General features: G+C 41.2%; 3 protein-coding genes across 3 annotated transcripts; all 3 read left to right on the forward strand.

The window, feature by feature from the left end:
• The first annotated feature begins 16,164 nt into the window (after positions 1-16,164).
• DSG4 (desmoglein 4) lies at positions 16,165-61,925 on the forward strand. Its single transcript, XM_048508332.1, has 17 exons — positions 16,165-16,347; positions 32,071-32,106; positions 35,467-35,595; positions 37,478-37,633; positions 37,796-37,943; positions 40,027-40,190; positions 40,946-41,080; positions 41,707-41,892; positions 45,514-45,773; positions 47,315-47,457; positions 48,083-48,304; positions 49,333-49,530; positions 49,762-50,028; positions 52,552-52,703; positions 54,850-54,913; positions 56,488-56,696; positions 57,968-61,925. The coding sequence occupies exons 1-17, from the start codon at positions 16,300-16,302 to the stop codon at positions 58,955-58,957; spliced, it is 3,507 nt and encodes a 1,168-aa protein (XP_048364289.1). The 5' UTR covers positions 16,165-16,299; the 3' UTR covers positions 58,958-61,925.
• Positions 61,926-82,787: 20,862 nt separating this feature from the next.
• LOC125439304 (desmoglein-2-like) lies at positions 82,788-116,541 on the forward strand. Its single transcript, XM_048508349.1, has 15 exons — positions 82,788-82,925; positions 94,258-94,293; positions 97,005-97,133; positions 99,594-99,755; positions 99,894-100,038; positions 101,619-101,785; positions 102,998-103,132; positions 103,256-103,441; positions 104,307-104,569; positions 106,159-106,301; positions 107,610-107,837; positions 109,640-109,870; positions 110,513-110,640; positions 111,585-111,941; positions 113,002-116,541. The coding sequence occupies exons 1-15, from the start codon at positions 82,881-82,883 to the stop codon at positions 113,932-113,934; spliced, it is 3,288 nt and encodes a 1,095-aa protein (XP_048364306.1). The 5' UTR covers positions 82,788-82,880; the 3' UTR covers positions 113,935-116,541.
• Positions 116,542-135,240: 18,699 nt separating this feature from the next.
• TTR (transthyretin) lies at positions 135,241-141,346 on the forward strand. The gene is made up of 4 exons (XM_048507150.1): positions 135,241-135,395; positions 136,461-136,600; positions 139,637-139,772; positions 140,814-141,346. The coding sequence occupies exons 1-4, from the start codon at positions 135,327-135,329 to the stop codon at positions 140,919-140,921; spliced, it is 453 nt and encodes a 150-aa protein (XP_048363107.1). The 5' UTR covers positions 135,241-135,326; the 3' UTR covers positions 140,922-141,346.
• The last annotated feature ends 2,833 nt before the right edge of the window (positions 141,347-144,179 follow it).

Consider the following 144,179-nt stretch of genomic DNA (forward strand, 5'->3'; position numbering starts at 1 on the left):
AGTATGGTTATTTAATTTTATTTAAATCTAAAGATCTGAAAATATGAGGATGGAGAGGATGCAAAGCAGCATGAGGTAGCAGGGCAGTAAGACTAGGTGGGCTGGCCAGGATGGAGGAAAGAGGTCCAGGGCAAAGCTGTGCCCACTGTCTCACTCTGGCAGAGAAACAAAATTTAAATCATGCTATAAGTGTATTTTCTTGCTGCGGAGAGGGTGGAAAGTAAAAGCAGGGCTAGAGGAAATACATCTGTACAAGAAGTCTTGCTGCAGCGACAATTCACCTCCACCATGCAGCAAACCCCTTGTTCATGATTGGCAATGGAAAGAAGAAGAAGAAGAAGAAGAAGAAGAAGAAGAAGAAGAAGAAGAAGAAGAAGAAGAAGAAGAAGAAGAAGAAGAAGAAGAAGAAGAAGAAGAAGAAGAAGAAGAAGAAGAAGAAGAAGAAGAAGAAGAAGAAGAAGAAGAAGAAGAAGAAGAAGAAGAGGAGGAGGAGGAGGAGGAGGAGGAGGAGGAGGAGGAGGAGGAGGAGGAGGAGGAGGAGTTCAGATTTAAACCTCACTTTTCTCAACCGTAAGGAATCTCAAAGCAACTCCTTCCCTTTCTCTCCCCCCAACAGACACCTTGTGAGGTAAGTGGAGCTGAAAGATTTCTGAGAGAACTATGATGGGCTCAAGATCGCCCAGCAGGCTTCATATATGGAAGTGAAGAAACAAATCCAGTTCACTAGATTAGAGTTCACCACTCATATGGAGGACTAGCAAATCAGTCCTCTCCTGTTGACCACCACAACATGCAGAAGCAGCAAACAAGATGGCAGAAGCAACAAACAAGAAGCTGAAGATGCTAAATATTTTCACCTTCCCTATTGTTTCCTCAAGTGGAATGATGCTGTCCAGAGCTCTGCATACATTATGCTGCACACAAATGCAAATCTGCATGTTCATGAATGAACTTAAAAATATGGAATAGACTCACAAATTGCATTGCAGCTTCGATTCCCCACAAGAAAACAGACATCAAACAGGAATGAGAACAGGAATCTGGGTCTTAAAAGTGCAGATTTTTGACATAATTAGTTCAAGAATCATTCTCGTGTGACATTTTCAGATAAATACACCTGCATGATTCTGAGTTGCATTTAACTACCACACATTAAAAATAAGCTCCAAAAATGTGAATGTGAATTAGCATAAATCAAGCTTAATGACATGAGGGGGGAAAAGCAGCTCCAACTAGGATACTATTCATGTCCTGTCTATAGAGTGTCCATAAAGGGCCATGTTATCTAGTGCCCAGGGCCTACTGCTTTCTGGTAACCACTGTGTGCCTTCTCATCTGGTGCTTGCAGCCTTATGATTTAAATTTAGAGCCTGTGGCAGTGGTTGGTTTTTCATGTAATGCTTGTTAGTTTAACTTCTAGCCTGGAGCAAATATTCTGTGAAATGTAAAAGTTAGATTACAGTTTTAATTTCCTGACCTTTCATTTGTTGCTACTAATTTCTGATCTTATGCATGAGACCTAGAAGAACATCTTTCTAATAACCTCATTCTATGCATGTTTAGTTCCTTAAAAGTAAAACCCTCTATTTGTGTGATTCATTTTTAATTTATTTTAGAAGGGTTTGTTATTTTGACTTCCAGACTGGCCATATCATTTGTATATTACCCTTACAGAATATACTTTAGCCAATTGAATGGCATTTTCTTAAAAGCAAGCATAAGCAAGGGCTAGTCACAGTTCTCTCAGAATTCTCTCAGGTCACACAGAAGCAGGAAATGGCAAACCATCTCTGAATGTCTCTTGCCTCGAAAACTTGATGGTGTCACTAAAAGTCAGTTGTGACCAGACAGCACTTTACACATACACACAAGTAGACCCATTACACATACACACAAGACCCATCACTCCCTTAATTCACCTATCCTCATATGCCAATTCTCATGAAGAATGACAAAGTAACACAAAGGTGGGATTACCCTGTAACTTGTGTGGTTTGTGTGGTTTCCCTGTAACTGCTGCAACTGTAATAAAAAACAATTCCAGTGGGGCTTCCACGTGATCGGTCTTCATGCAGTTTTTTGTGCAGAGTTGCCAAGTGCCATCAGGGATCCCCTGGCAATGATTCTATTTGAGCTTCCCTAATGCCTTCAGGACCCAACTCAAAAGCTATATGAAATCAAATCAGATAATTTGATCAGGGCCTAAGAATTTTGTCTCATAATCCCCACCTGTCAATAGCCCTGGAAGGAGAAGAAGCACACAATCCTTTGGCCCGTACTTGGTCTCCTGAGTTCAATTAAGAGATCTTCAGCATTATAAGGACTTTATATACGCTTGTCAAATAAAAATATTTGATCAGAATTCCTCAGGCCCATTACACATGGAATGTTTACCTCAGGACTCTTCTCTGCACAGTGAAACATTGCCTGCTTTTTTGTTCTTGCAGTCTATCAGTCTATGGCAGTGATAGTGAATTTTTTCGAGGCCGAGTACCCAAATTGCAACCCAAAACCCACTTATTTATCGCAAAGTGCCAACATGGCAATTTAACCTGAATACTGAGGTTTTAGTTCAGAAAAAACGGTTGGCTCCGAGTCCGAGGCGTGCGTTGCTCAGGAGTAAGCTTGGTGGTAGTTGGTGGCTTTGCTTTGAAGCAACCGTGCAACTCTTCCAATGGGTGAATCACAACCCGAGGAGGGTTTACTCAGAAGCAAGTCCCATTGCCAGCAACCGAGCTTACCCCCAGGTAAAGAATAGCGCTTTAGTTCTTCACATGAAAATCAGGGGGATTTAACAGCACTTAACAGGGCTACTACACTGCTTCCCCAAAACTAGGTCTTAGGTTTAATGCTAATGATTGAGCCCAGTGGCCCAATTATGGGGGGGGGGGGCGACTCTGTTTGCGTGTGCCCACAGAGAGGGCTCTGAGTGCCACCTCTGGCACCCGTGCCATAGGTTCGCCACCACTGGTCTATGGCATCTGCCTGAGAGTTGATTGCATATTTTATCTATAGAAGGGTAAATGGGCAGACAACCAAGGCACACCTAAGTTGTAAATCTCAAATAAAAAACCTTAAACTATGTTTTTTCCCCATTTTTATTGCATACCTTTAAAAATTTGAACCATCAAAGTCAGCCAAGGGGAGGTAATGGTTGCTGAAAGTAAGTCATCAAATCATGCAAGAAAGTAGTATGAAGGTGATAGGCAGTAGATTCAGGATGAGCAAAAGTATATTCTTCTTCATACATCAGGATTCAAATGTGGGATTTGCTGCCAGAAGATGTAGTGATGGTCACGGGTAGCTTTAAAAGAGAATTAGGCAGATTCATGAAAGATAGGTTAATCAGTGGCTACTAGTGTTGGTAACTAAAGGAAAGCTCCAAGTTTCTGTGCAGATCCAGCAGAGCTCTTATGTTTAGCATAATCATATAGTTAGACACATTGGAATTAATTCAGATGCATTTGAACAGCTCACTTGAACAATCAGTTTCTGCTTATGAGCAGCAATGTTAACTGAAACAGCAGGTTTCAAGCAGGTCTACATCTGATTAAATGAATGCAAAGTAGGTAAAATACTTCTCTATGGTGTTCTGTGCTCACAGACAATGCAAATGCAAGTTAGAATTTTGTTCTTACAGGATTAAATGTATTACTGGTACCAAACATACGACGTGCTTCTACAAGTGCTGAATTTCCACCCTTTATCCCAGTAATTGCATTCTGATAATAGGACTTGCAACAGGAACCCAGCCCAGTTGAAGCATTCGTCAAGGCAGGGCTTGTCCCTGAAACCTGTGGACCATATCATAAAGAATCTCCACCCATCTGAATGACCAAATGAGAAGGTCTGTCACAACTGTAATCATGTAGCTTATATACTTACAGACAGCTCAACAGAGTGCAACAAGGGCAACCAAAAAAGCTGGAAGTGAAAAAGATGAGACAGCGATTTAATCCAGTCTTTCCTCACAGTTGACCATAATAAGGAACTTCCCTTCTATAGGAAACTTCAGCACCTCTTGACATTTCTCTGCAGTCTGATTTTAGCATATCAGATAATTTCTAATCTTTGCTGACAGAAAGCTTTCTGTTGCATTTTTCAATACAAGACATGGTCTTTGTAGTTTAAATACATATTCAGCAAATTATTAGACAATAAATTTCACCACCATCACCACTACGCCTCAGAACTTTGCTTATATTGGAAGCTGTTCTTCTCAAGAAACTGAGCATGCAGTGGCGTAGCTAGGTGAAATGGAGCCCAGGGCAAACTCCGAGTTTTCTGCCCCCCATGAACCCCTGCACTGCCACCCCATCCGCCCCTGCGCCCCACTTAACTTAGTTGGCAGTGGGGCCTGGCGGGGCCAGGCAGGGGCACGCAAAGCAGCATCAGCCAGCCCTGGTGGGGTGGGGTGAGGCCGGGCAGGGCAGGGCAGGGCAAGGCGCCCAGCAGCGGCCTCTGCCAGGCCTGGCCAAGCCAGCCTGGCCCAGCAACAGCCTCTGTCAAGCCTGGTGGGGCAGGGTGAGGGGGAAGGAGAAGGGGTGTGGGTGGCAATTTTCTACCCCCCACATGACCCGAACGGTGGCTGCCCTGGCCACTGGTTCCTGCCCCATGGTAGCTATGCCTATGTGAGCATGGTACAAAGTATGAATGAATAGCATGATACAAAGCATGAATTAACAAGAAAATATCCCTTCAGTGTCAACATTAGTGAACTTGATCAACTATCATCAGTTGAATGACAGTTGCGATAAATGAATTGTAAGCATCTCTTTTTAGGGATATATACAATTAATGTAGAAAACCATCAGTCTGTTCTGACTTTTCAAGGCATGGCAAGGAGAGTCTGCCACTGTAAGCAAAATACTCAGTACCCCCATTTTTAAAATCATTTCTCTCTAAGAACAATGATTACAGTGATAGACAATTACATCTGGATTATCACTTTTCTACTAGGTTGGATCCAAAACCTACTCTGCAACAGAAGGACAGATCTACAAGTCCAAGAGGTGTGGGAGAAATTCTCACGAGTTACCACTTCCCGGTACAGAGGTTCATGTCAGGCCTATCACTGTTCCTGAGTATTCCCTAAGCTCCCAGTAGCCATTGCTTGAATTAGCTATTCCTTAATTATCAACTATTTCTAGCAACTGGCCTGAACTATTTTAGCCATGGTAAAAAAAAAAGTTAAGTATAACTAATCTAGCAGTTACTAGTATCAAGTATAATAAATACATTTTAGAATTCAGTACAGCCCAAATTCCATACATTTGAATATAGGTACTAAATTTGTATAACCAGTAAACTGCTTGGAGCAGTAGCAGGATATTTTTTTAAAAAAATGGCCACTGGGCCAATAGCATGATTTCAGTTCTTGGAAAAACCCAGAAGTGACATCATGCACTCTTAGAATCAATGAAAAATCTATGGCTTATGAGGTGTGCTATCACTTCTGGGGTTTTTTTTGCAGGAAATGATATCACACATGGGGGGAGCTGTGAATGATAGCTCCCCCCATGTCCCTCACCACCACCACCACCACCACCACCACCGGTCTCTTGCTGGTAGCCTGGCAATCCTGTTCCCTATCTCGGCTGCATATCCTCCTAGGGGACTACACTTCCTGCATGAATATAAAAAATTTAACTTGATCAGGCCTGGAGAAACAGCTCCTTAATCTGAATTGAGGGAGTGCATTAGGTAGTCTACCTTCCATCTTTCAAACCAATATAAGGATTTCTTAGGAGAACATGTCTCTGGCTATTCCGTAGTACAAACAGGAAAGCCAAAAAAAATGCTCTCAAAATACACTATTTGACTACATCTAAGAACAAGTCTTACTGTGAATGTTTTTACTGTGAATGTTGATCTCTCAGCCCTATTTATTAAACCTATCTTCAATAGCTTAACCTTTTGCTTGCATGCAAGTAGCCACATCATTTCCTGGTTTCATTTGATAGATATTCCAAAGTACTGCAGGAGGTTGCTATGGGGATATTGCAACATGCATATGCCACTCCCTAGTTCTAAAACAAGTCAGACAACTTTTCAGTGTGACTCAGACTTCAGATCTCTCACACAGCAATCTCTCTCATTCTTTTAAAACCAGACTAACACTGAAAGCTTTGTATTTCTAACCACCCATGCTATTGAAAAGTTTTGACTTGATTACAAAGAGACATCTAAGACACGTTGGTCATTTCTGCATGGTCCAAATATCCCAGGTAGTGCAAGAGAAATATCTCAGTCTGGCCAAGAAGTTTGCACAGTTCCCAGTCCTCAAGCAGGTTTGCCCCGCAATATTTCACACCAAATTGGCGATTCTTTTTTAAAAAAAATCCCACGCTGAACCTGCTACTGTGCATATACCACAAGAGCAGGACCAGTTTATTTTTCCTGTGCAGCCACCTGATCTTCCTGCCCCACTACCTTGCCCCCCTGCTCTCCGCACCTGACGTCATGTCAGGCTGAGCTGGCAGCCATTGCAGCCCGCCCTTCCCAAAATGTTCCCACAAGCACGTTTTCTGCTCATAGTATCAACCAGGTGCCATTTTGCCTCGTTAATCAGGAGTGGAGTCCCAAAACGTTCCCATTTTCTTTTCCATACCTGTACTGGTTGCTCAGAACTAGGGAGATGTGCACTTTGAACCAAGTGTTAGTGGGCATATCATGGGAGGGGGGGGGGGATCTCGTTTCCAAAAAAAATAGGAGAATGTGAGTGGGAATGTGATGTGATGCTGTGTCCCATTGTCTTTTGCTGCCGCTTGCCATGTTGAGGTCTGCACCAGGCCCTATCCAGAACTGGAAAAAAGAGGCCTTCATTTTCCCCCACGGCTGCCCAAAAACAACAGCCAATCAAAATGCGGGACACCAGGGAAGGTCTCGTATGCGCAGATACACTTGTGGTGTAAATACAAAAGACTTGGGTTCGTGCAAAAAACTGGAGTATTCCTTCCCGGTCTTCACTCATTTCCTTCACAGAAACGGGAAGCCATGCGAAGGGAGAAACCAGGATAAAATAGACCCAGTATGTAAGATGCCGATTGTAACCCGGTATAATTCTGCCATGGGGAAGTGGCCATTGTCCACTAATCTGAACATACTGCTAAGCTAATTCTGATTCTCTTGTGCAGTGAACTAATCGTGGGTGACTGAAAATGTCTACAACTGTAGCAGGCCATGCTGCTCCAAGAGAAAATTATAGCAATACTCTCTCATTCTAGTTCTATTGAGGATTCCTGAACAGCTTCTGGAAGAAGACACTATAACAAATGAACAAAATATCCTGGGGTAAATTCTCTTACCCCAGGATAGCTTGGAAATCCTTTCCTTCCAGTTAATAAGAAGACATTTATCATACATGAGGTGTAATTGTGTAATAAATTGTGTTCTCATCTACATGGACTCTGTAAATGTCAAACCAGGTATCTGTCATTTTTGAACAGAGATAAAAGCAACTGCAACAGGGGTTCAAAATGTATCAGAGTTGTGACATTTGGGTAGGGATCTCCTTGCACTGTTTTTCTATAGCAGATTGTCCTTTCCTCCAGGAACTGCAAATTGCTTTTCAAGAAAATGTACCCAGGTACCATAAAGATATTATTATTTATTCTTATTAATATATACTGCCCTCCCTCTGAGGATAAGAACAGATACATCACAACTTACCATACAAATAATAATAAAAAAACATTTGGAGGTGTTAAATCACAGCTGGTTTACGGCACCCCTTAGGGTTTTTAAGGTAAGAGACATTCAGAGGTGGTTTGCCATCACCTGCCTTCACCTTATAACTCTGGTATTCCTTGGAGGTCTCCCATCCAAATACTTACATACAACACATGTATATTTTTAAAAAAACACATAAGTCTAAAATATGGCACCTAAATCAACAGCAACTCCAAGACTAAAATAGTATATAAATTAAATTATTCTTTGTTGGTATTTCATGGGCTGCATAACAGCTCCAGGAAGATTATGAAGAAAACAACACTTTGACCATGAGGTAAACAAAATTATAGGGTGTATTGCAAAGAAGTCTACAAGCTTTCTGAAAAGGAAATGCCAGTTAAAAAAAAGTTGTGGCCTAAAGAAAAAAAAAAAAAAAAAAAAAAAAAAAAAAGTAAAATAAAAAAAAAACAACAATATAAAAAAAAAAAAAAAAAAAAAAAAAAAAAAAAAAAAAAAAAAAAAAAAAAAAATAAAAAAAAAAAAAAAAAAAAAAAAAAGAAAAAAAAAAAAAAAAAAAAAAAAAAAAAAAAAAAAAAAAAAAAAAAAAAAAAAAAAAAAAAAAAAAAAAAAAAAAAAAAAAAAAAAAAAAAGATGCCAACAAAAGAGGCAGATGAAAAACATGCTTTGTTTTTTCTTGCCTCCACGAAGAAACACATGAGTGAGGATGCAAAGCATACAGGAGGTGAAAGGGAAGAAGAGTCTGTGAATGAAATGAAGGAGGGTGTGGTCAAGGTAGCTTGCAATATGAATTATCCTCACAATAGGTAAAGGAAAAGAGGTCAAGCTGAGAATAGGGAAGGACTAATTTAACTTTCATTGTCTTCATCTGCATAGTCAGAGCCAATTTTGCTGAGCTGAAGACACTGTGCTTCCTTATCTCAAGTCTGAAGAAGACGTCTAGACCTTGGGATAAAAAAAACTAGAAGAAAAGGGAGGGGAAGATCAGAAAAAATACAAAACACGTGGCACAGGCTGTAACAAGGCTAGTGAAGAAATTGTTTTCTTTGACAGCAGCAATCATAAAATTGAAAGATGCATGAATGAACTGAAGATGTAAGCCAAATTCATAAAAAATCCCACTGGAAAACTTAACTGAGAAATAATGAGATAAAAAACAAAGCTTGTAGTGTTGTTTGGTTGTAAATTTCTAAAAAAATACTTCCCAAATAATGAAAATTAAATTCATATTTTATGATCATCTATTCATGATATCTTTAAATGTTCCCCCTTTTGAAACCATTTCAATACAACATATCAAGAGCATTATTAAAAATTCATATATTTTATTTCAACAGCCTCCTTTTCTGCTCTCCATTCTTAAGGAATAATGTAAGTAATATGTTTTCCATTTATCTTGAAATTCTTTAATTGGTCTTTTATTCACGTAGTTGAATATTTTTGCCATTGCTGTATATTCAGCTAATTTGCTTTTGCACTCCTCTTGGCATGAACACTTCTGCTTTCCATTTTGCTGCAAGTGTAACACTGGCCACCGTTATCAGGTATCTAAACAATTATTTCAAGATTTTTGAAAGATTTTTGGCAGAATGCCTAATAACATACTTTTGGCTTCCATATCAAATTTAATTTTAAAAATTTTCTGAATTTTTTCTGAATACCTGGTGGTACCTCTTCCTGCCAAGATGCAGGAAGTGGAGATGCATGGGAGGGCTTTTTCCATGTTTGCCCCAGCCCTGGAATAGTCTCCCCTCAGAGATTCACCATGTGCCTACCCTTTATGGGTCTAAGTACATGGTGAAGACATTCCTTCTCAACCAGGCATTTGGTTAGCCTCCTGTGGAAACCCCTTCTACAGCTGCTGTTCTGAGGGGGTAGGGGTGGGGTGAGAGGAAAGGGGTGGGGTTATTTTAATGTGATTTTGTTGCTGTTTTAATTATGTTTTATTTATGATGCTTTTATTGTGGTTTTTAATTTTTTAACCTTTATAAGCCATTTAGAGATGCTAATACGAGGCAGGGTATAAATATAATAAATAAATAAATGTGGTAATAATGGACATCCTTGACATGTTACTTTTTCAACTTGAAAGATGTTAGTTCAAACTCATTTTGTTAAAATCTTGCATACTGTTTTGTGTAACAGTATGTATCCAATTCATGAATCTTGAGCAACAATTTCAGCTTCCAAGTATTTTCAATAAAAAGGCCAACCTATATTATCAAATGCTTTTTCAGCATTTAAAAACATAAACACTGTTTTCTTATTTTTCTCACAAATTCTGTTGTGTTAATCATGAAGCATACATCCAATTTCTTTTCTTAAATAATATGCCAAGTATCTTCCAGGTTTGTTCCTCTCCCTTAAGGTAACTTTTAAATAAACAAGTCCAATTAGATCTGTGTAGACTTAGTCTGGGCACTTGGTCCTAGGCCTTTGGGCCTAAACCCTCAGCCTCCCCCAGCCCACCACCAAGCACAAGTAGAAACAAGTAAAACAACAGCAATAAAAATGTTATAAGTCAATTAAAAATTAAACTTGGTTAGTCAAGTTCAAGTTAGTTCAGTGCCTTCTCCAGGCAGGTCTCCTCTGCAGGGCCAGTAATATCCTACAAGATAGGTTCTCCAAAGATAAGACAGAGGGAGGACCAGTTCAAGAGCCAAAGGGAAATCTCTATCACTGTACCTCAGTTTGGAACACAATGGGCTGGCTAGGAACCAGCACTGTGTTTTATACTGTTTGAGCCATTCAGGCACCCAAAATCCAAAATTTTGAAATATCCCAGGGAACAAAAACCTTTCCTAATTGACCAAGGAGCAGTGTTGGCAGTTATGCTCACCCTTCATTGACCAATGTCAGCTTTCTCCTCTCTCCTATGCAAACTCTGTGAGGACCTAGCTAGCTAGTTCCCAGCAGAAATGAATGGCTCTCATTGGTTGGGAGTGAATCTCCAGAGAGCTTGCCTATGTGTTACCCTGGAAACGAACACACAGGGTATGCAAAATGCAGCAGACACCAGGGAAGGAGAGAAGAAGGCTTCAGCCAGCTTCAGCAATATTGCTGGGCTTTAACCCGCCCCCTCAGACCCCAACCAAAAGCCCAACAGACACCAAGCAAAGGTATGTAAGGTGAAGGGGAAATTCTCCGTAAAGGGGGATTCTCCAGTTTGGAAAAAAAACATTTTTCAAGCCAGTTTAAAGGGACTCCAAGCAGCTAGTCACTATGGAAGACTCCATTTAAACTTTAAATGGCCAAAACTCCACAAGCTGCATAGTGATTCCACTTATTGGGTGTGCTAAGTATTCAGCGTGAACTTTGTTCCAGTTTTTTTCAGCTTTTTCAGGGTTTTTTGTTGTTTTCAGGCTTTTCCAGGGTTTTTATTTTACTGACTCAGCTGTACCAAATCAACAAGCCTATTGAGAATGTCTATGTACTTTTAAACTACTTGGCCATTTCTTCAGGCTAACCAGTGGTCAGCGAAAATGTGCCTTTTATGTCCTTACTACAGCTAAAAGACGTATTACAACTTCAGAAAGATAAATGCCTACCTTGAATAAATTGACTGAACACCTTAGAACTTTATTATAGAATATTTGAATTCATGGCATATAGGCAACAATTGCTTGTGGACTTATTTTTAGATATTTGGTAACCTTTTATAGAAATGTATGCATGGGTCTGCCACCACTGTTGTCATACCTTTGTCTCTCATTTATATGTACCATTTTTTTTCCTTTTTTAGTTGCTGGATCTTGAGTTTTCCCCCCATGTTGTTCTTCTGTCATTTGTTGTTGTTTAAATGAAAAAGTAAATAAATAAATCAAATTGCAGATATTTAGTATGTTCTCATTTTTTTGTAATCAATTTGCTAACATAGCAACATTATAAGGTTTTCAAGGCAAGAGACATTTAAGGCAAGAGACTGTCATTGCCTGCTTCTCTGTAGCAACCTTACTTCCTTGGTGGTCTCTCATCCAAATACTAATTAGAGCTGACGCTACTTAGCTTTTGAATACAGTCATGAATACACATGAAGCTGCCTTACACTGATTCAGACCATTAGTCCACCAATATCAGTATTGTCCACATACACAGATTGGCTATTTATTTTATTTATTTATTTATTGGTTCCACTTTTATACCGCCCTCCCCCAAAGGGCTCAGGGCGGTTTACATCACAATAAAAGCGGATAACAGGATAAAATACTAAAAATTCATAACAGTTAAAAGCAGTGTTCCTAATTCATACTCAGTTAAAACAGATGGCGTTCAGCCATTAACTCCTCAGCTCCCTTAAGAGGGGAACAGCGGATCTTAGTTGTTAATGGAGCTCTTATCAGGCTTAGCCCGGCCTCCCCAAAGCCAGACTGAATAACTCAGTCTTACAGGCCCTCTCGCGGAACTCATGTAGTGGTCCACTTGGGACATTCCGGTTCAATTGAGGAAGAGCATTCCACCAGGCAGGGGCCAGGGGCCGTTAAAGCCCTGGCTCCTGGTGAAAACCAGCCCGCGCATCATAGAGGGGCAGTAGGATCTCCAGTAAAATTGGCCTCTGCCCGGTATAACGCAGAGACCGGCGTGGGACATATGGGGCCCAGGCGGTCCCTGAGGCAATGCGAGGTCCCAGACCGGCTGTAAAGGCCTTAAAGAGTTAACACCCAATACCTTGAGAGAGCGCATTCCGAGATTCAGCCGGAAGCCAGTGCAGGCCGGTGCAGCCCGCGAGCGTGATGTGATCTCTAGAGGCAACCGCCTGCGTGGAGCAAGCGAGCTTGCCACGCATGCTGGACTCAGTTTCAATTTCGGATCAGCCTCCAGGGGTAGGTCCAGCGATAGAGCCCGAAGTTGCAATAGTAGTCTAATCTGGAGGTGACCGTTGCAATGAATCACGCTGTGGGCCAGGTCTGCCTGGGGAGAGGAAGAGGCCAGCCGCCCGGGCCTGGCGAAAGATGGAAAAAAAGCGCCAGCCGGGTTACATGGGCCCACCTGGGTCTCCATTAGAAAGAGACGAATCCAGGTGGACCCCGGAGCTCTTGAACCCGAGGGGCCGGTGCCAATGAGACCTCTTCCCACTCCCACGGCTGACTGGAAACCCTCCGCACTCGGCTGACCTAGCCAAAGATTTCCGTCTTTGCTGGATTCAGTTTTAACCTGCTCTGCATCAACCAACCAGCAACCGCCTCCAAACAATGCTGTAGAGCTGCAGCGAGAAGCGGGCTCCCCCCTCCATCGACATTAGAATGAGCTGGGTATCATCAGCATACTGATGGCACTCCAGCCCAAGAAAGCTCATTACACCAGCTTTAGAGCAAGGGGTAGCGTATAGATGTTAAATAACAGCCCGGGGACAATACCGGCTTCCCCTGAGGCACACCGCCCGAATGGCGGGCGCACCTCCGGAAGCTTGGTCCCCGCTTCACCACTTGCTGGACTCCGGTCCGGAAAGCGAGGCAATCCATTGAAAGGCCGGTACCCCGCAGGCTTTTGAGCGGCCAGAAGCGGTGGGTCAAAAGATGCGTGGTCGACCTCACATCAAACGCTGCTGTGAGATCCTAACAACACCAGCAGCGCCGATCCGCCTCAGTCAAGCTGTGGTATACACCGGAAGTATCTGTGGCCGGGCGTGAGAACAGTCTCCGTCCATGTGCCCAGCAGCACGGAAGCCGGACTGGAAGGGATCAAGGCCGATCGTCCTCAGAAAACACAAGATTGCTGCTATTTATTTTATTTATTTATTTTATTGGTTCCATTTTATACCCCCCCCCCCAAAGGGTCTAGGCTGTTTACATCACAATAAAAGCGATAACAGGATAAAAATAATACTAAAAATTCATAACAGTTAAAAGCAGTGTTCCTAATTCATACTCAGTTAAAACAGATATGCTTCAGCCATTAACTCCTCAGCCCCTTTAAGAGGGGAACAATGGATCTTAGTTGTTAATGGGCACTTATCAGCAGCCGCCTCCCAAAGCCCGGGCGGAATAACTCAGTCTTACAGGCCCTCATGAACTCATGTGGTGGTCCGACAGTTTGAGGGAGAGCATTCCACCAGGCAGGGCCAGGGGCCGCAGTGCCCTGGCTCCTGGTGGAGGCCAGCCGCATCATAGAGGGGGGTAGGATCTCCAAATTGGCCTTCGCTTCTAACGCAGAGACCGAATGGGGACATATGGGGCCAGACGGTCCCTGAGGCAATGAGGGTCCCAGACCGGCTGTAAGGCTTTAAAGGTTAACACCCAATACCTTGAAGACGCATTCGAATTCAACCGGAAGCAGTGCAGACGGTGCAGCACGGGCGATGTGATCTCTAGAGGTAACCGCCTGCGGGAGCAAACGAAGCCACGTGATGCTGGCCTCAGTTTCACCGATCAGCCTCAAGGGTAGGTCCTCCGCTGAGAGCGAAGTTGCATTAGTCTAATCTGAGGACCGCTGTAATGAATCACTGTGGGCCAGGTCTCGTCAGAGAGTAGCCAGCCGCCGCCTGGCGAAAGATGGAAAATATATGGGCCACCTGGGTTCCATAGAAAGAGACGAATCCAGGTGGACTTCAGTTTAACCGAGGGGCCGGTGCCACCGAGATCTCTTCCCACACCGGGCGGGTTGGAAACCCTCCTCACTCGGCTTACCTAGCTAGCGATTTCCGCCTTTGCTGGATTCAGTTTTAACCTGCTCTGCATCAACCAACCAGCAACCGCCTCCAAACACGCTGTAGAGCTGCAGGGCGGGCGCTTGCCTCCATCGACATTAGAATGAGCTGGGTATCATCAGCATACCGATGGCACTCCAGCCCAAAGCCTGCACTAGCTTTAGAGCAAGGGTCGCGATAGATGTTAAATAACAGCGGGACAATAGCTTCCCCTGAGGCACACCGCACGAAGCTGCACCTCCGGAAGCTTGGTCCCCGCATCATCTCTTGCTGGACTCCGGTCCCGAGAACCAGGCAATCCATTGAAGGACGGTACCCCGCACTCCCGAAACGCCAGGCGGTGGGTCAAAAGATCGGTCGGCCTCACATCAAACGCTGCTGTGAGATCTAACAACACCAGCAGCGCCGATCCGCCTCGGTCAAGCTGTATACGGAGCGTATCTGTGACGGCGACGAGAACAGTCTCCGTCCCATGCCCAGCACGGAAGCCGGACTGGAAGGGATCAAAGGCCGATGCGTCCTCCAGAAAACCCTGAAGCTGCTATAACTCTCCAGGATCTGTGGAGGTCTTTCACAATGCCTACTGCCTGTTCCTTGTAACTGGAGATTCTAGGGATTGAACCTTGAAACATTTAGTATGCAAAGGAGAGCCCCTCCCCTAAAGTTGCATCCTCCTACAAAGATCCTCAGCACCACCAAGGAAGAAGGCAGAGCACATTCTGCTTCATCACGGAGTACAGCCATTCAAGCACTGATTTTCTCAGTCATTGCTCATTCTTCTGTGACTCTTGAATCCAGTAAACAAATACATATCAGTGAATAAATCACCCTCTGTATTCAGCAGTGCTTCCTCTCGAATAAAGGTACATCCTAACAAGGCTACAATGAAGGAATTAGAAATTAATTGAGTCTTCCTTCACTTTTAAACAGGGCGCTCTCCTAAACTGAGTTACACCCTTTTAAACCCATTGAAGTCAGTAGGTTTAGAAGGGAGGAGCTCTGTTTAGGACTGAAGTGATAGCCATCCACAGCCTGGCCTAAAGTGATTTTCACAATGTATCTTCTTTGGTCCACAATGAGACAGCTGTTAGAAAAAACTTGTTTTGTTGCTTCCTGTCCAACTTGCCAAGGATAACTTCTGTGCTAGTTAAATCTGTTTGTTTCTTTCACTTCAGTTTAATATACATTTCAGATGATTTTTCAAAAGGAAATGTACTATGGAAATAATGTACTTAATTGTTGTTTATTTTATTTTATCAGGATGGTTTGGGTGTTTTATAAGAAACATAAACCCTTAAAAATCCACTCCAATCCAGTAACTTACTGTGAGCAAGATGGGAAGCTTCTCCATGAGCCAGGAGAGTTCCATTCACCTTAGCAAAGGACCAGATTTATGCAGTCACTGATGTGTGTGTAGCAGCTCCTCAGCCACTAAAAGTAATGGGCAATCAGTATGCCTAGCAGGTGTGGGTTTGTCAGAAAATATAAAGGAGAGTGGGGCTATAGTTTCACTGAAATATCTTCTTAAGTTAGGAAACAAGAAGACTTCCACCTCTATTGAAAATCATGATATCAAATTACAATGTTAACTTTTGGTCCGGTGCACAATTTCGATTTCATTTGATAGTTTCCCAGTAAATTCTCTCCCTAACTTGTTCTCTTTGATGCCCGACGAAGTGTTTCATTGCAATAACTATCAAGGTGTGTCTGAAGCTTTTCCCTTGGAGCAATAATGATGTTGTCAAGTATTTCAGGTGAGACCTGCCCAGAAGTTTGGGCGGGGAAGCACACTCTGTTATACAGCATCTTCTATGCTCCCTACTGAGGAAGTCAGAGGCAACATCTAAAGCTTGAGTTAAAGAACATCTACGGGGTGTCTTTTCACAGGCACTGCCCGTCAGGGGAGAAGGGTACCACCAGTGTGTTATTAGGCCCCATCTTGGACGTAACAGATCTCAGATGCAATGGATTGGTTTCCTTATAGAACTGGTGCTGTGCTGTTCATTTTAATGGTAAGGACAATTTTAAATTAATGTTTTCAAGCCTATAATTCTTTTTGAGCTGAGGCTATGACAATTCCATTTGATGTTCTCTCGTGCTTACGCCGATGCTGGTTTCTTGGGCAGTTTGAATTGATGTATTGGCAATTCTTAAAAACTGTGTACTGTAAATGAATCTTCTCTCAGATCAATAGGGGGAGGACTCAAAAATGCTACCTTCATTGAATGTGTTCATACTTATTAACTGAGATTTTTGTTTGACGGATATTTTGTTTGACTGATATTTTGTTTCCTGATATTTTATCATAATCAAACTGGTCCACTGATTTACCCTAAAGTGGAAAGGCTGAATGAAATCTTGTGATCATGCTTCAGACAGATTCTCAAAATCATTGTAGAAGAGCAGGTGGGCTGTGGACATGTTGTGTAGTTTATTTTATGTTGCCGTAATTGGGACCTGATGCAGTTCAGCAAAGAACAGACAATGAAGATGAACTTCTCTAGTCTAAATAATCCAGTGGGAATGTGCAAACACTTGAATGGATCTAAAATAGATTGTTAGATCTTTGGCACAGAGCACATGGTGTATGGTATAGTGGTTAGAGTGTTGCACTAGGATCTCGGAGAACTGGATTTGAATTCCTGCTCTGCCATACAAGCGCGTCAGGTGACTTTGGGCCCATCACAACCTACCTCACAAGGTTGTTGTAAGGAAAAGGAAATGGAGTGGAGAATGATGCAACAAGCCCCTAGGAGTCCCACAAGGGGAAAAAGTGGGATATAAATAAATAAAAATAAAAAGCATGCATGGTTATCACCAAGAAAAGCTGTCAGAGGAACAAAGGAATTGTCAGAAACTTGGATTAAGGGATAGGCTATATCATGGCCTATAATACCCCTTCCAACTCCAGGACTGTGCTCACAGGAAGAAGGGAAATGCACATTTTCTTACTGTTATGGAATATTCTGCTACCAATTGAAACAAACAAGGATGTTATTTGTTTATCATGGTCTGTATTTGAACTGGTAATTGTCTCTTCAACATTCCATGGTCACGCAAATTAATTAAAAAATCTGTCTCCGTGGAAGTTTATTCAGAGCCAGCAGCTTTATTTGAGGTAAATGATGGTCTCTGTTTGGGAGGGAGGCAGTACACCTGGCCTGATTCTCCACACCTGCCTGATTCAAAAATCCTCATTGCAAAAAAACTGAATTACATGTTTGGACTGTGCTTGCAACACATGTACTGGCTCGCTTTATGAAAATAATTTGTTTTATACAGCATTTTTTTGCCACCTGCCTTATTATAATCCCAACTTTGCTGAGACTCGTTTATAGATTCCGTACCGTGCAAACCTATGCAGAGTTACTCCAGTTTAAGCCAGTTGATTTCAATGGATCTGAACTGGAATAATTGCATGGGATTCTCTCTCTCTCTCTCTCTCTCTCTCTCTCTCTCTCTCTCTCTGTGTGTGTGTGTGTGTGTGTGTGTGTGTGTGTGTGTGTGTGTGTGTGTGTGTGTGTGTATAATCTCATCATCCTTCCTAACTTTTTCTTCTGTTTGTTAAAATAAAAGGCCAATGGCATCATATAACAACTTCCAAAGAGCTAAATCTGATATTGTTTTTTCTACTGTTTTAATCATTCTGATCCATGGTACATATCAAATGATCCCAAATCAAGATATAAATTTAAAGACCTTTGGAATCCAAATGGATACTTTTTTCCCAGTCTTTTTTTTCTGACTGCATTGCTACATGCAACCTTCAAAAAAGGGAGGAAGGATAACTGAGGAAACTACAGGCCAATCCATCTGCCTTCTGTCCCAGAGATGGAGCAGATTTCAAAGGGATCAATGTTTGAGAACAACTTGGTGATACAGGGAAGTGAACAGGGATTTGTTTCCCACAGGTCCTGCCAGACCAACTTCATTTCCTTCTTTAATTGAGTGATGAGCTTACTGGATTGTGGGAATGCTGTCATCATTGGTTACCTGGATTTCAGTAAAGCTTTTGATAGTTCTCCATGATGTTCTGTTGGATAAACTAGAGGACGGCAGACTGGACACTAGGATATGTAGGTAGATAGGAAACTAGTTGTCAATGGCATTTCATCTGTCTGGAGAGAAGAATCCTGTGGGTTGCCACAGGGGTCACTTTTGGACTGAGTACTTTTCAATATTTTTTATAAATGATCTGGATGAGGGGGTGGAGGGATGATTCATTAAATTTGCAGATGACACCAAATTGGGAGGAGTAGCTACCCCAGAAGAGAGAGATAGAATTAAATGAGATCTGAACACCCTGTAAAAGATGGGGAGTATGAACAAGATGCAATTCAACAGGGATAAGTGTAGAGTTCTATATCTGGGTAACAAAAATGAGACATGTGCATATCGCAGGGGGATACAAATCTGGGTAGCAGTGTGTGTGAACAAGGTCTTGGGGTGGACTGTAAGCTAAATCTGAGCAGTCTGTGTGATGCAGTGGCAAAAAAGGCTAATGCAGTCTTTTGGTACATCACCAGAGGCAGGATATCCAAAACTCAAGGGGCGTTGTCCTACTATACACTACAGTGGTCAGGCTGTACCTGGAGTACTGTATGCCATTTTGAGGCCTCACTTAAAAAAGGATGTGGACAGAATAGAGCAGTTACAGAAGAGATCAATGAGGATGATCAGGGGCCTGCGACCAAGCCCTATGGGGAAAGGCCGAGTGACTTGGGAATATTCCGTCTGGAGGTTGAAGGGGGACATGATTGCTCTCTTTAAGTATTTGAAAGGATGTCTCATGGAATAAGGCAGGGAGCTATTCCTATTGGCAGCAGAGGATAGGACTCAAAATAATTGGTTTAAATTACAAATGGAAATGTACCAGCTGGATATTAGGAAAAAAATGTACAGTAAGAGTAGTACCTAATTTAAAATCCAGCTTAAACAAACAAAAAAATTAATAACTCTGAAAATTGATGCTGAATTTATTTTTCAGAATGAAGTATTTGGCTCATATTCAGCTCATAAAGCATTCAGCCCCATACACTGTGTAAATGAAGTAATTATTCTGACAATGAATCTAGAGGGTCAATTCCAAGAAGTCAATTCCAAGTTGAACTTCTTCATGGGAACAAATAGTCCAGTATAGGAATAACATAGAGGATTTGATGCAGTTCTATTTATGTGCAACTAGATGTGCATTCAATTTAAGATTGTAAAGGAGAATAAACATCCCCAACCGTGCTGAAGCCAGCATTATGTAATGGTTAGAAGCTGTAGTACCAGGTTTGATTCCCTACTCCTCCACATGAGCAGTGGACTCCAATCTGGTGAACTGAGTTTGTTTCCTCACTCTTACACATGAAGCCCGCTGGGTGACTTTGGGCCATTCTTTCAGAATTCTTTCAGCTCTTTCTACCTAACAAGGTGTCTGTTATAAGGAGAGGAATTGTAAGCCACTTTGAGCCTCCTTAATGGTAGGGGGAAAGTGTGGCATGGAAACCTTCATCATCATCAAAAGATGTATCTAGCTTATTGAGTTGGATTCCAATGAATATTACAGTTTAAAAGGAAGATCCATGTCCAGATAGATATCCAGATAGTCTATCGCATATATGTGCAGATGCCTGCTTCCACATGCCTGCACCACCAATACCAAAGTGAGAATATGTAGGCATCAAGTTCAAGCATCACAAAATAAAGAATGAAAAACAATTTTGTGTATCTGTGGAGCAAAGCAAAGGCTCTGATCATAAACACATTTAAAAACAAACATGTCACACTGAGTTGTGGTTGATTTCAGTGGGAATACTAACTATATAATAGTGTTTAGGCTTTGTGACGCCATCTAATAGGATTTTGACAACAGGAGTTACAGAATTCTAAAAGTCAATTTAATAAAAAAGATCCTATCAAGCTCAGTAGGAGTTTTGGCTCAGGGATGAAATGCACAGCCCATAGTGCTGACACAATTATATGCTAAAATGTCACATGGATGACTAATAATGAAATATGCTTGAATGCTCAGCCCTGTTCACAGTAGTACTAGGGCTTTACTTGAAAGAGGACATTCTCAATCCCTAAAATGAACAGCTGTGGGAAAGAGAATAAATCAGGAATTAAGGGCATGTTCTGTCATTTGGATGCAAGTAGGTGGAGCAGGGAGTTTTCCATAATAGCACATACTGTCTGGCACTCTGATAATGGTTAATTAATTCATGTTTGTAAAATAGCTTTGAAGTAGAAATTGCAAACCAGTCCTGTAAACCGAAGGAACTAAAGCTATTCTCAGATGCAGCTGAGAAACTGTAAAATAACTGTTCGGAATTTGAGGATTTTGGTTCAGATTTGCACACTATTCCCTCCTTGACTAAACTAGACTAACCTATAACTATTGAAATACATATTGTTCGGGATCTTTGCCAATGGATCTCATTCTGTCATTTCAATTTTTATGCCTTCCCATTAATTCATAGAGTCACCCTAAGTCAGAGTGATTTGATGGCACTTAACACACACGTTACCTTCTTCCCTTAGAACTCCATATTGACACCCTAGTCTCAAGTTGCCTATATGCTTGAGTGTGTTCATGGAACTCCTGTAAGGACAGTAAACCCAGTCACTTTAACAATGGATTGTCAGCAGCACAAACAAAAGAATGCTTATGTTGGTGAGCTTGCATTCCTTCATATAATGGAATGAGAAATCTTTACAAGCAGGAAAATATAATGTGCACATTAAAGCTCTGAAGTGAATTAACAATCACTGCTCTGTGGTGCATCTACCTTCCTCTCTCAAAGTCCCCATTTTGTATAAACTTACTGCTTACTGCCACTCTTATTGACAGTGGTATGGCAAGCCCACTAAAATGATTTGAGGTAGCAGAATTTATTTCCTGGACTTAAAACACAGACTATTCAAATAACCTGTTATCAAGGTAAGGGTCAACACACAGTACATCTCATTCCCATTCTCTATAGCTTTTTCTGTATCTCATTTTCAGGGATAGAGAAATGTAAAATTTCTGGAAAGTTTGAAGTCATAGGTAGGTGGGGAATAATTTTTCCACTATTTTCAGAAAATATCTGCAATATTTACTTTCTTATCAATTCTAAGCTTCTTCAAAACAAAAATAAAATGCATCATGCACTTAACATATAAAATTGTACTGTTTTCCACATTTATGGAATTTGAAAATATAAATATCTTCATTTACTATAAGAAAAAATGAATATTACCCATTAGTTGAGAAAGACTTGCAAACTGCAGTTATAGAACATGTAGCCTTAATTTTTGCCATCCAAGAGGTAGGAAAAAATAAAACTTGAAGGTAGAAAAGGTAGCATGTTTGGATAGTAAACTTTACAACACTGAAACCCCCAAAATCTTTAACAATCATAATTAAACACATATTATCAAAGGCTTTCACAGCATCAACAGGTTGTTGTGACATTGTCGAAGGCTTTCACAGACAGACTCAACTGGTCGTGTATCTCTCTATGATACACCTCTGAAGATGCCAGCCACAGATGCAGGCAAAATGTTAGGAACAAGATCTGCCAGACCACAGCCACACAGCCCGGAAGACCCAAAATGAAGAAGAAGAGTTTGGATTTATATCCCCCTTTTTTCTTCTGTAGGAAACTCAGGTCAATTCCCATTCCACACCATTAGATGTGCGCTCCCCACGGCAAATACCCCGGGATCCTGCAGCACTCCCCACTACACCAGCAGTGACAATGCAGCGACAACGCAGTCACCCTGATTCTGCCGCTCCTCCCACCCCTCAGCGCGCGTCATTTTGGATCCTGGTCAGAAGTACACCTTTTTGAAACCGCGTGCGGAACACGGAGCAGGGGTCCCCTCCACTTTCACTTTTGAAGTGGGGAAAGGGCCTCAAAGGAGTTTACAATCTCCTTTCCCTTCCCCCTCCCCACAACAGACACCCTGTGAGGTGCATGGGGCTGAGAGAGCTCTAAGGAATTGTGACTAGCCCAAGGTCACCCAGTTGGCCTTGTGACTAGCCCAAGATCACCCAGTGTTGAAGTGCACAGACTAATCTAATTCCCCAGGTAAGCCTCCACAGCTCAACTGGTAGAGTGGGGAATCAAACCCGGTTCTCCAGATTAGAGTGCACCTGCTGTTAACCACTACGCCACTGCTGCTCTCACAGGTTGTTGTGGGTTTTCTGAGCTGTGTGGCCATGGTCTAGTAGTTTTTGCTCCTAATGTTTTGCCTGCACCTATGGCTGGCATCTTCAGAGGCATCCAAAGATGCCAGCCCTAGATGCAGATGAAATGTTAGGAGTAGAAACTACCAGACCATGGCCACACAGCCCTGGAAAACCCACAATAGCCAGTATCATTAAGCCCATTATATTATATTAATTGTTGCCAAAATTATTTTATACTTGAACCACATTTTTTCTTGAAAATGATTATGTATATGTCTGTTAAAATTATTCAATGCTTCCCAACATTTCATAATTTTCCTGCTGGAATTGAGAAACTCCTCTGACTTTTTTTTTATGCTGTTCCTTTGGAATGGGGATATGGAATGGCATAGCACAGCCCAATCTCATCAGATCTTAGAAGCTAAATTGGATTAGTACTCGGATGAGAGACTACCAAGGAAAACCTTGCATGTTTTCTTAACCATGTTTTCTTAACCACTTGCCCTGAAAACTTTATGGAATCTACTGCAACTTGACAGCACTTTACACACACACACATACATACACACACATTCAGAATGAGTGAAATGCTTGTAAGATAAGTTTGTCACTCCAAAAAATAGACTATATTTAACAAGAGATCCCCCCCCCCAAAAAAAAAATATTCTTCAAACTTTTTATTGAAAAAATGGAGGAAATCTTTGGATGTTTTCATACAAGGCATTTGCAGTCCAAAAAAACTTGCTCCCAAAAGCATTTTACTCATTCTAAAAAAGCAAATATTTCATAGGTGTTTGGTTCTTCCAGTGGAAAAACTGAAAGAACTTCAGAAAAAAATGGGAGAAACTTTTTTGCCTGATTTTTCCCCAGTTTTTTTTTCCAGGCCTTCACATTTTCTCAAAGGAGGGCAGAAATGTGTGACCATCTAATAGCAGCCACCAAATGAAAGAAAGCTCTAAAAGTTGTAATGAAGAAGTCAAGCTGAAACTGCAGATTGGCATTCATGTACATTTGAAATATGTGTCACACAGGAGCTTGCCAGTTTCACATCTGCTTCCATAGCCTGTCCATGTGACTCCCCTCAGCCTATAGCAGCTACAGGAGAAATGGCTTTCACTTAAATAGTTCCCACCACCACACCCTGATTTCAGCCTGATTAGATTTTGGCACATCATTGCAAACAGCCTTTGAAAACTGAGGAAAGTATTTAAGCATCAGAACATTAAGGATTTGTAGAGCTGATAACAAAGTCAGCAAGCTTTAACATTACATGTGTTTGAAAAGACAAGTCTCAGCTCTTATCTAAAATGAATCAGTGGACTGTATCAGAATATTGTTTTGAAAGCAAACCCAGTAGTAATGAATCTTGAAACAGAAAGTGTTGTATAAGTTGAAACCATCCACTGAACTTGAGCCAAAATAACAGAGAATAGAAAGTACACCTCAGGAGTTTCTCACGGGATGACAAGACAAAACCCAATGCAGACTTTAAATAAACACACGCTTGCTGAATGTAGTGCGCACCCATCTTTATGGGCAAAGTAGCCCTTCCTTTGTTATTTTGTGTCTAATAAAATTTGCCTGTTTAAATAGATTTCTTCAGTGGTAGTAGATGTTAAAGCTGGCATATACACAATTTTAATGTAAGGCTTTAGCAGACTGATAACTAACATAAATTGCCAGCTATACTATCCCTTGTGAACATCTTTCTAATTGTGTAGGTCTATTTTTGCATACTTGTATATACTTACTTGACCCACAACCCAGTGCTTGGGTGTAGTTTTTCCTGTTGTCTTTAGTAACCCAAGCAATCCTGTCCACAAGAAACAAAAGTTACCTGGGGCCATTAATTTCAGTAGGGCAATGAATAGAGCTGTTTTCTTGCTACTCAGAGGAAAAAAGAGTGAATGTTGGGGCAACAGTACTATTATCAAGAGTTTATGCAAATCTTCAGAAAAACAGTGCCTCCAGATTCAAGACTATTGTTTTAATGGCTTGTTTTTTGATAATCTATTACTTTAATTACAAGCTACCTCAAGCTGCACTCTGGAGATGTGGCATAATGATCTCCTAAATAAATAAATGAGATTATATTGATGCCACATTATGTATTACTTTCCTGCTAAATCCAAACTGCTTCACACTGGAGGTGTGACAGCAAGCCCACTTTTCACACCCCCTAAAAGAATCACTGAACCAAGAAAAGCTGCGTACACATTTGCAACACTTACTTCTTCTTGAACATTTCAAACAGCTTGAATGCTAGGATCCCCTTTCAAGTATTTTATTAAAAAGTTTAAACTGTATTCAGAAAGTTCATTCCTGATAATCTTCTGACTGATGCAAGCTGTCAACGGAGGAAGAGGAAGATGGCTGTTTGACCAGATTCTCACCCATCAGCAGAATCCTGTGTTGTATTGTGGTGTGTTTTGTTTACAAGGATTTTCAGATCCTTACAGAACATTCTTGGGTCAAACAGCAGACAGCCTGGACAAGGAGCAATTCTGCCAGTTCTTTCTGTGTGTTCAATATGTTGTTGGAGGCTTTCACTGCTGGAATTAACTGGTGGTTGTCAGATTTCCAGGCTTTGTGGCCATGGTCTGGTAGTTTTTACTGCTAACATTTTGCCCGCACCTATGGCTGGCATCTTCAGAGGCATGTCACGGTGAGATGTGTTTCACGCCCCTGAAGATGCCAGCCATAGATGTGAGTGAAATGTCAGGAGCAAAAACTACCAGATCATGGCCACACAGCCTTGAAAACCCACGAGCAAATTCTATTTGCTGGTTTTGTACTTACTTTAACTTGTTTTACATGTTTTAATGATATGTGTTGGGGGGGAGGGCTTCTAATGTATTTAAAATGTGATTTTATTATATGTGTTAAATTGTTAGCAGTCTTGGTGGCCCTTTTGAGGGCAGAAAGGCAGAATATCAATTTTATAAATTAATAAATTAATATTTTCAGGATATTTATGTGCTCAAAAATACACAATAAACATATCTCCCATCAACAGAGCTTCAACTGTATGAAGCTTCCAAGTGCATTATTTTTTTTCTACATGACTGCATGCTCAAGGGAAGCTGCCAAGGAAATAGACAAAAAAAATCACAATAAAAGTGTTTGGGAAATAGTGGAGGAAAAATGAAGAGAAAATGTTTCTGGAACCAAATGGAGGAAAAAACATGTGGAACTAAAAGAAAAAATGTTGCATTTGCAGAAAAATATGTTATAAAGAATTTGTGTGGAAAAGGCATGTAAATGAGGACATATTTAGTCACATTCAGTTTGCCTCAATATGCATTTTTCATTGGAAATAACTCCTTTTGCTGCAAATACATGCTACAGTTTTATGGATATTATTGAATTAAGTTAAATTTTGTAACATTTAGTTCTAATTGGTTCATATTTCAGATAGATGATATCTAATAGTACACTACCAACTTTCCATTGACTACAGAATTAAATGCATAATAAGGCTATCATGAAAATGTTAACCTATTCGCCAGCAAGTTTTGTTCATATAAACATAGAAACCAAGTTTAAAATATTAAACAACAAGCTTCTACAAGCACACACTGATACCTCCTTATGGTATCTTTGAGGCTGTTCCCAAAAAGTAGTTTGGGAGAGGCTTGTCAGTCAAGTAGAGACCTGCAATCAGAAAGTGGAGTATCTCAATCTCTCTCTGTCTCCCTCTCTGTCTCTGTGTCTGTGTGTGTGTGTGTGTACGCGCACATGCGTGCTTTTGAATTCTAGGCAAAATTATGACTGAGTTCAATGGGAGCAAGACTAGATCATTTGTCTGAAACAGTATTATTACAGTCTAGTCTCTATTCGTCTACTGGTTCATTGAAAACACACAAACCTAGACATCTTTACTACTGTTTAGCAGCCTCAGAACCTCAGTTTGTTTGTTTTTAAAGCACATTTCTATTCCTTAAGAGTGTGGAGCACTGTTCGGTGAAGTAGCAAAATAAAATGATGCTTTCAGCAAAAATTCACATTACCCTTTTTTTCCCCTCTAGTCTTTGCCAAAGAAGAAAATCTATATTGTGGAATCTGAATAAACTTTTCCTTAAAAAGCATGTTAGACCATTAGTTGTAAATTTGTTTCTCTTAGCATTGTTTTGTTTTTAATTTTACTGGATGCATGCACCTCTGGCTGAAGCTTTTGTAGTTATCAAGGCATGATTTTATTTCTATCCAATATTTACATTCTTGGATTTGCAATTATTTCCCTTGCTACCATTCCTTGGGCTGAAGATTTTTAATTTTGAAGTCAAAATTACAACCAGTTATAAATAGCAAAACATCGTGGGGAGGGGGGGGGTTAATGAGAAAACTTTATTTCTCATCCGATGTTATAGTACAGTAAGTTATGTTACAGCAGAATTGTCAATTGATCTGTATTTTATATTCATGGTTATAAGGATGGACAACAGCCCTGTTCATGTATTACAGTGAATGCGCATTCATACTACATGTTTGAGGGTACATCCATTTGTAAGAAAGAGCCAACATACCTTCTCTTGATTGATGAAACCAGGGACCAGTACCTGAATACATATGGGGTTTAAATCACATCTTCAGCTTTATATGCAATGAATTTAACGTGAGAATTACTCAACACACATATAAAGTAGAATCAAGGGTTCAGTGGACATGCATTCTCTTGACTGAATGATGAATAGAGACAGTTTTTTTAGACTATTCATTTAATCTACTAAATGTGAGGAAGTCACATTTCTAAGAAACGGCATGAGTCTTGTTAATGAAAGTTGCATGAAGTTGTATTTTTAAGCCAGAGGGCAGGGAGGAAAGTCGTCTGAGAAAGAAAATATGCTGCTGTTGGTATGGGCTTATATGATAGCAGTCTGGGACAGGATCTGACCCCATCAACTGTATATCTTTTCTATCTCAGAGTATCCAACCTTATTGATTCTTTGAAGATTTTTGGAATTTTAAGTTGGCACCATCACAAAATGTCTGCTAAGGAAATCCAGTCAGAAACTGGATGCCATGAAACCTAGGGTAAATTATAAAATATTAGGAGGTATCACAAAACATTGGAAAGTTCCAAACTAAGCATCCTCATTTATGGTTACCAACTTGTTTATTATTACCAATGGAGTTGAGTAAACTCAAGAAAACCAGGACGGGCTCTTTGCTGTTGGTTTTCTTCCCCTCTATTGCAGAAGTGATGCCATCTAATTTCAAGGGAAACAGATGTGTTTCCACAATCAGATGTAGAGGGAAACATTTGTGTACATGGCCACACTGAGAGCACATTGTTGTGTGATGCCTGCCCAGGATAACTTCAGTTTAATGCTACTAGGGAACAAGTAGAAACTCCCAGTTTTTTTCTGTTCCATTCAAGCCCATTTGGATTTTATTCTGAAGATGTAAAAGCAAGCACATCAGTGGGTGCCATCACTAATTTATATGAAGACATTCAGACTATTAGTGAGGTAAATATTGTTGCTGGAAAGCCTTGAGATCTATTGAGGGTGGGGACTGGCACACCAATCTCATGTTGGTACAGTGACACATCACTTCTGGTAAAAAAAATTGAAATAAAATTATGGGACATTCTGGGATTCACACTCTATGGTGAACTAAAATCATAGCATTGTTCTAGAGCAGAGGTCTCCAAACTATAGCCCAGTGGTGGCGAACCTATGGCATGGGTGCCAGACGTGGCATGCAGAGCCCTCTCTGTGGGCATGCGCAGAGTCACCCCACACACACACACACACACACACACACACACACACACACACACACACACACACACACACACACACACACATCTAGGCTGGCCTGAGCCACTGGGCTTGATTATTAGTATTAAACCTAAGACCTAGTTTTGGGGAAGCAGTGTAGGTACCCCTGTTAAGCACTGTTAAACCCCACTGATTTTCATGCGAAGAACTAAAGCACAATCCTTTACCTGGGAGTAAGCTCGGTTGCTGGCAATGGGGCTTGCTTCTGAGTAAACCCTCCTAGGGTCATGATTCACCCATTGATTTTTCAGCAAACCTTTATTGGCATAGATTCACCCATTGGAAGAGTTGCATGATTGCTTCAAAGCAAAGCCACTGACCTTACTCCCGAGTAACGGAAGCCTTGGAGCCAACTGTTTTTTCTAAACAAAACCTCAGTGTTTAGGTTAAATTGCCGTGTTGGCACTTTTTTGCTGCTATAAATAAGTGGGTTTTGGGTTGCAATTTGGGCACTCTGTCTTGAAAAGGTTCACCATCAATGGTATAGCCCCTATGAGATGTTGATGGACTACTGTTAAGACTTCTGTTCCTAAGAACATCTCAGTGGCATCATTTCTGGTTTTTATCAGATGTTATATCACAGCTAAGGAACAGCTCACCCGACAAAAGAACGGAAGCCCGGCTAGCACTCCTAGATCACAAAACAAAGTATAAACAAACACTTGCTAAGAAAAAAAATCAATATACGAGAAAAATATGGGAAGATCTGATACAAGCGACTAAGCAGAAAAATCAATCTCTGTTCACAGAGCTCATCCAAAAAAGCGGAAGCAAAAGGACATAGAGCTAACTTGAAATGTATATGTACCACCACAATAAGTGGATTGGGTTCTTCCGGAGGCTATGTAGTGACTATGAAAGGAGGCCACCCATTGCGTAGGGATCTTCTTTAACAAACATTCAGACATGGCCTGCAAAGTTGGTACAAAGGAAATAAAAGACCATATTAACAGGCTTGAAAAGCAGGGGAAAGAAGCCCTAAGCTTAGAGCAGATTACAACAGAAGGGTCCATGAAAGGGAACTTGTTGATTGGTGCCAAGGCTCTTCAATTTCTGTGGCGTATTTATACTCTGTTGACAGAACGGGACCCGGATCCCCAAAGATTAGGAGTCAGCGATTACTGCTCCCCTACACAAAAAAGGTGATAAAAAAGATCCCAAAAACTACAGGCCAATTGGCCTCCTTAGCATTATTAAGTGGGGTTATATTCAAGAGACATCTGCTAGAGAAAATAAATGACTGGCTGGAAAGAGAAGATCCTAATAGATATAAAGCACAAATACAATGGCCTTCCAGAGAGGGGACGCCTTCCACTTACTGAGCGATCACTAATTATATAACATTTGAGTTGAAAAATATGCCGCATAGAGTGGTCCAACATCTCTATTTACCGCATTCATTGATCTGAGAGATCCGCTTTTGATTCCATCTCCAGACACAAGCTTTGGCAGGGAATTAGAGGGTATCTAGCATAGATAAGAGGCTTTACTTTTTTTTGATACGTTGGCTCCTGCATAACCAAACAAAAATAGAAAAAATTCGATGCAATCCCTAAGGGCATCCTCACTGAAGGCCAATCCCAACATACACAGGGGTGTCAGGCAGGGGATGCTTAGTAAGGCTCCCACTTCTATTCAACTTTTCGCCGTGGAATCACAAAACAACTGAAAAATATTGATAGCCATCCGCTAAGTTGGCCTCCACAACTTGTCTGGGCTGATACTCTTGTATGCAGATGATGTTGTTCCTCCCTGTCCAGAACAGCAGTGGGACTTAGAAGAGCTCTCCGGAGACTTCACTGAGAATTACTGTGAAAAGGAAGAACTATTGGTCCTTAAGGGTGTTACCAAAACAAGGAGAATTATGGAAATTTAGGCAGGTAAAAACTAAAAAGAGAACTTGGAACATAAAAGACTAATAAAATTGAACAAGTAAACATCTTTAAATGTTTTGGAATGGTAGTATACAATCTTCGGATCCAACAATGAAAGCATTTAAAATTAATAACAGAAAGGACTGAAAAAAGAACTATGCACGCTGTCGCGAAAAATTCTTTTGTTCAAAAGGGAGCTTTTATGTTCCTGCAAACATTAAAGTTGTACTCAGGTTAAAATCATTCCACAACTTATATATGGAGTATACTCAAATCGAAATGCATAATAAATATAAAGACCTTAGGAGAGAACTCAAAATGAAAGAATTCTTAAGAGCTATTTTGCCAAAGTACCTCCAGAATTATTGCCAATGCCTTTTTTAAGGGCTAGAAGCGGATTAATAAGGATAGAAGACAGAAGTCTTCCTGCAAACAGCCTATCTATGGTTTGAGAGGCACATAATGAAGTAATCAAAAAGGATTATGGCCACTTATTGTCGGTGACTCTTTTCAACCAGATGGATTAGGGAAGTCAATGAGAGGCAACGAGGATGGGTTTATCGCTTCCCCTGATTTAAAATCTCAACCCATATTTACAGCAAAAAAGCACTCTCAAGCAAAGGGTACAAGATATTGCTAGACAAGCAAGATCTGGAAACAAGTTATCCGGATTTTACACCGCTAGAGGACATCTCTAAAGTAGATACATACAGTCACCAGCTCCATAGTAGCATCTAACATTGAAATACATACACTCAAGAAGGAGGCGTTTACCCTGGTGAGGATGTGCATGCGCTCCCGATCTGCGATCCTAGAGGAGATATAAAGAAGAATACCTAAAGAAAGGAGGGATCTGTTCCTGTAATTTTAAGAAAGAAATGGACACTACAAGGCCCACATCCTCCTCCAGCTGCCCTCACTTTAGAGAAATAAGAGCCAAAATACTAGACCCAATATTAAATAACTTCAGGGGCTATCCAGAAAATGTATGTATATAGGAAGCTCCTGGAGAGACAAAATCCAAACTGGTCTAGATTGGTTTTGCCTTAAAATTCTGTACATTTGTTATAAAGAAGCGCCATGACCAGTGAGGTAGGCAACTGATATTGTATTAGAGATACATATATATATATATATATATGGCTCCATAATCATTATTAATTATTAATAAATATTATTACTATTTTTAATCTAGGATTGAGTAAATGGAGAGTGCAAACAGGCCGAAAGAAGACAATGAGTAGGTAAGCCTATATGGAATAATTTTTAACTTAATTGACTCATTTTAATGTGCTAAAGTTATGGAATGAATTCATTTTAGCAGCTAAGTTATAGATTGAATATATTTTAATGCTAAGCTATGGATTGGACTTATTTTTAAGCGTTAAAGTTATGGATTGGATTTATTTTTTAATGCCGATTTATAGATTGGATTTATTTTAAGCTAAGTTATGGACTGAATGTATTTTTAACGCGAAGTTACTGTATGTATGGGACAAGTGAAGAACAAATTAGGCCCCTCAGTGTTGATTTTAGGGTATTTATATATTTTACAATTACACAGGGAATTAAGGTTGAGAGTGTGTATAGAATTTGTTGACCCTCGACTGCAATTTGCTGTATAGAATTTGTCGGTCCCGGACTGTAATTTGCTGGTCTTTGACTGTAATAAAGCTCTGACTGATGTTATATCAGCACATTTTATCTCCTTCCCTAATTCCTCTTGCCAGCATGTAAAAAAAAAAGTTGCCAAGACATCTCCTGCTAGAGTGGGAGACCTGGAGTTTATTTCTAAAGTGCATGTAAAGTGGAGTTTTGGAGGGTTTTTTGTTGTTTTTGCATATGAAGCACCTTATCAATGAACATTTACCAGAAATTGTACTTATTATGTTCTTCTTGTTCCATTCACAGGTTCTCCTGGAGTTCAGTAGTGGCTTTCATGTTGAGGTAATTTAATTGCTGAAATGTAATTCATTCTGCTATTCCTTGGGGTATTTTTCAAAGCTTTCATGTTATAAATGAATTGAAAACGTGCGTACATAGATTGGGGGTGAAGTCCCTCCTTCTATCTATGCCTGCTTGGCTCCATAGCCTCCAATAGGGCTGTGCATCTACAAAAAGTCAAACTGAAAATGCCCCCCCCCCCAAAAGCCAGCATTTTGGGGGTGCTTCAGCCCCACCACCATTTAAAATGGGGGGGGGTTCAAAGCTGAATGCAGGGGTTACTGATCCCTGCACTCATTTCTTCCTTGCTACCTTTGAAGCCCCTGCATGGACTTGGCAGCCAGCAGAGCTTGGCAGCCATGCACAGGTTGTCTCAGCTGATCCCTGTATTCAGCTCTGTGGCTTGGAATTTTTGGGAGTCGGCTTTAAAATACTGGCATTTTTTTTAAAAAAAGCCAAAAAAGTCTGTATGGGGGGGGGTCCAGCTTTTTAAAAAATGTCTATTGTTTTCAGGGTTGATCTTGGGGGGGCAGAGCGGTTCTCACGATCCAGGCACCATGTGTGGAGGTCAAGGGTGCACATTTGGCCACCTCCCACCCACACATTTGACCAGCCCGCTTTTCTTGCTGAATTGCCACTGGCCTGCCTTGGCCAGTCACCTCAGCCAGTCCTGGACAGTCACTGGCCAATGGGAGAGAAGCATCAGAATTCGGGTGAGAAAGGCTTCTGCTGGTCAGTGATTGAAAGAATCCAAGCGTGTGCAGGCAGGCCAGTGACAATCCAGCAAGAAAATCAGGCAGGCTGCAGGATGTGCATTCTACTCTCTCCTCCCTGCAGGCCAGTATGAGGAAGTGGGCTGGGGACTGAGAGAGTCTGAGAGGAAGCTACCCCACCACTTGCCACTGCTGACCTGCCTGCCACTTATCTCCCACTTGCCTGCCCCCCAAAAAAATTTTGGCAGGAGAAGCATCAGGGGAGAGAGAAACAGCAGAGAGGGGGTGAAGAAGTGGGAGCAGGTGGGAGAGTAACATCAAGCAGTGGGGAACACGGGTAAGTGGGAGAGAAGCGGCAAGCACTTGCCACTTCTGTCCTGCTCATCCAGGACCCCCCTCAACACTTACCACTGCTCTCCCACCCACTGCTTCTCCTCCCACTCTCCTGGGTCCCTCACTGCTTGCCACTTCACTCCCACTCACTGCTTCTGTCCCACTTGTCCACCCTCTGCCGCTTGTTGCTGCTCTCCCACCTGCCCACCATTTCTCTCGCACTCACCTAGGTCCACCCCTGCTGCTTACCACTTCTCTCCCACTTACCCATGTCCCCCACTGCTTGATGTTACTCTCCCACCTGCTCCCACTTCTTCACCCCCTCCCTGCTGTTTCTCTCCCCCCTGCTGCTTCTCCTGCCAAAATTTGGGGGGGCACAATTTCAGGGGTGCCCCAGGTGCCATTTCCTGTTAGTATGCTGCTGAGTTTTTTTACAGCCAAACTTGAAAAATACCAAAAATGACACCCCAAACCTTCAGTTTCCTTAGTTCCTCTAAATCCCTGTTCTTCAGTCTTGCTTCAGTATACCATCTCTCATCTTTACACAGCCCAACTAAGCCGTTCATTTCCCTCGCAATAGCAGCCTTGGTTCAGATTCAAAGACCTTTATTAGGCATATGCAACATAAGGACAAAAAAGAGGAAATCCAGTAGATAACAGTAAAAGTTATATGAACAGAAGCCAAGGGAACCTAATTCAAAATGCACTGCAAAAATTTGGCTATGATTTCCATTATTTCAGCCTCGGGACTGTTGAGCAGAGAAATAGGAAGATCTGAGAATCCAACCAAGGTTGCATTGATAGGAAGATCCGAGAATCCAACCAAGGTTAAGGCAGAGAAGTCTGGCCTAAAGCTGTAATACTTAGGGCAGGAAAGCAAGATGTGTTAAAGGGAGTCAGTAAAAGTAAGGCAGAAAGAACAGTGTCGATCATGCCAAGGGATGTTTAAGAACCAGCCTGGAAGTAAAGACAATGGAAAGGAATTGCACCTTGCTCTTGAGAATACCCATCGGAGTTTATGATTAGGAAGCTGGTTCAGATAATGAGCAACACAGAGCTTTCGGGAAATAATCTCAAAGTTCAATGGTGAAAGGAACTCTGTGCCTTGTTCAAAAGATATTGATATTCCTGCTCAAATAATTTGTTTTTTCATTGAAGATAAACCTCATTGGCAGTAAGCATGAGCAAGAAGTCCCAGGCAAGGCCCAATGAGGAGATCTGAGCCTCGATTAGTAGCCATGAGTCAGAGGTCTGGAGTTCCTGTATCACTAGTTGGACCAAGCTGTGGGAGTTGGAAACAGAGGCACACCCAAAGTTTGAAAATGGTGACCCACGCCCAGGTTTCCAGGAGGTGCTGTTCTGTCTCAAGGCAAAGGACTGTGTAGGGGACACAGTGTGGAACTTCAAAGATTTTATATAGGAAGCTGGACTGCAACTGTTCAAGCTTGGATTTCCATGCATGGATCCATATAGGAACCCCATACATTAGATGTTGAACCACTTTCGTGTTGAATACTTTCGCCGGGATGAATCTGCCGCCATTAAGGGTAAAAAAAATCAGAACAGCAGCAGAGGCACATTTGCTACCCTTCAGGGCCTTGTCTCTATGTTTAGCCCAGCCTGGCTTATGTTGGAAGACAACCCCTAAGTATCTGCAGGATCTAACTTGCTCAATAACTGAGCTCTGAATAGACCAGGCCATAGGACTATGAGCGTTTGAAAAAACCATCACCTTGAAATTTAATGGATTTATTGAAAGCCGATTAGATATGCAGTAGTTGTTACATATAAGGAGTAAATTCTTGAGGTCGATCCTTGAGTGGGACAGCAGAACTGCATCATTGGCATTGGGACCAGAACATTATCCAAATGAGGACAATGAAAATTTATGCTATTCAGGGTCAAGGCAAGATCATTCAGGAAGAGATTAAACAGAACAGGGGCTAACACACAACCTTGCTTGACTCCCCGGGAGACAATGATGTTGGGGGTTAAGTGGCCTAAAGGATTGATCCTATTTTGACAGGTAGGGTTTTTATGCAGTGACATTATTGACATGAGGAGCCTGGGGGTCCATTCCAAGTTTCATCAGTTTAGTCCACAAGAGGCCCCTGTCAACGGAATCAAATGCCTCTTTTAAGTCTATGAAGGAGCAGCCTTAGTTCACAGCATTTCATGACTGTCTTTTTCCTCACAGGAGTTAACTGATTGTTAACATCCTGTGATGTCATAAGAGTTCAGCCAATAGCTTTGATGGAGATTTTTTTTTCCAGAATTCAGGACAGTTAGAGTAACTCTGGCATGTTTTTGGCTTCAGGTAAAAGAATGGGATGAAAATGGTGTAGCAAGGTGGAAAACGTTTCGGAGGCAAAAACGAGAATGGGTTAAGTTTGCTGCTGCCATCAGGGAAGGTGAAGACAATTCAAAGAGAAATCCCATTGCTAAGGTAAGTTTCAAGAGAATTAAAACAATGTTGTTCAACCATTAGAAATTGCTAAACAAATAAAAGCGACTTCCAGAACTGCAAGGGTTGGCATTTTGTTTTGTTTAATATTCTATTACACATACATTAAAATTAAGCAAGGTCTCTGATTGTGACAAGCTTTAGAACTGAAATCTTTCTTTGCTTGGGCTGAGTTCTGAAAAAAAACAAGGTGGCAATAGAGAAAAGTGTAATTAAACACATGCAGAGTGCCTTTCCATCTCTGCTAAACAACCACAATCAGCCCCATCTACTCAGAATCAAAAAGCAAGGCTTCCAGGGCAAGCATTGTCCCTCTCTGGGCTCTTTCACACATGCAGAATAATGCACTTTCAATCCACTTTCACAATTGTTTGCAAGTAGATTTTGCTATTCTGCACAGTAAAATCCAGCTTCAAAGTGCATTGAAAATGCATTGAAAGTGCTATGTTATAGCAACTGAGGTTTTTGGCTGGGCCTCCACTGCTTGAAAGAAATCTTGCTTTCTTAGTACTTTTCTGGAAGGATTTTCCAATGCATGTTGTCCTTATGGGTGATATTCCTGCTACAATACAATTGTCTATGGGATATCCTACCATAATAAAATGGACAAATAAATCAGTTGCTTCTGAAATATATAACTGTGTCCTAACAGGATGGTTATATTGCTGTCTCCCATTTTTCTTTTAAAAAGAGTAAAAACCCAAAGTAAAAAGGACCCAGTAAAAAGAGGCTACAGTCCCTAAGACTGAAACATAAAAAGGAAAAGTATTAAATGTGCACACATAGTCACTGATGAAATAACAGGTTAACTATCCTAATTTCAAAAAGATCACATGGATGCGCAACCCTGATGACGGGGGGGGGGGGTGAACATGGGATAGGAACTGAGTCATCCATAGAACCTCAACCAAGAAGAGGCACAGCTCTAGAGCAATTCACATAAATAGCACCAGAAAAAGATGGAACCCAGTCAGGTGGATGGAGTTGCTTACTCTTTCATTCTAGTTATCTAGTAATACGCCATGTGCCTTTTGAAGTCGCACTGACAGAGTCACAGGTACATCAGTCCAAATCACTGCATGCCCATGAGGGGAACAATTATGCCAGATGAATATCTGAGCAGCTTGTGAGCTTGGCTGGTACAAAATAGTTAACAACCCCACAGCAGAGTAACAAGATGTATACCGATCACTGCATGCAAATGTTAATTGTGTTGTTAGTTCAGCAGGTTCTCGGCAGTTGCAGTAGACCTGTGTCGCCACTGTCTTCTGGGACTGGTCCATGCGGCTCTGATGATGCATAAATACTACATCATCTACCCAAGCTTTGCTCTCTGTGCCTCCACCTGCAAAAATGAGGCACATGGCAACTACAGAAAAGGCTTTTTTCAGTGGTGGCACCGCATTTCTTTGCCGTTCCATCCCCCTTGATGCTTACCTGGCCCCTGCCTTACTGCCTTTTAGGCATCAGATCCAAGAGTTTCTCATTACTTAGGCTTTTAACAGGTTCTGTCATTTTAAACTGTTTTTATGGTTCATTTCTAGTCTGGGGGCTGTTCTGCAGTTATCATTTTAAGTTGTTTTGTGTCATTTAGTGCTGTTTTTAATGGCTTGTTCACATTAATGGTTTATGTTGTTGATTTTATTATGTGCTTTTTATGTGTAAGCTTTCTCCTGCAGATCTCTGGTGAGGCAGCAAATATGTTTTCTAAATAAATAAATCAATTCACAGATGATATCTTTCCCATGATATTCATCACATATATGCTGTTAAAATTGGTTGTCAGGAGGCACCAGAGAACCATTTGAACTTGGCTAAAGCAACTGGGTTGACAATGACAAACCATTTTTTCCTGTTGTTGTAGATACGATCAGATTGTGAAGAAAAACAACCAGTTATATACAGAATATCAGGAAAAGGGATTGATAGTGATCCATATGGTGTATTTATCATCAATCAGAAGACTGGTGAAATTAATATAACAAAAATAGTAGATCGAGAGGCAAATCCAGTTTTTATTGTAAGTTCTAAGTTTTGCAAATGGTCTCCTAATTTCTCACTATTTTTTGCACAACTTATAAATTAAAAGAAAATTACTTTACTAATAACTCAATGATTTTCACTATGTGGAATGGCATATACCCATTTTGAATTAGTTTCTCATTTTAAACTCTTAATCCAGATAAACTGTTTCGCTATAAATCCAACCACACAGCAGTCAGTGGAAACTGCACTTCAACTTCGAGTTCGGGTTATGGATATTAATGATAATCCACCCATATTTACTCAGGCGGTCTTCAGTGGGGCAATTAGTGAAAGCAGCATGGATAGTAAGTATGCTATAAACATACTGTAGCTATGTAAACTCGTGAACATAGACATAAACTTCTGTATGTGCAACTATCCATTATGTTGTGTAGTTCCTAATTTTGCTACAACTCTTTAAAATCTAGACAGAATCCAGCTAATATGAAGCATGTTTTCATCACATTTATTTCCATGCATGAATTAAGCATGTGTTTAAGGGCCAAACTAGAGGAGGTACTGCTAGAACTGCCTGATTTTTTTAAAAACTGGAAAATAGTAGTCACAGCGGGCCATCAAATTGGATGAAGTTGAAAATGAGAGACTGGACTGGGAGAATTTTTTCTAACTCGCCCATAAAACTAGAACTCAAGGGCTCAGGTCCACTGAAATGCTTCATTCGGTGAGCAAATAAATCGTGGACTTCACTGCCAGTGAATGTAGTTGGTGGTTAATAGCATAAATTGTTTTTTAAAGAGATTATACAGAGTTATGGAGGATATAATGGATCCTTCAGTGGAGGCTAACTGAGAATGTGCATCATTTTTTTCGAGGGGTGGGGTGGGATTCAGGCTTATTGGACCCAGAATTTTTCAGGAAAAAAACCAAGTCCCTATGCCAATATGGGGTTTTCCCCAGCTTTTTTCAGATATCTGAAAATGTTCAGGTCCATTGAAGTCAACGGACAATTTCTGGGGGGTTCTTGGGGGGCTGTTTTTTTAATGTAGAGGCACAACATTTGCATGGTAGCTACACATGATTCTCCTTGAACTTCCAAGTTTGATAAAGATTGGGTTAGGAGGTCCAATTGTATGGTCCCTCGAGGAGGGAGCCCCTACTTATCTGCCATTGGACACAATGGAGAAAAAATGGGGGCCTATAGAAAACCTCATAGGATCAAATTACTTGTTTTGAAAGCAAGAGGTAAATGGTGAAACATAATAGATTAACTAATTAACTAGATGGTTAATTAGTTAACACAATGGATAATCTATTCTGGCAATTTTTGTGGAATGATACGTTATAGTCTGATCTCGTTAGATCTCAGAAGCCTAGAAGCATCAGTACTTGGATGGGAGACCACCAAGGAAGATTTGGGCATTGGCAAACCATCTCTTCATCTCATTTTCCTTGAAAGCCCCTTGCTGGGGTTATCATAAGTGAGTTGCAGCTTGACCACACTTGCATGCATAAACTGTCTCGAGCAAGGAAATTCAGCCAGACACAGCTCCTGAGGTTTGTGGTGGTACGCCATTGATTGTTTGTGGCAATTTTACTTGCAGAATAGATTTTCTCACCTCCCCTTGTTTTCTGCACTACCTGAAAACTGTTCTAGGAAACTTTGAGAAGCGTGTGGGAAGCACTTTAGTAGGAAATCTGTACTAATTGTCAACTTTGGTGTAAGTGGGCGTGGCAATTGCACAAGGACACCTTTGAATCCGGCCCATAGTTTCTGCTGATATACTGAAGACCAAATTCAAAGGAAACAATATAGATGTAGCCTTCTTTTTAGAAGTATCTGTTTGCAAAATCCATGCTTTTCATAAGGAGCCCATAATTACTTTGCAAGTGAATAATGCTTTAAGAGACTGAGGTGTTTGCTGTAAATTTATATTAGATTTTGAAAATGTTGCTTGTGATCTTAAATCATTCACACTGTATACTACCCATAAACCAGGATGGACTGGTCATTAAGGCCATTGGAAAACATCCTGGTAGATTGACGGCCCTCAGCTGAAGCCACCTAAGCCACAGTTGAGAGGAAGTCCCTCAAGATTGGGGCATTCATCCCATCCTGGATAGGAATAGAGGCATAAAGCTGAGCCCTGCATAGCCTGGCCAAACTGCTGTCTCCTTCACTGCATACAGTCCCAGAGAGCCCCGTGCTGGACAGGGAGGGGTGCATATAGCCAAGCTCTGTGCAGTTTAGCTGGGCCAGCATCTCCTTAACTGGGTACAGTCCATCCCCATTGCAAGAGGGAAAGGATTTATGAGCACTGCACAGCAAAGAGGAAGCCTGCTGACCAAGCCCTTTTCTTCTTGCCTTTAAATCTCAGTAGACTAAAATTCAGTTCTTCATACTTTATCTTGTCTATCTTTTCTTTCCAGATACGTTGGTGATGAAAATAACAGCCACAGATGCAGATGAGCCAAATAATTTGAATTCCAAAATTGCTTACAAGATTGAGAGTCAGACTCCTGGAGGTCCATCAAAATTTATTTTGAACACAATAACTGGGGAACTGCATTGTGCAAATATGCTTGACAGAGAGGTAAAAGAATCCCCCTCACCCCTCAAAGGAAAATACTTCCTTATGAGTTCTGGAGGAACTCTGCCTTGCAAAATACCTGTTTCCTTCTGAATTTTCACCAACTGAGCAGCAACTGTGCATTTGTTGACTGAAGAAATCACCATTCTCTTTTATTTGTTATTTGGACGGATTAAACATAGGAGCAGTTTTTTCAATCAAAACCATCCAGTCTTTTACCTGTCTTTTTCCATTATGGGATATACACCCTTGGAATATACAACCTTCTTCCATTATGGGATATACAACCTTGATCAGCAAACCACAGGGTGGGAGAGTTAAACCTCCTTCCTCTCCCACACACCTCCCCACAGCCCAAATTAGAATAAAGGTCCTGCATTGTTTAATTAACAGTCAAAAAATGCTGGGAGGATCCAGTGATAAATTTCCCAGTGTCTCAACTGTTTTGACCTTCAGAAAGGGACAAAAAAGAGAAGAAATGTAAGCAAAAAAGATGGATAAGGCTACAATCCCATGAAGGTCTTTTTGGAAGTAAATATTGTAATCAGTGTGGTACTCAGTGTGGTACTCAGTGACATTTACCTACTGTTACAGTTGTTTTACCTCAAAGTAGTTACAGTAGAAGGGGATACTCCAAACCTCTCATGCCTTTCTAATGAGTTACATACCAAACTTTATGTTGAGAAAAGTATATTAATAAAGTATACTTTATTACCGATGTGACAATTTTAACAATTTTCCTCCTCTGTTTCATTTAGGAACATAGCAGCTATTCTCTGGTAGTGAAAGCCACAGACAGGAATGGGGGTCCAGATGGAATATCATCTGAATGCATATGTAATGTTGAGGTGGAAGATGTAAATGATAACTTTCCTACCTTCTCACAGAGCTCGGTAAGCATTCCTGAAACTACCAGTATCATCAATATTCTTCTGTCTACATTCATAATAGCTTCCTGAGTTTTTACACTATGGGAAGCCCAGATAGAATTGAAACTACTCCAGATTTCCAGTCAAAGAGTTATCTCCAGAGGTGGGATCCAACCAGTTCTCACAAATTATAACAAGTGTTTTGCTGTTATAACAAATGTTTTACTATTAAGTCTGTTCTGAGTTGCCAAACAGGGATGAGAAGAAGTTGATACCAAGACTGAGAAATGTTGGGGGGATTTAGAAGGGAGAAAATAAAAATGAAGGCAGACCATGAAAGGAGGAGAGCAAAAGGAAGGGGAAGGAAAATGTGGAAAAGACATTAAAGGGGGAAAGATTGCTTTATTTTCTACAAGGCAACCCCAAACAGACCACACTACAGTAGTTTCATCCAAAGGTTAGGCTGGGCCTAAAAGCATCAGCAGGTTTTTAACAATCTATGAGTGAAAGTATAATCCCATCTAAGGCTGGCAGATTTACATCTGCAAGCAGGCTGCCTTCTCAACCAGCACCACAGCCAACTTGTCTCCATTAAACTTCAGTTTGTCTCAGAGTGTCAGCTGTCAACAGCTGTTTTCTTTCTTTTCTAGTATTCACTACAAATTTCAGAAAATACCCTGAGTCATGAGCTGATAAGGATACAGATTATTGATCTGGATCAAATGCATACAGATAACTGGAAAGCAGACTGTTACTTTATCTCTGGAAATGAAAACAACAACTTTGCGATAGAAGTAGATTCAATGACAAATGAAGCTGTCCTGATGGTGATAAAGGTATGAATTTCACTATTGCTATTGAAGATCACAATCTGATATTATGGCATTGTCTCCAAGGCAAGGCTAATTTTTTCAAATATCCCATCAAAAAAAGGGGGCATCATCTTATTTACAAGTTATAGTTATGTCCAGTAAAACATTTGCATGTGTGTGTGGCATTTTTAGGAGGTCATCTTACATTCAGAGCTGTCTTCCTTTCAAATAAATATAGGTATGTTTTAACATTTGAATTAGCAAAATCTATCACCAGCCCGCTACCTTTTCATCTTGTCCAGGATGGGGATGGAGAGGCTGACCGAGTCAATCTCTTAACATAAAACACAAAAGATATAGTTGCCAAAATTCTCAGTTGCTGCATTTTGACAGCAATATTTATTTTCTTTTTTTTAAAAAAAGTCAAACATTTATTTTTCTCTTGATCTTGCCCAATGTAATGTCTCCTTTCACCTTCTGTCTTCCAAAGAGAATGTCTTGGGAAGTAGGGCATTTTTAAAAATTATTGATATTTTGGATCATTTCTTGCTTATGTTTTACATCATTATATTACATCCTCCATATCCTTTTACCCCCTTTTTTCCCTCCCCCAACCCCCCCCCCCAATTTTCTTCCTTCTGTTCTTCAAATGTGCAGCAGCAGGTTCATTCTTTCTGCTCTTCTTTCCAGTTTCCTTCTGTGATTCCAATTTCATTTAACCAGTTTATAAATTCAGTCCAGATCCACAACATGTCCTTTTGTTTTTTCTTGCCATATTTGGTTTCTTGATATTATTTCAAAAATTTCTAATTGTACTTGTCCCCATATATATTCCATCCATTTCTGTATAGTCCAGATACTTTTATCTTTCCAACCCAATGCTATTAATGCATAGGCTGCCCTGATCATAAATTTAAATAACATTCTCTTTCTTTGTTCTATTATTCCATAATCCATTATACCTATAAATAATAGATCTATATTTATCCTTATTTTTACTTTTACATATTTTTCAATATATGATATAACATGTTTCCACAATTGTTTAACCTCTGGACATTCCAACCACATATGAATATAAATTGCATTTCTTTCACCACAATGCCAGCACCTTGGGCTGAGTCCTCTTATTATATATGCCAGTTGTTTCGGTGTTCTATACCATTTTAACATTAGTTTCTTCTCTAATTCTGCATATTTCTCAATTTCTATCTTATGTATATTTTCTATTATTTGTTTAATAGAATCTATATCTTTTACTCCATCTTGTTGCCATTTTCCAGAAGTAGGGCATTTAGACACCTGCAACATTAACTGAATGCAGGAAAGTTAATGGCTAACAAAGCAATTAATGTTGGGGAGGGAAAGTAGCTCAATGATACAGCATCTGCTTGGCACCATCTCCAACTAAAATAAGGTGACCAGCCGTCCCGCTTTTGGTGGGACACTCACGCTTTTCCACAATTGTCCCAATTAGGCAATACGCTCCTGCGGCCGCGTGCGCCTCCTGCGCTGCAGCACTGCCTTCTGGGGCGCTTCCCTGTTTCCTGACTGGGGAGCGCCGCAAAAGGCAGTGTGCTCCTGCGGCCGCGCGTGCGCCCCGCGTTACAGGAGTAAAAATCTGGTCACCTTAAACTAAAAGGATCAAGGAGCAGGTGTTGTGAAAGACTTCAGTCTGTGATCCTGGAGATCACTGCCAGTCTGAACATGACAGTACTGATTTTGAGGGACCAACCAAGGGTCTGATTCAATATAAGGCAGCTTCATGTGTTCAATGTCGTTTTTATTTGAGAAGTCAACTAAGTCATCACAAGCAGCATCCACTACCATGGATTATCAAACTGGGACATATCTGTATGCTGTATAAGGGATTGTGATTGTCTTGAGGAAATATGCCATTTTATTTGGTTCTTCTGCTAATCTCTGCCCCCTGGAGATGGCCCCATCTTGCCTCCCCCTTCTCTCCTGAAATGAAAATACAGTTTCCCAACCTCGTTGTCGGTGCAAAAATGTGTGTGGGGGGGGGGGTGTGTGTGAAGAAAATGGTGATGAGTTAAGGTTTAAGGATACCTGCATATAAGTCTAACTGCAGGGTAGGAAAGGAAGGATATTTGTCCACAGTAGCTAGAGGAAGGCAAGGAGACATTTAAAGGGCAAATAACTTGACAGTAATGTACAGTAACTAAAACAATCCAAGTACATGCTTAAGTGATTTCAGTCATAAAGTGGCAGCAATCAAGGATTGCCTTTGCTTAACAAAGTAGCCTCTCTACGGATAGAAGTTCTATACCTTTAATAAATGTATGCAGCAAAGCTGACGAGGATTAACTATTTTTCTAGCCTTGGAACAGTTTTTACTCAATGTGTCTAGCATGTTTCGTAGATCCCCTCTCGTATGGAAGTAAATAGCATCACATGGTATTTGCTGCTGATAAATTATATTAAAGGATAGCTCGAGGGGCTGGGTTAAAAACTGGCAACCCTAGACAGATGTGACTTCAGGCAGAGCTTCAGGAAGGCTAAACGCAGGCCATTTGTGCACAGAACTCCTCGTTTCAAGCCCACCTTCCATTTGCGGCAGATTTTCATTTACACAACAATTTCAAGACATTATCCAAGTTTGATTTTCATTTACACAACTGGTCCAAACAAAACTGTGCTTCCTGTGAACGAAAGGCTGGATTTTGCTGATATGGGTTAACTCCAACTTTTTTCTCTAATTTGCCAGGAATGCAAACCTGAAAGAATGTGCCATACCTGACTCAGGTTCTTTTTTCCCCTGCCTCCCACCTTTTCCCCTCCCACAAGGCAGAGCATTTTTCCCTTTTGTTCGCCCACATTCTGCCTGCTTTGCTGCCGGCTTCCTCACCATTTCTCAACATCCCCCATTTGGTTGCTGCTATCAGTTTGCCAGGGTTGCGGGTACCTCTTCCTCACTTTCTGCTGCTGTCATGGATAGGGGGCTCCAACCGGAATCATATAGTGGTGGGCTCAATTGGATTGTAGAATGCTGCAATCAGTGTACAAAACTTGCCCTTCTGTTCAGGCCAATTGTTCAGCACTGTGTCTACCAGCAAAGCAAAGTTTACAAGTGCCAGCACTGGTCTTTTATTAGAAACCACCAGCAAATAAATATATCATAGTGACTTTAAACATGGAGGGAGCACTTTTGGTTAGCTTGGCTAATGGCCACTGGGAAATTGAATTTCACCAGGAGGCCTCACAATATTCTAACAACTTCACAAGCTTCTGGCTTCTATTTGATAACTTCTGACTTCTGTCTGATGCTGCATTTAATTTTTCTGGGAGACAAAAAATATGAAAACAAGTGATATTTTAAAATATTTTTTTGTAAATGATATATTTATATTTGATAAATGAATGTTACACCCTTGCATGGATTGATGCAGAGGTGGGATCCAACCAGTTCTCACCACTTCTCTGAAAGTGGTTACTAATTTTTTCTGAGTGCCAAGAAGGGGTTACTAAAACAACCTCCCTGCCCAATAGGGATTGGAGGTGCGTGTGTGCAGCGGCACCACTGTTTGAATCCCACCACCATCGGAATCTGTTATTAACATTTTTGGATCCCACCAGTGGATTGATGCTTATTAAAAATGAATCTATGCTATTTCTTTCATTTAGGAACTTGATTATGAACATTCTTCAAACATACAATTAAGCATTGGTGTACGAAATGTAGCTCCTTTCCACTATTCAGTGGCTAATCAGTATCAAGCTACAGGCACTCCATTTTCAGTAGAAGTAATAAATATTAGAGAAGGGCCAGCATTTGCTCCTTCCACAATAACAATTACTGCACCAGAAGGTGATATGATCACCTACCAAGCTGGAACATTTCAAGCTATAGATCAAGATACAGGAAGACCTGCTACTAATGTTCGGTAAGGCATATTTTATTTACATATATATATGAATATATGTACATATATATATATATGTGTGTGTGTGTGTGTGTGTTCATATATATATATATATATATATATATATATATATATATATATATATAAAACTTAAAGTATTTTAAGTGTACCTTTGTCATCCTCCATGGGAGGTGGATATGTGTATAGGTGTGCATGTGTATTCATTGATAAGAATATTTGCAGTTCAAGGTGCAAATCAATACATGAAAGAAAGTAGAGATCAAAAGGTTGGAACCTCAGTATATGAGCAGAGTACAGTCAATGGCATATCTGGGGGGGCAAAAGGGGGGAAATGAACATGAATTGAACATAAGTAAGCCGTGTGATGTGGTAGCTAAAAAGGCAAATATGATTTTGGGTTATATCAACAGAGAAATAATGTCCAGATCTGCAAAGTGATAGTATGACTTTGTTCTTGTTAGACCTCATTAGGAAAACTGTGTTCAGTTTGGGACATCACAGTTTAAGAAGGATGTTGATAACTTGGAACATATTTAGAGGAGGACAACAAAGATATTGACGGGTCTGGAGACCAAGTCCTATGAGGAAAAGTTAAAGGAGCTGTGTATGTTTAGCCTGGAGAGAAGATGATTAAGAGGTGATAGGATAGCCATCTTCAAGTATTTGAATGGACTGAAGTTGCTTTTTGTGGTCCCATAATGTCGTACCATAACAGAAAATTTGAAATTAAATCAGAAGCGTTTTGGACTAAAGATTGGGAAAAATTTACTGACAGTTGGAGCAATTCCTCAGTGGAACAGATTTCCTCAGGAGGTGGTGGACTGTTCTTCATTGGACGTTTTTGTAAGCAGAGACTAGATGGCCATCTGACAGCAGTGCTGATTCTATGAGTCACTATAAATTAGGCAGGTCATGAGAGGGAGGGCAAGACAGAGTGAGTCAATGCAGGGTAATACTGATCTCTTTGGCATCAGGAAGGAATCTTCTTCCAAGGATCATGGAGGTTTTTTGCCTTCCTCTGGGCATAGAGCAGCAATCACTGCAGGAAGTAGCTGTGAATTTCCTGCATTGTGCAGGCAGTTGGACTAGATGACCTTTTTTATTTTTTATTTATTTATTAGATTTTTATACCGCCCCATCCCCGAGGGGCTCCGGGCGGTGCACAACAACAAACATAATAAAATGGCAAAATCTTTAAAAGCTGCGATAAAACAGTAAAAGCTAAATCTTATAAATACAATACAATAAAATACAATAAAAATACAATAATAAATATAATACAATAAAAATACAATAATAAATATAAATGGCATCCAGCTGCTCCGTATTTGAAATCCTCTCCCCAAGAGGGAGGAATGGCAGGTCCCAGATGTAGAGGGCCATGAGGCAGAGGGCCATGAAAGGGGGGAGGCACCATCAACCTTTGGGGTTACTTCCAGCTTTATGTGTCTATGTTTCTAAACATTGCTGGTTTGTACTAGTAATGCCAGTTTATTAACAGTTTCCAATTGACTCTAATCATTTTTGTTAATCAAAAACAGCTATCAGATGGGACAAGATCCAGCTGCTTGGTTTAATATTGACTCAAGAACTGCGGTAATAACTTTTAAGAAACCAATTGATCGAGAATCAATTTATGTGTATAAAGGGTCATACAGTGCAGAGGTAATAGCTATTAGTACAGGTAAGAAAACAGATTTTCCCATTCCTCCTTGAAATTACTCTGAATTCTGAAACTGATATCCAACATCATCCAGGAGTGCTTTTGCTGAGACCCAAATTCCATTTACCAGTAGTTATGCAAAGTGACCTGCTCCTGATGTTTGTAAATTATTGTAAGCTTCTTAAAGTGAGAGTGAAAATTAAATGAATAAATGTGTGAACATTTCCATTAGAAACAAGCAACAGAAGATTTGACCGGTTCTTGCAAGCCCATTTCCTTGCTTTCCCTTCTTTTTCATCTCTTCACCCAGAAGCCCCTGAGTACTCAGCATCTTCAGCTATAATTTCTGAAATTTTGCTTAGCAGCAATTGAGTTGTCAAAGTTTGCTCAAATTGTCAGCAATAGTAACTTGCCCCTATAATTTATTTTTGGACATGTTTCTATCATGTATTAAATGTTACCAGCTGTAACTCAATGACCTGTATGTTTTTAAAATATGTATGTTTTAAAATATGTATGTTTTTAATCTCCTAACAGTCTTTGATGTTTTGCATGCTTGCAACCTGTCGCTTATTAGCCACCTTGAATCAATGGACATAAGATGGGGTATAAATATTTTAAATACATAATTACACTTCTATTACAGAAAGCCCTTTCACAACAGCCACTGGTACCATTGTTCTTCAGATTGAAGATGTGAATGATAACTGCCCAACTATAACCAGTGAAGTCAGAAAAGTTTGCATGTCCAGCCCAACAGTCACAATCACAGCAACAGATCTAGATGATTATCCAAATGGTCAGCCTTTTAAATACACCATAATCGCACAGCCTCCAGAAAGTTCATGGACTATCAAAGTAGTGAACGGTGAGTAACATTATGCATAGATATCAGCTCCCAAATTTGCATGTGTGGTCAGGTAACAGTCCAAAGGGTCAAGGCAGGTGGCAGGCAAGGCATAGTCAGGTCACAGTCCAATGGTCATGGTACAGGAGAACTGATAAGCAGGCTGGATATCAACGATAAACCAGGCACACAGCAGCAACAGGTAACACACTTGTTGCACCCAGGCAGAAGCAAGCTCAAAGAAAGGCTTATATAGAGAGCCATGTTCAAAGGACTGGAATTCTGCAAGAAATTAATCCTCATCAGACTTCTAATAGCTCATATCCTGCTGCCAAACAAGCACTCCTTCTTTGCTTCTGCAGTAGCAGCCTCTGCTTCTGCCTCCTATGCACAGCTGGCTCATCACTGGGTTCCCTAGGAGGAACTGCAGGCTCCTTAACCTGCACATCATCAGGCAGGGCAGGGCTGGGAGTTGGCTGTGCTGCCAGGTCTTCCTCGGGAGCAGCAACCTCTGGCTGCACTTTGTCCTCAGGTTCTGCCTCCAAGTCCTCTGTTTCCTGGTAAGTACCCAGGGGATGGCTCGTGACAGTACCTGCTTTTGTCAACTGAAGGTTGTTGCTCAAGTACTTCTAATACACAGGCATTTGAATGAGTTTTCATGTCAAGAAAATAGACTTGACAGCAACACAGCTGCAGTGCATTACAGGAAATGAACATGAATTGTAGATTATTTTATTTTGTAACGAGGTGAGCTTTTAAACAGCCTGCCTCAGAGATCGACTCTAAGTCATTTCAGCCCCACTTGCAATTTAAGTTCTTTGTGTCTCTTGAACTTTCATAAATACACACATACTTTAGTTCGCGTCAGCTAGAAAACTAAAGCCAATTATGGCAAAGATCTGATGAAACTGCTTAACTTCCTTTAACCACCTCACCTGATTTCCAATCACTCAATCAACCCATTTTTTCTCAAAGGACCCCCTAGTAAAGATCCCAATGTGGAATTTTTTGTCAAATTTTTTAAAATTTCTTTCCCTGCTTCCTAACAGATACCTCTGCACAACTGTCCACAGTGAAAATGGATTTTGTGATTCATGAAGTGTATGTTAATGTGATGGATAACAGAGGCAGAAGCTGTGAAAGACCACAACTAGTTCCTTTGCAAGCTTGTCGTTGTGATTCATATGGAAGGTGTACTTCTGGTGCTACACAGAGAATAACTGTCATTATTAGTGGTGGTGCTGGTGGTGGTGCCGGTGGTGGAGCAGGTGGTGGTGGTGGAGCGGGTGGTGCTGGTGGTGGAGCAGGTGGTGCTGGTGGAGCGGGTGGTGCTGGAGGTGGTGCAATGGGTGGCGCTGCTGATGGAGCAGGAGGTGGTGGTGGTGGTGGAACAGGGGGCTTTGGCTGGGGACAAGGGGGTACAGCTGGAGGAGCAGGAGGAGCAGGTGGTGGAACGGGAGGCTTTGGCTGGGGACAAGGGGGTACAGCTGGAGGAGCAGAGGGAACCGGTGGAACAGGTGGTGGTAGAGATTATGGTCCTGGTGGTATAGGTTCAGTTGATGGTGGAGATGGTGTTGGCACTGGTATTGGTGGTGGTGACTACGGTCCTGGTGGTACTGGTATTTCTTCTGGTGGTGGAGAAGATTATTATGGTGGCATTTATGGACCAAGGCAGCAGGGAGGAGCAATGACAATTAGTGCTGTTGTCGTCGGTCTGATGTTCCTTGGAGCACTAATATTTGTGTGTAAGTATTTCTTCAAATGAAATTTGCTCTTTCTAGTTTTATAGTTTGTACACTTTTAAATATGACTGCTCTTTTGTGTAGCCTTTTCTTGAAACATTACTCTTCCTTTGAAATTAGTAAATGCTTTAAATAATATGAGAGTTTGCAAATTATTAACACTGCTTATGTGCACATGCTTACTTATAAGCAAGCTTTAGTGACTATTTCAAATGCTGCAATTCATACAGAGATTTGTAATATCACAGCTAATTTGGAATGCAGAATGACCATAGAGCTCTGTTTACTTCATCAAATCCCCCATGCATAGAAATTTCTGGGGGCACAATTGAGTCTCCACAGCTGATACAAGGATACACTTATATTCACTGATACACTATATAAATGGTAGTCTGGGTAGATATTGTGCCAGGGATAGGAGCACTGATGGGATGGTAAATATGCTTTCTTGCCCCAGAGTGATACCCCAGCAGCTGATTTTATGTGCTTTGTTTGCCCGTTGCTTTTTTTGTGCAAAGGAAAAGAATAACATGTTGCTCATAATACATATAAAAGTATTTGGAATAAGATGGCCATGTTACTGCTTCTATGCAATTTAATATTTGCATCAAGGTTGTGTGGCCAGAAATGTTCTAAAACAACCAAGAACAGCACCTTTGGCATGTACAGGTGAAGGGATGGAGACTTATCTTTTCAATGATGGCTTGGAATTCAGATAACCCAATAGACGAATTGTTATATCATTATAACACTAAAAGTGGGAGATCTGCAAATATTTTCCCTTTTACCAGTATTTCCTTTTTCTCTTTCCCAAAAGAGCCCTCCAGGGGAGGGCGGTATAAAAATACAATAATAAATAAATAAATAAATCCATCTTTATCATTGGTGGTCCAGGTCACCCAGACAGCCCAGGCAGCTTTTTACCATCTGCGGCAGGCACGGCAACTGGCCCCGTATCTCTCCCGTTCTGATCTGGCCACTGTGATCCATGCCACGGTCACCTCTAGATTAGACTACTGTAACTCGCTCTACGCGGGCTTACCTTTGGCCATGATCCGGAAACTGAAACTCGTACAGAATGCGGCAGCCAGACTCCTTTCCGGAGCAACAGCAAGGGACCAGATTACTCCGGTCCTATACCAACTGCACTGGCTGCCGATCGAGTACCGGGTCATGTTTAAAGTTTTGGTTTTGACCTTTAAAGCCATTCGCGGCCTTGGCCCTGCATATCTAAGAGACCGTCTCTCCCTATATCGCCCTTCTAGGCCCCTCCGTTCATCGGAGGCGGACCTACTGGTGATCCCTGGCCCCAAGGCGATCCGGCTAGCCTCTACAAGGGCCAGGGCTTTTACGGCTCTGGCCCCTACCTGGTGGAACAGGCTTCCAGGTGAGATCAGGGCCCTGCGGGATTTACAAAGTTTCCGCAGGGCCTGTAAAACGGACCTGTTCCGCCAGGCATTTGGCCAGCCGGGATGATATCAACTGCAACAAAAAGCAAACATCTGGCCTCCCGTGGGTTCATAAAAGGGGGAATAGAATAGCTGAAGCCATCTTTTAGTCTAATATTTTATGTATTTTAATTAATTTATATATACGATGTTTTAACTTTTTATTTTGTTGGAAACCGCCCTGAGCCTTCGGGGAGGGCGGTATACAAATACAATAAATAAATAAAATAAATAAATAAATAAAATCTTCTCCCCTTTTCCTAATTCCTTATTTCCTTCCCACCAGCAACTAAACTACTGCTATCTGCCCTTCTGTCTTCAGATTACCTCCTTCCCTACCCCAAGCAGCCTGTACATGTAGGGCCAATTAGTCTCCCAGAGAGCTACTGTAGCACAGCAGTGATCTAAACCTGGGTTTTAATCTAAAGCTCTAGCCACTACACTCTATTGGCTTCTGTGGAGTGGCTGGTATTGAACAATAGAGAGAGCCCTGCCCCTTCTGCTGCCTTTTAATAACAGAAACCAAGGTTTTAATAGTGTTCCAGTTGTCTAGTAATGGTCAATGAGGGCATTTGTTTCTTAAAGCTAAAAGTGCTGCATCCGTTGTTTTAGATTGCATGTTTTTTGCAAACCTGGATTGTTGTTCAGATTTATAGAAAGAGCTGTCTTGTCAGTTAATGGTTCCAGCTGAGGATATGGGGATTGCCAGGGGAAGGAAACAAAGGATATAGTGTCGGGGGGGGGAGGTGCAGGGGAGAGTGAGTGCCTCCTCACAAGTTGATATGGGTTCACCACCAAACAGCTGGGCTTGGTGAGCACTATCTGGCAACTAGCGGGGCTTACCAGCAGCAAAGAGGAGCTTAGGCTGGCATTGCTTGCCAAGCACACACTGGAAATGACATCATCATATTGACAGCAACTCCTGGACACTCTATTATTTGAGTTAAAACTATATAGTAGAAGTCATTTTTATCATAAAGTTTTTGTCCTAATACTAGAGCACCCAATTTATATTCTGAGATGAACAATCAGTTTAATTTTTTAATTACATTGTTTTTCTTGCTTCTCTTTCCACCAGTGGTTCCCATTCTGATGTCACAGAGTGACTGTTGCGGCTATTGTGGAGGTGGTCCTACTGGTGGAGTTGGAGCTGGTTTTGAGCCTGTTCCTGAATGTAATGAAGGAGCAATTCACTCTTGGGGAATTGAAGGAGCACAGCCTGAAGATCGGGTTGGTTCAGAAATATTTAGCCTATCACATACCAAATGTTGAATGTCTAAAATGAAGACACAGGATCAGAGTAGACAATCTGACTTGTGTTTATTGTGTGACCCAGCCCTTCCTTAACAATAGAGTTGAGGGAAGGCTCCCGGATATACACAATAGTGTTGCCAGCTCCAAACTGGAAAATACCTGGAGATCTTGGGGTGGAGCCTGAGGAGAGATTTGGTGAGAGATTTCAGCATGGTGTAAGGTTCTAATCTGGACTGTAATCAGAAGAACCAAATTTGATTTCCCACTCCCTCCCAAGAACAATGGATTCTTATCTGGTGAACTGGATTTTTCCCTACTTCTCCACATGAAGCCTGCTGGGTGACCATGGGCTAGTCACAGTTCTCTAAGAATTCTCTCAGCCCCACCTACCTCACAAGGTGTCTGTTGTGGGAAGAGGAAGGGAAGGACATTGCAAGCCACCTTTATACTCCTTTATGGTTGGGAAGAGCAGGGTATCAGTCCAAACTCTTCTTCTTTAATGGGACATAATGCTGTGGAGTCCAACTTCCAACGCAGCCATTTTCTCCAGGTGGGCAGATCTCTGTAATCTCAAGATCAATTGTAATAGTGGAAGGTCTCCAGTCACCACCAGGAGATTGGCAATCCTATATGCATGGCAGCAGATAGTACTTCATCATTCCTTTAATTCCATCCTGTGTGTTTTCACTAGCAGAAAAGGGCTGAGGTGAGCAGGCTGTTTGTTTCACTTCAGGTTCTACGCGTCTCCAGGGCAAACATGTGGAACTATCAGTAAGACAAACAGCTGGCCTCCCACAGTCCCCAGTTTCAATTCTGCTTGAAGCGCAGTACAGAAAATGACCCAGTAAGCAGCAGAAAAGTATTATAATATGGAAGAAGTCAAACATTCATGGTGTATCAGAGAAATAGTTCTGAACATGAACAAATGAGTTTTTCTTCCTGAAAAAAATAAATGTATTTAGGCAGTCTTTTTTAAAGGCCTTGGAACAGCATATAGGTCATGCCAGCAATATAGCTCAGAGGTTAATGGGCAAATAACTTCTGGATTGGTTAACCCAAGAAATCCCCCAAAATAAGAGAGGTTAGACGGTTAAACAACAAATTGTTTGTTGGTTTCTCTTTTGTTTAATCCTACTTATAATTGTCTAAGGGATAAAATGCGCAATGATTAATCCTCCACCAATTGGTGAGCAGGATTCACTGAGTGAGTGGGTAGCATTCCTTTCACTCCCTCAGCCGTCTTCCCCCAACTCAGCAGCAGACCTGGCTCTGCCAGACCTCCCAGTACCCTCCTGGTTCCCCCACCCTCCCACAATCCCTAACAGCCAGTCCAGTCAGCAGGGCAGCAGTGCCTTCGCACCAGCTGCTCTGCTGGACCCACAAACACCTTCAATAGCCCATCCCAGCTGTTGGAGCAAAAGAACCTTGGTGCATGGTGTTCTGTTGGCCCAAAAGCCTCCCACCCACTACCCACCAGCCCATTCTGGCCAGCGTTCCCCCATCCTAAGCCTCCACATTCCTCCCCCACCCAAAGTCTCACCTTTCCATCCTCCCCCACCCCCAAGCCATACTTTTCCACTCTCCACTCACCCCAAACCTCACCTTTCCACCACCCCAAGCCATTCCTTTTCACTCTTGCCCCCAAATCATTCCTTTCTACTTTTCCCCACCCCAAACCACACTCCAGTCCACCTCCCCTTCTGTCCTCCCTGATGATCAGGAGGGCTTTTTAAAACTTTTTTTTCAGACAAGCCTCTTTTGAAAAACAAGCCTCTCTCCCAGGACAGCAGCAAGAGAGAAGCTGGGTTGGGAGAGAGTGTGTGGAGGGGAAGGGATGTGGGAATATTAGTTCTATAGTATTGGGACTAAGTGTTATGAGATTTGTGCCTTTAAGAGGAGCAGAATTAAGAGAACCAGGAATCAGAGACCCATTGATAGTAGCTGTGGGAGGAGGACTGGGCTGTCTCCTCGTGTGTAAACAGAAAAATGCAAGGATTTTTAGCCTTACCTTGTAGCTAAAAGGTCTGAGATAAGTGTACCATGAGTAATGGGCCATTAAGAAAAATAAATCTGAATCATGTTAAAAGTGTGCATTTAAATGCATTGTTGTTGTTCTTTTCAGGATGTTTCAAATATGTGTGTGCCAGTAAAAGGTGCAACTAAAGGTGAATTTGCTGACTCATCAGGCAAGTAAAGACACAACTTCTCAAAATAACTTCAATAAATAACCAAAAGGAAAGGGGAGAGATAAATATTTTAATAAATAAATTATTTCTTTTAGATTTAAATCTTGTTAGTCCTGCTAAAGTTAACTGAGAGTTACAGTCCCATCCAAAGGTGAGGAATCCACTTCAGGGAGCAGCGTGGGGCCCCACAGGCAGATTTGCCCTCCCTGGGGCACTTGTCCAGTGACAAGTCCGGTAGAGGGGCAGATCCAGTGGTGGGATTCAAATAATTTAACAACCAGTCCTGGTGGTGGGATTCAAATAATTTAACAACTGGTTGTTTACAAGCACCATTTTAACAACTGGTTCTGCCGAAGTGGTGTGAACCTACTGAATCCCACCACTGGGTGGATTCACTGGCAGGCAGCTGCTGCAGCCCTCCACAATGGTGAGATGATGTGCTGAATGCCCTGCCAGTGTACCTGCGCCTCACCCCCTCTGCCAGCATAGTGGGAGTGGACTGGGGGAGCGACCAATTCTAGCCATATTTTACCTAGCCATTGCCCCCATTATGTCAGTGGCTGGGGCTTTGGACTTTCACCACCTTTTCCAACAGGGGCTTTCTGACATGGGGAGGCTTTTCTATGTTCTTTGTTTCCCCATGCTGCTGGAAAGTCCCTTTGGGAATGCATCTGGGCACTTAGCCCTTTGGATAGAGCTGCCCGTGTGGTGAAGTGGTTGAAATGCTGGGTTTGGGGTAGAGAGACACTTACCAGGGTAGACAGACACTTACTGTTTGCTGCGGGCCACTCTCCCCAAATAGCGTGGGGTCCAGCGGCGCTCCCCACAAGTCCGGGCAGCAACAACGCAGCTGCCCCGACTCTGCCGCTCTCGCATCTCCTCAGCGCGCATCATTTCTGGCGCTGAAAAAACGGCACCTATTGATGACCCCGCGCAGAGTGCGGGGCAGTGAGGAACACGACCCCATGCCAGAAATGACTCGCGCTGAGAGTAGCGCGCTGCAAACGGTAAGTGGGGAAAGGGCCAGAGGTTCAAATCCCCACACAAAGCTTATCAGGTGAGCTTTATCCAACTCACTCTCAGTTTAATCTACAACATAAGCCTATTCTGAAGACAAAATGGAAGAGGGGGAACCATGTACCCCAGATGTTGGAGGAAGACTGGAATAAAAATGTGACAGTTGCTCAATGTTCTGTTCCACATAGCACAAAAAAGACGTCTGTGGGACATCTGTAAAAAAGGTGATTGCCTCTTTTTACTCAACACACCCAAAATAAGATGTCCAGGGGACATTTTTTTTTAAAGGCAACTCTGGGTGCTTTCCAGACAGCAAAGGCATCAGAGAGGGAAAAGAGGCTGTTTTCCACCTGACTGTTTTGCTGTCTAGTCAGTTCTATCCTCCGCTTGCACCCTATTAGCAATGTTTGTGGGCAGCTTGCATTGAAAGTGGCTCATCCAACTGAATTTGGCCTGAATTGGCTTGAATTCATCTCATTGGTTAGTAGATTGTAATGTTTGGGGATTATACAATTCCCTGTTCTTGTGAAATTAAATATTAACTTTTTTATTTCTAGATATTTATACAACAAAGTATGGAGATGGAGGAGTAGTGTGTTCAGAAGAAACTACAGCACTAGGTGCAGCTAAAGGTTATGGAACGACTGTGGATTATGGAACTACAGGCTATGGAACAACAGGAAGGAAAGAAATGTATGGAGGGACAATGAAAGAATACAGAGAGAGTGGAGTGAACATGGCATTCTTAGACAGTTATTTTTCTGAGGTAACCCAGGTTCTCTTTTCAGTTCTTACTGGCTTTATAAATTGCTTATGTCACTACAAGCAAGAATAAGTTGCTCAGGTAATTTTAGGTAAACAGGAAAACATTAAAGATCAAAAAGATAACAAATACTGGGATATACTTGGAGAAAACAGATGGATGTATGATAGAAATAAATCTGGTATAACTTTGTAGAAGTTAAGCAATCATATTTTTGTTTAAAGTAAAATTAATATATAATCAACAGAAAGTAAAGTAAATAGGCACTCAACAATATTTTTACAAATTAATGTCATACTGGAATTTAGTTACTTTGACTAGTTTCTGAGTTTTACTTGAGGAATTTCATGTTTTCCAGCTTGTGCTTTCAGATCTCAACAGTCACTATGATAACCAACTCTGATCCTTTCTGCACAACACAAATAAAATGTCTTGAGGACATTAAAAAAAGACTTTAGGAGAGAAACTCTGCACAGTTTTTTCCCAAAAGTGTCCTCAAGACATTTTATTTCAGCTGAACCTATTTTTTAGTGAAAACACTAAACTAACAACTTTTTCCTGAAGGTGCTTTGAAAATGCCTTCTGCTTACTAGGCAGAGAGCAGAAGATGTTTTATTTTTCCTGGGCCCCCAGCTCTTACTTTTAAGTTTCTGAGCAGCTTGTACCCGCCATTTTCTACTAGCTTAAAGAGCCTCCTAGCCAACCACCATTTGCAGAATGCTCCCACGAGTTTCCTCTGCTTGTAGCTCATCTGCATGTCATTTCAGTGTATAAAGTTCATTAATAAAGTTAGTTTTTTCCTGGCAATCCTGTGCACATGTTATTTTTTCCTTTTTTTCAACGAGCTATCTTTGAAGCTATGACAACATGATATGAGAATGTGTCATTGTAGCTTTGAAGATATCTCTTTGGAAAAAAGAAAAAATAACTCGTGCATTGGATCACTAGGAAAACCTAACTATTAAGTAGGGGGCATTTCTATGATACGGGTACAAAAATCATATGAAAATACTTTCTTTGGGTCGTAATATAAAATGGGATGCATAATCTCTATGCCTGCCTAGCCTTCAGCTCACAACAGAAGGCTATTTGAATGGATCAAACTGCTGCATCCACTTTTGCCATTGATATTCAGCATATTTTGGCCACTTTTCAATCTTATCTTTTGGTAATAATTTTATCGTTTGGTGGTAATTTTGATTCTTCTCACTATATAAATGACAAGTGAAAAAGAATGGTCTAATTCTGTATTCCTCCTCTTTCTTTATTTTTAGAAAGCATTTGCCTATGCAGATGAAGATGAAGGCAGACCTGCAAATGATTGTCTACTGATATATGACCATGAGGGTATAGGCACTCCTGTTGGTTCCATTGGCTGTTGTAGTTTTATTGGAGATGATCTAGATGACACCTACCTGGATACATTGGGACCAAAGTTTAAGACACTTGCAGAAATCTGCTTGGGTGTTGAAATTGAGCCCTTCCCAGATCCCAGTTCACCTTGGCCATCTATTCCCAATCCTGAAATAGATATGAATCTTCCACCACCAGGAACAACCATTGTTGTTAATACATCTTCATCTGTACCTCCACCCGTACCTCCACCAATGTCTTCACCAGTGTCTACTGCTGTTGGTGGTACAACAGTTGTTACTGAAAACACCTATACAACTACTTCCACTGTACAACCTCCTCCAAGACCTATACCTGACCCAATGCTCCATGGTAATGTAGTGGTGACTGAGACGTACACATCTGGGCCAGCTCTGAAACCTCCTCCAATTAGTGTTGATCCATTGTGCGGGTCAAATGTTGTAGTTACAGAAAGAGTGGTTGGTCCTGCCTCAGTTGCTGATTTCCATGGCATGATAGATATCCCTGATATTCCAGATGGATCAAATGTGGTGGTTACAGAAAGGGTTATTGCACCAAATTCACGGATACCCACTTCAATGAGCATTCCTGATCTAGCGGATGGGTCTAATGTAGTTGTGACAGAAAGAGTGATTCGACCTAGCAGTACCATGCAGGGCAATTTAAGCATTCCTCCTGAATTATCAAGTGCTCGTAATGTGGTTGTTACAGAAAGAGTGGTGTCGGGGGCAGGAATGAGTGGTGTGAGTGGCATGGGGGGGATAGGTGGCATCACAGGCCAGATGCTCAGTCCTGATAATCGTTTTAGCCAGACAATTGGATCTGCTTCCCCTGGTACATCTCGGAGAAGAGTAACAAAGTACAGCACAATACAGTATTCTAATCAGTAAGACCACTTACAGTTCTGTATTGTTACAGAGCTCAACATTTTCAATGTTTTTAGATTTGCCACAGAATTACATTTTCATTATTTATGGTTAGCCAATCTCACCAAGGGGAAAATTTATTATTTGACAAGGTTATCCAGTTCCAATGAGAAATATAGAGTATAGGGAAGCATGGGTATATTAAGCATGGCTACATTTTTTTCCAAATATTGTAGAAGCCATTTGCACAGTTTTTTGTACATAACTATTGTTGTAGAGGACTGTTAATTCAACACACCACCTTCATTCAGTCAAAGTGCCCTGTATTCACCTATCATAGTATTTTCTTCTACTTTTCTTCAACATGATAAAGAAATGGAACTGGACTCAAGCTTGAAATACTCACTGAGCTGTTTCACTCTTAAATGTGTTTTCTTTATTTGATGGTGCTTGTTTAGAATCTATTCCTAATAATAACAATTCCCGGTTCAACATGCAATTCAGTGCATTCTTAAAGCTCTCTGGTGGATCAACATGAAGCAGTTAAATATCAAAACGCAGTCAGAAGGAAACATGACTACCTGAGCTCCCTTGTATTATTATAGGTAGCCAGTACAGAAAAATGTTACAGTGATCATGCCTCTAGCGGATTCCAGGTAGTATAAGATGCAAAGAGAATACTGTATGCTATGGCAATTTGGCAATTACACTTTACTGCCCTCACAAAATACCACCTCCATTCTTTAAAACTTGCTTTTAAAAAAAAAATCTTAACACACACTCTTCAAAGCTACCCCCACAGCCTGGTCTATACTTGAAACAATTAGCCTTATTGAGTTATATTTACAGTTCCCCAAATTGTATAACCAAGAGCCCTGTGGCACAGAGTGGTAAGCTACAGTACTGCAGTCGAAGCTCTGCTCTCAACCTGAATTTGAGCCTCATGGAAGTCAGTTTCAGATAGCTGGCTCAAGGTTGATTCAGCTTCTGAGGTTGGTAAAATGAGTACCCAGCTTGCTGAGGAGGTAAAGTGTAGACTACTGGGGAAGGCAATGGCAAATCACCCTGTCTAGTAAACATCATAATGTGATATCACCCCACAGTCAGTAATGACCCAGTAATTGTCTTTACCTAAATTTTGTAAAACATACATACATATCTTATTAACTGTCTTCTTAGTTCACTATGGTTTTTGTTCACTATATTCTACCAGTGCAACTCTAAATTAAATTATTGCTTTGAAGTCCATTAACTCCAATGGACTAGGAAGAATGCAACTCTGCTCAGAATGAGAGTGTAAGGGCCCAGTCCAGATTGGGGGGGCGGGGGATAGTCTTGTGGGAACATTGAAGCGTTATGCCAGTTTGTTTATACCTACATCAGTGGAGGCACCTACATCAGTGGAGAAAGCAAAGATGCTGGCACAGCTCTGTGGCACCCAAACCCAGAAATGTCTGCCACCTGGGAGATACACTGGCATCTGAGAGCATGTTGACACATCAGGAGGGGCAGGTCAGAGGCTTTCCTGGTGGTAGAGCTCACTTTAGTTGGCTTCCATTGGGGTTCAGCCCAGGAACGCCATCCTCCATGGCTGCAGACTTACACCACTGGAAAGTGTAGCGCAAATCTTTTTCTACAATGGAGTTTTTCAGTGGCAGGAAGGTTTTCCAATTTCCGTTCTTTCCACGATACCCTTTTGAGTCCTTTTGAGAAGGCATGGCACTGCCTTCACGACACCATCCCTGGCCACCGTAGCTCCCCGCATCTGGATTGGGCTGCCCAGGACATTTTAGCAGAGTGAAAACAATTGTTGCGGATAATTAACCAATCCAAGAGTGCAGCTAATAAACGATATAAGAATATTAGAAAAGGTATGTAATACTATAGTTTGAAAGTAAATCTGGATACATTAAATATGTCCTACCCAAAAATATTTCCACAATAAATTTAATTATTAAGTATTCGCCTACTAATAGTGCACTATAGGTGTTTACAATGCTGATGCAAAATTTGATTCTTACATACCTTTACCCATAGTCCCATTGAAATCAGGAGAATTTAACTTTTAAATAAACATGATAGGATTACACTGCACAGATCTTTTCCATGTTGTTTAACTGCTTTCATAGATAACTTAAAAATAAAATATTGAAAATATAGAATATATTGGCTAAGATCCAAAGAGCTATTTTAGGCATCTTTAATTATTTGTTTCCTTTTAATAGCCAATTATTTGTTTCTTTTGAACAATATGTCACAAATGACTAAATGAGACATCATTCTGTATTAATACAGGATCAGAAAGATAAAAGGCAGCCTATTGATTCAGTTGTTTGTTACAACTTTATTGGAGATGTTCCTCTATTAGCTTCAATATACTTATATAGTGCTGAGTATGAGGTATGGCTGTTTGAGAAACACATGGTCAAAGCCCCTTGGACATGCAAAAGTGGCTGCATGATTCTTTGGGTTCTGGTCTTCATGTTTTCGTTATGTACCATATGTAAACTAAATGTAACTGCCATGTAGACAGCACATTAGTACTGTAAATACAATAGGTATTTACATGGAATTTTCTTAACTAGGCTATACTAATCTATTCTCTGTGATTTGATTATTACCATTATTTGGGTAGACATATATGAAACAATTTTGAGGGTCTTTAACTACTTAGGGCTGTTTCCCATGTTGCATTTTCCTAGCTATATTTTTAAAATGTGTCTTAATAAGAGTCAGAAACATGGATGGATACTTGTATGTTCTGCTTCTTAGACAACTCAGTTATGAATATAAAGCCAACTAGCTCCTGCATTCTCATCAGTATTCATAGTTTACTTTTATGATGGTACAAAGAGGTTAGGCTACTTCCCTGCACACATTGTACCAATGGAAACAAAATTTCAGAAGTTGCTTATTTATTTAGATTTCTTTGGATCAGTTCAATTTTAGGGGCTTGTGTGTGCTTTCGGGGCTTATCACCACTTCCTTGACACTTTATGTTTTGAGACTTGGGTTTTGCATTGCAGGCTGTCCTAAGAGTGGTGGGATCTGCAGGATCTAGGGGATTCCAGGAAATCCTCTTGTTAGAAAGGACTCACACGGCATTCAACTTCTACAGGATCCCATAAATTTCATAGGAAGATAGAAAGGCTAACTGTGTGGCGTAGATATGTCTTATATGTTCTGTGTATATGCAACTATACCTACTGTTGGAGATTACTGCCAGGGCTGCTGTTCTACTTTTGCCCATTTCATCTGCAAAAGTCAAGCCCATAAAATTAGAAAGAAAATGTACCTAAAATCTTCATTTGGTTATTTATATAGTTTTTGATATTGTTATAAATATTAACCATTAATGTTGAACGGTCATTATTCAAATCCTTTGTTCAAACGAAATAGCATTTCACTGTTCTACTGGGAAAATTTTGATTAGTACAAATAAGAACTGCTGCAAATGTGAGGATTTATGATTTGCAAGCTAAATCCGAATGTAATGTTTCCTTTCCCTGTGCTCACTAATTGCAGTACCTGTTAGTAAAATGACTTCCTACAAGTACTTTTTTAAAAAAATGTTCAATTTACCTTGATATGATTACACAAGACCTTTTATACTAATCAAAACTATTGTATTTACAGTGTGACATGTCTGTAATCTTCCATCACTTACTCTATTATTTATGAAAATCATTTTTAAAATTTCAAATTATGTCTGAGAGTTGGAAGTGTCCCATTGCAGAAATATATTGTTATAATGAAAGGTTTTTTGGTATGGTAGCTGACTGTGTATATATCAATAATAGATTTTCCCAGTACACTTTACAAAGAAATGTACTTACTTGCTTAGCAAATACTTAACAAAACTAGGCTTTAATACTTATTTGCTCCCTTGCTTACTTATTTACTTACCAGTGACAATAACTCTGTTCGACAAGTTGCCTGCCCCAAAGCATTTTTGAGTATGAACTTCCATTGCTGTTTTTCTGATATGATTTTTTAATTGTTCTGTTTGCGAGTGAACTGTTGAAGTTCAGAGGTTACAATAAATTGGCAAATATTACATTTGAAGTTGTAGAAGAATTCCTTGGTTTAATAAAAAAAAATTCTGACTGCACTGCCTTACTAGATTTATTTGTTGTTGAAGATGGTTGATTACAAAAAGAAATACTCTGTGTTCAGATGTCGTAAACCTGCATAGCAAGTTTATCCTGGATACCAAGGGATAAACAACTGCTGTATCCTTCATGCCTGGCCATAAGTTTCTTGAAGACATTAATCTATTTGCTATTGACAACCATAGAGTCAGGGGTTGGATTCTCCATCAGTGTACAGAACTTACCTGCTCAACCTTCCCACTGTGGCCCACTGATGTGCAGTGACTGCTGCTCCTGGAGGATTCGGAATGACGTGAGAGAGGTCTATGCAGCTGGAAAGGAAGTAGGTAGAAACCACACATTCATTTTAGATCCAGACCAGAAACAAAGTTTGCCCAAGAACAGATACTCAAGACAGAAGTGATGCCTGAGTATCCCCAAGGACTTTCCCTTCAATTAATTTCACATAAAATTAGTAATCTCCATGATCCTGCCCCAAAACAATTCACATGCAATTAATTTTCTTTTTTCCAGCTAATTTCCATCAAATTTGTTTTTTATAAGATTTCCCTCATCTAAAAATCCCCATCTAATTTCCTGTGCCAATATATATACTGTTATTCCTACCAATTGATTTTCCCCTTGTTCCCCCAAAAGAAAAAAAATACTCTTTTTCACTTAGCATCCATCTTTTTGTTATTCAACATGCAGCTCAATCATCAGCATTAGTTGCTGTTCCCTTTTTTTTTTGAGGCTCCAGCTCCACTTTATAGAGAAAGGATAATAATAATTTTATGTATAATCAAATTTATTCCCAAATCCTCTTGCCTAGAGACTGTCCTGCACAGGAGACAAATGGTGATGGATTTTTGTAAAAAAAAAATTGTGCTGTATCCAAGGCTCATCAGTTTTGTAGTTTTAGCATTAAAACAGTAATAATAATATGCTGGGAGTGGCCAAGCAAGACTCTATAGAAAAGAAAAGCAAGATTATTTGAGGGTATTAGTGGTTCGTAAGAGCTAGAAAAGAGAGATCAAGAGTGCCCAGCACAGAAGCAATCCAAGCAAAGGCACTTATACCACCATATACAGAGGGGAAATGGTGCACAAGAGGATCATAGGCCCCTTCCGCACACACAAAATAATGTGTTTTCAAACCTCTTTCACAACTGTTTGCAAGTGGATTTTGCTATTCCGCACAGCTTCAAAGAGCACTGAAAGCAGTTTGAAAGTGCATTATTCTACATGTGCGGAATGAGCCATACATTCAAAATAGCTTGGTTCATCTCATGAAAAATTATTACAAAATCTAAGTAACATGACTTACATGGAAGGAAGTGAAATACAATTGAGAACTTGATGCCCAGGAAAGAAAGACACACTACATTTATGTCACCCCACTGACAACAAAAAGTGTGAAGAATCCCAGAAGGTGGGAAATCAGCGATAATTTGACTGATGATTATATGAAAATGTACCCGTATTTTGTAAAAAATGAAAGTCTGTTATGTAAAATAGTAATTGATGATAGCTCTTTTTTTAAATAAGAATGTGATCAAAGAAATGGGAGGCTGCATTGTACCTTTAAAGCCCTCACAGCTTGTGAACTTTTGAAAAACAACTGGTACGAACCAAATGCACCCCAGGCCTCTGATTCACTTACTCTTCAGTAGGTAAATAATGTCATTGTCATAATGTGTGTTCCACAGGCATATCTATTGTAACATGTATTTTGTTCTCTTGTGCTATTGTTTTATCTTGCTTTAAAATTTTCAACATTTAAATGTACTTGTGTATACTCTTTGCTTTCGTTTTAAAGATTATCGTAGCTGTGATTCTCTGTGTGGCTAATTCAGACCTGCATGAGACAATCAGTGTATCAGAGAAACTTCACTGAATGACTGTTTGCTGAAAAATGAGTTCATTCCTTGATTGGCAATTTAACAGCTTCTAATTCAGTGCTGCTTAGATTAAGTAGAGCACTGCTTTATTAGATTATGTCCAGATTTTTAGTGGAACGCCCAATAGATTCAGAAAGTATCACTGGATGAATGCAAATGCTTTCTGGTTTCGATCAAGTTCCACAAAAGTCTGTGTTGTCTGGTAGGGTTGGAGATTCGGACAGTCCAAATCCGAATTTTTACCGAATCTGCATGGATTTGGACGGATTCGGACGAGCAGGGGCCGAATCTGAGCTGTCCAAATCCTAACAGATCCGAATCCATGGGATTCGGATTACCAGCCGAATTGCGTTTTTATTTTTTGGTGTTTTTTTTACATTTTGGCCTGCAGGGGAGGCATTTTTAAACATATCAGCACCAAATTTTCAGGGTATCATCAGGAGACTGTCCTGATGATACCCTCCAGGTTTGGTGCATTTTGGTTTAGGGGGACCAAAGTTATGAACCCCCAAAGAAAGTGGTGTCCCTATCCCCATTCTTTCAATGGGAACTAAGGAAATGAGGGGCTACCCTTTTTGAGGGTCCGCTTTGGCCCCCCTGAACCAAACTACCAAACTTGGAGAGTATCATCAAGGACAGTCTCCTGATGATACACTGAAAATATTGGTACCCGATACATCTACAAATGCACCCTGCAGGCACCCCCAGAAATTTGCACAAGATTCATTCTTATGCAGTGACTTAGCTGCATTGCTGTCAATAGGGAATTTCTGAGAGGGGCTGTGGGAGTTGCACATTTTTCATGGTAAACCCACAAAACTTTCAGGGTATCTTCAGGAGAGTCTCTGGATGACACCATCCAGGTTTGGGGAACTTTACTTCAGAGGGAAGTGGGAGATGGGCCCCTACCCTTTTTGGGTCCCCACATAGAGATTAAACCCCCCTGCAGCAAAATTCCCCAAAGCCTGGATGGTGATGCTTCGAGACTCTTCCCTGAAGAATACCCTGAAAGTTTTGTGACCATACCTTCAGGAAATGTGCCTCACGGCTCCCCTCTATAAATTCCCCATTGACAGCAATGCAGCTAAGTCGCTACAGGCTAAGTAGACAAATTTCTGAAGGTGCCTACAGGGGACGCATTTTGAGATGTATTGGCACTTAAATTATCGAAGGGGTATCATCGAAGGTGACTGTCCTGATTCATTACCTACCTAAGTTTGGTGCAGTTTGGTTCAGGTATGGACCCTCAAAAGGGGTGCAACTATCCCCCATTGTTTCCAATGGGAGCTGATAGGGGATGGGGGGCTACACGCTTTGAGGAGTCCATAGCTTTAACCCCCCCCTGAACCAAACTGCACCAATCTTTGGGGGTATCATCAGGACAGTCTCCTGATGTTACCCTGAAATTTTGGTGTCACTAGCTTTAAAAAAATGCTGGTTTGCGTGTTTCACTGCTCACTCACTCCAGCGGAAGCACCGTATTGCAGGAAGCGGTGAAACATGAAAACCAAATTTTTAAAGCTAGTGGCACCAAATTTCAGGGTATCATCAGGAGACTGTCCTGATGGCACTCCAAAGTTTGGTGCAGTTTGGTTCAGGGGACAAAGTTAGCTGGACCACCTCAAAGGGGGGCCTCTGTATCCCCCATTGTTTCCAATGAGGAGCTAGGAGATGGTGGCTACCATTTTGAGGGTCCATAACTTTGGCCCCTAAAACCAAACTGCACCAAGCGTGGGGGTATCATCAGGACAGTCTCCTGATGTTACCCTGAAAGTTTGGTGCTGATAATGATCTAAAAATGCGCCCCTGCGAGAGTACCCCCAAAAAGGTGCCCACGGTTCTTTTTTCTGCAGTGACTTCTGCATTGCTGTCAATGGGGAATTTCTGGTGGAGAGGCTTGTGGGGTGCACATTTATCAAGGTACAGTCACAAAATGTTCAGGGTATCTTCAGGAGAGTCTTTGGATGACACCATCCAGGTTTGAGGAACTTTGCTTATGGGGGCAGTGGGAGATGGACCCTACCCATAATTGATTAGGTCCCTTGAAGCAGCTTGGTCGCAAACCTGGATGGTGTCATTGAAGAGAGTCTCCTGAAGACACCCTGAAGAAGTTTTATTAGGGTTTACCATGAGAAATGTACTCCACAGCTTCCTCCCACAGAAATTTCCTATTGGCTGCTAATGGAGCCAGCCAGCCACTACAGAGCACAGAATCTGGGGAAATTTCTTTTGGGTGACTGTGAGGGGTTGCAGTTTTAGAGGCTACTGTCACCAAAATTTCCGGGGGATTATCATAAATGTACTGTCCCTATGATACTCCCCAAGTTTGGTGAAGTTTGGTTCAGGGGTCCAACGTTATGGACCTTCAAAAGTGTAGCCCCCATCTCCTGTTAGCTTCCATTGGAAACAATGGGGGGATGGGGCACCTTTTTGAGGATCAATAACTGCCCCCAGAACCAAACTACACCAAACAGATGAGAGGAGAATCATCAGGACAGTCTCCAGATGATATCCTGAAATTTTAGTGCTGCTAGCTTTAAAATTGCACCATCTGCAGGCCAAAACGTGTAAAAACACCAAAAATTCAAAAAAAATAATAAAACGGACCCGAATTTTTCGGATTTACCCGAATTTTCGGGTATATCCGAATCGGCTATGATTCGGATTCGGGCATACAAATCATTTTATGCCCCAAAATACCCAAATCCGAATTTTACCGAATTTTTTTAGTATTGACCAACCCTATTGTCTGGCATTTAGTGAAACATCCCTTCACTTCTTTAATATATGGTTTTAATTACATTTAGATTTAGTGAAACACTGTGACCTTAGAACTTGTCTAGTTCTAATGAAGTATGTATCACAATATATATACTGCATAGGGAACAACTTGCCCTAGTCCTGAGATCAATGGGTGAGGCCATCATGTGGCAAGTTATACTGCCTGAAATAAGACTGGCAAACCCTGTCAGGAATGTGAGAGATTATTTTTTCACCTGTCACACTGAATATCAGGCAGTCCATCTCCCAGGAGTTAAGGCTGACCCTTCTGAAGAAAAGTAAGTTATTTCTGTTCTGGAAGAACTTTTATTTTACAGATTGAGTGCAAGAAAGTTTCTTGTCTTTCTGTTGTATTCTATAGATGACTTATTAATATATTTTAATGTTCAATGAGATCTTATGATTGTTATTAGCTACCTTGGGGCCCCAGATAAGGCCAAAAGGCAATGTACAAATTGTCCGAATAAATAACTAGACAGTGCCCCATAACAAGTTAACTAGCCAATAATTACCTACCCACAACTTCTAGGATTGACAAACCTGCCTCCAGTCAGCCCTTTTCTACACTTCCTGGTGCTCATCAGGGTGGATGTCAGCATGGCACTCAGAAAACATCTGTCCTGTCTCTCATCAGGGTCAAGCAAACTTTGTTCGTGCCTAGCCGGTGCAGCTTCAAACAATGAAATAGCTTTCACATGGAACACCCATGTTCAAATAGCCCTCCCAAAGCATGAGGTATGATTGGTGGAAAACCTGAGAATAGAAAACTAACAAACTTTACATACTGGACAATGATCATATTATTCACATGCTGGCTGTCACTCTCTCCCTTCAATGCCCCTCCTACTGCCCCAAGCTGAAAACAGAAGGCAACGTGTGAGAACAACTGTCAGAACCACATTTTCCATCATTACAGAAGGTCAGAAATTATTGCAATTGCATTAGTTGTATGGGCAGGGTATGTTGATTCATCATTATTCATATCTACATCCCTAATATTATATGGTTCAGCAAAGTGAGTAACAGTACAATTCTAAACAGAGCAACACCCTTCTAAGACCATTGAGGACAATGGACTTAGAAAGACATAGTTTTGTTCAGGATTGCACTGTCAGTCTCAAAATCTAATAATAGTGCTTTGCCTTCAGTGTTTAGAAAGGCATACATGTGTAAACCCTTGTCACTTCAATTAGATTATACCATCACACTATGTAACAAGAATGTGAGCTAACTTTAACCAGTCCACTACTTTAACCAGTTCTACAAACCAGTCCAGGATGTGGAATGGTATAGTGTAGCCTGATCTTGTCAGATCTTGGAAACTAAGCTGGGTCAATACTCAAATGGGAGGCCAATAAAGGTGGAATCCCCACCGACTTTGCAGAGGTAAGCAATAGCAAACCATCTCTGCTTAATTGTTTGCCTTGAAACTCCTGTGGAGTCACCATCAGTCAACTATGACTTAACATAACTTCACACATACATACACAAACCAGTCAGCAAGACTTCTGTATTATCCATATTCAAGAAAGTTCACAAAAGGCTCTGTGCAGATATTCAATATGTTTAGCCTGAACTCATGGAGATGGGTCAGATCAGCAGGTCCTGCTTCCTCATCTTTGCATGTTATGCGTAATACAAAACAACAGAGTGTGACCTGTGCAATTCTTCACTTCTGGGAAGTTAAAGTAACCAGAATTGTGATCATATATTTAAATATACTTCAGAAGGGTGTGAATATGCTTAGTAGGATGGAATGATTTGCACATCCTGAGAATTCCAATAGAGTGAAACAACATATATTAATCATGATGAGCATAATCTGCTGGGACTGTCTCTCATGAAGATTTTCAATGAATGAAAATGGAAATGCATTGGAGACATGGTACTGCAAGACGTAGATTTCGTAGATATTGCAAGACATAGATTTTGTGACATCACAAGGGATTTTGAGGCTCTGGGAAAGAAGATGAAGGATCTGGAAGCACAGGTTGAATTTCATCCGTACTCCCTGCTGAAGAACGCAGCCCAGGGAGGGAAAGAATAATAGTGGAGGTGAACATCTGGCTTTGCAGGTGGTGCTGCCAGGAAGATTTTGTTTTCTTCCACCGTGGTCTGTGGGTTCATGAAGATGAACTTCAGGGAAGGAATGGGTTGCACCTCACAGCTGTAGGTACAAACATTTTTACTAGGAGGTTCACAAACCTGATCAAGAGAGCTTTAAACTGCGTTATGTGGGGCAGGGAGGCATTATTCAAGAGTGAAGGAGTTCATCAAGTGCTAGAAATAATAGACCAATGATTAAAGAGAGAACTGAGCAAATAGTTCAAGAACCCAACAGTGGGAGGGGGGAAATCTTAAATAAGCAGACAAGGAGAATGAACCATGGACTAAGATTTCCTCTACACTAATGCACAGAGCAAGGTGAACTTGAACTCTTAACATGGAAAAGCAAATATGATATAATAGGCATAACTGAAACTTGGTGGGATGAGTCTCATGACTGAAATGTAATAATTGAAGGGTATAATCTATCTCAAAGAAAAAGACCAACTAGGAAAGAAGGGGGAGTAGCATTATATGTCAGGGATGTTTACACATGTGGCAGGTCCATGACTTAAATCCTGGAAGCCAGGTTGAGAGAATCTTGGTAAAAATTAAGAGGGGGGAGAAACAACAGTGATCTCATTGTGAGGATCTATTACAGACCACCACCACCGCAAAGCCAACTGAAGAGTTGGGTGATGTCTTCCTGGAACAGATGACAAAACTTTCAGAAAGGGGAGTAGTAGTAGTAGTAATGGGATATTTCAGTGATCCTGGTATTTGTTGGAAGTCAAACTCTGCCCAGACTATCAGGTCCAACAAATTAATCGTTTGCCATACAGACAATTTCATGGTTCAGAAGGTGGAGAAGGTAACAAGGGGATCAGCTCTTTTAGAGCTGCTCCTAACCAACAATGATGACCTGGTTAATGGGGTGGAAATGGTAAGAGGCTTAGGTGGGAGTGACCATATTCTCCTGGAATTTGTTATACAGTGGAAAGGGCATGTCAAGCATTGTCAGCCATACATTCTAGACTTTAAGAAAGCCAATTTCAGTAAACTTAGGAAACTACTGGGTGTGATCCTGTGGTTAAAAATACTAAAAGAGAAGGGAGTGCGTGATGGATGGGAGTTTCTTAAAAGTGAGATCTTGAAGACACAATTTCAAATAGTTCCAATGAGGAAAAAAATAGGAGTTGTTGAAGGAAATCAGTATGGATGTCTAAAGAACTTTCAACTGAGCTAAGATTTAAAAGGGACATGTGCAAGAAATGGAAAAGGGGGGAGATCACCAAAGAGGAATTCAAACAAATAGCCAGGATGTGTAGGGAGAAAGTCAGAAAAGCTAAAGAGCATAATGAGTTCAGGCTTGCCAGAGAGGTAAAAACAATTTAAAAGGCTTTTTTGGTTATGTCCGTATCAAAAGGAAGAAAAAGGATGTGACAGGGTTACCGCATGGAGAAGATGGCAAAATGTTAGCAAAATAGGGCACAGAGAAAAGGCAGAACTACTTAACACTTTCTTTGTCTCTGTCTTTTCCCAGAAGGAAAACAATGCTCAACCAGGGGGAAATGGAACAGAAGATGCAGTAGGGAAAATTCAGCACAGAATAAATAGAGGTAGTACAGGAATACCTACTTTAGATGAATTCAAATTTCCAGGGCTTGATGAACTCCATCCCAGGGTAATAAAAGAAGTAGTCTCAGAACTACATGCAATAATCTTTGAAAATTCCTGAAGAACAGAAGTGCTGGCACACTGGAGAACAGGAGCAGCAGTGGTGTAGGAGGTTAAGAGCTCATGTATCTAATCTGGAGGAACCCGGTTTGATTCTCCGCTCTGCCACCTAAGCTGTGGAGGCTTATCTGGAGAATTCAGATTAGCATGTACACTCCCACACACGCCAGCTGGGTGACCTTGGGCTAGTCACAGCTTCTCGGAGCTCTCTCAGCCCCATTTACCTCACAGGGTGTTTGTTGTGAGGGGGGAAGGGCAAGGAGATTGTAAGCCCCTTTGAGTCTCCTACAGGAGAGAAAGGGGGGATATAAATCCAAACTCTTCTTCTTAATGTTGTCCCTATCTTCAAAAAGGGAAAAAAGAGGACTCAAACAATTACCGCCCAGTCAGCCTGACATCAAAACCAGGAAAGATTCTTGAGCAGATCATTAAACAGTCTGTAAGCACTTAGAAGGGAATGCTGTAATCACTAAAAGTCCACATGGGTTTCCCAAAAACAAGTCATGGCAAACTAATCTTATCTCTCTCTCTCTCTCTCTCAGTTTTCTTTTGATACAGTGACAAGTTTGGTTTCACTAAGGCGTCTGATAAAGTCCCCCATGATATTCTTGCAAACAAGCTAATAACATGTGAGTTGACAATGCTAATGTTAGATGGATTTGTAATTGGTTGACTGACTGAACCCAATAGCTTATCTTCATCCTGGAGAAAAGTGACTAATGGGGTGCCATAGGGTTCTGTCCTGGGCCCAGTGCTATTCAGTATTTTTATCAATAACTTGGATGATGGAATAGAGGGCATGCTAACCAAATTTGCAGAGGACACCAAACTAGGAGGGGTAGATAATACCTCAGAGTACAGGGTCAGAATTCAAAATGATCTGAACAGATTAGAGAGCTGGGCCAAAACTAACAAAATTAATTTCAGCAGAGATAAATGCAAAATTCTATGCTTAGGCAGGAAAAAGGAAATGTACAGATATAAGATGGGTGGCACCTGGCTTGAAAACAGGACATGTGAAAGGGATCTGGGAGCCTTAGTAGTCCACAAACTGAACATGAGTCAGCAGTGTGATGCAACAGTCAAGAAAGCCAATGTGATTCTGAGCTGAATCAATAGGAGTATAGTGTCTAGATCGAGGGATGTAATAGTACCACTCTACTGTGCATTGATCAAACCTCACCTAGAATACTGTGTCCAGTTCTGGACACCACAATTAAAGAAGGATATTGACAAGCTGTAACAGGTCCAGAGGAGGGTGACCAAAATGGTAAAAGATCTGGATTCCATGCCCTATAACAAGAGGCTTAGGGAACTGAGTATGTTTAGTCCAAAGAAGAGAAGGTTAAGGGATGACATGATAGCCATATTTAAATATTTGAAGGGGTGTCATGCTGAAGATGGAGCAAACTTGTTTTCTGCTGCTCCAGAAATTGCAGGAAAAGAGAGTCTACCTAAACATCAGGAAGAACTTCCTGATGGAAAAGGCTGTTCAACAGAGGAATATGCTTCCTTGAAATGTGGTGGAGTCTCCTGCTTTGGAGGTTTTTAAACAGAAGCCGAATGGCCATCTGCCAAGGGTGCTTTGATTATGTGTTCTTGCATGGCCAGGGGGTTGGACTTGATGGACCTTGTGGTCTCTTCCAACTCTATAATTCTATCATTCTACCATTGCACTCTTGAACAGTACCTTTTGTCTGGCATGAAGCAACTGCTACTGCCAATCCCTGGACAGTGTGTCAAGTTTTGGAGGTGCACTTTTTCTAAAAAATGTTGCTACATAAATACTTCAGTGGATAAGTATGCTGGGTGTGTGGGAAAACAAGGTTTAAAAAAGCAAACACTGTCTTGAAGCATGGTGAGGAAGAGCAATACTGGACTGAAGCCAGATGCATGTGTCAGGAGAGGAGCAAGAATGGAGAAAAGCAGAATTTGTTCTACATCAGAGAAATCTATTTCTGGTCTTGCAGAGAACTGCTCTCTCCACTCATGAGCTGGGAGAAGATGCTTCCCCTTCTCCCATGGGAAAGATGAGCAATCTCTCTAAGACTCCTCACACAAAATGGATTCACCTGAAGGAGGTAATACATGGTTTCCTTTACTGGGGAAAGTGATCAGTCACTCTTCTGTAACTTTCATGCAGTGTTTACCTTTTTCTAGTTAACTAGGTAAAATACCTGGGGTTACTTTATTCTCTTCTGAATGAAACATACATTTTTATGGAGTGATGGCAAGTCTAATACCGTATGTACATAGCAGACCAAGATCAGAATTTCAGGAAAAATGGACGCCTTTTACACGTATATAGCTGTAGACTCAGAAAATAATTAAAACCAAAAGAAAAGGATTCGAAGAGGAAATGTTTTAAAATAAACTTGTTTGATAAGCAAATGTAGATAAAAAATAATGTTAAGAGCTACTGTGAAAGCACTGTAATGAAACCTAGTATAGAAACAAGTCATTAGAAAGATATGCAATACATTCTATACATAGTTGTTAAATTTACTCATTGTTCCTAAATACTGTAAGAATAATAAAGTCTTTAAAATGAAAATTTTAAAAAATGAAACATGAATTCTTCAGAATATTTCAGTGTTCGGACCATAAGAACATAAGAACATAAGAACAAGCCAGCTGGATCAGACCAAAGTCCATCTAGTCCAGCTCTCTGCTACTCGCAGTGACCCACCACGTGCCTTTGGGAGCTCACATGTAGGATGTGAACGCAATGGCCTTCTGAGGCTGTTGCTCCCGATCACCTGGTCTGTTAAGGCATTTGCAATCTCAGATCAAGGAGGATCAAGATTAGTAGCCATAAATCGACTTCTCCTCCATAAATCTGTCCAAGCCCCTTTTAAAACTATCCAGGTTAGTGGCCATCACCACCTCCTGTGGCAGCATATTCCAAACACCAATCACACGTTGCGTGAAGAAGTGTTTCCTTTTATTAGTTCTAATTCTTCCCCCCAGCATTTTCAATGAATGCCCCCTGGTTCTAGTATTGTGAGAAAGAGAGAAAAATTTCTCTCTGTCAACATTTTCTACCCCATGCATAATTTTGTAGACTTCAATCATACCCCCCCCCCCCCCCCAGACGTCTCCTCTCCAAACGACAGACCCCCAAGCGCTGCAGCCTCTCCTCATAGGGAAGGTGCTCCAGTCCCTCAATCATCCTTGTTGCCCTTCTCTGCACTTTTTCTGTCTCTTCAGTATCCTTTTTTTGAGATCGCGTGCAACCAGAACTGGACACGAATACTCTCCAGAATGCTTGATCGCACCGCGTGCTTCTATAAGGGCATGACAATCTTTGCAGTTTTATTATCAATTCCTTTTCTAATGATCCCCAGCATAGAGTTTTGCCTTCTTTACGACTGCCATGCATTGAGTTGACATTCCCATGGAACTATCAACTAAGACGCCTAAATCCCTTTCCTGGTCTGTGACTGATAGCACTGACCCCTGTAGCGTGTATGTGAAGTTTGGATTTTTTGCCCCTATGTGCATCACTTTACATTTTGCTACATTGAACTGCATTTGCCATTTCTCAGCCCACTCACCTAATTTATCAAGGTCCGCTTGGAGCTCTTCGCAGTCCTTTGTGGTTCTCACCACCCTACATAATTTGGTATCATCTGCAAACTTGGCCACCACGCTACCCACCCCTACTTCCAGGTCATTTATGAATAGGTTAAAGAGCACTGGTCCCAAAACGGATCCTTGGGGGACACCACTCCCGACATCTCTCCATTGTGAGAACTTCCCATTTACAGAACTTCCCATAATCAGTTGCCAGTATACCCATATGAATGTCAACATCCACCAAACTGTAGGCTTTTAGTCTACCACAACAACACAATCAAACTCTGATTTCAGTCTTCTGTGGATTTGCCCTAACTTCAAACTAAGCAATATCAGACTTTGAGTGAGTCAGCCTAAGGAACTCCCTCACTCTCTTTGCAAGATACAAAAGAATGAATTAATCATAGGTACGTGCCGGCCAGTGTCTTTTCTTTTGCTGGCTCAGTTCAAGATAGGTGTGGCATTTATGAATTACAGTTTGAGAAAGTTTCGCTGAGAATAAAAAGTTAATTTTTACCTACAGTCTCAGCACTTCAAGGTGGAATCTTTTAAAATGACATTACCGTGACATATTGCTATCTGGGGTGGAACAAAAGTAAAAAGCAGGACTTGTGCTCATCATTAAAGAATGTTTTGCATTGGATTTCCTTATTCTACCACTGACCAATGGAATCACCCAATACAAATAGACCTGTTTAGAAAGTGAGTGTGGACAACTGAATTTGATTCTATATTTAGCAATTCTGGACTGTTGGGATAGTATGGCAACGAAGAGAGGAGGAAGCATAGATATTATAGTTGTCAGAAGCTAAGTTTTCCATTCCACTGTTATGGATGTATAGTTCTCTCCTTTAGGCTTGTCCTTCAGTGGCATACGTCAAAGAAGACAGACCCTATACCAGTGATGGCGAACCTATGACACGGGTGCCAGAGGTGGCACTTGGAGCCCTCTCTGTGGGCACACACACACAGAGTTCATCATGTGTGGGGCAGAAAATCACCTCCTCTCACACACACACACACACACACACACACACACACACACACACACACATCTAGGCTGGCCTGGGCCACTGAGCATGACGCGTTGAGCAGGGAGGACTCGGCTGGTGGGCCTGGTGCCTGTGCTCCGGGTGGCTGCTGCCTGAGGGGGGGGGGGCGCAGATGAGGCAGAGATGCTAGAGAGGCACAGAGCGGTGTGCGTGGGACTTGCTGGAGGCAAGAGCAGGCTGGCCCCTGCTCGAGCGGGTGAGGCAGAGGAAGAGGGAGCCAACTGGTTTTTTCTAAACTAAAACCTCAGCATTCATATTAAATTGCCGGGTTGGCACTTTGCGATAAATAAGTGGGGTTTGGGTTGCAATTTGGGCACTCGGTCTCAAAAAGGCTAGCCATCACTGCCCTATACCAAAAAAAGAGAGTAGTGATTCTTAATTATTGTAGGCATGTCCTCAATGGGTCTTGTGTTAGGAAAGTGTGAGTACCGGTCATGGTTTGGAAAAGCTGATCCAACAACTAACTGAAGGAAGGGCAGAGTACAGGTGTGGGCCTGTATGTAAAAAAGAAATTATGGAAGAGACAGGGAATACAGTGGAGTGATAGTACTGTAAGTTGACTGAATTTTGTTTTCCTCAGATTTCCCAATACTCAGTTGTAAATGTATTGAAGTATCAAGCAGATTACACCATAGGGATCTTTTCTCAAGACAAACTTTTATGCCACTAACCTCAGTGAAAAAGCAGCAGCAGCCCCCCCTACAATCCCTTGTTGTTAAGCAGCAGCAGTTTCTCTCACCCATGTTCTCTAGCTTACCCCATCCCAAGGCCTCACTGACAACAGCCTAGGTGCCGTGGCTCTGGGAATGACATTACATCAAAAGCCTGCATTCCAAGCAATTAGCAAAACAGCAACTGTCACATAAGCAATGTAATACTGTATAGATAGAAACCCATCAGATGCCACAAACTCCTGGCCCCTCCTGGACACATGACATGACCACCAAACCTTTTAGGTCTTGACACTCTGCCCCCCCCCTTTTTTGACAGTCCTTGCCTGTGAGAATATCACCGATGGAACTGGCAGACTAGCCAGGAAGGCAGTAACATCATAGGCATTAACCCACTCGTTCTCCTGGAGTGGAAATGTTTCCAAGCAATTAAATATTGCAACTGCCCCCTATGTAAGCAAGAGTTCAGAATCTGTGACAGTTTGTAACAGGCATTCTTGTCAGTCATGATAGGCCGGGGGATTTCCATAGCAGGATGCTAGAGATTGGCAGGTGGCACCTTCTTCAGTAAACTGCAATGAAACACAGGGAGAACTGACTGATATGTCTTAGGCAGTTCAATCTCCACCATTACCCCCTTGGGATTCATTATAATTCCGAAGGGGATATTTCCAAATTCCATATTTGTGAAGCCACCAAGAGGGTCAATCTGGAGGACAAAAATGCCTTTCCAATGGTTTTCCTTTCAATACAGTTCTGGCTTCAGCCGCTAAGGGCACATGGAACTCTGATCACAGTAAAAGGCAATCATGTCCTTTTCCACACACACCGTTTCCATCAGTTTTTTAATAGTAATTTTTATTCAATTCTTAGCAACTACATACCACAATTAAAATGATACACTGCACAACTCTACAGTACCAGTAACCCTAACATTTAAAAACCCTACATAAACAGCAAAAAACATAAAACTATATTACTTCCCACCCAAAACCCATTGCTAAATGTATCTTTAATATTATATTGTTACCATGAATGGCTACACCAGCATTTTTAAAAAACAAAGAAAAAGAGCTATGCAATTACTATTCCATTTCAAATAATGTACTGACATAGTGTAACCTTATCTAACTTATTTCTCAGATTTAAAGGCAATTTACAGAAATATTCTCCAATCCTTCCTTCTCCTTCTCCTTCTCCTTCTAACTTACCAAGTCAATGCTTAAGACTGTTATCTGACAATCCTCTTTTTAATAACATCTAGCATTCTACTCTGTTTTACTGACTTTTATCTACAACTATTTAACGAGATGTTTTTAAGTAGACTAATGTTTTCTTACAGAATCCTTTGGCACTTGCTGCAGAAGTTATTCTCTATAAGTGTCCTTTGTATGTAAAGAGAAGTCTTTCCCATTTGAGTCAAGTGAGTCTTATTTGTTTCATCTTTAAGAGTTCCTGGTAGAAAAATATAGGCTTTTCACTTCTGCGGGACAAGGGGATTTCCTTCATAATGATGATGTCTTTGTCATCCATCTTAAACGATGATATCCAATAGGCCTCCATAATTTGATCTGCAGAGCCTTTTGCATAGAAGAAGACAACAATACCTCTGCACAGTCCCCATGATTTTGGATTTTTGGTGTTTACGTTGTATACTTTTTCAATCTTTGCAGCCATCTCATGTCATAAATTTGGTTAAAGCTGAGGAAAGTTTCTTTTGAAGATTCTCTTTCAAAGGGTCTTTTCTCTGCAACTTTTCTTGGTCTTAAGGTCTTCTCTCTATCTTGGTCCTAAGGTCTTCTCTCTAGTCTGATATTCCTTGGGGAAGGCAAAGTGGCAGGGAATAATGGTGTTGCCACTGACTCAGCTTCTCTACCCCAGCAAATCACTACAGTAAGCATTCCTTTCATGTGTGATCCCAACCAAGGAGAACAGTCTTAAGAGTCTATGCAGCTTCCTCTGGCTCTCCCCTTAATCTGAGGAGGCATGTGGCTCTCTTTGAACTGTAGACTGAAGCTTCAGATCCTGGAGCAAACCTGATTACAACCATCTTATGTCATAACTAGACCAGAACTTCCCATTTCCATCATTTTAAGCCCATTAATGAAACATTTCTTTCAAGGAGTTCCATACTTTTCCCTGTTTGGTTCCAAAAGCATTTTCAAGTAACTTTTGCTTCATTGCTTTTGAAAACACTTTTACTATATTGTTTTTTGCTGAAACATTTCCAAGTCAGCTTCCATTGCAGTGTGGTCATATTTGAAACATTTTATCTTTCCTGCTGAAAAGCCTGGCTGTGAAAGAAGATTGTCAGATCGAATGGTTTTCATACTTACAATTAAGAGAAAAGTTTTTAATGGACAAGGAAGAATGGGGATTTATAAAAGAAGCTAATGAGTTAGACGAAGGAATCAAATATATAGGGAAGAAGGAACTTACTAATTTTTACCATATACTATTAACATAAGTCACAGAGACCGAAATTGTTAAAAATGGGAAGATTATGTTGTGGTTTTTTGAAAGCTTCTTCCACTCACACAACTCAATGTCTTTTATTAAAAGATTTTGAAGCTGAGGGAAAAAAATACAGTGAATGGTAAATCTCATTCCAGCAGGCATATTGTTGTTCACCAGCATATAAATATGTTGTTCACATATTTGGGTAAAACATGGCTGTGATATTACTCATAAGGAAAACAGAGTGTTCTCAACATAAATGGGATGCTGAATTCCCCACATTGGTCTCCCTTGCTGTTAGGGCTCAGCCTAGTCTGAATGGGAACCCCTAGGAGGAAGACTCAGATAGAGAAGAGGGGACAGTGTTAGTTCCAGATGCTCAGGCACTACCTGTAGATGCATAGTAGATCCAGAGCCGTAGCGAGAGGGAACTGTGCCTGGTGCACATGTGTGCCCTGTGCCCCTGCCATGCTCTCGTTGCCCCCACACTGGCGTGCGCCCAGTACAAGACACTCCCTCCCCTGTCCCCTGGGCGCTACACCACTGCCAGGTCCACAGGCTCAAGCAGAGCATTCAGGCCGGGATCCACAGCCAGGTTGAAGCTCTGAGATTCCCTAGCAAGAGCCTAGCTCTGAAACTCTTCAGCCCCTTCATACAGAGCCAGAGGGGACCCTGACAGCTCCCTCACTCCCCTCCCCTGTCTCCAGAGCCCCAAGAGCAATGCAGGAGGAGACTACATACTTGCTTACAGCAGAGGAGACGCAGCAGCAGGTTCGTAGCTATGGGGCGAGCTAGAGTAGATGCAGAGTCTTTTCAGGAGCCAGACTAGAGTAATCCAGCTGCAAGAGGTTATTACACAAGGGAATGGGAGGCTGGCTATAAAAGAGAGGTTGCAGCTGAGCTGGTTTGTGGCAGCAACACTGTGGCTTAGTTTGCAGGTTACTGTTTCTTGTCTCATCTGGATTCCTTGCTCTGTGCACATTAGGGTCACATCTGAACCGGCTAAGACCTGTGTGTGGACTATCCTTGGTTCCTGAGGTCTATGACACTTTCAAAATACTCTTTCTCCTGGTAGTTTTCCATGATTTGTTCCAGGTTGAATTCCAAAATCTGTAGTAAGCCCTGCAGGAGGAAAAGCAGTTTGAGGAGTGAATTTACAGAAAAGAACAGCAATCCAGAAGGGTTTCCGCACTTTTTCTCCCATCCAGGCTCACCCTGATTATAAACTGGAGTCCATTTGGCAGTTGCAGGTTGGGTAACATATTGTTGTAGAGAGAACACGTAATTCCACTTTTGAGTCAATTATCCCCTCATCCAAGGAACATTCCACAAAGGACTCATTAAATGTGAAAAAGGCTTGTTTCAATATCTAACGATAGTGACAGGAAAAGCAAAAGACTCTCCAGACTATGACATCTGGCTTTTTGAGCCATCCTCTGCAGAATTACACCCTTCTAAATCTGTTAAAGGTTAATGGGTTTAGAATGGAATCCTGCTGAGGTTAACAACACAATAAACCTGGCAGTGTATAAAAGAATGGCGTACAGAGGATGAGATACCTCCCTACCCCTCCCAAATTTTCTTCTTTGTCTCTTACTCAGATTTATCTCTTTAGCTTCTGCCTGCTTCCCTTACTCTGTTTGATTCTCACCTTTCCCCATTGTATATTATTCACCACTTTTGTATACCATTGTACCTTTAAAGAGCTCTTCTCATAATACATGAGATTATCCTATTTCACTCTCAAAACTGTTTTGTAAAGTAGATGAGGCTGAGAGAAGGGGAGCAGCCCAAAGTACACCTAATAAACTTCAAGGCCTGGGGAAATTCACATTCAAGTATATCTGATCCAATTTCAACACTGTATCCTTTATACTACAGTTTCTGCATTATGGTATCTCCCGCCCCCTACCACCCAACAGTTGATTAGTTATGAGTCAGCTGGACAGTCATTTCAACATTTATAAATGTGGGAGCTGAGGTGGAAGCATTTGTGTGGGATTCTGGTCTGTATATTAGTTATTGATGAGAGAACAGTATCAGTAATTCTTTTTTAAAGAATTTTTTTTTAATGCTGACATCCTGCCATACACTGGTATCCCATCCAAACCCGGGATTTTGAACAAAATGCTCCAGAGTAGGGTGCTCGCAGGAATCTTATAGGTTTACATTGCTAAGAACTAAAGAATAGGCAACTGGAGGCTTTTGCACCCCCCTCCCCCCCCCAAAAAAAAACAAGCCCAAAATCCCTTTGTACAAAAACCTAGCTTGGGACAAAGCATCAGGGCACGTCTCATTGCAAAACATAACATCTAGAACCAGGTGGTGAATTATATGATTATTTTGGGATTCAGCAGCCTCCAATTTTTGTTCTTCTGTTTGCAGTGCAAACCCCTGGAGTTTTTAGGGTCACTCTCCTTTAGACCACATCGCCCAATATCCAGGCTTTGGACCATATATCTTTCAGTGTCACACTACAGAGAACAATCTCCAGAGTCCAGAAACACAGGATTTAGGGTGTAATGGTTAGTAATCTCCAGTTTCCTATTCTTCAGTTTTTAGTAATACAAAGTGATAGAAACTCCACTAGGCATTCCACTTGGAAGCACATGGCGCACAAAACCTGCTTTGAATAGGGCACCCCTGTTCAGGATTCCCAACTTTCAGGTGGGGCAAAAGGTTGTCCTTGAATTACAACCAATTCCCAGAAAAGATAAATTCCTCCAGGCAAAATAGCAGCTTCAGAAGGCAGGCTCAATGACATCACACCCTCAGAGTTCCTTTCTCAGGCACTATTCCAAAATATCTCCAGGAATTTTCCAAGATGGAGTTGGCAAGCCTAGCTAGGGTTACAATCCTCCAAGAGGAACCTGGAATTCTGCAATTACAAGTACTGGAATTAGTTCCCTGGAGAAAATGGCACCACAAAGGAGCAGGATCTATGTCTGAGCTTCTTTCCTTCCTCAAATTCTGCCATCTCCCAGCAACACCCACTAATCTCCAGGAACTTTCCTTGGCAATCCTATGCAATCCTAGGCTTCCCACTAATTCAGATAGATTTTCCAAAAAGTTTTCTCCTCCATACTCAGCAGCAGCGTACGAGGGTCAAGCAACAGAGGTGGAAAGCAAGCGAATAATTGTTGGTTTGCAGAGTTTCAATGTGATTATATTAATCCTGGGTTTTTATATATTCCTTGACGATGAGGTCGAACCTTCCCAATCCCATGCCTCTCGAATGACTGTCCGAGGAGGGGGAAATGCAGCCATCCTGATTTGCATGAAGAACTTGTTTGGCTTCGCTGCAGGGCTCGGATTACGGCGCTGCCTCACGGAAGCAGGTAAGTAGCGGGAGCTATTGTGCCCCAAAGCGGGACGACGACTCACTTCCACGGCAGAGGGCAAAGAGCGAAAGAGTCGCCCCCTCCCGAGGCCTGACGCACAAGGCGGGCGTGGCTCCCGCACCCACCAGGTGAACCCTCCCAGCGCGACGCTCTCCGCCCCTCCGGCTTCTCCCTCACCCGGCTAGGCGGCCCCATTTTATTAGCGGCAAAGGGAAAAGGGCAGGCGCGGTCAGTCGGTAGGAGAAAGCAACGCTTGAAGCCGAGGAGGATACCGGGAAGCTGAACCTTCGCCATGGCTTGGCCTCTGGCTGCAGGACTTGGGATCTTGCTCGTTTTGGTAAGGTTTTTTTTTTTTTTTTGGGGGGGGGGGGGATGGCTGGTGTTTGAAAAGCTCACTTGCAGCTAGTCAGCCCCAGAGAAACGATCCTGTTGATTTTGAGGCGCCTCTAAAGAGATTTCGTTTGAGCTGCCCAGAGAGGGGCGCGAAAGAAAAAGAAAATATTCTCTGAGCCATGGAGATCTGAACTTTCCTGCAGTTTGATTCTGTGTTTTTGCGGAGTGCATTCTGCGCTGTTGAATGAAGAATTGTTGCACCCCAGGGGCTTGCTGGAACTGTGTGTCCTCGCCACACCCTACATTCAGTCATTATAACTTGGGCGAGCGCTTGCAGCGATAAAGTTCATGGCTTCGTGCCTGAAATTACCTATACGGAGGGATAAAGGTGAACGCTGGCATGGTGCTAAAGCGCCCCGGAAAGTTGTGGTTTGGGGAAACTGGGAGTTTCTCTCCAGATGTGTTGGAAACTGGGAAGTCAGTTGTAGCCAAAAGAAAAAAAATCCTACACCGGAAACCTCGCGGGAGATCTTCGGAGCATCGGGTTTTTATCTAAATACGAAACCGTTCCTTGATTTTAAAAGATCGTGGCAACAGGATTAATTTGTTAGAATTGGGTTGTGCTCTGGGTTGTTGTTTTTAAACTAATTTACAAATTCCTGCTACTATGATGAGTCCTTTCTGGCTTTTTCTGATTTGTAAAACAAGGTTACAAACAGCCTGCTGCCTGGTCACCTCTAAAGAGTGACTTATAGGTGATCAAGTGAGGGAACCTTTTGTAAACCGGTTTCAGAAGGTTAGTCCTGTCGGTCTGCAGCAGAAGAGTTAGATTTGAGCCCAGTAGCTCCTCAGAAACGATCAAGATTTTCTGGGTATAAGCTTTTGAGAGCCATAGCTCTCTTCGGCTCATTCCGCACATGCAGAATAATGCACTTTCAAACTGCTTTCAGTGCTCTTTGAAGCTGTGCGGAATGGCAAAATCCACTTGCAAACAGTTGTGAAAGTGGTTTGAAAACACATTATTTTGCGTGTGCGGAAGGGGCCTTCCTCTGGGGAAAACTATTCCCTGAGAATCTTGTTGCACTGTAAGGTGCTGCTAAATTCGAATCTAGCTCTTCTGTAAATGAGAAAAGGGGGTGGTACTTTTTCTCCTTCCTATTATCAGAAGTGAGTTCCTTCCATAAATGACTATTATTAGGAAGGTGTGGGTTGGTAGACTTTTAACACATAAAAAGCTTTTGTGAATTTGTTGTTGGTTGGTTGAAAAAGCAAGTAGTGGTCACTTTTTTCTTTGCTTATGATGTCCAAGAAAGTTTGATTTTTTTTTCTTGTAGGAATAATTTTAGTTTTTCCATATGAGAGTAATAGCCCCAATGTTCTTATTTTTTTTTGTAATAAACTAATAGGAATCAGAATCAGCATATATATTGGAAGTTCAAATGGGTTATTAATCCCTCTGCTCCTTTGTGGCTTTCCAAAGGAAATAAAATACTTCTTTCCCATCAGTTCTACATAGATTTATTTCCTGGATCAGTGCCCTAATATTCATCATTTACTATACCACCTGAGGTTATAATTTGACAGCCTGCTACTTGACAAAGCTGCACACAAGGCCTTTCTTGGCGTAAATCAGTTTATGAGAAAACTGTTTAGAATCACAGACAGGTGCAAGTTCCATCATGCTTGGATTTCCTTGCCACATTTTAGAAATTTGGTATGGCAGCCATTGTCATTTGATTTGACCCCCCCCCCCACTTTTCCGTGGAAAATGTTAACTGTTTCATAGCTGATCATTCGAACATACAAAGTACTAATAAAGTGGAGAGTATTTCTGGCCATATATGCTGTTGCTGCCAGTCTCTCACACCTGTCCCATTACTATGTTTAGTCTGGAATGATTTCCTACTCTAAAACTGATTTTTAAACATCACAGACAAGAAACAGCTAGAATCTTGAAGTACAGAACATAACAAAGCCCATGCTCAGAAATATGACTGTGTATATATGAGGCCCTGCAGACATGTGTTTAAGAAGTGCTTATTCTAGGCTAAAGTGTCAGAACTCTGACAGACAGCCACATTTTTAGATAGGCAGAGTGCCACTTTTTTAATGCTGCCCTTGTAAAAATGTGTATTATAAGCTAGTATAGTCTTTTGATTACTAAAGGGAAACATCACTAAAATGGCATCTCACCTGTAATCTTTTCAGACCTTTGTGACCAGGAATTCACATGCCTTAGGAGTCTTGACTCCCTGTGTGAATTCATGAAGTAGTTTTGCTCTATTTTCCAGCATGAGTCAGTTAACACACCTCAAGGAAAAGAAGTTTGTAAGCCACAATGAGTCTCCTTACATGAGAGAAAGGCGAGAGAGAAATCCAAACTCTTCTTCTTGACTGTAATAAACAAATTTGCTAACATTTTTCCACAGTTATTTGTTATACCATCTCCCAAGAGTGGAGAAAACAGCCCAAGACCCATCCTCAGGCCTTTTCTGAAATCAAAACGGGTGCCCTCATCCCTCATTGTTTCCAGTGGGAGCGAATAGGAAATGGGTCTGTGCTGTGATTTTATGGACCTTTGAGGGTCCATAAAATTGTATCTCCTGAACCAAACATCACCAAACCTGGGTGGTATCATCAAGAGAGTCTCCTAAAGATACCCCGAAATTTTGGTCCCACTAGCTTAGAAAATGTGCCCCTGACAGGCACCCCAAGAAACTTCCCCAGATTCTCCCTTTGAACTGACCTGGCTCCATTGCAGCTAATGTGACATTTCTGGGTATGTGTAAGCAGGGTGTACATGTTTCAAGGTAGAGGCATGCAACTTTCAGGGTGGCTCCAGGAGACACTCATCTCATCCCTGGCTGATGGCCTCCTGGCCACCTCACCAGCCTCTCTCTTCCCCTGAAGGAAGTACAGCCTGGTGGTGCTTCTTCAAATGGTTCCAGAACTCAGATGTCGTGAGATGATATATGTCTCTTCCACGACTGATCTATGCCCTACCGAATCACCAAGCAAGGAAGTGGAATCAGTGTATTAAATATTAGAGCAATTTTTAAACTCCTAGTTGTAACCCTTCAGTTCATGATGTACTAAAGAAACGCTTGGCGTGTTGGAGTTTGTAGCATTTTGTTGGAGGCAAGAGATCACAGCAACAAACCTTCTGCATTTTGAAACAGAAATTGGGATTTATCTTGGCTGTTCTAGGGTGACTTACCCAGAATATCATGCTGTTTAAGACAATCTAGTGTGTTTGTGGGTGGGATATTCTGTTTCATGCTTGTCCATGCGCACTGCAGAGAATGAAAGAAAAGAGATAACTGTATGAAGGCTGTTACTGGCCAGCTCCTGACTGAGAATACATGAGACTGAATTATACACACATTTTGCTTGTTTACTGGTATTCCCCCAATTGCATATTATATTCCAGTAGAAACAATTTTGTTCTTGTAGTCCAATTAGTTTCCATTTGCATCAGTGGCAACCTGACAATGGCCACCACAGGGTTTTTACAGTGAATAAAAATAATGCAGTATTTTATGTGGACAGGCCAAGCAATTTCTCCTAAACTACTTCTTGCTCAAGAGCTATCAACACAATGTTAGGATTTCCTAGGATGCTTGGAAGTACTACTCATTTTCCACATGATACTGTATTGGATTTAACACTAAAATATTGCCATCGAAATATAAATCTGCTTTGAATGAGGTACTTCTGGTGGTTATTCCAGGGACAAACTGAACACGTACAGCAGTTCTTCACTTAATTTGTTCCGTGATCATGGTGCTGAAATTGCCTCAGCAACTGCTCTTGTTGAGGTAGCATTTTGAGGAATTAATCCTATTGTTCTACACTGGAATGACTTCATCCTTGTATAAACTCCCTCTTCTCTCAGGTTTTGATTTCTGTGCATGTATACTTACTATCCTTCAGTTTGAAGTTGGACTATTCTGGCTATATAAAAATTTGCTTCAAGGGCCACATGTTCAGACATCAGATCTCTGAGATGTCTTGTCCACTGAGTCATCACAAACTCACAGGGTACAGAAGATCTAAACCACAAACTACGAAGAACCTGATTAACAAGTAAGCACAGATCAATCAGCAAGTTGCTCTGGAAATAACCATTACCACTTCTACTTATGTAGAGTGTTAACAAACGCTCTGCTCTGGAGTTTAGGTTGTTTTTTAAAATTTAACATAAGTCACTGAAAACTGATTTTGGAAGTAGAACATTGCTGGATCAACCCTCAGAGCCTATGCACTGTTGGCAGAGTTCTAATTATACATAGAAGGGGCAGATTCGCTGATTAAAGATAAAGTTAAATGTTTATTAGGTAATTACATTTCCGATAGGAAAGATGAGACACAGCCTCAAGCTATCTAACTGATTAAGGTTTGGGAGAAAGAGAAGTGACATCCAAGAAGAAGGAGGAAATCTAAGGACAGACAAGAGGTGACAATCTAAGGACAGACAAAAGGGGACACAAAAGGACAGAAGGGTCTCTGACCTTACATCCCTGTCTAGCTGACTACTTGCCCGTCCCTGCTGGGTCTTCTCAGTTCCTTTGCATACTAGACATTGTTACTTTCAGCAAGCACACAGTAGTGATCCTGGTCATATACCTAAACTAGTAGCAGTATAGGGATGCCCACAAAAGTATGCCTATGTTTTCAAGTGTCTGTCAAGCCCACAAAAGCCCTACAGATCATAAAAAGCCTTCATCTAGAAGCCTCCTGTAAGTAGGTCAGATTGGGACCTGCTGGGTCCAGTTGAAGTGCACTCAGAGAATCCATTTTAAAAAATTGTTCCTGAATCCTTGAAAATAAAAGTTTTCATCAAATAATATGTGTGTTTTGGGGTCTTCATGTTGAATCAGTGAAGCACATTCAAATGTTTGTAATGTCTCCAAAATCATTAGGACGTTTGATGAGCAAAGTCTGTTTAATTCTGCCAAGCTCTTTATGCATGTTTAATGAAAACAGAAACTCAGCTTTGCATACCTGTTTGGAAAGGTTGCAAGTAGAATAATAATATGTCTCCGCATCATGCTGAGACTGAAAACAACTTAAGGAAAGTGATCTTAAACTGAAAAAATTTAGAAGGGGGGGGGCGAAATCACCTCTCCCTGCCTGCTCATTTTCTACTGAGCAGCAGCCAACCATTGGATTTAGGGGGAAAGTAGGAAAAATTGTGGAACACTAACTCTGATGTTAACTATCTTTACTTGGAAATAAGGCTAATTGATTTCAGTAGAATTTATTTCCAAATATTTATGACTAGGATTAATGACCTAAAAGCTATATTCTCCAGTCAACATATATATGCAATAAAATAAAGCTTTCTTCCATGGCCTGTATTGAATGGGTGAAAATAACTTGAACCGGAGGTATGATTTAGACTTAAAAAAAAAAGAGTATAGGAATCTTTCTTGGAATAATTTTGAGATAGCCAGTAGCCAAAGAAGAAAACACTAATGCTACTAAAAATAGTGGTTGTAGACATTCCTTTCATACGCATATCAAATGTTGACTGAATAATAAATTTTGAAAAATCTGAAGGTTCTGGACACAATTGAAATAGCAGTTGGGATTAGCAGATTGTGATTCTGAACAATAAAAAAGACTCCGTCTCACCTCACCTGCCCTCTTTTGCTGAGATGTTGCCTCCCTGCAGGTTTCATTGCCATAGATCCTGTCTCTGGATTGGCACTTGGAGAGAGGTGTGACACTGGCTCATCTTTACCCCCTGTTCTTGTCAATCTCTTCTGTAAAGTCCTTAAGAGAAATCATTCATACATTTGGGGTAGGCTGTCATCCATATTACTTTAGCCAGATTGACTGATAGTGCTATGGAGATCCTGATCCAGTACTTACTGCTGTGGTTCAGTGGTAAACAGGGGAGAACAAGTTGAAGATGAATCTTGGCAACATGGATATAAGGCTGGTTGAAAAGGCTGTGGTCTTGAGGAACACTGATTCTCAATTACTTAGTTAACAGCAATGGGGTTATAGTGGACCCAGCACTATTACTGGAGAAGCAAGTTAATGCTGCTGCAGCAGCAGCAGCAAAAAAAAAAGGTATTCTATTAGTTTCATTTAACCCAGAAGATGGCCCTCTACCTTGACTCGGCTGATCTGGCCACATGGATCCATGCTATGATTACCTTGAAACTAGACTATTGTGATGCACTCTGTAAGGGCCTGTTCTTAAAGACAACTTTAAGAAACTCCAGTTGATGCAGAATGCTGCAGCCTGCTTAGTGTCAGGTGCTAGGTGGGACATGCATGTCATACCCATTCTGCAGATACTGCTTTGATTGCCAATCAGTTACTGAGTTCAATTTCAGGTTCTGGTTATCATCTACAAAGCCCTTGATGACCTTGGATCTGCATACTTGCAGTGCTGCCTCTCCCGCTACTCTTCGCTGCAACCAGTTTTTTTCATCCAAACAAAGCCTCCTAAAGAGGCTACCCTTCAAAAGCCTTCCATAGAATGTGCAAACCAGAAATGTTCAGGAGATATTTTTAAAAGGAATGTATTAGAATGGAACAGTTCAGGTGGGGACCTTTATAATGGAATAGAATTGTAATCATTGCTGTGATTATTGTTGGTATCACCAACTTTTACAGCCTTGTTTTATACCTTGTAATTCATGTTGTCTTCATTTGTTGTTAGCATTGTTCTCTGATTCTGTAAGCCTATTCCCATTGCATTGTCTATTAGTTGTTTTATGTAGTTTGATTTTACTCTTAGCCATATAACTACACCCAGGCCTTGACTTAGCATAGCTACAGCAGTACCTTATGGTCTAAGCAAAGAAAGACAGTGCTGGGTGTCATCAGTATATTGATGATACTGTACTTCAAACCTCCAAATTATCTTTGACAGAGGGTTTTATCCAGGGACTGCCTATTTCTAACTGCTAAAAACCTTGAACAGTAATCACAAACACTGTGGGGAGGTACAGAAAAACAGGTGCTGGGCTTTCTAGTGAACTGTATATATGAAACAAATATAAAGTACTTCCGCCCTCACTAAATTAGTGTGAGATATATTATAAACAAAACTCAGAATGAATGGCCAAACATCAGAACCAAAAGATTCCTATGTGCTTTCAAACATTTTGGCGGTGACTGTGCCCCACAATGTAAGTGGGAAAAATGCAAACTTCTCACACCACCTGCAATTCAATAAATTAATCATTTAAATTCCATAGAATCTTTTGGATTGAACCAAAACTTATCTACCTTTATATGAGTTGTTGCAGTCTCTCAGCATAGAAAGTGGCTTCATGAGGTCATCAATCATGACTCAAACCCAGATTTACTTAATTTAGCAGAGTGACACTTATAACGAGGACTAGAGCGGGCATTACTGATCGGGTATAATACAATCCTGAGTAATTCAATGTGATTTTTTTAAGCTTGATGACAGAAAAAAATATTGTCCCGAATACAATCATCAGTGGTTATCACATTCCTCTAAATAGGAAAGGATCAAACTATTACTGCTTGAACAGTAAGTAGAGCAGACTGCAAATTGCTTCACATTAATGCCTCAGTCAAGCTAGGGAAGCAGCTGCATGCTGAAGTAATTTGCTTACTGTATTATAACTGAATTGTTGAGTTGTGTAATAGTTCAATGTGATATAACTTTCTTGTTCTTCAGATTCAAATCCCAGATAAAGTCAGTCATAGCTTATCGTAACAGAAATACCTGTATAGGAATCGAAGGCGTATCTGGGCCAAACTGTGCCGGGGCGGACTCTATGTTTTCCGAGACCTTGGGGCTCTCAAGGTCTCCTGGGTAGTGTAGTTCCCACCAGGGCCCTTTTCAGGCCATTTCCCAGGCTGAACTTTTTCAGGCTGAACTAAGAAGTAGGGGGGTGCAGGGGGCCACAGGAGGGAGGGGCAATTTTCCTGGCCCCCTAGATGTGCACCTGGTGCAATCCCCCCACCCCCTTGTAATTTTGCTACTGATAGGAATGAATGCAAAATATGCAAGGGATTTTAGATAAAGCACCTTCATATTGATCCAAAGTTTCTTTACTATCTTTTTCCTAGTCTGTACCTGCACAGGTCTGAGAAAAGGCATGAATCAGGTTGAACTGTGCTGGAGAATATGACAGAATTATTTGTAATGCCAGGGCAGGGTAGAATTTGGCATGAGACAAAGAAACGTATGTCTCATCCAGAACAAAGAAATCCACCCTGGAACAGAAACCTCTCCTGGGCTAGACATGCATCTTTGAAACTTGCTGGGACTTGAAAAACAATGTCATGACAGACATACTGATTTTTGTACTAAGGACTGGGAGACGCCCTCAGAAATACTTATTGTATATACTGTCTATTTTCTTAGAACAGTATTTACAGTTCCAGAGGGGCATGTGCATTTTCATGAGAAAACCATAAATTCAAATCATAACTACCAACAACTGAAAATATTTTAAAAGTACATACAAGCCTTCTTATTTGGCAGTTTATATTTGCATGGCATATTTAAAACCCTAGTTCCATTAAGAAGCATGCAGCTGATGAAATAGGCTCTTGCCCATGTTTCTGTAAGGCTGCATCCCTAAATACACTTTTTATGGAGTAAGCACCACTGACTCGTAACCTCATCCGTAGCTCTCGGCATCAGGATACAGTGCTTCTGTAGCGCTACTCCACTTCCTCCAAGATGGCTTTCTAGTGGCATGGGGAGCAAAAAATGCAACCCTCACCACCACCTCCAGAAAGCCCACCATAGGACTTACAGGACCACCAAACAGGCTCCTGGCCCTAAACTAGTGTTGGCTCCTGGGAACACCCCTTCCCCACTCCAAGACTGGCGTCCAGTTGGGACACCAGCTCAGCCCTGCTGTGGTGTGAACATCTGGATTTTGTGGCAGCAGGTCTGAGGGCAGGTGGCTGCTGATGCATCTGCCTCCTCTGCTGGGGAAAGTGCCCTGGGGAGGGCAAACGCAATGGTGCAATGCCACACTGCTCTTTCAAGCCGGTTTGCCTCCCCCAGTTGGGGCTGTCAGTGGGGCTTAATAATGAGCAAACCTGTTTAAGACCATGCTGCACATCTCTCTTTAAGTTGCCATGAGGGTCTCTTTTGTTTGTGAGTGAAGTAAAGATGAATGAATGAATATAGGCTCACAATTCAACTCTCACTTTATTTGTTTAGAAAATTTCCTTGCTACTTCTGTAGGGCAACTGCTCTAGCTCTCTAAAAAAACTGGTTGACAAAGTAAAACTTCATAAACCACACTACAATAAAAGCATTGAAAGCTGCACATAACATTTAGCTGCTTAAAATGAGCCTCATGCAACAGTTCTCAAGCTTTTTTAAAAAGTATTGTCAAAGGCTTTCATGACTTGAATCAACTGACTATTGTGGGTTTTCGGGGCTGTTTGGCCAAAGTATCAGACCACAGCCACATAGCCTGGAAATCCCACACCAGTCAGAAAAAAACCTATAAAAATGGTGAAAACTCAATTAATGAATTTGAGTTTTAATTAAAATTAATTGAAAACTCAATTAATGAATTTAGACTGTAATTCTCAGTAGCACAACATTGCTGTATTTTTGATGTTTACCAAATAGACATTCTGTGCTATTTGTAGAGTTGCCAATTTCCAAAGGGAACCTGGGGAGCCGCTAGAATTACAATGTATTGTTGAAGGCTTTCACGGCTGGATTCAACTGGTTCTGGTGGGTTTTCCGGGTTGCGTAGCCGTGGTCTGGTGGATCTTGTTCCTAACGTTTCGCCTGCATCTGTGGCTGGCATCTTCAGAGGTGTATCACAGAGGGAAGTCTGTTACACACTATGTCCAGAGAGAAGGAAACGTTTGGGGGTATATATTGTCCATGTCCCAGGGTGGGGAACCAATCAGTAAGTGTTTGGGTGGAACTTGTTATGCAAAGATGTGGTTGATGGTATTGTATTGCGGGTGGGGCTTATCAGTCCAGGGAGTGATTCACATTTTCACTTCTTTCTGGACAGTGTGTAACAAGACTTCCGTCTGTGATACACCTCTGAAGATGCCAGCCACAGATGCAGGCAAAACGTTAAGAACAAAATCCACCAGACCACGGCCACACAGCCCGGAAAACACACCAGAACCAGCTAGAATTACAGTTTGTCTCCAGATGACAGAGATCACTTCCCCTGGAGAAAAGAGGCTGCACTCAATGGCATCATTCTCCACTGAGGACCTACCTTCCCCAAACCCGTCTTACCCTGGGGCCATCCCTGTTATCCAGGAATTTCACAACCCAGAGCTGGCAACCCAGAGCCGCCCCCCCCCCATCTCTCCTGACATCATGATGTCCTGATAGCATTTCACAGAGCGGTTGCTCCCATTCCACAAAACTGGCTCCAGACTGTTCAGCCTGATGTCAGGGCACACTGTAAGCAGTAGCAGAGGGGAAGGAGGAAATGCCATCGAGAAGCAGCCCTGTATTTATTTATCATGCCGCTTCAGTTTGAATTCAAAGACTGATGCTTCAGAGATAATTTATTCATACTGATAAGAAGCCAGTGGAGCATCTTGTTTCAGTACTCTGTTAAAATCTAAACTGGATTTGGAACATTATTGGGTGAATGAAAGGAGGAAAAGCACTTACTGGGTAGGATCCAGCCAACTTTTCTGCCATGAGGTCCTGTTTGACACAAAAAGCTATGCTAGAAGTCATGAGACCAGCATGGTCAATGGCCATGTAAAACAAGCTTTAGTAAGAACAGGAATTTGGTGAAACTGACAGCCCAGGGTGGGGGTGGGGTGGGGGATTAACAGGTCGATGGAAGCTGGTCTGTTTGTCCCTCCACTGGCATAAGAGGCACCCCTGCTGGCTGAAAGGGAAAAGGTGCCAGCGGCTAGGCACCCCTCTGCTCTGTGGCAGTGAAACCAGGAAGTAGCCACTGCAAAGGAACACTGTCGGAGAAACACTATCAGAGACTGGCACCACGGGAGGGGATGAGGTGTGTTCCCGGGACTGGAACTGACAATAATTGTCTTCCACCCAGGCTTTATGGCCAGGAACATGGAACCCAGGGCTTAGGGAGGGTTTCCAGGCAGCTGGGTTATTTTTTGGTTTAGCTGCCCCCTGGTGCCACCTGAGAGCCCACTGGAGGTGATGGTGTGGCAGTGGCATCATCCCCAGCTACTAGGAGAACTTGGAGTACACTGTGAGTGAATAAACTGGCTGGATCCAACCCACTATTATTGCCAGTAAGGGTCTTATTGATGAATCCTGCCCACTGATTTCCATTTCTGCTATGTAGATTTGCACAGTTTTCCTATTTGCATATTTAAAAAATATTTTCATTTTTTTCTTGCAGAGCTGCATAATTTTTGGAAATGGACTTCATGTAGAGGTAGGAGACTGAAATCATCATGTAAAAATGTCAATAAAAGGTGCAAGGATGACCAGAGAGATCATATAATTCTCTGGTAGTGATTGGGCAAGGAAGCTAGGCTACTAGCTGGCCTGCAAGTTCTCTGTACTGAGAAAACTCATGTAATCTTCTATAGAACTGTGTAATAGTTAGTCTCAGTATTTCTGAAATGTATACCACCCACTTGTTAACACGTAAGCAGTCAAACCTCTCCTCACATTAAGGGGTTCCATTGGAGACACAGGGACAAAAAACTGACATAAGAGCAAGATATTGCTCTACCTAAAATGGATGCCTTTCAGAGAGTTTGGGCATCCATCTTGAGTGTCAAGTCTGAAATGACTGCTGAACTTTTCCCCTAGCCCTAAGGTGTGCCTGGCTGGACAATAGGGGCTAACCCCCACTGTGTCACCCTAAAGTGATTTAAGCAGTGCTTCAAACAGACCATTACCATATATACTTGTGTATAAGTCGACCCGCATATAAGTCAAGGCACCTAATTTTACCACAAAAAACTGGGAAAACCTATTGACTCACGTATAAGTCGAGGGTGGGAAATGCAGCAGCTACTGGTAAATTTCAAAAATAAAAATAGATACCAATAACATTACATAACATAACATTACATAACATTACATCAATAGGTTAAATGTTTTTGAATATTTATTTCAAAGAAAAACAATAAAATAGCTCTGTAAGTGGAAAAGAGGGTCAACAAAAACAATATGGTCTCAACAATAACTTTAAAAGGACAAAAACCTTAGCTCAACCAGCAGCAACCAAAGGTAAGAAACACCACGAGTTAAAAATCAGCTTCAAAACTGGATTTTTTTTGGTCAGGGGAGGAATGTTTATGTTAGCAGTACCAACATTTCAGAGTATCTTTAGGAGACCCTCCTGATGATACCACCCAGGTTTGGTGAAGTTTGGTTCAAGGGGTCCAAAGTTATGGACCCTCAAAATGTAGCCCCATCTACTATTACTTCCCATTGGAAACAATGGGGGATAGGGGCACCCCCTTTGGGGGTCCATAACTTTGGACCCCCTGAACCAAAATTTACCAAACCTGGGTGGTATCATCAGGAGGGTCTCTTGAAAAATCCCTGAAATTTTGGTGCTGCTAGCCTAAAAACTGCGCCCCCTGGCGGCTGACAAAGTAAAAACCCTAAAATATTTTTTTTAAATACACCTGATTCGCGTATAAGTCGAGGGGGGCTTTTTCAGCACAAAAAAATGTACTGAAAAATTCAACTTGTATGTGAGTATATACGGTACTTATCCTGTCTGCACCCATCCAAGCAATCAATCATTATTCAGGAGAATAGCCCAAACATCAAGCCTCTCCTATCTTTTTGTTTGAACCCTGGAAAAGCAATCAATACTTTTGTCTCTTCCTTTCCTGCCAGCTTACCTAATACCACCTCAGACCCATTTGGGGGTATATAAATTGGTCCTTTGGCCACTCATAGTGTGTGTGTTCTGGATCCACACGCACACTCCCACTTCTATGTGGGCTCTTTCCTTTGCTCCTGAAAACACTGGTGGTTTTCCTCTTTAGTGCTGCTTTCTCTGGATGACCCTTCAAGACTGGTAACTGTCATCCATCCCTGAAATCCTAACAAATTTATTTCCTTTTCTCTTAACCCTTGTTTCCTTTGTGTGCACATGCACATTGTTTAAAATGCATTTCTTGTTTTACTATGTTTATCTTACTATATGATTGAGCAGCGTGTTCCTCATGATGAACAAGAAAAAGTGGCCATCTGGGAGGGCCAAGAGCTGCACTTCCCAACAACTTGAAAAGGGTTCTGCTATAGGGAACGCTGCTGCCTTCATGCAGGCACTTTCCAGAGAGGCGGGGGTGCTGTTGTGAAAGCAGCTGTGCAGAGACAATAGGCACCCTGCTGACCCCCCCCCCCCTTTGTAAAGCAGGGATCCAGCTTTGCAAGCAAGGGGGATGCTTATAGAGATAGGGAGCACTCTCCTCATCTCCACAGGCATCCTGCTGCTCCCCTTCTTTGCAAAGCCAGGATCTAGCTTTGCAAATGTTGGGGGAGGTATACCTATGGAGATGGGGAGAACAACAATTTTCTAGAGCCCACTGTATCTTCTAACTCGTCAGGCTTTATTGCAAGTTCATTAATAAAATCAATTTTAATTGTACAACTGCCTGCTCATTTGAGAGTTTTCACCCAGGACTATCCTGGTATGCATAGGTTATTAAGCCAGTCTCACTCTGTCCCCAGTTAATTTCGCCCAACTAACGTGGAGACTTCCTACTGATAAAACCAAACACATAATATGCATCCAAAACCAACATAAAAATTAAAGCTGATGAGGGCAATGTAGTGCCAAAGCCTGAGTAGATCAGTCCTAGAGGAAGGAGGAGTTTGTGTTTCTGAACACAATTTGGCTATCTCTTATAGAATAGACTGCTGTAATCTGTTTAACATGTGTGTGGATTAACATTTCTAGAACAGTTTTCTTTTAAAATATTTTATTTAAAGTATAATCAAATTGTTGTTTGCATTAAATTACATTCTGAAATGATTCTTTACAATTAAATGAAAAATAGGCATGTATGTGCAGTGTGCTATCAACCTGTAAGTTTTGAACTGATAGCTGGGAAGTGAAAACAAAAATGACTGGATACACTAACTATTGCCGTTGAACCTTTTTTCCCTTGTCAGATTCTTGGTGGCAAAAGTGATCAGCTGTCAAGTACAAACAGCCTAATGAGGCAGAAGCGAGAATGGGTTGTTCCACCTGCAGTCATCACGGAAGGGCAGGACAACTCCAAGAGGAATCCAATTGCTAGAGTAAGGCACATACAAGATGAATAAAAGCCTGATGAGTGTGGATACATGTTTCTCGCTTGGAGGGGGGGCATCTTGATCTTTGGGTTACTTCCATCAGCTGTTTGAGGAGTCAGGGCTAACTTAAAATAAAGGAACAAGAAACATCAACAAATAACAAGTACAGCATCAAGCAGACTGCTAGGACAGGAGAAATACTGGAATTCCTTCACCAGCCAGTCAAGCATCAAGGGAGGATAGATGATACATCTAACCTTCACCCAAGAATAGTTTCTGTTTACTGGCACATTTTTATGTTACAACGTAGTTACCACCTATTTTTGTTAATGTTCTCTGTTATATTCTTCCTTCAAAAACAAATCACTATGCCTTAATGACACTGATTCAAAAACCATTTAAAGTGCAAAGTGCTTTTTAACGAAGTGAAGAATAAGTTAACTCTGCCTCCATGAACACCAATGGGAATAGCCCAAAGATCATGATGCCTTCTTTGCCTTGGAGCAGAATCAACCTTCATGCTGATTATCCAAGATTCTGCTCTGTGACATTGTCATATTCCCCCTTCCTCAATAGAACTTTTTGAAGGAAAAAGCATTTGCACTGGGATGGAAATGTATTTTAACCAACTCATGAATACAGTCTCAGTCTCCTTCTGATTTCTTGGTTGCAGCCTCCCTTTTGAGTGATGATGGTGTTGGAATAAGCTACTTCTGCATGCCTGGACAATGGGGGGCGCTGTGTATCTTTAAGCTGTTCTATCATTTGCTCTCCATGTCTGCGCTCCGCCCACCAACTCCTCCTTCACCTTGCAGCCATTTTCTTTCTTCTCATTTGCACTGAGCACATGTAATGGCTACTTGCTCCTGCTAGGGCTTTCCCACAGAAGCATATCACACTCGCACATACATGGCAGGAAGTTAGAATGCCCACTTGTTATAGGGAAGTTATCTCTTTAGACTAGGGTTTCTGTCTATCTACTTTTCACCAGGAACATTGCTTGTGATCCAAAGTTACTTGAAATAAATGTAAGTTTTCCCTTTTTGCATATGTTTGTTTGGTAGAGCTCTTTTACTGCACTCGCACACAGGTCTGGGCTGATCCATATTTAAATCAAAATTTCCAACAGATGGAGCCAAGGAATAGAAAATGCTGAACAATTTCATTATCTTCATAATTTGCCTTAAATGTTGCAAAATTATCCAGGTTTTTTTTTTATGTTCAGTTGTAATCCTTCTTTGGCACCTTCTGCCTTGACCTTCATCAATCATCGTTTCCTGGCAGGGGATTGGACTTGATGGCTCTTGTGGTCTCTTCCTACTCTATGATTCTGTGATTCTGTCTTCCCTATTTTCTGCCATTAATTTTGTGTCATCTACATATTTCATAATGCTTCTTCCTCCAATTTTCACTCCACCTTCCTCTAAATCTAATCCAGCATTCTTTACGATACATTCAGCATACAAATTGAAGAGGCTGGAAAATAAAATACATCCTTGTCTGACACCTTTACCAATTGGAAACCATTCTGTTCTTCTTCAGAAAATTCTTATTTGAAGGAATCTTTCATTCTAACATCTCTTGCATAGCTTTTCAGTGTATTGTTTCCATTTTTATTTTGACCTGTTTAGTTGGTGTATTTCCATGTTGATCTTTCAGCATGCCCAAATGTGCTTTCAATTTCCCTTTGCTTTCTTGGATCTAAAAGAACAAGTCTTTTGTTCTTCCTTTTTTGATGTTCTCTTCTATTTCTTTACAGTTTTCTCTGTCTCTATATGCAGGTCACTGGAACGCTGCATGTAGGCTTCTGATTCTGTCACTTTTTACTTTTGCTCCTTGTCTACCTTAGCAATTTTAAAAAGAAGAAGAGTTTGGATTAATATCCCCCCTTTCTCTCCTGTAAGGAGACTCAAAGGGGCTTACAATCTCCTTTTCCTTCCCCCACCCACAACAAACACCCTGTGAGGTCAGTGGGGCTAAGAGAGCTCTGAAGAATTGTGACTAGCCCAAGGTCAACCAGCTGGCATGTGTTGGAGTGCACAAGCTAATCTGGTTCACAACTCAAGTGGCAGAGTAGGAAACCACCCTTCGGGGGTGGGCGGTTCCCAAATCTAACAAATAAATAAATAAACTAACGTTGGTGCTACCCTAGGAATGCCCCACTCCCACGCCAACATCTGATTGGATGCCAGTGCAACTCTGCGGCGGCCTGTACTTCCAGCTTTTGCCACTGTGAAGCTAAGGGGCAGTCGGCTTGTGGCACCTTTGCCCCCTCCACCAGCGAGGGTGCTCCTTGCCTGACAGAGGGGACAAATCGGCACAGCACCACTTCTTCCATGATGCGATTCATCCCCCGCTCTCCCCCCCCACAGGATTAGGCTTAAGACTTTTTGTCAATAAAAGCTTTTCTGTATTATTTTTCAGAGGCATTTAATTTCCAGAATATTTATCTCATGTTCTTTACAGATACGATCTGATCTTGAGGGTATACCAGGAGTAGTTATCACGTACATAATTTCTGGTCAAGGGGTCACAGAAGCACCATATGGATTGTTTGTTATGAATGGAAAAACAGGAGAACTGAATATCACTGGAATAGTTGATCGGGAACAAACACCAATGCTCCATGTAAGTTCAGCAACTGGGGTTACTTTTCCAGTTAAGCACCATCAAATACATGTCTGTACTGACCTCTTGACTTCCTTCCTCATTTGCTATGTATCCATTGTATGCTAACTAGAAACATTTAAATTCAATTTATTCCAGCTAAAAGGTTTGGCTATCAATTGGAATGGTACTTACATGGAAAAACCATTAGACCTGAGAATTAAAGTTCTGGACATAAATGATAATAGCCCAGTATTTTCAGAAGAAGTTTTTGTGGGCTCTGTTGAAGAGTTAAGTGATGTAGGTAAGTTTTAAAATTCTATTTATGTTTTAATTTTGGTTCATATACGATGCAATCAGACAAAATGACAAATTAGGGTTTGTCAGTGCGGGAATGACCACTGTCTTAGAAGTCCTTAGATTTGCCTGCTCTCCTCCCCCTTACCGTCAAGTATGGGTCAGACTTCCTGGTTTGTGACAAGCTGTGGCTTGCTATGACGTCAAAACTGGACAAAATAACAAAGTGTGCCTACTACATTCCAGGATTTTTCCCCATGGGGTAGACAAGCATAGCTTCTTGTGAACAAGAAAATCTTTCATTTGCAAGCCACACGCGAGGGGATGAGGAGGAAGTTTGCAAGCCCTAGCAGTCAAATTTCCTGAAGAACAAACAGTGATGTGTTGGTTCTGAATAGATCAGTTGTTTTCTCTAGATAGCTATTTTGAATTCTGGGTTTTTTCCAAGTACTCCTGACCCCTTAGTTACTTAATTATATTTGTGCAGGTTTTACTGATGTCAGTGAGATTTTGTATGTAAAAATGGATGAAACAACATTTGACTGGCTAAAACAAACCACAAGCAGGTTATGATAAAACCTTAAAGAGAAGGAAACCCGTAGTTAAAAAGCTTGATGAAAAGTTATGTTTGGCCCTGGCATAGAGGACAGAAATGTAGGTGTTAGGTGAGCTTCGAGCAGGAAGGAATTCCAAAGGCAGGGTGTCCTGTTTCTGTTAACCACCCACTCACCTCACCTCCATAGGTGAGGAGTGCAGAGAACAGGCCTTGTGGAGAGTCTGGGCTAAACTGTATTGGAGGAAGCGGTCCCTCAAGTGCTTTGTGAGCAAACCATGTAGGACCTTCAGAGTAAGAACCAGTGCTTAAATTTTGTACAGAAACAGATGGGCAACCCCATGTAGCTCTTTCAGGGCAGAGAGATATGATTCCTTCATTCCTGAACAACAGGCTGTATTTCATGGCCTTTTTACGCATTTTGCAGAGACAAGCCCAAATTAGCCATCAGGTCCCCTAGAGGCACCTTTCCCTGTTCACTCTGTTCCACCCATTTGTGAAAGAGTCAGAGCCCACTCCTCAATCCCATCCCACAGTTTAAGAATCACTGTCCTGGATTGTGCCTGATCACACTGAGGCCCTTTCCGCACTGCGGAAAGGGCGCTTCCCCACCGGCAGGAATTCTGCCGGTGGGGAAGCGGGGGCCGTTCGCACGAGAGCATGCAAGCGGCCCCCAAAGAGGCCAGCGCAAGAGAGGCGGCTCCGCACGGCGTCGGAGGACAGTGAGGGAGGGTCTACGGAGGCCAGCAGGGCGACGGAGGCGATGAGGTGAGTGGGAGAGGGACGGGGAAAACAGTGCATTCCTGGCGGTGGAGGTTTTTGGAGGGGGAGGGGAGCCAGGTCAGCGCTGCTGCGTTTTCGCAGCGCCGCCTGTGCGAACGGCTCCCTGGGGACAGCGTTTTTGCCGTCCCCAGGCCGCCGTTTGTGGCCCGTGCGGAAAGGGCCTTAGAAATGTGATGTTCAGGATTTTTGAATTTTTTACTACAGCTTGCCAAGCAGCACTGTGTAACAGTATATTCTTCTTTAATTCTTAGGTACTGTTGTGATGAAGATAAATGCAACTGATGCAGATGAGCCAAATACCCTCAACTCCCAAATTGCCTTCAGGATTATTTCTCAAGAGCCCAGTGAACCTCCTGCATTTATAATTAACAAAGCAACCGGCTTGATTCAGACTGCCACGTTCCAGCTTGACAGAGAGGTCAGTTCTTTTTCCTCTTCTAATTATCTGTACAAAACTGAGATTCTTAGGAACTGAACCCTTGAAGCCCTGTCCACGTATCCCTCATTGACCTACAATGTCAGTTCTCCAGCACTTCTACTGACTCTCCATTGATTTCTTAGCACTGTTTAATGTGCTCTCTGTTCCTTTCAAATGCCGAAATTCCTTATGCCTTGGATCGTGGGTGCTTCAGAGACTGCCTCCTCCCCTGTCCTCTTGCAGTTCTAAGCTTTGAGGACATCTCTTATTCTGTGTCTAGGAAGACAACTCTGTGTCATTCTTGTGACTGTCCATACAGTAAGCACAAAGAATATTCCCAATGGGTGCCCAGCCCCGAATTTGTAAATCACTTCTTGTATGACACCCACAGGAATCAGCACAATGTGAGCATTGTCCAGAAACATTACTAAACCTTAGTTTCTGTAGGTTAACCATATTGGTCTGCAATAGAAGAGCTAGATTTGAATTCATTACCACCTTAGAGACCATTGAAATTTGGGAGATATTCGCTTTTGAGAGTCAAAGCTCTTTGTGTCATCAGATATCTGACAAAAGAAGCTTTGGCCCCTTCCGCACACACAAAATAATGTGTTTTCAAACCACTTTCACAACTGTTTGCAAGTGGATTTTGCTATTCTGCACAGCTTCAAAGAGCATTGAAAGCAGTTTGGAAGTGCATTATTCTGCATGTGCGGAAGGAGCCTTAGACTCTCAAAAGCTTATGCTCCAAAAATATTGTTGATCCCCAAGGTATTACTAGGGTTGATTCTATCTCTGCTACTAAGCTTTGTTTGGACTTGCATGCTAGTCAGTGTTATTTTGTAGATCTTAATTTTTGAAAGTATTATATAGTTTTTGTTTTTCAATTCTTCCTCTCTTACCCTGAGCCAAAGTGCTACCTTTAAGTCCTCTCACTTTACAGGGTGAAGGTGGGAAAAACTCCTTGTATAAACTCCTCCTTTCTCAGCTTTTGCTTTCACTTCAGCTTCTTCATTGCTGCCTCCCATGATCCAGTCAGCTAGCATCAAGGCTCATCCTCTCTGCCTGCATTTTCCTTACAGGAAAGACAGACATGAGGAGCCCTTTCTACAATTGCTGTGTCTGTTGAAATAGCAGCATTAAGCATCTGATTTCAACTTGCCCATCTGTTTTTATACTTCACTTATATCTACCTATTTGGCTATCATGCAGGTACACAGTAGCTACTCCTTAATTGTGGAGGCAAAAGACCGGAATGGAGCTGCAATTGGGTTAGGGAAAGAAACCTCCGTACAGATCAAACTTTTAGACGTCAATGACAATATTCCAGTTCTTGAGAAAGCCACGGTAAGTAATTTGGCTAAAAACCTCTGAGTCCCAGCATGCGCGTTAAAATGTCTCACTGTCATGAGTTGCTAGTGACTGCCTTGAGAAGATGGGAGAGAGATTAAGAGGCTTGTTTGTTTGCAGTATGAAGGAAATGTTCAGGAAAACATGGCAAATGTGGAAATCATGCGACTGAAGGTCTTCGACAAAGATGAGGAATTCACCGACAACTGGCTAGCACAGTTCGAAATTGTGTCAGGCAATGAAGGAGGCTATTTCCATATCGAAACAGATTCTCAAACCAATGAAGGAATTTTGACCCTTGTTAAGGTTAGTGTCTGTTGTGGAGAAAATTGAAGTTTGGTACACTGTTTCTGATCAAGAGAGGCGTCAGGGCACAACATTGTTTTGTAAGGGAGTTACGCATTCTGAGGGAGATTGTCCTGCAGATTTAGTTTCAGATACCTTTCATAAGCTTATTAGGTAAAGATAGTCCTCTGTGGAAGCACTGAGTCATTACTGACCCATGGGATGATATCACATCACAATATTTGCTAGGCAGACTATGTTTATGGGGTGGTTTGTCATTGCCTTCCCCAGTCTGCTTCACCTTACCCCAGCAAGCTGAGTACTCATTTTACTGACCTCAGGAGGATGAAAGGCTGAGTCAACCTTGAGCTGGCTACGTGAAACTGAATTCCATCATGATCAAATTCAAGTCATGAGCAGAACTTTGACTGCAGTACTGCAGCTTACCATTCTGTGTCTGGAGACTACATAAGCTCATTGCATATAAATATATATACTCATTACATATAATATCACCCGTCTGAAAAAAGATGTGCACTCAGCACCATCATGTTACTGTTTTAGCCATGTCTGCACAGAAAGTAGCATGGTAGATGTAGATCTGCCCACTTTTTCTCCATCAGCAAAGAAGAATGGCATGGTGCTTCATGTGTGGAATGGTTCTGCTCCTGGACTTCTTTGGCTGTAACAGACTAGCATGGCTACCCCTCTGAAAACCTAAAAAGTCTTGCTTGGCTTTACTTCTAGTAATAGCAAATGGAAAATTTGATTTTAGTATTTTTGATCTGAACATTTGCTATTCTTATCAGGGAAATTTGTCGATTTGCATTCTTCAGTGTGGAAACTGATGTGTGTATCTGCTAAAGGTTTGTTGTTCTCTCTGCAGGAAGTTGATTATGAACAACTACAGACAATGAACTTAAATATTGTTGTGTCTAACAAAGCAGCATATCACAAATCAGTTACTAGTAGTGGTTACCAAGCACAACCAATTCCAGTTAAAATTAATGTGATAAATGTAAAGGAAGGTCCTGTGTTTAAGCCCCAAACGGTGATAATTAAAGCAAACAGAACAATGACAGTGAACCAGAGTCTGGGAAGGGTTGCAGCATGGGATGAAGACACTGGAAAAATAGCAGAACGTATCAGGTAGGATTTCTTACTTTTATCCAGGATATTACTTAGAGTGTATTACAGCTGCAGTCAGATGTCACAAAGAAATCCCAGTTTGTTTCTGATAAGAGCAAGTGAGAACATTTACACAGTTGCTCCTTGATCTTTCCTGCCCTTAGGTGCCGTGTTGATTTAGTACACTTTGTGCCTCTCTTCCTCCAAAAAGTTCAAGTAATATACTTTGTTTTCTTTTCCTCTGTTTTAACTTCACAATAACCCCGTGAGGTAGAACTGCAAACCAGGAAGTCTTAAATAAAATACAAGGTCACTGTGACATCCAAATGAAGCACTTAAACAAAGTGCAATTTGTGAATCATCAAGTTGAAGATTTCCTGGCTCATAGTTTCTGTACAAACACAAGAAGTGGGGGCAGGGGGGGATGCGCTAGGCCAAGTATTTTGGCTTATTATCATCAGAAACAAGCTGAGATTTGTTTGTGATGCACAAATGCAGCCAAAGTCAAGTCAGGCTGATTCCGCATGGGCCAAAAACAGTGGTGTGAAAACGGTGTGAAAACAGTTTGAACCCTTTTAAACCCTTTTACACCATTTTCACACCGTTTTCACACTGCTGTTTTTGGCCCATGCGGAATCAGCCTCACTGAATAGCAATTAATCTCAGATGGAAATTTCATGTGACAATGTACTGAAATGGTTATGCTGTTTTTGCCAGTTCTTTGTGATTTCAATTGCAACCTTGCTGTTAGATAAACAAATGTAATGAAACTGCAGTGCAATCCTACGCAAACTTTCTTGGGAGTCAGCTCCATTGAGTAGATTTCAGTGTGAAAGTCCCATGAATTATATAAATTCATCATTTTAGTGTATAGACTATTAAATAACACAGATTTAGAATTTTGCAGATGCAGAATTTTCCTAATAAAATGCATCCATGTGTAGTTCTGTTGTGCTGTATTACTATATATTGAAAGGGTTTGTATGTGCTTGCATATGTGTGTGTGTGTGAAGTGCCATTAAGTTGCTTCTGACTTATGGTGACCCTATGAATCAATAATCTCCAAACCATCTATTGTTAACAGCCTTGCTCAGGACTGTAACTTCTTTTATTGATTTATTCCATTTAATGTTGAGTCTTCTTCGTTTCCTTCTCCCTTCAACTATTCCTGGCGTTATTGTCTTTTCCTGTGATTATTATCTTCTCATAATGTGATTTAAAGTACACTAGCCTCAGTTTAGTCATTTTAGCTTTTAAGGAGAGTTCTTGCTAGATTTGATCTAGAACCCACCTATTTGTCTTTTTGGCAGTCCACAGTATCTATAAAACTCTCCTTCAACACCACATTTCAAACTTTCTTCCTGTCAAGCTTTCTTCATTGTCCAGCTTTTATACTCCTACATAGTAAGGCCACATAAATACATTTCCTTTAAAAGAAAATATGGAAAGACGCTTGGGAAAAAATTTAGGACAGAAAAAAACATGGAAAAATAAAATTTACACATTTCATTATTTTGCAAAACAGATGAGCGCTATATGTTTGTGCATCAAACTGGCTTTGTATACCAAATTCCCTTGAATAGTTAAACATCTATTAAATTTTTGTACAGGTATGCCAAAGATCGTGATGTTGAAAACTGGTTTACAATAGATTCTAAAACTGCTGAAATCAAGCTTATTAAAATACCTAGATTCGACTCATCTTCTCTAGTCAATGGTAGTTACATTGCAACAATTTTGGCTATAACTGAAGGTAAGTAATGGCTCTCTTTCCCTTATTTCCAAAGAACGATCAACATTTAAACAGCTGCAGTATCAAGTCAGTATCTGAACAATGACCAGGAGGCAGTCTAAACATTTTTGGTTTGGTTACTAGTGACCAAATCTTAGGCCTGTTCCGCATGGGCCAATAAGCAGGTGTAGGACAGTAAAAATCCCATTTTGAGGGAGAACTTCACACAGATTCCACCCTAAAACAAGTCTGCCCCATGTTGTTTTCCCCAAACTGTCTTTTTGAGAATCACGCTATTAGCGAGTCTTTTGGAAAAACTCTGGGAGCAAATGGTCAGGCAGGAGGCAATTTATTCACCTCCATTTTCCTTTTTAAAAAATTTTGCAGCTTACATGTGCGTAGCTACGCAGGTGCAAATATTCATATCATCAGACATCAGCATGGCTGTGGGGGTTCATTTGTGCATATCTGTGTAGCTACGCACGTGTGGAAAGTAATTTTTAAAAAATAAATGCATCTCCATGCGAAGGCACAACAGCAACCCAGATTGTTTCTGTGGGCTCCGATCACTGCCTGCATGGATGCATGTAAATGTGAAAACAGGGAAACGGGTTGCTTTATCCCAACTGGAACCTCTTTATACATTTGCTGCGCAGAAGGGGCCTTAATCTTTTGGCAAGTATAGCGGGCTTGGGGTTTTGTTCTCATTTGAATTAATGTATAGAAAAGGTTAGGAGTAGCAGGATATCTTCTCACTGCTCTGAATCACCTCTGTTGTTGCTAATCAGAGAGGGGATCTTCTCAGCACCCTGTTCACCTGATGGTTGCATTCATGGTTGCCCAGCAAATGTATCCCTTCGCCGTTTTGTGGAGCACCTGATGCATGTCTGGCACAGAGAAAATCTAATCTAGTAAAGATAAAGCCATCACATTTCCAGTATGACAACAAATTGTGATTTACTCACAAATGTAAATGCTCTATGACTGTTGTGAAAATCATTCTCCAAGATTACTGAACAAGCATATCTGCTGCTCATATTACCCAAGGAATTGTAATTTTAGCTGATTGTCATGAGGTCCAAAGAATTGGAGTAACACATTGTCTGTAATCATTTCTGAATAGCTTCCCAATTGACATTATAAAGTGTCTGTATCCTTTAGTAAAAAAATTCTAGTCTACCATTAAAATGAATTGTAGATCAGAACAAAGCATTGAATTCACATTAAAAGTGTTCACATGTTCAGGAAAGCTAACTCACTTCTAAACAGTAAAGAAATTTTGCATTTTTGTACAGTAAAATGCAGTGTTTTGCCTCATATATTTTGCAGATTTCCCTTCAAAAACTGCAACAGGCACCATCGCTATTCAAGTACAGAATATTAATTTCCATTGTCCAACTATCATAACACGGGCAACAGCCATCTGTGCTGAGGAAAAGTTCGCTAACATCACTGTTGAAGATCATGATGTTTATCCATATGGTGGTCCTTTCACTTTAACTATTATCGATGAGCCTGAAAGAATGTCAGACAAATGGGCTATTGGCCAGGTACATGGTAAGTTGGGGTCAGTATAATATATTTTGTTGTTTTACATGACCCTTATTTCTGATCTCCAATGGCGTAGCACCCATGGGGTGGGGCGGCGTGATGCCCTGGGCGGAGCCACAGCGGAGGCGTGGCCAGGCCGTGGCGAGGGTGGGCAGTACCACGGCAGGGGTGCAGGGTGCATGCGTTTGCTGGGCACAGTTTCCCCTCACTCCACCTCTGCTGATCTCCCCTTAGAGAAGGGACCATAAAACAGTGGTAGAGCATCATTTTTTCATGCAGAAGGTCCTAGGTTTAGTTTCCAGTTTCTTCAGTTAAAAGGGCTAGGTAGTAGGCGATATGAAATACCTGGAGCCCTGGAGAGCTGCTACCAGCCCAATCAGGCAGTACTGATCTTGACAAAGCAACAGTCTGACCCGGTGTAAGGCAGCTTCATATAAGTATGCATTTCCAAAGGGAGCGTCAGCCCTTGTCAGGGGGGTGCTATATGAGAAACACTACAAAGATTATCCTTTTTCTTGATAGGCTAGCTTGCTACCTACTTGATTTGAAGGTTTTGAAGGTTTTGTATCTTGTGAAGCTGAAATACGAGCTAAGAAAGTATACATAATGAATAAATACGTAGAGAAGACAGTGATACCGTCCAATTATATGCCACTTGCTAGAATGTTAGAGCAATTTTGTATATATAAACAACTGTTGTAAGGCAAGTCTTTCATAGGAAAAAGGTGGAGCTACTGCATCAGTCTAAGGTAGTAAAAAACAGTTCTAGCTACCTGTAAAATCTGAATAATCAGATGTAGGAATGGGGAGTGCAACCCATCCTAAGAATTTTTTTCCACCGTCCAGCTCATCTGAAACACTATCATTAGTTCCCATTTTGGGTGGATTAATTTCACCTTCAGCTACATTCAGTTCATTACCTGCCTCAAACACTGCTTGACAGCTGTTCACATGAGTTATGACATAGTTAATGTTGAGTTGGTGAATATGCGCTGACCTAAAGCTCTCTGGACCTCTGGAGTTGTGGATGCAGGAGCAGGAAGGCCCCTGCTAGAGCCAGGCACGGAATGTCTGGAGCTGGATTGACATATTTTAGGTAATACCAGTCCCCACAATTTTGTATTATCATGGCAAGTACTGCCGGGAGAGATTCAGCATATTAAGTGCCCTCCTTAATGCCATTCCCACTGGAATAGCAGCAATTTTAATATTCCTCCAGATAATGTAGTTTATCCATAAAGTGGAATTATCTATGACTTTTATAATGTCCTCTTTCAAATGGAGGAGGTGGGAATCAGTTGCTTCCATAACTACACCCTAAATATAATACCAAGATTCAACTGTTGACCCGATTATATGGAATGTCATGAACTCATCATCAGCATTGTCTTGCCTTTTTATCACTATTTACTGCTTTTTTTTTTGCTAGCATTCATATATGCCAAATATATGTGTGTGTACCAAAAATATTCTCATGGTTGTTCAGATTCTTTAATGGCTAGGTGGGATTTGGATATCTCTGAGATTTCCTTAACCCTAGAGATGTATTTTATCTACCCTTCAGAAACACTTAGTGAAGATGAACAGTTAAAGCTTATTAGACTGGTGCACTTGGGTCTTTGAAAAAAAATTACCAACAGCAATATAACCTAGAAACTGGGTTATCTGGGCTGTCTCATCTTTATAACAACGCATTTGCTTGATAGCTGCTCTAGCGATAATTTTGGTGAACTGAAAAGAGGTTTTTAACTTTGTATTCCATTGTTGTATTTTTGGCATTATGTGTTGTTGTTTTCTTTTTTGGAAAGGATCTAGAGCACAGCTTGTACCAGTGGATGTGCATCCTGGCAATTATGCTATTTCCATTTTGGTGAAAGATAACCAGGGTTTCAGCTGTGTTGACAAACAAATTGTTCACGTCTCTGTTTGTACTTGTGGGAAAGATGGAGTCTGCGTAGGAGAGAAAATTGTTGGCTCTTCGGTTGCACTAGGACCTGTTGCAGTTGCGTTGATGATCCTGGCACTCTTGTTGTTGCTGTGTAAGTATAACTAGTGTGGTTACAAAATACATGCTTTGCTCTCCACAAGACACTGAAACAGTTTCTCCATTGAGGAGCTTGTCAGTTTATACATTATGAGCAAAATGAATCAGTTGGGTAATAGTCCTTCTTAATCTTCTGTTCTGTTTAAATCAAAACGGAGTAAGGGCTTTATGTAAAATATTTTGATTGGTTTTTCCAACACAGTAGAACCAAAATGGTTCACAAGACTATGCTACGTATTGTGATACACGCTAGTGACAGAGGATAGCAGATGCTACCTAATATCGGGGGGCATTAGCTTATTTCCTCTCTCCTAGCCTACTGCACTGCTTTTGATCACAGGACAACTTCATACAGGATGAGACACTCCCTATTCTATTCCCCAGGAGATTTAAGCCAAAATTTAGGCTCACAGGACAGATCCTAAGATTTCCAAATATTACCGTTGGTAGGTTATTTCACTGTGGGTTAGTTTTTAACAATTGAGGTGTCTTCAGCTCAGGCATCCATCCATCTGTGGATTATTTGATTATCTAAGATGGATGAATATAGATGTTGATTTTACAAATTGAAACCTTTTTATGCCTTTATTTGAGTTTAATGGTTGTGGTTCATAGAGACACCTGTTTTCTTTTACAGTGTTGCCCCTCTTGCTGCTCCTGTGTCGCTCTGGGGCAGCGGCTAAGAAAGGCTTTGCAGCTATACCTGATAATAGCGAAGAAATGTTGCGTAACTGGAACAGTGAAGGGGCAGCTCCTGAAAACAAGGTTTCTTTGTTTTACCCTCATTTTGTATTTAATGCCTAGGGATTTTGATTCTTTGATAGAGGCTGAAGCTACTTATAATATTATACATGTGTTAATTTTGGTGCTCAAGATATAATTCATTTCTGTGTACTTTTTCTGGTCTAAAATGAAAGTTTGGATAAAATAGTTGGGCCAATAGAGACATGAAAATGTATGAGCAGACCTGTAATCTTAATGGTTACTTGGTACTAAACCTATTTGAATCAGTGGGGCTGTGACCTTCCAACCACTGCTTGTAGTGGTAAACCTGCATCTGGGCTGTCCCATTTCATCTTGCAGGTTGGACACACCTGACTGAATGCTCTACACAACATTTTTCCAAACAATAAATATCCCTGCTGATTAGATTAATTCTGCCTTTCTCCTTCCTTCCTAGATTTTTATAAAATACTTTATATGCTGGAGTACTCCATCAGATAAACCCCACCACCTCCAGTATCAAGTGGTGCAATCCAGATGTAATTCCTGCCACCACCCCTGCATCTGTTGTTTGTTGAGAATTGGATCTTATTTCCTGGCCAACAGAAACAGAATCAGGGAGTAAGGCAGCTATTTTCAGACTTTCCTCCCCGCAGTACAGCTATCACTGAAGGGTGTGAGAAGAAAGATTGCATAAAAGCTGTACTTATCTAGCAGACATTTTGGGTGCTGGGAAACAACTTGGCTCTAAGCCCTTCTGAATTGACTTTGGGAATAGTACATCAAACTGAACTTTTTGATGTTTGGTCTAGTATTCGGTATCCTCTCATGGATAAAAAAGCTGTTCTGACTTTTCTTCCAGTGCATAAAATACCCCATAAGGAGTCAGATTAGCCTCCAGTCACCTCCACCCAATCCAGTCTGCTGTGATATTTAGAGATTGAACTGAATTCTAATTATGTTTTAATTATTGTCTGTGATGCTAGGCAATCCTAAACCTCGTCTCTCCCCCTGCATTGGACAACTCGGGGTTTGGAGCAGCTGCAGTGGGTGTAGGAGCAGCAGCCACACTGGGTGGTGGCTCTTCTTCAATGTTGAAAGACAGTTACAACAATGTCAAAGTGACCAACAGACAATGGGAAGAGCAACGAGCTCTTATGTCTGGTGCAGGTTATGGTGGCATGGAATCAGGGGGTGCATCAGGCATGGCAGCTGGAGGAGGCATGGCAGCCAGAGGTACCATGGTAATGGGCTCTAGAGGAATTATGGATGCTGGAGGGGCTGTTGCCATGGAAACTGGAGGAGCTGTGAATGAAGATTTCTTAAGGAGTTACTTCAATGAGGTAAGATTTCTACTACTGGTAGAATCTATCGTAGTTGGCTTTTTTATTTTGTTTGTGTGTCCTAAGACTAAGAGTTATCTTTGACTGAAATGGGTTGTAGAGATCATATCAGTCCAGCCTTGTTCCATCTATACAGGCTCCCAGTTTACTTCTGAGCCCAATTCAAGGTGCTGGTATTGACATTTAAGTTCTATATGGCTTGTAACCAGCATACTTTAAGGACCACTTTCTCTAATATGAAGTTACCCATCCAATCTGGTCATCTTCAGATGCCCCGCTTTGTGTCAGAGACATCAACCTGAGAAAGGGTTTTCTCAGTCATGGCACCAAAATCTCAGAACTCCCTCCACAGGGAGAGTCATCTGTGTCTCTCTGTGACATAGAGAGTAGGTGAAGACTATTTTTGTTCTGTTTGGAGTACTTTCAGTTTCCGTAATTAGCCCACCTCTCTCATCATTTTGTTATGTGTGTTTATATGTTTTTATTGAATTGTTTATTTTATATATAATGTGTTTTAAATTCTGTACTTTAAATTCTGTTAAATTCTTTAAAGTACATTTACTGTACTTTAAATGCATGTTTTGATGCATGCCACCTTCAGGATCTTTTGAGGGAAAGGTGGCATGGAATTTTTAAAATGAATTTACCCAGTCCCCTTTTAAAAGTGGTTCATGACAATTCTACTTGTAGTTGTGACTTCTATAAGAAAACTAGCAGAGTGTCGTGATTTTTCTTTGTTGTCCAAATTGACATTTTAGAAATGACGAATTAATAAACACTTTAATATATGCTGATACTAACCTGTGTAGTATTGATAGGTTTGTTTAAATTTTAACAAAAAGAACAAAAAGAAAAGTATGAAAATTAATAAGAATGACTAAGTGACAAGAACTATTTATATGCCATTAAAGGTATTCGATTTGAACTAAATTCAAATTCGACTAAGTGACAAATGAACAGGGGTTGCTAATGGATAGAAAGCTGGAGTATGGCAGAATTGAAAATCACATATTTTAATGGGTTTTTAATGAACACCATTGCTGGTTGTTCTTCATTTTAGAAATATGTTGCTTTTGCTGATGAAGATGAAGGTCACCTTGCAAAAGACTGCCTATTACTTTACTCTCAGAAGGAGGAAGGAGGCTCTACCCATGGCTCTATTGGCTGCTGCAGCTTTATTGAAGATGAATTTGATGACAGTTTCCTGAATGACTTAGGAGATAAATTTAAGACTCTGGCTGAGATCTGTGTGGGTAAACGCATGGGCACATTAGCTGGGCAGCACGGTTCTCAAATCCTGAAAGATACAGTGGATGAAGTGGATGTACATGGTTTGAGTTCAAAGCACAACTATTCTTCAGCCTCTGGCTACCAACTACCTGAAACCACAAAAGCTTTTGGTGCAGATACTGTAATGGAAGAGCTGGTAACTGAGTCAGCTTTTTCATCCAGATCTGGCCTCCAGCCACCTAAGCCTATGCCTGACCCCATGTTAAGCAGCAATGTTGTTGTGACAGAAACATCTTATGGGGCAGCACCCCCTACAGTGATCCTGGACCCTCAAATGGAAAATGTCGTTGTGACAGAGAGGGTGCTTGCTCCTGCTTCCAGCTTGCAGGAAGTGTTGGAAATACCTCATGGAGTCTTTCACGATCTCCCAGATTCAAAGTACGTTGTAGTGAGAGAAAGGGAAAGGGTTCTTGTACCTAGCTCTAACCTACAAGCTTCCTTAAGTATCCCCAATTTATCAGAAGGACAGAACATGATAGTAACTGAAAGTACAGTTTCATCCTCCTCTGGTTTGCAGGCTGCAAGTACACAAAGCATGACAGAGCCAGCCATGTATTCTGGCAGTGATAGGCACAAACACATATTGATCTCAGATCCCCTTTTTCACCAAGGCAGCACAGAGGAAGTACTTCCTCTGGGTTCTTCTTTGAGCAAGTCCTCACGGCTCACAAAATACAGCTCTGTGCAATATACTCGTTCCTAAATGCTATATTTTCATCCATCATTTTATAGTTACAGGTGACATTGATAAGAGTAGTGGCTTGTTTTTCTCAAAATCTGAATAGGTTGCCTTGGTCTTCCCACTGTACTTTCTCAAAAATAGCATGTCAGGATTAAAAGAACTACTGGAAGTGGCTACTCATGGGCTAGAGCAGGAGTCACTGTGGGAAGCTGGGAGGGGAACATAGTTGTGAATTTCCTGTGTAGTGCAGGAGTTGATGAGATGACCTTTGAAGTATCTTCTGGTACTCTGTTTATATGTTGCATACATGAAAATTATTTTATTAAGAAAATGAAATATGCTTCTTAATGTAGGTATATAGCTATATACATTTTAGGATCCAAGGAATAGCTCAGTCAGATTAAGCTAGTTATGCAGCAGACTTTTAATAGCTGTTTCTCACTAACTTGTAGTGTGATCCTAAATACGTTGAATTAAAATTAAGTTACAATGAGTTTATACAATTTATTTCATAGTACATATGTTAAAGATTATTTTTACTGTTGCCAATGTACTTGAATTTTAATTTAGTAGGGGTATTGCCTTCGAAGTTGCATTGTCTTAACTGTCAGAACTGTCTCGTTTACCTGAATTCTTAATCAGGTTGTTTGATAGCAATAGGAAGTGTGTCTGGTAGATTAACAAGTATTATCACCATTTCTAGCCTACAGTTTTTCACACATTTAGAAGTAAACACATGTAAAACTTGATGGATTGAGAAAAAGCAGTTTGGTTCAGTCTTTTTTCTTTACCAGTCACTAAAACGAGCTCTAATATTTTGCAGAAATTCTCAGAGTCATCAGTTAATGTGTATCCCCTAGTTTTGCACATGGATTACTTTGAGATGAAGCATGATAGACCAGAATAGAAATTATTTTCTGTCAGGAAGTGAGGTATCTGCAGGTGTACATCATACCTTCCATACATCCATCTGCTTTGCCTCTGAGTTGGCAAATGGAGAGTTGGTTTATGCTCTGTGCAGATAGTTTTGGCCAGTGGAGGCATAGAGAGGGGAGTTGATTATCCTTAATACACATCACAGAAACCATTGCAAAGAATGGGGGAAATTATTCATTTATCCTGCTTTTCTGCATCCCAACATGGTGTAGTAGTTAAGAGCAGGTGAACTCTAATCTGGAAAACTGGGCTTGATTCCCCACTCCTCCACATGAGTGGCAGATTCTTATGTTTCCCCACTCTACATTCCTGCTGGGTGACCTTGGGCTAGTCACAGTTCTTCGGAAGTCTCTCAGTCCCCCCTACCTTAGAAGGTGACTTTGGTGGGGAGAGGAAGGGAAAGAAGTTTGTAAGTTGCCTTGAATCTCCTTCCAGGAGAGAAAGGTGGGGTATAAATCAAAACTCTTCTTCTTCACCATCATTTGCAAGTTCCTGGTTCAGCAGGTTTTTTGAAAGGTTTCACACATATTTCACTGCTTCTAGTGGTCAATTTTATAACACACCCAATTTTATCAAGACTAAAAAGCTGCTGGTTAACTCAGCAAGGAAATAAACTAGATTTAATAGTGTTCTGTATCAAATTAACCACTAGAGGAAGCAAAGTACATTCGGGATTTAAAGAAACACAGAAGAAACCAGGAACTTTGAGATAAGGAAAAAGAGAATGCAGAAAAGGCTTTGCTGTCCAAGTAACACTCAGAAAGTGGGAGATTAGTTTAATATTATGCTCAACTACAGTTCTTCCAAGCATTATTTGTATAGGAAAGAATGAGTAAGGCCAGTGAAGCTTTATATCAATAACAGATACTGTGCTCCTTTTGTATGATGTAGATCTGGCATTCTGTTGGAAACTATGAATGTTCCTATTTAACAACCATAGCCAATAATGAATCCTTATTTAAAAACTCCATGTGAGCTGTAATGCATTCAGGGAATATCCCTGTTTACAAAGAATGTCCCAACCATTTCAGCAACAACAGCTGGTCTTTGTATGTGTATTTGTGCATTTATATCAGCTTCTTCCATTCTGTACATGCAAACCAAAAAAAACCCACCCTGTTTGTGTAAGTGTACACAAAGATACAGTCATGCAGTCGATCACAAATTTTGCAAGTACATTGTGCATCATCAGGGCTAGAACCAGGCTGGTTCAAGGGATATTAGATACAGATCAGGGAAACACATGTTGAGATTCCCGCTCATGTTGGATGCCCTTAGTTGCTCTCTTTACCTATATATACAAATATATATATATATAATTGAAAAAAGAAAAAAAATGAGATAAAAAGTTTCAATCATGGCAAATATTTTGATAAAATACATGTACCTTAATTTTTTTAAAGGACAAGTCCTTTTTCAAGTCTACTGTTTTTAATACAAGTATTCATCCAATAAATGATACACAGGGGTTCGTAATCAATATGGGAATAATAGATGTGTCCTTGTTTTCCTACCCATTAAGAATAAGTATTTCTTATTGCTGGCTTCTTCTTATATGAAAAACATGGATTTCTGTATATACAGCTTTGTAATATTTTTATATAACTGGACTTGGTTTTGCACTATTGTCATACATGGGGTAGGGCTGTGTTGTACTTTTGATAACATTTGAAATAAAAGGGATACATAAAAGCGTGGAGTGAGCTGGTTGGTTTGTTTTTCAGAAAATGCATCCATCTAAAAATTTGGACCACTGCTTGAATGATTGGGCGTGCCATCCCTGGTAGGTGGTGGAAAACACGGCAAAGGATCCACAGTTTTATTCTGTGCAGAATTACTTAGGGGATAGTGATGAGGGTGAATGCCATGTAAATGCACAGGACTGCAGCATTAGCAGGGCATCATCTATGATCTGTTGACAGTCTGTTATGTTTAAAGAAGCAGAGGTGAAGTGGCATCTTTTACAGGGGAAACAAGCTGCATTAAACATTCACTTAATGGTGGGCAACCATCTTAAAATAGGGGTGTAGTTCTCATTGAAATAGGAAACGTGTGTCTGTGTAGTAGACTTCAGACTAGAAGAGGGGGTAATATGAATAAATGCTCTTCCATATGAAGCAGTTCTGCCACAGAGGATAAAATGTCATAGAAAAGGGTTCCATCCTGTCCTAGCTGGCACGCCGAGTTTTCATTTTAATGTAAAGGAGGTCTACTTGTATGGAGAAGTATACTATCATGTGAGCCTCCACCTGCACTTTGGAGCTGGGAGAACTCTCAGTGAGAACTAAGCCACAGTTGAAGCTTGACTCTTTGGAGGTAGCAGCATCTCACTCCAGCTATATCTGTGTTGTGTGGAAACCATTCCTATTGTATACAAGCATGGTTGTTGCAATGTGAATTGATGCAATTCCCTCCCTCCCCTCCCTTGCATGCCACCCCTCACTCTCTCCCCTCCCTCCCTCCCCTTCCTTTGCATGGCACCCCTCCCTCTCCCTCCACTAGGGTGGGTGGGCCATGTCCAGATGCCAGGCCCCCTCCCTCCCTTGCATGCCTCCCTTTCCCTTTCCCCTCCCTTCCCCTCACTGTGCATTAACTGTGCATCTAGGCATGCTCAGCCCCATTCATTTCCCCTGGAACTGAAGTCTGTTTTACTGTGTGTTCAGTTGTGGCTGGTAGGAACACTTCTAGAGAAAGAAGTGGGAAAACTGTATATTTGAACATTCAGAGAAAAATAGAAACTTGGTAAAAACACTGCTTAGAGATCGAAATACACTGTGTGTACTGGTTGTTGTAGGTTTTCCGGGCTGTGTGGCCATGGTCTGGTAGATCTTGTTCCTAATGTTTCACCTGCATCTGTGGCTGGCATCTTCTCTCTGAGATACACCTCTGAAGATGTATTGTATTGTAAATGCTTTGGTCAAAGACCGTAAATAAATCTTACTTACTTACCTCTGAAGTTGGTAGCCACAGATGCAGGCAAAACATTAGGAACAAGATCTATCAGACCATGGCCACACAGCCCAGAAAACTCACAACCAGTTGAATCCAGCCATAAAAGCCTTCAACAATTAATTACATCTGTGTAGCTTGTGCATGTCAAACATACTGAGTCAACGCCCTTGCACATTCACAAGGTGGCCAAGGAGGAGCCAAAGTTGCACAGAATCCACCATCCATAAGAACTGACCAACCGAAATAAGAATTACTGAAGAAAGTGCTCAGAACCCCCAACAACCTGTCTAGCATCAAAAGTTGCTGAATATCAGTGCCTGGATAAAACTTTTTACTCTCATATTTTTACCAACTTTTTAAAAAGCCCTTCTGTGATGATTTCAGCATAGCTATGTGACATTGCTGCTATTCAATTTTTTACTGTTTTGTGCTGTTCTGTGCTTTTTATATTACAAGTGTCCAAAGAATTTCTGAGAATCCTATCAGCTAGGATATGTAGGTGGGTTCCAAATGCTTCATGAATAACAGAGCAGCAGCTTCCAGCTGTCAAGATTTATACAGACTAGGAAGCAAATGAGCTCAAGGTTCAGAGACCCTATTCCAGGCTCCCTGCTCAGTGTCTGCAATCTTAATACCAGCATACCCATTTCACATGAATCACAAAAACATTCTTTCTGCTTTGTGCCACTAGATGGCATAATTATTACGCTTGCAAAAGTAATTATTGAAAGTCCCCTCAGACAGACTCGTTGTTTAAGTGTGTTTGCAATACATAACCATTTTATTTAAGAAAGCAAAATTGTAAATTTAAAACATGAACATTTATCTCAAACTGACAAAATTTGTATGTCCATGCTGGTTTGGAAAGGAGCTGCCCCTGAAGTGGATATGTATCTGAAGCAATCTATTTATTTATTTAAACATATCCTGCCTTTCTTTGCAGATCAAGGTAATTTACAATAATAGTTTAAAACTTTCCCAGCTAAAATTAAAGTATAATAGCAAACTGGAAATCTTCCCCCCTTAAAAGATGCCTGCCATTTAAACCCCCTCAGAGAGCCCTTTTGCGCTTTCTCTGCACAATCTCCCCCCTGCTTCTCTCGTCCTTCCCTTTTTTATCCTCCCTGGTTGCCACCCTCCACTGGGCCAAGACCAGTTCCCAAGCCACTATTGACTCGCAAGCTGTCCGTCAAGCCCTACCGGCCTGCAAATTGGTCCTCTCACCTGAGAGCCCGCCTGCTCCTTTAAGGGTCTGGGCATAGGGCATAGCCCAGCTCTGCTGAAGCATAAGGTAGCTGGTCAGCAAGTCCCACCATCTGCTGTTGTCCAGGCAGTGGTGTATCTGCCTGGGGACGTGGTTTACCCCATGACCCCGGGCACAACTAATCTGGTCACGTGGGGAGTGCAAAATTGACCCCCCACGTGACCAGATGCCTTTCCCCACCCCCAGAGTCTTCAGCCTCCTTCTGTCTGCCCACATGGTCGACGACGTGGGCAAGGGAAGCGGCATGGCCATGGCTGGAGCTCCAGCCACAGCCACTTCCTTTCCTTTCAGAGCAGGTGGTGCCTCCATGGCTGGTGCTCCAGTCGCTTCTTTTCCTTTCTGAGGGAAGGCAAATGGCGCCGGCATGGCTGAAGCTTCCCTTCCTTCCTTTCAGCCGTCTCCATACACCCCTCTGCCCTGCCCTGCCAGGCCCGGCAAAGGTAAGTGAGGTGCAGGGGGCGCCCGGAGCAGGTTTTGCCTTCCAGTGCCATTTTCCCCTGGTATGTCTCTGTGTCCAGGTTTTTCTCTGCAGCCTCCTGATTCAGCCACCCACTGTGTAATGCCTTAGCCACCTCCTGTCCCTCCAGCTGCAGCCCTGGGCTTGTCCTGCACCATCACAACCAGCTCCCAACTTGCCAACAATGTGGCCTCTCCTGAGCAGGTTCTTTCCACTGGTGCCAGTTCAGGCTCCCAGCCTCTGCTTCCCCGCAAGGTGAGTGCTGGCTGGAGGGAAACGTCCAGGCCTGCTGTGGGCACCATCTCTGGACATATACTAGTTTTAAAAACAAAAATAAAGGTCAGTTTTTGCAAATGTTTCATTTATCTTTTATTTATCTTCTCAGAGCTAGAAAGAGAGAGAGAATTTTGGACCCATTCATTCCCTGAGGGCTTGGGGAACCCAGAAAGGTGATGAGGCAGTGCAGCTGGGTTTGCTTACCTGTAAACTTTGTTCATTGAGTGTTCTTCTGTGCAAGCACATACTGGACTGCACACTAGTGTTTTCAATAATGCAAGGAGCACTTCTAGTGTTTTCAATAATGCAAGGAGCACTTCCCTCTCCCCTGGCTTGGGCTGCAGTTTTCTGGCCAAACTAGCATGGCAAGGAGAGGGAGAGAAGAACATTCCATCAGCAACAGTTGTGGGTAAGTGCAACCCTGTTTTCATCATTGTGTTCTGTGTACAATTCCACACTGGATAGCAAACTGTCTTACCCAGGAGGATGTTGTAGAGCTACTGGTTGAATAAGCTATGGAGACCACTCCCATCTGCTGCTTCAACTCTTGAATAAAACTGGAGGCCAATGACCATTTGACAGCTCAGCGTGATCCCTTTGAGAAGACCAGTGGAAGATGGCTGGACTCTGGTGAAATGTGCAGAAACCTACAATGAGCAGGAATACCTACAATGCATACAGATGTACAATAGTGGAAACCATCCATTTGAAGAGAAGCTGGGTAGATACAACACATCCCTTTATGTTGTCCAGATAAAACAAAAAGCAGTAGAACATGAGAGATAAGAGGGAAGATGGAAAGCAAATACAAATGTACCTTTAATAACGATATAGGAGGCTGATATTGCTGTTAAATGAGCCTTGATGGAAGTGAGAACCAAGACCCCACAGCTTCAGCAAATAATAAAAAATGTGTAGTAGAGGCCAGAATTCTGGGGTTAACCAACATGTCAAAGCTCAGTTGGCAAACCTGCCACTTAGTAGTATATGATCTGTAGGTAGAAAGTTTGCATAAATTATGTCAAACCTGGACAACCTAAGATGAAGAAAATGTTGTTAAGTTATATACCATGCCATGGTTATGTCCTGGGACAAATGTCTCAGGACAGATGAAAGAAAGCATGGAGAATCATATGTGCCACAAATATGGACATTTCATATATGAAAAGTTGGCAAACAGGTCTCAGCATGAGCACTCCCCCCCCCCGCACCGCAGTTAGCTATAGATAATACAGTAACAGTGTCCTACATCAACAAACATGAGGGTACAGGTTCCCTTTCACCATGTGGCAAACCATTAATGGTTAGGAGACCATCAAGAAAAGGATGGCTCTTACAAACTTTTGTCCAGCATTCAGTTGACGCTTTCCTTCCACCGCCACTGTTTCCCACGTCCACGTGGATGTGGAAAAGAACTATGGACCTGGGAAAGGGGGGAGTGGGGCTTGAGCTCCAGCTGAAAAGCTGGATCCTGTTCAGCTTTTTCAGCCTCAGGACTATTCAGCTCTACCAAATTCCCCGGGGGGGGGGGGGGGGGGTTCTTCAGTAAATGGGTAATATGAAAAAAAAAGCCATATCAGCTTTTTCCGAGTTAGCCTTTTACCGCCCCTACTGGTTAATACTTTTATGGGAGATCACCAAGAGAGTCCTCAGTTGCTATGCAGAGGCAACCAATGGTAAACTATCTCTGTTCATCTCTTGCCTTAAGTGACTATGGAGTCACCATAAGTCTGCTGTCACTTGACGGTACTTACTACCATAAAGCAGAAACAAGACATTTATTATGAGCAAAAATGATATTGTAGCTGAAAAGGGACTTGCATGAGTATTCTGCAAAAATTAAAATGTACTTGAGATATGCTTCAGTGGATCCTTCAGAAACAGACTGGAACCAGGACTGCTAAAGCTGTGCATCAGTATGCTATAAGGATACTAACAATACCGTTCTATACATAATTACCTCAGACTGTTGAAATCAGTGGGCTTAGACTAGAGTAACTCTGCATAAGATTGTACTGCACATTACCTGGATCATAAACATATAAACTGTTTTGTTCAACAAACCTGTTCAACAGTCCACCCATGCTATCTCACCAAGCTCTACCCAGCCAGAAGTATAGTAATAGGATTGGTATTCTGAAGACTGTTTGGCCTTTTCATTCAAAAAGAAAAGTCATTTTATATAATCGTTTTGGAACAATGAATAGGACAAAAATCAGGCTGACAGCCAGAAAGCATAATCTATCCCAGTGGGAAAGCATGAGATTTATATTAGAGCAGGGGAACTGCACATAGTAGAAATTTATAATTACACTGGGGGACTAACTGCCAATCTAATTTAATTTATGATCTGTTAAGCTTCTTTGGTTAGCACCAAGCAACAGAATTACTAATTGAAGTCAGCTTTATTTAGGTCTATACCTTGTCCAGTTCACATGAAGGAGGTGCCACTGCACACATTTTACAACACTGAGGACTGCTTCACATATTTCCCCCAGCTCTTACATAACAGGCTGTTGTGCAGGGGAGTAATGATTGTATTTAATAGTGCACACACATACAAATAAATGTGGACCGTTGTATGATCATGCTTAGGGATTTGATTAATCTGCTGCAGAAAAATGGGGGACAGGTGAAAGCTGGGAACTGATTTCATTTTTCATGCTCCCCTTTCCTGTCCTGAGTATTCATGCCTTGATCCTTTTGCCAGTAGTTCTATAGATTTGGTTCTGCTGGCTTCATTAAAAACAACAACAAAGAACTCTCATCTCCTGTAATCCTTTTTTAATATTCACATTATGTTGCCTTTTGCAACTGAGCTTGCTTGATCACTTCTCAGCGGTTTAACATTTTCAAGCCAAATAAAGAATTTCAGGGAAAACAATAAAATACTTGGAAAACCTGGCAAAGAAAAACCAATAAGAATTGACTTTCAATCAAGTTGGAAGAGGGAAAGCCAGCAGTATAATAGCATGCAAGGTTTGAAAACCTGCTGGCTGAATGAAGCATTTTATTTTATTTTATTTTATTTTTGCCATTTGGAAACATAGGCATAGAATAAAATATAAGGCAGTGCACGTTCAAAAACTAAATGAGTAGCATTCTGGAGACAGTGGGGAAGATCCAGCCTTCCTCCAAGTAGTCTTCCTCCAGCATGACTTTCCCCCCATTGAAGACCACTGAAGTTGGAGAAAAGCTTCAGATCTGAGCCAAAAAGAAAAATGGAGTATAAATAATAATTAAGTAAATAAACAAACTTTGCTCATTGAAGCTGTGGAGGCAGGATCCACCTCAATAGACTGGTACATAAAGAGTATAGACAGGCTTTGTCAAAACACCATCTCCTGTACAAGGAGTTCACAGGCCCATTCCTGTGCTATAACTAAGCCAGCTGGTTCTTTTGAACCTTCAAGTTGATAAATTGATTCCTTTCATTGGGGTTAGATTGTGGACATAAATTCATCACGTTACACTTTTCCCAGCAGCCCGGTGCCAGCCTCCTTCCTGAGTCCACCTCAGGTCTCACCACACATGCTATTACAACATCAGACTGCTCATTATCAGTGGAAGACAGTGTAAGTAATACTTACTGTACTAGAAACTTTAAAGATATTTAGGAAGGGCAGAACATTGCTGCATTTTACTGATTTTACTGACCGATTATCTACGTCTGGCTCTGCACCGCCCTTGCCCCACTCTGGCGCAAAAGTCATGTCAGAGGTGCTCTTGTTTTCCATGCAGAGAGCAAGAAGCACAAGCAGGGCAAAAGGAAGCACACTGGGGCAAGAAATCTTACCCCAACACACTTCCTCCCTTGGTGTGTCACAGGGAAGAAGCATGTTGGGACAAGATTTTTTGCCCCAATGTACTTCCTCTCCCAGCACATGCCATGGAGGAAGAGCATCAGGACAAGATTTCTTGCCCAGACGCACTCCAGCTGCCAGCGCACAGCAGCTGCCCCATGGGTAATCAGCCACTGAGTGTTCACTGCACATATGAGAACTGAGCATTCACAGGCTAGGCACAGACATTCTAAAAGTTTTTGGCAGCACAAAATGTTCCCCACCTTTCAGTGCAATTTTCCACCCCAGCGGCCCATGAAAGGGCACCTCCCTCTCTCAGTTTATTGAGGTCACCAGTGGAGAAAGATACAACCATAGGAAGACCAAAGAGAACTCACAATGGAGACTGAGGGAAGGATATCTGCTACACAGAAAAACACTTGATGAATTTTATCTACAGGTTAACTGAAACCACGTTTCCATCATCATATCTTCTGTATGGTCGCACATAGGAGAGTAGCAAGCTAACTTACCTAGGAGACAGGAGTGATGTGCTTAATAATGAAGATTGTGCAGGACTGTTTTGCTTCCTTCAGAGTTGCCCTTTAAATCCACATTGATAGCATAATGGTTAATGAAGGTTGATGGAACTGACAAAGTGGCTGTTTTGCAAATACTGAGAAGAACTCTATCTGAAGGAGGCTTGAGATCTGGTAAAGTGTGCTGTGACCTGGAGGGAACATGAATTGCCTACTTCCTTGCAGTATTCACTAATGAAGAATACAATCCAGTAGGAGATTGTCTGAGTGCAAGTCTTACAACCTTTTGGGGATCCCTGAAAAGCTACAAAAAGATATTTGTCTTTTCTTAGCTGACATGTCCAATGTAAATAAAAATAACATACTTACCTTCCAAAGACGGCAATGTCTTTTCCTTATCATCCTTTGGCTGGAGAAAAAAAAATACAGGAAGAGCTGGATCTTGATTGAGGAGGAAGGAAGAGACTAGGATGAAAGGAAGCCTGGGATGAAGTACAACCTTCTTGTAGAGCTTGAGGAAAGGAGATTCAGCCTGAGTATTTGAATCTTGCTCTCACTCCTGGCTAAAGTGACAGCAACCAAAAAGGCAGTTTGGGCTGATAGGAGTTGCAGGAAACAGGTGGCCATAGCTCCAAAGGATTTTGACTTGAAAGTGCTAAAGTGCACTGTAGAGTCCCCACAACGGATGGAGGAGTGGTAAAGCCAACCCCTTGAGCAACTGTTCATGTTCAGGTTGTGAGGAAACAATTTTTCCTGTTGTAGGAACATGAAAGACAAATATAGCAATGAGGTGGACTTTGACCAAAGAATTAGCTAGGCCCTTATCTTTCAGACTGACTAGGTAATCAAAAGAAGGACTTTTGGGACCCTGCTCCATACTTGGTCTCAAGAAGAACACACAGTGCTGTTTGTACCTTCTGCAAAGGACTGTGAAGAGGATTCTGCTATAAGAGAATGGTTAGTGAACCAGTGCTAATGCTTTCTGTTGTATTTTAATAAATTAAAATTATATTTTGAGTTTATTAGAATTACCTTCAATATTGAACCTGGCCCTTGGGGACTCATGGGATGACATATGTCACACTCTTGGCCATGGAGGAACCAGGGATTTCTGTTCTAAAGATGAGGATGCCCCAAGTCCTGTTGGTGTGGGCCTTGACTACCGCCCTGTTGAGGAGACCAAATGATGGGAAGAGGTACATAAATTTCCTACTCTGCAAAACTGGAACACACCTCCCAGAGACATTGTGCCTGTGACCACTCTCAAGCATTATCTCTTGCACTTGATGTTGTCCTGCAAAGCAAACATAACAATTTGCAACTTTCCCCATAGAAGGAAAATCTAATTTTGGCACAGAACAACAAAACCAGAACGTGTTGTGGGAGTATGAAAAGGAACCATGAGTTTTTGGCATAATCAAGATGTCAAGCAACACCATCAACAAATCCTCAGCTGGGATGCTAAAGATTCCAGACCAAAAATCACCTGATATGATGGGGAGGGCATAAAGCAAGTAATCTATCCCAGTCTTTACTCAATTCTAGGCCTCTGCAAGAGAGGACTTTTTCCAGAAGACCATAGTAACTCTACCATCTCAGCCTAAGAATATGGCTGAACAATGTGGAGATAATTCCATGTAGCTCATCAAACAATTTCTTGGGATCAGCCTGCTCAGTTAGTACCAAAACTGGGTGATAAATGTTTTGGCACGGTCTGGCCTGCTGCTGTCACTTTAGTTGTTATCCTTGTGATAGATGAAAATGTTGCTTTTACATATGCCAAAGAGGTGTTACTTTTATAAAGTATACACGGGACAATGACAATGATTGCCTTATAAGTTATAAAAGAAGGTAGCTTTAGGTGTTTTCATAAGGTGTAAGATTATATTGAGTTATCTACACACATAAACATATTTAGTGCACAAATATTGGATTTAGAAGTCACAAAGAATATACCCTTCACAGAATCACAAGATTTAGTAGGTGAACTCTGAATATAAAGTCCATGTGTAGTATCTACACTTGAATAAAGCCTGTTAAGTTGGATGGAATTCAAAGAGAGATGGGAGTATGATGCTTAGTATATTCCATTTTGACATTGTAATTTCTTATCATATCCCAATTAAAAGCACACCTGCTTTAAAATAATGAGCTAGCAGAAGAAGAAAGGTCAAGGGTTAGAGTGGAATAATAGGTGATGTGGTGATGTAGTAGTTTATAATCATGTTTGTATATTTGAATGCTTTTATACTGTAGCTAAATAATAAGAAACTTTAAAAGAATATGTTAATCACTCATGTTTCCAATATATGTGTATCCCTAATGCTTCATGTGTAAAAAGAATCCTGCTATAAATGTTATTCTCTCAGTTTAAAGTTAATAAAACAGCTAAAACAGCATGCTTCACTTGATCCTAATCAGAAGGTGCGATTAAGCAGAAACTTCCCATTCAAGAGAGCTTCTTAAGGACCTCTAGCTAAAAGTCTTTTTTCTAAAGATGCTTCACAGGAAGCCTGGTTTCAATAGTCATAAACAGTAATGGAACATGTGAGTTCTTGTTGCCAAACAAGGACACTGCCTGCTGATAAGAGGGCCCCTAGCAAGCTTGGGATGAGTGTCTTCAAAGCAGGAGTGGGTCAGGAAGACCCTAGGTTCAACTTGTGCCAAAAAAAGAGGTGCACCAGCTTATAGGAGGCTAAGATCCTGTACCAAGGTAAGAAGGCCTTTGGATGAAGAGGGTAAAAAAAATATGATGAATTGTCTTCACAGTAAAGATAAAGGGAACCAAAGGACGCATTGGCTTAGGTGCATGTATATATATCATGAAGAACACTAACAAAGGAGTTGACAACTAAGAACCAAATATTAATTACCAGGAAATGACCATATAGAGATGTATTAATTGGAGGAGATACCACCTGAGTATATGACATAGGTATGCCTAGATGAATTGTAATAGGCTATGGCCCTCATCTCCTAGCCAATGGAGAAGTGAGGGAGGGATTGGGTGGTCCTGAAAAAGTATTATAAACTGTTGTAGAACAAAGGAAGGGTGTGCCTACTACTGGGTGGACACCCGATCTTGCAAGACCGTAAACCAATAAAAGCTTTGTTACCTGCTTCACCAACTTTGTCCAGATTATTTTGAGGGTCCTTGGACCCACGTTTCTAACATCCTTTACACGTGTTACAACATACACTTTTTATAAATAGGTTAGTTTTCAAGATGCACACCTCTGTGAATGTATATATTCCCAAAATCAGATAATTAGAGAGCATTAAAATTTTATTCCATGAGTATTTGGTTATGTATCTATTACATTTATACTCCACCCTTCCTCCAAGGAGCTTAGAGGAGCATATATATTTATCTCTTCTTCCATTTTATCCTCACAACAAATAGAACTTTGATCTCTCTAGTCTGACTCTCTAGCTATTGCACTATGCTGGATCTAAAACCCAACCTACCTTGCTGTAGATCTAAATATTTTATATGCATAATATTAACTTTTGACATAAGACAGCAGTAGATAGTATTTGCATGTGTTTGACAATCTGAGAGGAAAGTACATAGCAATTGCAGAACAGCTTTGATGTAAGCAAGAGACTTAGTAGGAAAAAGTTCATTTCAAGAACAATGTTGACTTCCAAAGAGTCCTGTTAATTTGAAATCTGCATTCTAACTAGCAGCAGGTGGACTTCAAATACTTTGGAATCCAGATAATCCTCTAGGTGTTCAAATATTTGTGGTTTAATCCATGTTTCCATAACCCCCCTCCCCCAAGTACCCCTTACCCTCACACTAATCCCTATCCACCATCTGAGCTCATTTCATCCCAGACCCAAGTACACCAATTGAAACTAGCTTTCAAATATTGCCTTAGATTGGAGATAGGGAATGGCATTGGACTGTGAACTGAGGCCCTTCAGATAAATAAATAACAATCCTAAAATCAAAGTTAGTCACTTTGGGAACCCTGGTGTGTGTGAATAAAGTGGTGGCATTAGAGCCAGATGTTCGGGCGAAGCCCAGGAGTGAGGCCCATAAGTTCAGCAGAAGTGGGGCAAAAGCAAGTGGTAGCTTCACATTTTACTCTTTTTATTATTGTAGATTTCACAGCTGCCAGATCTTTAGCTGGTTGTTGGCCTTTTATTACAATTCGAGCCTCTCCCAGAGGCCTAGGAAGTGTAAATATCAGTGTAGTATTTGTGCAGATCCCAGCAGGGCTGCCTTCTGAATTTGACAGATGTTAATTTTGTCAATTCGAAGATTTTTCAAGCGCTGCCCTAGTGTTTTCGGAATGGCGCCCAGAGTGCCATTTACCATCATGTGTTCCATGAGCTCAAAGGGTTTTAGGATCTGCTTTTCTTGAACTCTATGATGCATTCAGACCTAAGGGAAGATTCTAAAACAGTTTCAGACATGTGGAAGTGCTGAATGACAAGAAAAATGTACAAACTTACATTTATGGCTTTAGTTACAACATGGACCTCTGCAAAAGAACAGATGATCATTTCAAGTAAAGGCACTGGAAAGAAGGGCAACTGAATGACAAGAAAAATGTACAAACTTACATTTATGGCTTTAGTTACAACATGGACCTCTGCAAAAGAACAGATGATCATTTCAAGTAAAGGCACTGGAAAGAAGGGCTAACTGTAAAAAGCGGACAATTGGAGCAATTTGAGATGGAAGGAGGAGTGGGCTTATAGAAAGAAATAAGAAATGTCACGGGGCTAGTGCAAGTATTGTGCATCAGCCTAATAAGCAGATCTTTGGGTCCCAACTAGAGATGTTTGATGAACCTTCTGTTTAGATGGCAAATTGATCACAGCATCTAGAACATGGGGAAACGATCAGCTTTTTCCAGCATTCAAAACTGGATTGCAAATGCTTTGTTCATAAATATTCTCATGTTGATTTGCCATGGCTGTGTCCTTCCCACATCCATCCTGCCATGCACTCTATGGGACAAAGAATAATTTACAAAAGATGCTATTGTCTGGATTGGGTTCCAGGGGAACAGTTTAAGTTGGATAGAAATTGCTAGGCTCTGGTCTTGGCTACAGTATTTACTACTATCAGTGCTTCAGGTGAAGCCATAATTGTTCCAACATATGAAAGGGCTCCTTTGATGTACCCTCCAATTACCGTTGCATTAGTCTATTATTGATCTCCAGCAAATGATACAGAGCATATCTATAGACAAGGTTATGGCAATGGATGGAAGATTTTCCAATTATTGGTCCAGAACAGATAGGGTTTAGAGAAGATTCATCTACTATTCACCATGCTTATACACTTTCCTTTTTAGCCGATATGTATCTTTACTTTTAAAAAAAAGCTATATTCAGCATTTATCAATTTACAAAACTTTTTATTCAATCTGGCACCCTTGTCTACGGATTAAATTTAAATGATTAAATATGTCTGGAAGATCGCTGTTTCTCATTAAAATGCCATACTGTCTTTCTCCGTGAAAGTTAGATGTTCTGTTTCCAGTAACTATTCAGACCTGATCTTTGTGACAAAAGATGGTCTACAGAGCTGTGTCTTAGCACTCGAGCTTGTTAATGTACATCCACATGATTTACCTCATAGATTAGTGAATTTCATTCTCCTTCTTCCATCCCATTTATGTTCTTCCTTATGCAGGTGATGCTGTAATTTTGTCTTGCACCAGAGTGGGACTAAAGCATGCACTCCATGATACAGCAGACTTTTGTAAAAATAACCATCTTGTAATCAATGAGTCTTAATCTAAGATTTTGGTATTTCAGAAGTTTGGCACTAGTAAAAGTTCCAAATTCAATTCTAAATGATCACCTTATCAAGCAGGAACATTCTTTTTGTCATTTGGGATACCATTTTCTGACATATAATAAATGGGCTGCACATTATAGTTATGTGCTTGAGACAATTACAATTCAACTGTCTCCAATTTTAAGGTTTTCTCATCAAGTTCATGGCCAATATATTCCTATGGGTCCTGCAATAAGTTGCACTATGATCTTGTCTCTTCTGTTCTATGGAACTCCTTTATGGGTATCCACAATTTCTGTTAAAGCAGAATCAGCTCATGCTTCCTTTCTTTGGGCCCCATCGCAGGCCCCAAAATTTATTTTAATTCCAACTTGCTTGTGGTTGCAGGATGTAATACTTTTTCATTGAAACCTTGGGCTGCTGCCGTTAAATTTAGATCTTTCTTGTTATATCATGGTTCATTAACTGATTTTACTAAAGTGGACACAGCAGAATTCCCATGCATCATCTTGAAGCATCTTAGTAGACAGGAAGTTAAGAAGCATTGGAGTGGCTTTACCATCCTCTTCTTTGGATATGCCCAGTATTAGGTAGAGCACTTTTGAATTGTTAAATAATTATGATCAGGATAGAATTAACCATGATGTTAAAAGCATTTGTTCTATACTTTACTGGGGCTTTGCTAGTCCTTTATTTCCTGTCCAGTAACAATATTTGAACTTTCTTACAAGCCCAATATAACATCAGCTTTACCTTTTAACCCAGCTAAATGCACTACTTTGGGCAGAAGCAGTGGACCATTGTGCTAGAGTCTCTTGAGCCCAGAAATCTAAGAATAGACATTGAATCATTAACTGATTTTTTTCTTTGCCTACAGGTACAGAAAGTGCTGACACTTTTGTAAGCTTCCAGACCCCACCCCTGCTATGGCACAGGAAACAGAAACTGACATGAGTACAAGACATTGCTTAACATAAAATGGAGTCTTCCCAGAGACTTTGGACCTCCACCTTGTGCGCTGAAGTGTGGGAGTGGAGGGGAGAGAGAGAGGTTGGAAGCTGTACTTTTCCCATGGCCCAAGGTGTGCTTGACTGAACAATAGGGTAGCTAATCTCCATTGTCTCACGCTAAGATGATTTAATCAGTGCTCCTAGTTGATTCTATCACAACAATTACTCAGTATCCACGTGAAAAACTTGCACCCATTCCAGAACTCATTTGCACCTATCAGAACCAGGCACATAAGTAAGGGGTAGATTCAAGGGGTTCAAACCCCTCCCATTATACATGGAACAGTTAATATAATGGCCAGAAGCAGAGGAAAATGGTGTCCCAAGACAAACCTTCTCCAGACGCCCCCCCCCCCCCTGCAGCCTGGCTTCTGCCCTCCCCAGAGCCTGGGGAGAGCAAAAGCCACTGCCAGCCTCTGGTGATGTGCTTTTATAGGCACGGAGGCGGGGTGGGGCCACATCCCTGAGGCGGGGCTTTCCCCACCCCCAAACCCCACCCCTACCTTGTTGTTGGAACACTGGAAAAGCAAGTAGTTCTTTGGCTTTCCTGCCAGCTTACCTTATACTTCCTCAGGGCTAATTTCTGACTACAAACATTATTCCTGTGTAGCCACTCATAGTGTGTATGTTGGATCTGTATGCACACCCCCATGTTTGTGGGGGGCTCTTTTTTTCTCAGCTTCTATTTTCATTAGACCGCCTCCTCTGCAAGACAGGTAAGCAGTGGCGGAGCTATAAGGGGAAGGGGGTGTGATGTGTACTGGGAGAGCGGCAGTGGGGGTGGAAAATCATCTCCGACCCCCCTCACCCTGCCCTGCCTCACCAGGCATTAAGATGGCCCCACCCCACCAGCCTGGCCCATTTTCTGCCAGCAGAAAGCTCTTTTCAGCCAGCAGAAAGCTGTTTCTGTTTCCATTTTGCCCTGGGTGCCATTTTCACCCACTACACCCCTGCAGGTAACTATCACCCCTACTAGTTCCATCAACTAAAACAGGAAACAGCCTACTTTGGATAACACTTCAATGGCCCAACTTTATTCAATTATTTATTTACATTGATCCAAGGGGATCTGCAAGGCCCACATGCCAATCCCCATTTCAATCCCATTTGCAGTGCATGTGATTGATGGGATAAGAAGAGTTATGTCTCCTCGTGTTTGTGCATACCTGAATTTATGGTCAAGGACACCTTGGCTCCAAGCCTTGAGTCATCAATTAGAATGGGTAGGGCTCCTCCTTGCCAAGCCTTTGTGATGCTTGAGAAAGATGTGCCATTTCCTACTCCTCTTGCCACATGATTTATGGGATCAAGGATAATGACACCCCAAACCGTAATAGGGCCAAGAAAGGTGTTACTAGATATATGGGGAAAATGGAGAGGTAAATGGATGCCCGGCACTCTGGACGTGGCACCTTTGGCAAGTGTGGCCGGAAAAGATGGGGAAAAAGTGATAAAAATATTGAAAAGACAAGGAATTCAAACTGTTGCAAATCTGATAAGAGAAGGAGGAGAAATTATGACATTACAAAATTTTATAGAGTTAGGAGGTAATGAGAACTGGTTGGTCTTGAGGGGCATTTGGGAAAGGATAAAGGTTTCACGAATAAGAGGAGAATGTATAATGGCTAAATGTTTTGAACTATATGAAAAATGTAAAGGGAAAATTTTGGGACATATATATAAGTATATGGTTGATGACAAAGACTTTATGATAAGAACATTGAATCAAAAATGGGAGAAGGAAGGTTTTCTAGACACTGAAAAAACTGAAAATTTAATAGACAGTTGGAAAAATATAAAGATTGAGAAATATATGGAGTTGGAAAGAAAAGTGATATTGAAATGGTATAGAACACCAAAACAACTAGCATATATGATTAAAGGACTCCGTCCTAAATGCTGGCATTGCGGAGATCAGGAGGCATATTATAGCCATATGTGGACGGAATGTATAGAAGTGAAAAAAAATTGGACAACCATAATGTTATATATCGAGAAACTGGTGAAGATTAATATTGGGATAAATAATGATTTAATGTTCATGGGTGTATGGAGGATAGAAGGGTAGATAAAAATATAGCTATATGTATAAAATAATGATCAAAGCAGCACATGCAACAATAGCTTTAGGCTGGAAAGAAAAGAAAAAATGGACAATCCTGAAATGGTTGGAATATATCTGGGAACAAGTAACACTGGACATTTTCAATCTAATAACAAAAAATAAACTGTGGCAAGATAAACAGGGCGAAATTTTGAAGATATGGTCAATATATGCGGACTGGATGAAAGAAACTGGAGTCAATGAGGAGATACAGGAGAAGAGATTACAAAGAATGAACTTACTGCTGTATGTTTGATAAAACTATGAAGAAAATATAGGGGGAGGGGGAAAGGGGGAAAATGTATTGTTTGAAAACGAATGAAGAAGAGTATTAATAAAAAATGGAATATTCAAATGATACAATAATTTTTTTTAAAAAAAGGATAATGACACCACTCCAGGTTTTCCTGTCCCAGGTCTATAAAGCCGCAAGGCCTGGTCTGTGGGTTAAGTCTTCACCATCCAAAGTGTTCACCTAAGTTCCCCCAGAGTGCTCACCTAAGTTGTACTGTGTACCATTCAAACAACTTGACCTGCACAATTACCCCTATGGGGGTGGCAGATTGCCACTTGGTCAACCACTATCCCATCAGCCCCCAATAGAAGCTATGCTGCAGATTCCCCTGAAGACATCATTGCCCACATCCATGAAAGACCCTGCCAGCCCATATCAGGTGGTCATACCAGGCCTCCCAAGTTGGGCAACCCCAGCAGGTACCCCATGCCTCTTCCAGTACCTCTAACAAGCTCCATGACAGGACATGCCAGACACTGAATCATTAACTCATTTTTTCTTTAGCTGGGGTTTATGTTCCACTTAAAGGGCTTGCTTAATAACACATCTTAATGCTAAGTTTCCTGTCTGCTCGCATACCTTTTATTTGTCTTGTCTGGTAGTGATAAGAGAGTTAATGTGGTTAAATTTATTATTTTTTGCTCTTACAATTAGGGATTTGTATGTATGATCTAAACCTTGAGCTAGAACATTTTAAAAATGTATGTATTTATTTAAATATTTAATAATTGTGGACTTGTTTTTTTTATTTGCCCAGTTGCTTTAGCACTAGGTGTTCTATTTTCTTTGTAGTCCCAATCCTACTTAGGCAGGGGTGAAGGAAGCTGCATGGTTTTTCTCTTCAGTTTCTGGCCTTGGCCATTTTACCTCCTTTCTTGACTTACATTTACGTTCAGTTGTATTAACCGTATTTACGCATTGGAATTAATTGAATTGCTCCTATTAGATGCCCAATTCAGCTTCAAGTGGTCATTCTCAGCATGATACGTTCGATTTTTCAATACCGTCAGTGCATTATTTAAGAGGCTGGCAAAGGTGCAGAATAAGGAAACAAAAATGAACTTCGACTTTGCCAAAAGCATTTTGTAAGTGTGGCTACATTAAAATGTCATAACAAAGCACAGTTTATAAACCAATGTTAGACTGAACTCTGATTTATCATTATGTCTGAATGCAGACTGCCCAACATTCTCATATCCCTGGAAAAGGCAAGTGACCTAGGGCCAACTAAATGTGACACCATCCTCATGGCCCATAGTCATTTTAAATGCTGCAAGGGTCCGGTCCTGATAAAGCACACAGTGTGGTGCTCTTGTATCAGTCTAAATAGATTATACAAAAAGCTACATCCATGCAAAGCCAAGAAGAAAACAAAATTATTAAAGAAAAAGTGTGTACCAAATTAAGCAAGAATAACTTCTTGCTGCACATTTTTTAGCAAGGGAAAATATGCACAGCAAGGTATATAATACGCAGTAAGTACACTGACATAAATAACTGGCGTGGGTGAGGCCTGAAGACAGTCATAAAATTTTATAGTTGGAGAGAATTCAAAGAATCATGAATATACTTCATTACTGAACTAAAGCAACAGCTACCACAGCTAGTGTACTAATTAAAGTAAATTAACATGGAAGAATACAGGTAAGATATAAACAGAACTACAGTTTGCCAATACACTATGAGGATTCTATGATAGGTAATGTTCAAGCAAACAACTGGTGTCTGTTTTTTTCACATTTGATGTCTTAATCCCTGCAGACAAGGTTCATGGTTGTGTGGGTTACTGATTCTCTTACTCCCAATACCTGTGCAGCTTTTCCTTACACACACAATAATCCCATGGATTTGTGAGGGGCCAACTAATGGAAGAAATGCACAGCTGGACTGCTTACTAAGTAAATAATCAGAATCAGCAGGTTTAGAGTCATATGGGCCAACAATAAGTAGCATGTTTTGTAGTAGGATAGAGTATAAAATCTCAGGCTGCACCAGCTACTAGTTGCTTACAGAGGTTCTCTGACTGCTTATACAATGGCCTCTTCCTCTCTGCTTCTTATTTGTTTGGCTGGAGTGGTATATCTTGCAGAATGTGCACCACTGGTAAGTATTGGATTAGTTGTTCAGTGACTAATAAGATTTTTAAAAATACAATCTTTTCAACTATGTAACATCAAATCCTTACTGTAAACAGCCAGAATCTTTGATGACTATATCATTAAGGTGTCTTAGGTATGCGTTACTTTCATCATTTTGGTACAAGCCTGATTTGGAGACTCATTCATGAAATTCTATAAACTGAAGTTCTGATGACTGGTAATTGTAAAAACTCTAGTTTTGCTATGGATAATGACATATGTCTGTCATATGTCGTGTGTGTTGTGTTTTTCATTTAAATCAGATTATCGGTAATTAGGGGAAGTTCACACATAAATCTCAAGGCTTTTATTGTATGATATGTGACAAATTTTACCATCAGTGAAATCTCCAAGTCCTCAGACATAGCTATTGTGTCTAGTTCATTTTAAAACAGATTCAACGGTATACTCTAAACGTGTATGTAGTCCATATGAAATTTGAAAACCTTAAATGGCAACTGCTTTTTCAGTATTTGCATTTTGAGCAAACATCTGGAGTTCAAGATATGAAGGCAGTATCAGTGGTAAATGAGCCATTAGCACTGGGTTTTCTAATTCTGTAAAGTGGGAATATATTTTACTTCTATCACAGAATAATGAACATTGGTTCTCTGGAATTCCAGTGCTCTGATAAAAGGCAAGAAATATTCATGTCACAATACTAAAAACACTTGGAATGCTTCTTGTTTTAATGAATAATAATTAGTAACACAAATCTCATTGAAGCAGTTGGCAGTATTTAGTTCATTGCAGAGTGGATCAAGAACACTTTGCTTGCTTTTAAAGACCTTAAATATGGTGCTTCTTAGAATTGCATATGTCACATGAAACTGCCTACTACTAAGCCACAGCCCCTCTTCTCCTTGTCTGTATTTACATATATTCAAGAACCTCCTAAAACTTCAGGTTTTTCAAGTTCAGAAAAGGCTGCTGTGCAATTTATAAATAAACTCTTCGGCATTCACGCACACAAAAAAAGGCTCTGGGCCACAGATGGATAAGGGTTTTTTGTTGCTGTTTTGTTATCGAGGTTTCCCATGGCTCCATCGACTCTAAGTGCCCTCTAATGGTGAAAGTCTTGGATGCAGTTAGAGGAAGCCCAGCCACCAGCATAGTAGTAAGAGTGTTCAAGAAAGCAGAAGATGGTAGCTGGAATGAGTATGCTAATGGGTAAGTTATACAGCATATAAAGGAAGTTCAAGAAAAAAAGGCACTTTAATTGGCTCCAAATTTATATAAATCTACAATGCACAATTCTTGAACCTTCATTTCCAGCTCTTATATTTATGTTTATAGGCTTGTATAGGTTATCAGTGTTTTTCTGAACAGAAGGGAACAATGAGTTGGTCCTGAGTAAAACTTCCAGGCTCAGAAAGCATGATTTTCCCCCTTCCCTCCTGCTGCAGCCTAAAATTCCTCTCTGAAAGGCTGAACCTCAGGAACCTCCAGAATCAGCATGACTGGGAGGGCTATAGGGGGAGGAAGATCAGCAAAAATGCCCTCCCACATTTGTACATATAAATCTTTTCATGGGACCCAACCCATTTTCTCCCTTTGGTATTAATGGGGCACTACCTAATCCAACAACAAGAACATAAATGTTTGCTAGAGTGTGCACATATCCTTATCTAACAGAAAAGTACTACTATGTGCTCTACCACAGACAGTCAATTCAGCAACAGGATTAGAAAATCAAGGACCCCTTAGGAAATCTCTTTATTCACAAGAACTCTCTCTCTCTCTCTCTCTCTCTCTGCATTCATAAGGACTTTTCTCCATGTCATGACCTTGGTATTCCTTGGAGATCTCCCATCAAAAACTAGTTAAGATCAGGGCTGAGAGTGGCCCAAGGTCACCAGAAAGCATCCATGGCACAAGTGCTGATTTGAACATGGGTTCCCAGGTCCTAGTACACCACCTCAATCTCTGTACCATGCTGGCTTTCTTAATAAGTCTAGATTTTTGCAAAACTCTTGGCAGTTACATACATTCTGCAAATTGCCACCACCCACTTCAAGGTTCTCCAACTCATCAGGCAATAGAGAACAGAAAGATAATTTGATATTAAAAATTTCTGTAACTACGACTGTTGGCATGACAGCTTTACTAAAAAAAAAGCTTTCTAGAGTCTACAGTTGCATACGAGACTGTAACAAGATTAATCTTTACAATATAATCTATAAATAAGATGTAAATAGATTATAAACAGGCTTAGTCAAATATTTTTGGACAGAAAACAACAAGTTCCAGTCCTTGTCCAGATACACCACCAATACTAAGGATAACGCTGAATATATTTTATATACAAAAGCTGTCCATCATTTTTCTCATCACACACTTGTCAGCAATTTAGACAAAACTCAGCCTTCCTTTTAGAACTCCTCTAGTTGACAAAATACTGGTCTATTATGCACAGTACAAAGAAGACATCCTGGGAATATCTTTTAAAAAGCTGCCTCCTAATTTTTTGCTGGACAAAAGGGACAAAAAGGCATCAGATGAGAAAGAAGCTTTTTTTCCCTGCCCACCATTTCCTCCCACTTGAATTTAAAGCTCTTGCACCCAACATCTTATGCTGCTGTAGGGATTCTCTATGCCTGCAGCTATTTGCTGAAGATTACCCCAGACATTTGTTCTGCAACCTCTGCTGCTGGGTGCCTTTTCAGACAGAAAAATACATGGTTGTACTCAGCTCGTCCTGCCGATTCCAGCAATGTATAGTTTTTCCTTTTTTATTTTCGATGAGCTGCCTTCAAAGATGATATAAAAAGCCATGATATAAAAATCAGCATAGATTCTGAAATCCATCAAACAATGTTAAAAGCTCATTGAAAATAAAGAAGGAAAAACTATATATTGCTGGACTTGACAGGACGAGTTGAGTACAACCATGTACTTTTTGAGCTAAAAAGGCACCCAGCAGTGGAGCCTGCAGATCAAACATCCAGGATAATCTTCAGCAAATAGCAGTGGACATGGAGAAACCCTACAGCACCATAAAACGTTGAGTGTGAGAACTTTAAACTCAGGTGGGAGGAAATGGCAGGTGGGGAGGGAAGCCTCTTTCTCCTCTGAATCCCTGCAGCAACATAAAATGTCAGGCACAAGCAGCAGTGGAAACTGACAAGAGAGCTTCAACAGTCAGGCAGGAAAAATAAGACATTTCCTTATCTCCTGAGCTCCGCACAGCAAGAGGAGAGGGCTTGGGGAAGGTGGGGGAGGTAAGTAGTTTTGCGTCCTCAAAATAGGACGGCTCAAGCTGAAGTAAGGCATCCTGAGGATATCTTAGGAGAAAAGATGTGCAGAGTTCCTGCCCGAGTCACCATTTTTCCATGCTCAGGACATCTTATTTGTGCTGTGTATAGTGGACCATTAATTTGAAAATGAAACACAGAACTGCTTAACCCTGAAATATTTTAATACATCTTTGAACATGACATACACAAGTTATTTCTACAAGTAAAAATGAAAAGGTTTCTGTTAAGGAGGGGAAAGCTAAAACACAATCCATGCATTTTACAAAATACTAACCTTTTAATAGAGACCTTCAAACTGCATTTATAACTACAAGGAAAACCATGCACTGCTGAGCTGTACAATTCTTGCTGTTGTTCTCCCACCAAGCTCCTCTTGTGACTTGCACAAGCCAATGGTTGTCATATTTTCTTGAACAGAATATTACGTACCCTACATAATATAGAACAAGCACAGTACTGGCTAGACTTGGGGGTCAAGAATCAAATGCGAATGTGCTACTGTACTTTTGTCCAATAATAGCGGATAAAACCAACGTATTCTTTGCATGGCATGTGACTGACAACTCAAGTAGATCTATAGAAGCAGGCTTACTGTAAGAATGCAAGCAAAACAAAGTTCTTTAAACAAAATTTGAATCATAGCCTAAACCATAAATTATCAGATGGAAGTTTTTTTCTGTAATCATGTCCAGCATTTTTCTATCCTACATAATCTGTAAGAAAGCAACTACTACAACGGAAAACTAGCATCCGTGTCCCAAATCTTATGCCCTGTAAGATTGAGTGAGCATAATGAATTAGTTACATGTGGATTGGTTGTTTCAAGAAATGTGTGTGAACATCCAATATTGAAAGCTGCTGTGTACATGGAATTGTTGTAATGAGACCAACCAATATACTGCTTGTGTTCAGATGCCATTTTTACTATTTTTATATTGTTGTATTCTAGAAAAACCAATGAATTTGGGGAAATTCATGAGCTTACAACAGAGGAACAATTTGTAGAAGGTTTGTACAAGGTGCAGTTTGATACAAGCTCTTACTGGAAGGCACTTGGTATTTCTCCATTCCACGAATTTGCTGATGTGAGTATTTGGAGGAAGAGGGTCACAAAATGTTTTAACATTTGAACTATTCATTTCCAGGATGACAAGTATAATCATGGAGCAATTTGGTCCAGTAATCAATGTTGTAAATTGAGCGTATAGATGAATCCTTCAGCACTTGTGGATTTCATGGATTTGCTGCATTTTCAAAAGCATGTATCTGGTTCCCATCATAACCTTCAAGCAGATTTATTCTTAACCAAAGTTCACATAGCTCAGTTCAAGAAATTGTTGCATTTATATATCCGTCTGATCTAACTATTCTGCAATGCCGATAAACACTATATTCAGCAAAAGAAAAAGTGGACATGCATTTTAAAGCTTAAGGAGGGCATAGTGCATTACACCAAATAAAGAAACAAACAAAACAATACAAACCTGTCCCAGACTTTTCTATCTGCAAAGACCCATGCAAAGGGAAAGGACTAGTACAAAAAAGGCAACCCTCAGCACATGTCGCAACAATGCCATACCAGATCATTTTGCTTGGCGCACAAGATCAAATCTTGATCCAAGCAACTGAGGCACTGGCTAGGTCCAGTGGTGCAAATAAGGCAACAAACATGGTTTATGCCTGCTATTGCCTCCCAGACCTGCATAACTCTGGACAAGTTCAAGGCAAGTTCAAGGCTTGGCTTAGTCCAAGAACATCTGGACCCATGCAACCCTTGTCTCACCCTGCCCCATTTTGTTTTATGGAACACCAACATCTTCACAGGTGGTCACAGATGGCAACCAGTACAAATTGCTGATTTAGTCTGCACTCAACCCAATGTAAAAATACTGGTAAAGCCCACATCTATGGGTGAATTCAGCAGAAAATTCCTGCAAACAAATGGCCAATGATATTCACTGTTTTTCTGGCTCATGCTTTTCCTGGGTGTCCCCTGTCTCATAGGAAAATAATATTTGAGCGTCTACGTCAAGAAGGTTTATAGCTTAAGGCAAGTTAGTAGTTGGAGCAAAAAACAAAACAAAACTCTACTCTGCACCCTAAATGTAAATGTTTTTCTTTTGCAGGTGGTTTTTGTTGCTAATGATTCTGGACACCGTCATTACACCATTGCTGCTCTTCTCAGTCCCTTTTCTTATTCAACCACAGCTGTTGTCAGTGATCCAAAGGAATGAAACCCCACAATAGTCTTATAAAGTTTCTCCATTGTTCTTTCTTGTAGGATTATTTTAAAAGGATTCTGTTAACCTGAATAATCAACGTCTTGTTTACTAAAGTAGCATCTCACTGATATTTTGGTTTAAAATTTTTTTTTGAAATGCATCAATAAATATTACTTCTCTAAACTGTTTTAGAGTGTAAGGGTATGCACACATACGTGATATTCAGCATCAAACAGCCCACCTGATGGCCTACCACCTTTATGACCTGGGATTGCAGGAGTTACCATCAAATTAAAGTTTGGTATATCAAAATTATTGGCCATCCAAGTCTCTTGAAGAAAAAGAATATCAAAGTGACTGAGGAAACAAAATTTGCATCAGAAGTTTTGGAAACCCAGCCTGTGGTATTCCAAGAAAATAAAGTGACTAGATGTCAATTTGTGTTCTCAGTTCTGTCCAGGTCACCTTCTGAATCTCTAAAAACACACTCATTTCAGGTAAGACCTGCACCCTCCACTGGTGGAGTACATTAATTGGGTGCGAATATATTAGTTTGAATAGACTGGGAAGGACCACCCAAGTGAAAATAATGAGCACGATGGAAGTGAGGGTTTACAGCCAGTATTAGCACCCATCAGATTGTTAACCATCGGAGAGATTACATTTTGAGATAAAGACACCTTCTCAGGTCCCTGTAGTCTGATTTGCTACTGATCTCTCCAGTATCCTATTATGGTTTGGCATTGAAAGGGAGGAAGAAAAGTTAGCCAGTTTTTCATTTCATAAAGCAAGTGCAACTTTGACTACAAGTTCAGATGATTAAATCCTGCTGTGAGGATTTATCCTCAGGCACAGGTCCAGAGAAAGCATCAGGTCTAAAGTGATTCCTTTTTGGTAGTAGAGTTGAGACCTTCGTATTAATAAAAACACAATGAGATAAACCCTTTTGCATTCAAGTAAGATTTCTGATGTAAGAGTCTTTGAAATCCTGGGGCTCTTGAATTTGAGTAGAACTCTATGCTGTTGAAAGGCTGTGTTAAAAGATTTCCATATCAGCCATATCTATAAAGCTAGGTCTATCTAAGCAATGTCCTCAGATGAAGAATGGCAAGATACTTGATGCCCCAGTGTGGAATAGAGCCACTAAAGTGACTAATGGACATACAAATGTTTGGCTATAGGAGAAGATTACAATCATGCTTCACCAAGCAAGGGGATGGAAACATTTCCTTGCCAGAAAGAACATCATTCACTTACAAGCTTATAGAGGATTCATTGAAAAGACTGCAGGGAGACTGGGGGTGGGCAGGGAGGAGCCAACCTGCAGGGAGGGCAGGACTCAGTGGCAGGCAGGCAGGGAGCTCGAACAGGCAGCTCGGGTGGATACCACGGTGGTGGGCCAGCTTCTGCCCTCTTTGACCTCCCTGGGGTGGGAGGAGCCAGCCTGTGGCCATGACGGATGGCTCAGCCAATGAGTGGTGCCCTGGCACAGGGGAAGCTGCTGGGTGCCAGCAAGGGCGTCGCACCGTGGGAGAGGCTGGGTGCAGGAGCCTGACCAGTGCCCAGCACCCTCTCCCACGTGACAAAATGTCATGCTCCTGGTGACATGGGATACCCCATGTTTCCATGGGCAGTAGGCCCCTGCCTCAGAGTGTGGTGAAGTCTCATGCTTTGGAGGTTTTTAAAGAGAGGCTGGATGGCCATCTGACAGGAGTGCTTTGATTGTGTGTTCCTGCATTGCAAGGGCTTGGACTTGATGGCCCTTAGGATCTCTTCTAACTCAATGATTCTATGAGGCTATGATTTGGCAGCTGGTGAAATAATATAATTTACATATTCGAAAAGTGTACACTAATCTACTCTCAACAGTAAGAGCTTTTCCCAGAGAAGATTCCCAGGAATTGAATCAAAAGCTTCCTTCAGATCAAGAAAGGCAATAAATAGTTTGGACCCACCAATCTTGCTACCTTTTGTTCCAAGATGAGTGAGGGTCATGCAGTAGTGCAAGGTGCATTGGCATGACAAAAGCCAATCTGTTCTGGGCTCAGTGGGTTAAATCTGAGATCCAGTTAGTTAGCTTATCTAGTAAGTGTCTGGCATATAACTTTCTCACTACTGATGAAAGGTTAAATGGATTTATAATTGGCTGGTAAAGTGGGATCACCTTTTTTAGAAATTGGAACTATGATGGTATTAGTACAAGCATAATGCACTTGGCACATTTTATCTATTACAGTATAAAGAGGCCCCAACAGCAAGGCCCACCAATCAGGGTGGTCTTTAAGAAATTCAGGAAGAATTCCATCAGAATCAGGGGCTTTACAGGCTTTCAGCTGGCTAATTAAGCTTGTAATTTCATTTGGAGACACAGGAGGCCATTCAGGTATGTCTGATGAAATATGCTCTGCATAATCAGGAAAGGGTGTTTCTGGGTCAAAAAATAGATTTAAATAGTGATTAATTCAGGATTGAATTCAGTAGTGGCTTATCACTAAAACTTCCAGAAACTAAGGACCAGAACTGTTTGCTGTTATTTGTTACAGAAGCATTGACTAGGGGCCTTCTTTTTGGAGATAATTAAATGATGAAATTGACTTTCCAGCTGAAGAATCTGGGTTGCTGTCATGATATTGCAGATAGATGGTCCATAAATAAATTTTCTGGACATAACATTCAAAATCATACCAAAAGTTTACATTATTCCTGATGGACCTACCATAATCTGCAGGTTGCATTTGGAGAGAGTTATTAAGAGAAATTGGAAACAAATCTGCAGGGGTCCTTGTGAAATTAAAGCACAGGCAGCCCAATTCAGGAGAATGGGCAAATCAACTCTTGTAGCCATAGTAGAGCCACACTGGTATGTTCACCCAGCCCACCAGCATAAGTGCCACTAATGCTGGTGGGGAGGGCAAACAGGGAGGCAGGGACAGGGTAGCCAATAGGAAGAGTGGAGTGTCGTCATCTCATTGCCACATCACAGCGTGAGCACATGATGACGGGGCCAAGCATCACAAACAACACGCCCAGGGACGGCACAGCAGCCAGTCAGGACTTCCGTTTGTATTGCATTCTGCGGCAATGCAAACCACAGGGGTTTCTGGAGCAAGAAGAAGATCCATATCAACTGAGTCATATGTGAATGATGTCGAGCGACAAAACTGAAACAAAAAGGTCAGGATGTCGATGCGGATTGCATTAATTCCAGAGCAAACCTTGTGTGCGAAAAAGCCCACAGTGAGTGAATAGTTTTTTTAAAATGTTACTTGT

This window comes from Sphaerodactylus townsendi, linkage group LG09 (assembly GCF_021028975.2).
Source record: "Sphaerodactylus townsendi isolate TG3544 linkage group LG09, MPM_Stown_v2.3, whole genome shotgun sequence".
NCBI lineage: Eukaryota > Metazoa > Chordata > Lepidosauria > Squamata > Sphaerodactylidae > Sphaerodactylus > Sphaerodactylus townsendi.

Excerpts from the sequence above, each read along its gene's own strand:
- LOC125439304 (XM_048508349.1), top strand. The coding sequence starts at position 82,881 with ATGGCTTGGCCTCTGGCTGCAGGACTTGGGATCTTGCTCGTTTTG. Across the intron at positions 99,756-99,893 it reads AACAAACACCAATGCTCCAT|CTAAAAGGTTTGGCTATCAA; the intron begins GTAAGTTCAGCA and ends AATTTATTCCAG. Across the intron at positions 101,786-102,997 it reads CGTTCCAGCTTGACAGAGAG|GTACACAGTAGCTACTCCTT; the intron begins GTCAGTTCTTTT and ends GCTATCATGCAG.
- TTR (XM_048507150.1), top strand. The coding sequence starts at position 135,327 with ATGGCCTCTTCCTCTCTGCTTCTTATTTGTTTGGCTGGAGTGGTATAT. Across the intron at positions 135,396-136,460 it reads TTGCAGAATGTGCACCACTG|GTTTCCCATGGCTCCATCGA; the intron begins GTAAGTATTGGA and ends TTTGTTATCGAG. Across the intron at positions 139,773-140,813 it reads CATTCCACGAATTTGCTGAT|GTGGTTTTTGTTGCTAATGA; the intron begins GTGAGTATTTGG and ends TTTCTTTTGCAG.
- DSG4 (XM_048508332.1), top strand. The coding sequence starts at position 16,300 with ATGGATTGGTTTCCTTATAGAACTGGTGCTGTGCTGTTCATTTTAATG. Across the intron at positions 35,596-37,477 it reads AGAGAAATCCCATTGCTAAG|ATACGATCAGATTGTGAAGA; the intron begins GTAAGTTTCAAG and ends CTGTTGTTGTAG. Across the intron at positions 48,305-49,332 it reads GACTATCAAAGTAGTGAACG|ATACCTCTGCACAACTGTCC; the intron begins GTGAGTAACATT and ends GCTTCCTAACAG.